A 144,179-nucleotide genomic window follows, 5' to 3' on the forward strand; every position below is an offset into this window, starting at 1 on the left:
AGGCTTTGTTGTTTGTAGATAATTTAATTATGGAAATTTTCATCAGTATGAGGTGGTACTTCATTGTAGTTATGATCTCTGTTTCTCTAATAATTACCTCCATTAAACATGTTTTCATGTACTCTTTGACCATCTCTATGTCTTTTTAGTAATGTCTGTTTAGATGTTCGACCCATTTTTTGATTTAGTGTTTTTGATATTGAAGTGAATGAGAAGTTCATATATTTTGGAGTTCAGTCACTCGTTCGTGTACGACTCTTTGCAACCCCATGGACTGCAGCATGCCAGGCTTCCCTGTCCATCACCAACTCCCGGAGCCTACTCAAACTCATGTCCATTGAGTCAGTGATGCCATCCAACCACCTCACCCTCTGTTGTCCCCTTCTCCTCCTTTCTTTAATCTTTCCCAGAATCAGGGTCTTTTCCAGTGAGTCAGTTCTTTGTATCAGATGGCTAAAGTATTGGAGCTTCAGCTTCAGCATGTCCTTCCAGTGAGTGTTCAGGACTGATTTCCTATAGGATTGGCTGGTTTAATCTCCTAGCTGCTCAAGGGACTCTCAAGAGTCTTCTCCAACACCACAGTTCAAAAGCAATTCTTTGGTGCTCAGCTTTCTTTATGGTCCATCTCTCACATCCATACATGACTACTGGAAAAACCATAGCTTTGACTAGACGGACCTTTGTCGGCAAAGAAATGTCTCTGTTTTTTAATGTGCTGTCTAGGTTGGTCATAGCTTTTCTTCCAAGGAGCAACTGTCTTAATTTTATGGCTGCAGAATTTCATATTTTGCAGGTTAATTGCTTTTTGGTCACATCATTTTCAAATATTAATATCTTCTCTCAATCTTTAACTTTTCATTTTTTTATGCTTTGCTGTGCAAAATTTCGTAAGTTTGGTTAGGTCTGATTTATTTTTGCTTTTCTTCCTATTGCCTGAGAGACTGAACTAAGAAAACAACGGTGTTAGCACAATTTATGTTAGAGAGTGTCCTGCCGATGTTTCCTCCAGAAGTTTTTACTGTACTTGCTCATACGTAGCTTTTCAACCCATTTTGTGTTTACTTATTTTTAGGGTGAAGAATGGTCTCATTTCATTTTTTTTTGCATGTTTTTGTCCCAGAACAACTTACTGAAGAGACTTCATTTTCTCCATTGTTCATTTTTGCCTCCTTTGAGTAGATTTACTAACCATCGTTTCATGCATTAATTTCCTGACTTTCTATTCCACTCCACTGATCTCTAATTCTGTTTTGTGTCAGTACCGTGCTGTTTTGATTAACTTTATAGCATAGTCTGAAGTCAGAGAGCTTGATTCCTTCAGCTCCATGGTTTTTTCTTCAAGATTGTTTTAACTATTTAGGTTCTTTTTGGTATCCATGCAAATTTTAAAGTTTTTTGTCCTTGATCTGCAAAAAAAAAAAAAAAGCCTTGGTGATTTGATAAAGATTGCAGTGAGTCCTTTGACTGCCTTGGCTAATGTAGTCATTTTGACAGCTTTTATTCTTCCTATCCAATAACATGATTTACCTTTCCATGAGGAGGGCATGGCAACCCACTCCAATATTCTTGCCTGGAGAATGTTCATGGACAGAGGAGCCTGGTGGGCTACAGTCCATGGGGTCTCAAAGAGTAGGACATGACTGAGCAACTAAACACAACTTTTTGTATCATCTTCCATTTCTTTTATTGCACATTTTAGTTTTTGTAGTACATGTCTTTTGCCTTGTTAGGTATGCTATTCCTAAGCATTTTAATTCTTGATGTGATGCTAGATGGGATTATTTCCTTAGTTTCTATTTCTGATCTTTCAGTGTTAGTGTGTAGAAATGTAATACATTTTCTCTGTTTTGTCTTCTGCAACCATAAAAAATTCATTAATGAGCTCTAGTAGTTTTCTGGTAGCATCATTAAGATTTTCTATGTGTAGTATCATGTCATATGAAAACTGATATTTTTGCTGCTTCTTTTCCAGTTTGGATTCCTTTTATTTCATTTTCTTCTGCTTGCCATAGCTAGGGCTTCCAAAAGTTTGTTGAATGAAAGTGGAGACAATGGGCATCCTTGTCTTGTTCCTGATCTAGGAAGAAATGCTTTCGGCTTTTCATCATTGAGAATGACGTTGGCTGTGGGTTTGTCATATATGGCCTTTATTAAGTTGAGGTAGGTTTCCTCTATGCCCACTCTCTGGAGAGTTTTTATCAAAAATAGAAGTTGAGTTTTGTAAAAAACTTCTTCTACATCTATGAGATAATTGTATATTTTTTAATTCTGCAGTTTGTTCATGTGGTGTAGCACTGGTTGATTTGCAGATACTAAAAAATCCTCGCATTCCTGTGATAAATGCCACTAAATCATGGTGGGTGATCCTTTCAGTGTACTGTTGGATTCATTTTGCTTGTATGTTGTTGACGATGTTCCCCTCTACATTCGTTAGTGATATTGCCTATAATTTTGTGGTATCGGCCTGTAATTTTCTTTTCTTTTGGTATCAGGGTGGTGGTGACCTCATAGAATGTGTTTGAATGTGTTCTTCCTCTGCAATATTTTGGAAAAGTTTCAGAAGGATAGGGGACTTCCCAGGTAGTGCTAGTGGTAAAGAATCCACCTGCCAGTGCAGGAGCTGAGATAGACATGGGTTTGATCCCTGGGTCAGGAAGATCCCCTGGAGGAGGAAATGGCAACCCACTCCAGTATTCTTACCTGGAGAATTCCAAGAACAGAGGAGCTTGGCAGGCTACAGTGCACGGGATTGCAGAAGAGTCAGACACAGCTGAGCACACACACATTTGGTAGAACTCACCTTCCTCCTGTGTTCTCTTGTAATTGCATGATTTTCTTTTATGTAACGTTGGATTGCTTTTTATCTAGATTTGGGGGTTTTGGTTAACTTGTGGTTTTTATATAGCAGTCTATATATATATATATATATATATATATATATATATATATTTTTAAGTTGCTGGTCTCTTAATTTTAAATGCGTTTCCACTATCCTACATTCATGATTTTTTCTTCTCAAGGATTGCTAGCTTTGAGATCATATGTGGTGTGGATGATTTTCTACCTTTACTGTCTATTTGTCTTTACCTGTGAGTGTTCCCCTTTCCTAACTGTCTTATTTCTAGTTGTGCCTTTTCTATTCCTCCTACAGAAATTCCTTTAGCATTTGTCGTAAAGCTGGTCTGGTGGAGCTGAATCCTTTTAGCTTTTGCTTCTCTGTGAAGCTTTTGATTTCTCCTTCAAGTCAGGAGAGCCTGACTGGGTTGAGTATTCTTGGTTATAGGTTTTTCCCTTTTATTACTTTAAATATGGGCTTCCCAGGTAGCTCAGTGGTATAGAATCTGCTTGCTGAAGCAGGAGACAAGGGTTTGATCCCTGGGTTGGGACAATCCCTTGGAGAAAGAAATGGCAACCCACTCCAGTAGTCTTGCTGGGAAAATCCCATGGACAGATGAACCTGGTGGGCTACAGTCCATGGGGTCACAAAGAGCTGGACACGACTGAGTGTGCATGCACTTCACTGCACACTTTAAATACATCATGTCACTGTCTTCTTGGCATGAAAGGTCAAAACAACCTTGTGCTGTGTACGAGTTTCAAACTGTGACAGTGCAGAAACTTATACTCAGGTCTCTTTCCAACTAGGTAGAACCACTAGAGAGAAATAATTCCAGAGACCAAAAAAAAAAAAAAAAAAAAAAAAGGCTATTCTGAGGAAAGTTTATCTGGTAAAGAGAAGAATATAAATTTTCATGACCAAAAAAAAAAAAATTGCTCTTAGCACTGTTTTATTCTGTTTGCTAAAAATATATTAACTGTTTAAAAAAAAATCACCAAAATATGGTGAAATCTCTCTGAATCCTTCCACTGAGATAGTCTGTTTAGGCAAGTTTTCTGGATCGCTGACTCCTCAGTTTTCCTAAGTTCTTGTATTTTTAATTTTTGTTGAAAAATCCCTCAGGAATGTGTTAAAGTAATCCCCTTCTTTCTTTAGCGCACTAAGCATCCTATAAAGTTTGGGGCCAGCAGAGGGTCATGGGGACACAGTCATTGGCCCTGAGAAACCCAGAAGCACCTGGGATGGGGGGTGAGCCAGGCTTTGGTCTCCAGATGTCGTGGCTCCACCTGACTGCTCTCTACTGTGGCCTGCCTTTTACGTTGCTTTGCTTCCTCCCTAAGTGTCAATCACCAATTGTATGCTTCCCTATCCATTCTATTTGCAGACTTCAATATGACTGGAGAAACCAAGTTTATTCCCAGAATTACTAGAGACAACGCTACCATTCCCTGAGGACAGGCCTTGTCCTCTGCTTGACCCTGTGGACTTTAAAGTGACCTGCCCCCTCTGCCCTTCTCCTCGGGTACTCACAGCACCATCTGCTTGTTAGAACAGCTACAGGGTAAGAAGAAAGATGCACTGACCCGCTGTGAAAGGCAATCTGATCCTTAGAGTTTGTGAACATTAGAGCTCGCATTTGGATATGAAATCTGTTGATTTTGTTAGCCTCCTGGGTCAAAGGAGAAAAATAAAAACTTTTTGTGAGATGTAAAAGTCTAAGGGGAATGGATACAAAATGTGGTACATATATACAACGGAATAGTACTCAGCCATTAAAAAGAACAAAATAATGCCATTCGTAGTAACATGGATGGACCTAGAGATGGTCATACCGCGTGAAGTCAGTCAGAGAAAGACAGATATGTTATGACATACCTTCTATGTGGAACCTAAAAAGAAATGATACAAATGAACCTAATTACAGAACAGAAACAGACTCAGACTTACAGAAGAAACTTATGGTGGGGGAGTTAAGGAGTTTGGGATGGACAGGTACACACTTCTGTATGTACAACTGATAACCAACAGGGACCTACTGTAAAGCACAGGGGACTCTGCTCAATGTCATGTGGCAGCCTGGAGGGGAGGGGAGTTTGGGGGAAATGGATACATGTGTATGTATGCTGAGTCCCTTTACTGTCCACCTGAAACTGTCACAACATTGTTAATTGGTTATACTCCAATACAGTTTTTTGTAAAAAAAAAAAAAAAAAAAAAAAAAAGATTTAAAAGTCTATACAAATGTTGCCCCTATGAGTTTTTGGACCGGTAATAAGTTAATAAGACTCATATTTAATCTATTTTAGAAGCAAGCAAACAGGCGGATTGTAGCTGAGCCTACAAAGGGGAGTCAGCCCTCAGCTAATGACCTCTGACCTCCCCAGGAAGAAGGTGCCCTCACTTTCCACACGAACTGGGAGCAAGCAGGTAAACTCGGGAGAGAGCCGGCAAAGAAACAGATTTGAAGGAGAATAATCAATACCAGGTTTTGACAATTTTATTGGAAAATAAGTACAGTCCATTGATCAATGATACGTGCTGTACATGAATCTGGTGTCTTTCTATATAAAAATATTTGGTATCTGCTGCAGAATTATATAAACAAGGTTTTTTTAAAATCATTAACCAGTACAAATATAATTTATCAAAAAACTCATTAAAAAATGGCTCAATACCCTCTTTTACTGCAAATAGAGGCAGAAGGGGGAAAATAAAAATTCTGCTAAGCCAGTTTTAACAACTGGAAATGGAATACTTCACTATACTTGCAAACTTTTCTTAAACACACTGACCAAGAAGAAAAATTCCCATCAGATTATGCAGTAAAATCTAATTAATGGGGAAGGCCTGAAAGGAAAAGGTTAAAGGGAAACTGAACAAAGGTTTTCAAAAAATAAAATAACCTGTGGAAATTTTTAAACAGTAAAGCACAGTCTACGTTATGTGTGCAAATTTCTTCTGAAGGCATTGCCAACAAAGAGATACCCCTGCCTTTTCTGCAGAGAACAGGGCTTGGAGCTGGAGACAGAAGCAACTTCCTGCAGAGACAGCCTAAATACAATCAGACTGACAGAAACAGAACAAGTGTCTGAGGGCAGTTTCTTGGGGAAAGGGACTTGGAGTAAATTTTGAGTTTTAGTAAAATTTGGGTCAGCTAGAGAAAACGTGAAGAGGATTTCTGGTCAGAGGAGACGGGAAGGAGAGGCAGAGATGGAGGGAGGCTGGGGACAGGTGTGAAGGTGAACAATCTGGGCGTGCGCAGAGCAGGACTGAGAGGTGTCAGATGCTCGTGGGCGGAAGTGGGCTTTCGCCCAGGAGGAGCCCATGGAGGCGGTCTAGCAAGGGCATTTTAAGATCCGAGCATCGTAGAAAGATGTTTCATCTGTAGGCCGTGTGTGTGACAGAGTGAGAGGAGGAGGTGACTTGGAAGTGGACCTTCCAGAGAAGTGACGAGTCCAGGAATAGGCAGAAGAATAAGGTGGAATCAAGTGGTCACTGCAGGGGAAAGGCATTAAGAGGTGGGTTCATACTCTGCTATTCTTGCTCTCAAAATTCTCTCTCTCCTGCAGAAAGGTAAGGTTATTTCAAACCCTTAAGAGTCAGGGGAATTCCTTTGCTCATTGAAATGACAGTTTTAAAGGTTCCATGAAATGAAATTCCATCTTTGGAAAGTGACTGCCAGTTGTCTGTCGAGAGGTATGGGAAATGCAAGGCAGACGGAAAGTTCTCCAAGAATGCTTCTACATCCTCTGGGAAGTACAGGTCTCAGTCTGCCAGTAGCAATGCCCAGGAGAACCACTCGAGGGCCTGCTGTGCCCAGACTGGGCCACAGCCCTGCCCTCAGACCCTGGGAGACTTCCTAAATCTGTCTATAGATGGTGAATATTACCTGCATGTTCATTCCTCTGGTTTGCTGCCCAGTGCCTTTTCTCAGCAGTTCAAACATTCAGACAGGGCATCCAGCGCCTTCTTAAAGGACTTCCCAAGCCCTCTGCCTGGAGTTGCCCTGGTCACAGAGCGACTGTCGCCACATCCTGCTCCCTTAATCCGGTCCCAGGTGACCTCAGGGATAAGGGACTAAACAGGTGTGTAGGATGGCTGTGCAAGTCAGTGAGGCCCAGCCTGCAGTGCCCGAAGACAGGAGTCACCAAGGAACTCTTGGCCAAGCTTCTCCACTACCCGAGAGGCACGTGGACCTCCATGGGTCGTTTCTCCTTAGAGTCCAGCAGAGTGGCTGGGGACAGCAGCTGGTGCTTGGATAAATGCCGCTGCCGCTGGACTGGCATGTGGTACCTGACCTTCTTCCAGAATCTCGAGTTCATAGACTGCGACCCCTCTCTAAAGTCCCCTGACCAGCGTATGACCCCCTGTTTCTGCTTAATGAATTTAATGGATTCTGGCATTTTCTCATAGTCTGGAATCTTCTCCAGCTCCAATAGGACAACTTTAATTCCTTCCTGAATGAGAGCATTGTACATGGCCACCTGCTCTTCAGATGAATTCCCCGGCCAGCTGAATCCTGACGTTTCTGGGACCAAAATGATAATCAGTCTCCTGCTCTTCTTTACATTTTCATTAACAACCTCAACAATGCCTGAAAAACATGAGACACAGCATAGTAAGTAAACTTTCCATCTATAATCCTTCCCTCCAGAACCAAGACCCCTCAAGGTTCTTCCCACCCCATCACCTATGTCTCCCGATACTCTTTCTTCTTGCCTTAAATCGAAGGAGTTTATCATTTTACAGAAGAGCTCAAACACTGACCCACAAAAGGTGAGTATTTCATGGCGGAGTAGGAGTACTTGAAGAATGAATTTTATAAACTTTCTTGCTAAACCACTGGATCTACATCACTCCTGTTTTTACCATCAGTTGTAAAGTAACTGCTAGATCTAACTAGTTAAGTTCTGCAAAACGAAATAAAATTTAGTTAATTGTTGCCCCAATAGAGTGTGAGAAAAGTAAACACTTGCATTTAATATGAAAATCATCACGTGCCACTATGCTGTTCTTGTTTGGTCTCAGTCGTGTCTGACTCTTTTCGACCCTTTGGACTGAAGCCCACCAGGCTCCTTTGCCCATGGGATTCCCCAGGTAAGAATACTAGAAAGGGTTGCCATTTTCTCCTCCAGGGGATCTTCCTGACCCAGGGATTGGCAGGCAGATTCTTTACCACTGAGCCACCAAGGAAGTCCCACTTAAGAGGCTCGTCAAGTTGTCAAGTATGTATACCCAGGCTGCAGTGTTCCACCTTTAGTAACCTGGAGAATCCCAGGGACGGGAGAGCCTGGTGGGCTGCCATCTATGGGGTCGCACAGAGTCGGACACGACTAACGCGACTTAGCAGCAACAGTAATTCAATTAGTTATCCAACTTTAGTAATTGAATTAGTTATACAAGATGTTACTTCTTTCCACTGCACACGTACTTTCCCCAACGTAGTCATCTCGGCCACAGATGAACAGCTTATAGCCACACTGTTTTTCCAAGACCTCAGGCATGACTTTAAACACAAAAATATCCGAGTTACAGGTGGACCCTTCCCCAGGGGTCTTTGGACATAGTATGTATGCATCATATGTCTTTCCATCTGAAACTAAAAGGGAAAATGCAATAGTTATAGAACCAAAAGAAAAAATGAGATTTGCTAAAGTCAGTATCACAAATATGCATTTCATAGTGAATTACTAATTTTGTGTACAATGGTACGCAGCAACAATACCAAAAAGTATGTCTTTTTATTTTTTTTAATATTATTTTATTTTTTAACTTTACAATATTGTATTGGTTTTGCCATATATCAACATGAATCCGCCACAGGTATACACGCGTTCCCCATCCTGAACCCTCCTCCCCCCTCCCTCCCTGTACCATCCCTCTGGGTCGTCCCAGTGCACCAGCCCCGAGCATCTAGTATCGTGCATCAAACCTGGACTGGCAACTCGTTTCATATATGATATTATACATGTTTCAATGCCATTCTCCCAAATCATCCCATCCTCTCCCTCTCCCACAGAGTCCAAAAGACTGTTCTGTAATGTCTTTTTAAAGTATTCACCTCTGACAAGTTTTTTTTATTGTGTTTCACTACAAAGTTCTCATATTATTCAAAGGTCTCCCATAAGGAAAGATTCTTCACCTGCCTAGTATGAAACTCTCTTCATTTCCTTGTTCTCATCTTACTCAAATGTCTCAGTCCTGAATTCTATCCACTCTTCCTTTTAAGTATTAGTGTTGTTGTTTAGTCACTAAGTTGTGTCTGACTCTTTTTGTGACCCCATGGACTGTAGCCCACCAGACTCCCTCGTCCGTGGGATTCTGCAGGCAAGAACACAGGAGTGGGTTGCCGTTTTCTTCTCCAGGGGATCTTCCCAACCCAGGTATCAAACCCGTTTCTCCTGCATTGGCAGGCAGATTCTATACCACTCAGACACCAGGGAAGCCCATATATTAGTGGAGTAGTAGTTTTTTTTCTGAGATTTAAACAAAATAGAGAATGCTTCCCTGGTGCAGGAAAACTGAGTCATTTCTTTCATTTTATGGCAGGTAATGGGGTGATCTCTGTGCTACCTAACACAGAGCAAGTCTTCAACCGAGGCTTCTGAATAACTGGATTTATAAGCAGATGCCCTAAATGCCAGGCTATCCCACCATTATGAACACCAGAGCAGTAACTTAGAAAATATCAATACTATTCAGTCATGAAACTATAATTATGTATAATTACATTATTTTGTGTGGACCACATTTCATTTTAAAATTAGAATAAAAACCCTCTTAACTACCCCCACTCTCTCAGGAAAATACTGCATAGAATACAAAATTGTACCTTTTTTCGGGAGGAAATCATAGAAGGAATCTCTGTACCAAAGCACAATGTCAACCTTGAAGACTTTGTAGATGCAAACAGAGCATGTAATTACCAATGTTAACATGACAAATATACCAACTGTGGGCTTCTGGAAATCGGGGACTATAGCAGAGAAGAGGGAAAAACACATTAGAACCCAAAGACTTAAAAACTGAGCACAGCAAATTAAACATTACCACCCCAGGGAAACCATATTTGGGATCAGTCTGTAAGCCCAAATTCCAGACAGTATAAACTCATTCATTACCGTATCTCATTAATGGATTATTGTTGTTGTTGTTATTTAGTTGCTAAGTCATGACTGACTCCTTTGTGACCCTATGGACTATAGCCTGCCAGGCTCCTCTGTCCATGGTATTTCCCAGGTAAGAATACTGGAGTGGGTTACCATTTCCTTCTCCAGGGGATCTTCCCAACCCAGGGATCGAATCTGCACCTCTTGCATTTACAGGCAGATTCTTTACCACTGAGCCACCATTAATGGAAGCCCCTATTAATGGATACTAATCTACAAAGGCATTGAGGATGGATACTGTATAAAACTAAGGTGCACTGTATTTAATTCCCACTTAAGTAGTATGCAATAACATAGAAAAAACACCAAAGACCATAAGATAGAGCACTCCATAGGAATATGAGTAAAGTCAAAGTCACTCAGAAGCCTACAAACGTTCTACAAAAGTAGAAGAGTCGGGTGAAAAAAGTGGTAGACTAGAGGAAAGGAAAGAAGAGTTTAGGATGGCCAGACAGTGTTTCACACTCCACATTCTCCCAGCTGCACAGGCTCGTTATTCAGCTGATGACCGCGGAGGAGTCTGGTGGAGGAGGGTGGAGAAAGAAGAAAGAGCCTTCTAAACATAAGGAGACAACCAGGAAAGAGAATATAAAAACTCAGTTATTTTGTTTTTCCAATTTAGGTCACTGACCCACCTGCAGTTGGGTATGTTTAACCTGCAGTTAAACTGGGTATGAAGTGGAAATCAAGGTAGACTAATGTCCGATTGGCCTAATTGATAGTTTACATTTATATTCAATTATTACTCGCAAAGAGTTGGACACGACTGAGCAACTGAACTGAACTGATTGCAGCTTTTAAAAATATTCATTTATTTACTGGGCTGTGTCGGGTCTTAGGTGCGGCACACAGGCTCTCTAGTTGCGGTGCTCGGGGTTGGTTGCTCCACAGTATGTGGGATCTTGGTTCCCCAACCATGATCCAACGCATGTCCCCTGCATAGCAAGGCAGATTCTTAACAACTGGACCATTAGGGAAGTCCCCAACTGTAGCTTTGTATAAGATCATCTTATCTGAAGTGTAAATCTTCCAGACTGTTTTTATTCAAGACCACCTTAACTATTCTGGGCCCTTGACATTTCCAATATGATTTTTAGAATAAAGACACCCACAACAACTGCTGAGATTTTGATTGGAACTGTTTTCAATGTACAGATTAATTTGAGGGGAACTACTTTGGAGAAGGAAATGGCAACCCACTCCAGTGTTCTTGCCTGGAGAATCCCAGGGATGGGGGAGCCTGGTGGGCTGCCGTCTATGGGTTCGCACAGACTGAAGCGACTTAGCAGCAGCAGCAGAGTATTTATAATACTGAGTCTTTCAATCTGTGGTTATTTATCCCTCCATCTATTAGGTCTTTATCTCAGTAATTATTTTTAGTTTGTATCAGATTTTGAACAATTGTTGCTGCATTTATTCCTAAGTATTTAATAGTTTTGATGCTATTATAAATGCTATTTTTTAAAACTTAAGTTCTGTTTCTTCATTGTTGGTATTTAAAGATATACACAGAAATACTATATATGCACATATATAGCAACCCACTCCAGTATTCTTGCCTGGAGAATTTCAGGGGTAGTAGAGGAGCCTGGCTGGCTGCAGTCCACGGGGTCACAAAGAGTCAGACATGACTGAGTGACTAACTTTCACTAGTGATATTTCTAAATTCATTTACTAATTCTAATAGTTTGTCCATAGGTTCTTTTTGTTTTTTTTTCATGTATACATTCATAAATATTTTACTTCAACTATAAATTATCTTAAAATGTTTCACATACTATAAAACTTTTATTTATTGAAGTATAGTTTATTTATAATGTTGTTTCAGGCGTACAGCAAAGCGATTAAGTTTTATATGTGTGTGTGTGTGTATACACACTTTTCCTGGCTTCCCTGGTGGCTCAGAGGTAAAGAATTTGCCTGCCACTGTAGGAGACACAGGTCTGATCCCTGAGTTTGGAAGACCCCACAGCCAGAGGACCCTGGCTGGCTACAGTCCATGAGGTCACAAAAGATCTGGACATGATTTAGAAACTAAACAACAACATATACACTTTTTTCAGATTTTCTTTCCCTTATAGGTTATTACAAAATACTGAGTATATCGTATTTGCTATGTACAATATGTTCTTGTTGGTTATCTATTTTATATACATTAGTGTGTACAGGTTAATCTCAGCCTCCTAATTTATCCCTCTCCTTTGGTAGGGCTTCCCTGATAGCTCAGCTGGTAAAGAATCTGCCTGCAATGCGGGAGACCTGGGTTTGGATCCCTGGGTTGGGAAGATCCCCTGGAGAAGAGATCCCCTGGAGAAGGGAATGGCTACCCACTCCAGTATTCTGGCCTGGAGAATTCCACAGAATGTATTGTCCATGGGGTCATAAAGAGTTGGACATGACTGAGTGACTTTCACTTTCATTCTGACCAGAGGGAAGTGATAGAGAAATGCACATCAGAACTACAATAAACTATTAATTATTGCTGTTGAACATTTTTCCATATGCCTGTTGGCCACCTCTATGTCTTCTTTGAAAAAAGTCTATTTAGGTCTTCTGCCCATTTTTTGACTGGGTTTTTGTTGTTATTGAGTTGCATAACTGGAGATTAATCCCTTTCCAGTCACATTGTTTACAAATGTTTTCTCTAATTCTATAATATGTCTTTTCATTTTGTTTATAGTTTCATTTGTTGTACAAAAGCTTTTAAGTTTAATTAGGTCCCATTTGGCTTTGTTTTTATTTACTTTATCTAGAAAATGGGTCAGAAATAATATTTCTGTGGTGGTGGAAATAATATTTCTCAGTCATGTCCGACTCTTGTGACCCCATGGACTGTATGTAGTCTGCCAAGTTCCTCCATCCATGGGATTCTCCAGGCAAGAATACTGCAGTGGGTTACCATTTCCTTCTCCAGGGGATCTTCCCCACCCAGGGATCAAATTCACTTCTCCTGCACTGCAGGCATATTCTTTACTACTGAGCCACCAAGGAAGTCCAATATTGGCGTGATGTATGTCAAAGAGTATTCTGCCTCTGCTTCCCTGCCAGAGGCCAAGACATAGCTCCACCCACCAGGAGGCCTGAACAAGCCTCTAAACCAGCCTCACCCACCAGAGGGCAGACACAAGAAAACTGTCATCTCGCAGCCTGTGGAACTGAGTTCGCAAACAGGTCAGAACCTACCCTGGGACCATGGCCCCAGCCCTTGGGTGATGAGAGGGAGGTGTACTGATGGGACAATAGAATGTTCCCTATAGAGGCCACTTCTCCAAGGTCAAGAAACATGACTAACCTTCCATATACACACAAATTCAAATAGAAATCTACACAAAATGGGACAGCAAAGGAATACATTCCAGACAAAGGAGCAAGATAAAACCCTTCACCTAGAAAAACAACTAACTGAAGTGGAGATAGGCAGTCTACCCAAGAAAGAGTTCAGTATACTGATCATAAAGATCATAAAGTTCTACTCAGGAAAAGGGTGGATGTGAGGAGTGAGAAGTTACAAGAAGTTTTAACAACCCAACAGAGTGGAAGGATACCATAACTGCAATGAAAAATACACTAGAAGGAGTCAATGGTAGAATAAATGAGACAGAAAAATGAATCCATGAGCTGGAACACAAATACCGTCAATATTGTGTTTGATTATACAATGTATGAAAACCAGGAACTTCTGACATCCTCTCTGGAAAGTAGATATTTCGGTTTCCCCTGTGCATCCATCATGGAATTGTTTACCTAAAAATATATTCATTAGGCGCCTAGGATGATCAAGATGCAGGTCAAGAAGCAACAGTTAGAACTGGACATGGACCAACAGACTGGTTCCAACTAGGAAAAGGAGTATGTCAAGGCTGTATATTGTCACCCTGCTTATTTAACTTATATGCAGAATACATCATGAGAAACGCTGGACTGGATGAAGCACAAGCTGGAATCAAGATTGCCAGGAGAAACATCAATAACCTCAGATATGCAGATGACACCACCCTTATGGCAGAAAGTGAAGAACTAAAGAGCCACTTGATGAAAGTGAAAGAGGAGAGTGAAAAGGTTGGCTTAAAACTCAACATTCAGAAAACTAAGATCATGGCATCTGTCCCATCACTTCCTGGCAAATAGATGGGGAAACAGTAAGAGACTTTATCTTGAGGGGCTCCAAAATCACTGCAGATGGTGACTGCAGCCATGAAATTAAAAGACACTCCTTGGAAGAAAAGTTCAAAGTAGACAGCATATTAAAAAGCAGAGACATTTCTTTGCCAACAAAGGTGCATCTAGTCAAAGCTATGGTTTTTCCAGTATTCATGTATGGATGTGAGAGTTGGACCATAAGGAAGGATGAGAGCCAAAGAATTGATGCTTTTGAACTGTGGTGTTAGAGAAGACTCTTGAGAGTCCCTTGGACTGCAAGGAGATCCAACCAATCCATCCTAAAGGAAATCAGTCCTGAACACTCATTGGAAGGACTGATGCTGAAGCTGAAACTCTAATACTTTGGCCACCTAATGTGAAGAGCTGACTCATTGGAAAAGCCCCTGATGCTGGGAAAGATTGAGGGCAGGAGGATAAGGGGACAACAGAGGATGAGATGGTTGGATGGCATCACCGACTCTATGGACATGAGTTTGAGTAAGCTCCAGGAGTTGGTGATGGACAGGGAAGCCTGGTGTGCTGCAGTCCATGGGGTCGCAAAGAGTCGGACACAACTGAATGACTGAACTGAATTGATGATCAGACTTAAGTTGCTAACTAGCTCTGGAAATAGAATGATTAGCAATTGTCTGCATTATCATAGAACTTACAATCACGTAAAGAAAACTAAGATAGATGTGGAAATACATAGCTGAGGCCCTAACACCTTATCTTTTGGGGCAGAGAGATGCATTAATAGAAGGAAAGTAGGGCAAAAAAACTTCACAGAAGATACAGTTCACCTGAGAAGTAAAGTGAATGGAAGTCCCCAGGTTAAAAGGAATCTAAGAGCATTGTGGGCAGAGGAAATAGCATGCCAAACCTCAAGGTCATGATATCTTACCATGGGAATACAAAACTGCATTTCAAATAAACGACTCTCTTGTTTACCTGGATGTATTAGTTGTATATATGCTGTGCTTATTCCTTCTGTATTCTTGGCTAAACAGGTAAATGGATGCAGGAAAAATTTACTTTCCACTGCCGAAATATTAAGCCGTGCGAGGACTGTACTCCTTCTTCTGTTTAAAGGATTCTCCACTCTGTTCAAAAGAATAAGTAAAATTGTATAGATGGCATCAATTATAGAAACAATACATATACCTGGTTTCTCTCTTTGTCATTTAAACTGCAGCAGTAAGAATCACCAGCCTAAAGCACAGGTGTAAGAATAAGGCTATAAGCAGCACACTGATCTGATATTTGATAGCTCTGGGACCACTTACTAGCAGAGAGAAATCAAATCAAAATGACCAGCTTCCAAAAAGAAAAATGGGGATACAGGCATTCTGGGCTCCATGGGACACGGAGAATATATGAAATAAGAGTAGATCGGGACAGATGGGCAAGGTTCCCAGGTGATGCTAAGGGTTGGGAGTTTCTCCCTGGAGAAGTGACAGGGAGCCATCAGAGACTTGAGCAGGGGTGTGCTTTAATTCTTGGTTACATTTCATGAGTCTTCTCTAAACTACTTTAAAAATGAAATGACATGAAGGGAAATTCAGGACGATTGCATCACTGGAATGTTGCAATTTTTAACTGAATTTAAGAGAAAGCCTTCCAAGTGGTCTGGAATTGGTACCATAATAACATGTAGTTCACCTGTATTGTACAAGATCTTATTAATCCTACTTAGCTTAGCAAAAGTAAAGGGTCAATCAAAGACCCACTTGGAGAAGGAAATGGCAACCCACTCCAGTGTTCTTGCCTGGAAAATCCCATGAACAGAGGAGCCTGATGGGGTACAGTCCACAGGGTCACAACAACTAAGCACATTGACCACTCATCCTTGGTACTAACCCTTGCTTTGGTATTTAGCCACTCAGTCATGTCCAACTCTTTACGACCCCATGGACTGTAGCCCCCCAGGCTCCCCATCCATGGGATTTCCCAGACAAGAACACTGGAGTGAGTTGCTACTTCCTCCTCCAGGGAATCTTCTCAACCCAAGGATTGAACCTGCATCTTCTGCCTTGTAGGCGGATTCTTTACAAGTGAGCCACCAGAGAAGCCAATCTTTGCTACCCTTGGAATTTAATACCACAGTTTGTCTAGGGCACAACTGACTCTTGGCATACTTACGTGATAAAGTCTTCCTCTAGCACAGGAGTATATGTACTAACCATTGACCCATTCCACTTCCAATAGACATAGTTACTTAGCCGGCCAGTAACATTGCAGATCAATTGAAGCCAGGATCCTGCAAAGCAATGTATTTTTAAATCATAAGATCAATGGACTCTGGTCCATCTAGATTAACAAATGACTGTCGAATAAAAATTTTAAAGTATAAGAAAGGAAAAAGAAATTGTTCTTACATCTACCACTGAGAGATGACCACTATTAGTAACTTCATGTATCTTATTCCTTACCTTTCTGTGCACTATGCAGCTTTGAAAATTGGGCATTAACATCTACTCTGACTATTGAGAATTTTGGCTCACATGATCAGCCTTCCAAAACAGGCTATTTCATAGTGGTTTAGTATTCCATCATACAGACATATTATGACAAGCTCCTTTCCTATTGCAAAACATAATTTCCTAATTTTTAATTATGATTGATATACCAATGAACATGCCTTTACATCAACACTGCACATATTCTGAAATGTTATCCTCAATTTTTTGAGGTTTATAAGTCAGAGATTGGGGGGATTTTTTTTTTGTTTGGATGGCTTTTTTCTCCCTTATAAATCCAATATATTTTCTAAAGATTTTGCTAAGATACTTTATAGACAGCTCTGTTGCAATAAGATCTCTTTTCTTGTTATGTTTACTTGCTGGTTTTTGCTAAACAAGTCTAATACTATAGTATATTAATTTTATATCTGGCCAGTTAATACAATAATTATTCTAACTTTCCCCAGTAATTCTCCTGAAATTTATAGGTATGTAATTATACAATCGGAAAACAAAGTTATTTTCTCCCGTAGAGTCAGCAAGCCTTGGTTCTTTAATCTTTGCATTAGTGGGCACTTCTGGAACAAGTAACTGTTAATTGTTACAGTAACTGTAACAAGTTCATGTGGGCAGCTTAGTCTCACTCTTGACTTCAATAAAAAAGTCCAGACCTGTATAAGGCTTAACACTATAGAGTTTCATAATTAAAAATGCTGGTGATGACTGGTTTGAATTAATGTTATTTACCAAGTGCAGAGGGCTTCCTAGGTGGCTCAGTGGTGAAGAAGCTGCCTGCCAAGTAGGACACACGGGTTTGATCCCTGGGTCAGGAATATCCTCTGGAGAAGGAAATGGCAACCCACTCAAGTATTCTTGACTGGGAAATCCCATCAACAGAGGAGACTGGCAGGCTACAGTCCATGGGGTCGCAAATCAAGTGCAGAAAGTGTCCCTCAGTTCCTATTTTTCTAAGTCATTTTATTGGTAATTAATGTGAAATCTTATCAAATAAAAGCCTGACTATAGCATAACCTTATGCTACGGTGATGGGCCTCTGATCAATGTGATATTTTAAAATAATTATTTCTAATGTAATGTAGGGGGGAGGAGAAGGGGACGACAGAGGATGAGATGGTTGGATGGCATCACTGACTCAATGGACATGAGTTTGAGTAACCTCCAGGAGTTGGTGATGAACAGGGAAGTCTGGTGTGCTGCAGTCCATGTGGTCGTAAAGAGTTGGACACAAAGGAGAGACTGAACTGAATGTAGTTATTATTTTTAGATCTGTAGATCAAATCTAGGTTTTTAGAGAGAGCTCTTAAGTACACACTCCCAGAGCATGCCTTCTCAACAGGGAAAAAATGTACTTCTTAGCGAGGAGAGCAACAAAAGCTTATCTATTGCAATGGTCTGCAGTCCTCTAAAGTGCCAGAGTACATATCTGGGCATTAAATATCTGAGAAAGTAAAGAGGATTGGGGAAAAAATGTCCTGTTAGGTGGTACTACTACTACTACTAAGTCTCTTCAGTCGTGTCCGACTCTGTGCAACCCCATAGACGGCAGCCCACCAGGCTCCCCCATCCCTGGGATTCTCCAGGCAAGAACACTGGAGTGGGTTGCCATTTCCTTTTCCAATGCACGAAAGTGAAAAGTGGAAGTGAAGTCGCCCAGTCGTGTCCAACTCTTAGCGACCCCATGGACTGCAGCCCACCAGGCTCCTCCGTCCATGGGATTTTCCAGGCAAGAGTACTGGAGTGGGGTGCCATTGCCTTCTACAGGGGAAGAAAAAAGGGGGAAATAAAAGGTTGAAAACACTGCTCTGAATTCTACTGGCCAATATTTAAAGTCTTCATCTCTTTCTTTGTTTACATCTATAAATGTCTGTATATTACCTTCCCACATGAAGAACAACTTGGCCAAGTGCAGAATTCAGAGGTCACACATTTTAGCTTTTAATCTCTGTACAATTGTTCTTTGTCTTCATGCAGTTACTATTACAGAAGAGAATTCTATATGCCAGCCTGAATTTTGATCCTCTGATACAAAAGAAAAGTCTGTTTTTATGTTGGGACCAGTGGTTTCCAACAACTTTCAGTGTTGGCAAAAACATTCTATAGTTGTGCTGTCTAATACATAGTCACTAGTCACATCTAAGCCAGTCAGCTCTTGAATGAGGGAATAATATTTAATTAAACTGAATTTACTAAATTTAAATTTAGTGTGGCTATGTACATAACCACACATGCCTAGCTGCTACTGTACTGCACAGCTTAGATGTGAATGCCTATAGTATTATGTCTTATTCTTGAAATAAAACATTATCACTAGCTTGGAAAAATAATTCTCTAGAGTAATTTACCTTCTGGGTCTATAGTCTTAGTCTTCTACCTAAAAGTTTAACTCTCTCAGGGAAAGAAATCCATCCTATACCAAATATATTCCATTTCTTATTTCTAGGCCTATTGAACTTGGTCTTTGTTTTTTAAGATTTTTTTTTTTTTAATGTGGAGCATTTTTAAAGTCTTTATTGAATTTGTCATAATACTGCTTCTGTATTATGTTCTGGTTCTTTGGCCACAAGGCAGGTGAGATCTTAGCTCCCCTCCCTGGGATCGAACCCACACCCCTTATATCGTAAGGCGAAATCTTAACCACTGCACCACCAAGGAAGTCCCTGAACTTGTTTGTCGGCTGATGTCTTTATGAATAGTAACTGTCCATAGAAAAGTAACACTGAGTCAATAAGACGTGGCTAGATATTTGCCATAAGAGGCAAAAAATCCAAAGAAACAAGACACAACGTGTGCCACTTTCTAACTTTAGATACATGCAGTGAACAGCTTGGGTTGTGTGCAGCAAAGGTACAGTTTATCTTACTCTCTAGTTCAAAGAAACACTGATTTCAGCATATCCTAATTGTAGCCCACTTACCCAAGACCACTTCCATTGTCTCATTAGCTGGACTCACAATCTCAGGTTTTGTGTTTCTGGATTTCTCTGAAAGAAAAACACCCACAAGGTCTCTTATAGATTCGAATCTCCAAAGATGACAACACTTGGCAAAATATACCAAACATTAACATATTACAACACAGCATCTGCCTCTAGGGGCCACAGTATACATGGCAGGAGACAGAGGGCCAGGATTTTTGTGAAGGCAGGAGGCTGACTCAGAGGCCACAGCAAAACCATAACACCTCAGCCCTTCTGAACCCACAGAGTTTGGTGCTACAAAAAAAAAAAAAAAAAGACCACAAACATCACCAGGCTCTGGGTCTGCGGACAAATGCATCTCTTCATGCAAATCAGGGAGAACAAAGTGGCTTCCCTGGATGGAGCTTTATTAACCAGAAAGTCACTAGTGCTAGATGTGTGTCTATTTGGTAACTTTCACAGTAACCCAAGAGTGAAAGCCACAGTTATCAAAGAATGCCACACACTTTGGCATACTTTATTACAGTAGGCAGAAAAATACTAAGAATCTCCAGAAATTAATCTGTCTTTTATTCTCAAGAAGATAGGCTTCAAGAGTTGATCTGGGACCAAACATGACCAAATTTGAATGCCTAGTATTCATTCTGCTACTTAAAAAAAATTCGTTAGCTCCATCAGCGCAGGATATTCTGTCTCTCATTCCCTACTGTATACCTAGAAAGTGCCTGGAAGATGGGAAATGCCCAACAAATATTTATAAATCCACCTTTAGAAGAGAAACAAAACAGAACCCCACCCCTGATTATATTATTTCTATATAAGGGATCAGAAAAGATGTCCGAAAGTAGTTAAAACCCATTTGAATTCTTAAAATTCTGTAGTACCCTGTTTTCCGTCAAATCTGGTCTGCTGGTCTGGCTGCAGTACCCCAAGAAACACAAACTGGAGATACGCAACGCCCAGGGAAGTGCTGCTAAGGATGGTTGTGACTCAGGACTCCTGAAATTTAGGAGTCACCGATACTTGTAGGATGTAGGCAAGGAATCGATTTTGAGACAACACAATTAACCTTTGGCAAAAATAAATAATTGTAGAACTGAGAAAACACGGCTATCTGAAAAGTGATCATCTAGGTTTACCTGGGATAGTCCCTATTAGGCCTGTTGTCCCAGAATAATTACTAATAGAGACTGCTTTAACTTTTCAAAGTCCTGGTTAGAGTAACTTTACTTTTTTTTTTTTTTTTTTGTAAACAGCTTGATAAATTTAACTTTCTATTTCATATCAGAGTAAAGCTGATTAACAATGTTGTAATTGTTTCACATGGGGGTCTCCTCCCATCCAGGCTGCCACGTAACATTGAGCAGAGTTCCCTGTGCTATGCAGTTGGTTCTTGCTGGTTATCCATTTAAAATATAGCAGTGTGTACATGTCCTTCCCAAACTCCCTAACTATCCCTACCCCCCATTCTTTCCCTCTGGTAACCATAAGTTCATGGGAATAACTCTCTTCGTACATTACTGAAAGCTTAGGAAATCCTAGTATTGAGAGAAAGGTTGAGTGTTCTGCCCATCTCCAGGTAACTTATAAAGGTGCATTTGTTCTATTTTGTTTTAAAATAGTTTTTAATATGAAATTTGGTGAATAGCAGCCTCAGGATGACTAACAGGAAAAACTGGCATGCACCTATTTGTTTCTCAGCACCAGGCACATGACTGCAAGCTGAGCACGCTTGATCCACAACACAGTTCACGACAACCGCGGAAGCTTGAATCTGCTTACAGAGAAGGAAACGGGCTCAGAGAAGTTATGCGACTGGGTTAACACAGATCTGACAAGGGTGGAGCTTATTCCATGGATAAAGAAGCTGTGGTACATATACTCAATGGAATATTACACACCATTAAAAAGAATGAAGTAATGCCATTTTCAGCAACATGGATGGACCTAGAGATGGTCACGCTGGGCGAGGTCAGTCAGACGGAAAAGGAGAAATGCTGTATGACGTCCCCCCATCAAGCTAAAAGAAATGACACAAAGGAACTTACAAAACAGAAAGACTTACAGACTTAGAGAACGAACTTATGGTCAGCAAGGGGGATGGGGGAACAGATAGTTGCTGCTGCTGCTGCTAAGTCACTTCAGTCATGTCCGACTCTGTGCGACCCCGTAGACAGCAGCCCACCAGGCTCCCCCGTCCCTGGGATTCTCCAGGCAAGAACACTGGATTGGGTTGCCATTGCCTTCTCCAATGCATGAAAGTGAAAACTGAAAGTGAAGTCGCTCAGTCGTGTCCGACTCCTAGTGACCCCATGGACTGCAGCCTACCAGGCTCCTCTGTCCAAGGGATTCTCCAGGCAAGAGTACTGGAGTGGGGTGCCATTCAAGGGGGATGGGGGAACGGATAGTTAGGGATGGATATATCCATCCCTGAATATGCACACACTGCTATATTTAAAATGGACAACCAACAATATATATATAATAAATATTTGCTGTCACCACTGTGGTCTTCCCTCACTGACCCTAGCAGAGTACTCACCATACTGTGGATTGATTAATTTGTAACTATGAAGAGTCATTTACTGATTTTAAGAGTGGCTTATGCAGATTGAGGAAATCACAGAAGCCCTGTGGGGACTTAGAGATTCAACTTATGGTTACCAGGGGGGAAAGGTGCAGGGAAGGGATAGTTAAGGAGTTTGGGATGGACGTGTACACACTGCTATATTTAAAGTGGATAACTGACAGGGCCTACCGTATAGCACAGGGACCTCTGCTCAATGTCATGTGGCACCTGGAGGGGAGTTTGGGGGAGAGTGGATCCATGTATGTGTGCGGCTTAGCCCCTTTGCTGTGTACCTGAGACTATCGCAACGTTGTTAATTAGCTGTACTCCAATGCAAAATAAAAAGATGTTTTTGAAAAAGTGTAACTTATTTCAAGGTCTGTTAGGGTCCATCAACAACTGCTAGACACCCAGACTCCGCAGGTGAGAGGTCTCAGAACTGTCCTTTCCCCAGTACTAGCCAGAGGAGTCCCTGAAGCCTCTAGAGAACCATCTTTAGCCACGCCCCAAAACAAGCCTCCTAGTTCCGCTGGAAAACTCAGCTCATCCTGTCTGTTTAATCAGCACTGCATCTGAAACAGGAATGAAAACACTTACATAGCATAGAGCAACAAAAACTAAAGCCAGGTGACCTCTAGCAAGTCATCATGCTTCTCCTGGACTTAGTCCCTCTGTAGACAGTGAAGGTGATATTACTCATGGTCTCTGGACCTTCCCGGATTTAAACTCCTAGGACTGCAGCTATGACTCACCCAGAGTAATCAGCTTTATCGCCCGGGTGACACGATACTGCTTTCCCAAGTGTGTGTATGACGCATGACACATATAGTGCCCACTGTGTGCTGTGTTCACGTTTGTGATGATCAGCTTATTTGTTACTCCAGCAAAGTTTACGTTGTCAAGAAGTAGAGGTTTGCAGTCCTAGACAGGGGGAAAGGAAGTATTGAAAACCAATTATTCATAGTTATATTCAAGTAAGGGCAACCCACTCCAACATTCTTGCCTGGGAAACACTATGGACAGAGGAGCCTGGTGGACTACAGTTCATGGGGTCGCAAAGAGTCAGATGTGACTAACGGACTAGAACACACATTCATGTATATGTGAATAGAAAGGTACTTGCACAGAAGTTTTAATTTTGCTTTTTTTTGGCAAAGTCATAATTATATTCCCAGGATATTACATTTTTATGCCTATGAGTCTTGCACTTTGAAGACAACTGGAAACAAATATACTTTGTAAGAAAAAAATGTTTGAGGAAAGAATGCTAACTGCAATTTCTTAGTAATGATATACTTCCATTCTTCACTGATATTATTTTGTATTTTTAAACCTCTAAAAAGTGATTATCCATGTAAGCTCCAAGAAGCCAGGTAGATCAAAGACACCAGAATATGATGTATTCCATGCAGTGCTAGCTGATGACTTTTCAGTTACAGAAACCACTAAAGTTATCTAAGGACCACTTAGTATTTATAATAAAACATGAAATAATATACTTTGTAACAAATAGTCACTTTAAAAAACCCTAAATTTATAATCCTCCTTATTTTTAAACATCTTATATGCCCACCGTACTTTTCTCAGCTGTACCCTATTAAACAAAAATGACAGAAAGTAAATTTTTACTTAAGCTGCAAATTAAACACATACAATCATAAAACTTTAAAAATGTTCTATTAAGTTTCACCACTCAAAAGCAAATAATCTGCCAAGTGAAAAAGTCCTTTGTGGATTCATCCTAATGTCTATCACAGCAAACTCTTTTATTTGCTAGAGAAGTAAAAGGCCATATGTAATACAAAATTACCTTATACCACTGTACTTGGGGTAACTCATTGTTTTCATCTTTTAAAAAATCCAAGTAAGGACATACAAGTTGTCCGTCTCCCGCGGTCAGCAGTCTCTGGGTAAACACAGTCCTTTCATTGTAACACAAGTTAGGCTCGTGCTGCACAAACTCTACCACTATTTTAATTTTGAGGCAGTAAGTTGAATTTCTAAAATAAATCAAAATAAGTTCATTAAAAAAAAATTGGTTTTTTTTTTCCGTCCTGAAGAATGGTACAGACACGACATGTTTGTAACCTATTTATCGCTTGCTTACCTCACTGAGCAATAGTAAGCTCCTGAATCCTCCACTTCAGCAGGAACAAACCAGAGCTTGTCTTTGTGCTGGTGAATCCGAGATCCTCTTTCTGTAGATACAGGCGTCCTGCTGTCATTTTTATACCAAGTTATAGGCTCTTTGTGGGCACTTGTGATGAGAGGACACGAGCGAGCATCGATTTCACGTGCGGGTGAAACCAGCGTAATTTTCTCTTCATGTTCCTCACATTTATCTTAAAAAAGGAGAAAGGGAAAGTCATTTCTCCTTGCCAAAGAAATTTGGCAACGTTTCTTAATGGAATATCTAAATAAAAACACGAGTTATTAAATATATTAATTTGTGTTATTCAGGAGGGTGTTAGCTCAGTTCAGTCGCTCAGTTGTGTCCGACTCTTTGCGACCCCATGAACCGCAGCACACCAGGCCTCCCTGTCCATCACCAATGCCCGGAGTCCACCCAAACCCATGTTCATCTAGTTGGTGATGCCATCCAGCCATCTCATCCTCTGTCATCCCCTTCTTCTCCTGCCCCCAATCCCTCCCAGCATCAGGGTCTTTTCCAATGAGTCAACTCTTCCCATGAGGTGGCCAAAGTATTGGAGTTTCAGCTTCAACATCACTCCTTCCAATGAACACCCAGGGCTGATCTCCTTCAGAATGGACTGGTTGAATCTCCTTGCAGTCCAAGGGACTCTCAAGAGTCTTCTCCAACACCACAGTTCAAAAGCATCAATTCTTCAGTGCTCAGCTTTCTTTATAGTCCAATTCTCATATCCATACATGACCACTGGAAAAACCATTGCCTTGACTAGACAGATCTTTGTTGGCAAAGTGATGTCTCTGCTTTTCAATATGCTATCTAGGTTGGTCATAACTTTCCTTCCAAGGAGTAAGCGTCTTTTAATTTCATGGCTACAATCACCATCTGCAGTGATTTTCGAGCCCAAAAAAATAAAGTCTGACACTGTGTCCACTGTTTCCCCATCTATTTGCCATGAAGTGATGGGACCAGATGCCACGATCTTCGTTTTCTGAATGTGGAGCTTTAAGCCAACTTTTTCACTCTCCTCCACTTTCATCAAGAGGCTTTTTAGTTCCTCTTCACTTTCTGCCATAAGGGTGGTGTCATCTGCATATCTGAGGTTATTGATATTTCTCCCGGCAATCTTGATTCCAGCTTGTGCTTCTTCCAGTCCAGCGTTTCTCATGATGTACTCTGCATATAAGTTAAATAAGCAGGGTGACCATATACAGCCTTGAAGTACTCCTTTTCCTATTTGGAACCAGTCTGCTATTCCATGTCCAGTTCTAACTGTTGCTTCCTGACCTGCATACAGGTTTCTCAAGAGACAGGTCAGATGGTCTGGTATCCCCATCTCTTACAGAATTTTCCACAGTTTGTTGTGATCCACACAGTCAAAGGCATTGGCATAATCAATAAAGCAGAAATAGATGTTTTTCTGGATCTCTCTTGCTTTTTCTATTATCCAGCGGATGCTGGCAATTTGATCTCTGGTTCCTCTGCCTTTTCTAAAACCAGGTTGAACATCTGGAAGTTCACGGTTCACATATTGCTGAAGCATGGCTTGGAGAATTTTGAGCATTACTTTACTAGCATGTGAGATGAGTGCTTTTTCCATGATCCAGGGGATGTTGGCAATTTGATCTCTGGTTCCTCTGCCTTTTCTAAAACCAGCTTGAACATCTGGAAGTTCACGGTTCACATATTGCTGAACCATGGCTTGGAGAATTTTGAACATTACTTTACTAGCGTGTGAGATGAGTGCAATTGTGCAATAGTTCGAACATTCTTTGGCATTGCCTTTCTTTGTGTTATACAGGAGAGTGTTAAGAACCTGACAATTAAGAGAATTATCTTGGAAGTCTGAAAGATTTCTAGTCACTTACTACCTGTGTCCTTGAGCAAGTTATTTAACCTCTCTCATCCCCTCTGTATAGCTGTTTTAATAAAAAGATGGAATAACCTTAATTTGCCCCCCCACCTGAACAGCTTAAAAAAATGGACAAAGTATGTGAAACAACAATGTTCAAGACATTGAATGTCAGGGAACAAAGGACAGAAGTACCACAAAGTCAGGACACAGAAGGAGGGGAACCCTAGAGTTTTCCCAAAGTACTGTGTAGAGGGAGATTCTAAACCATGGCACTGCAGGGAGGAAAGTAGGCAAAACCCAGTGTTCTTTCTTGAGCTGAGGAGATGGACCTGGGAGTCCAGGTAAATGAAGAGACCGGAGGGCAGGATACCAAAGAGATTACAGCTGCACCCAGAGGAGGAGCGAGTTCTGGAGGACTACAGGACTGAGCATTCCTCAATTCATGTAACATGAATCCCTTAAGGGCAGGAGAGGGCCTGTCTTCCTGGAACAGGAAAAATCTTTGAAGAAATACAAGTTGAAATTTTTCAGGATTTTATGAAAATGACGTACCCACCACAGACCCCAAAGTCACAATGATCCCCAATGATCCCCAAAGAAACATGAAGAAAACCACACCACATAAGACAAAAATGATGCAGCCTTCTTACCAGAAACAATACAAGCCAGAAGAGAGAAGAATTAAGTACTAAAAGGAAAAAAAAATCATCTACCTAGAACTCTACATCCAGGAAAAGTATCTTTCAGAAATAGAGGCAACACTGTAAAATTCAAGCCAGACAACTGGTAATACCTGGTTAATAATATTCATCCCTGTTCCATCATCACAGAAAACATATAATATCAGTATGCTCCATTTTCAGTGATGCAAAATTGGATCATCCAGCTAAATTTTATCCTCCAGGTCTTTCAACTATACAGTGTCTCTTTTCAATTAATAAGCAATTTGATAGGTGGTATTTTGAGATTACGTGCATAGTCTATAAATACTTTTCATGCAATTATTTTTGTATTCACTGATTATCTTGCTTGAATAAATTATAGAGGCAGAAATAGAGGCAAAATAAAGAAATAGAGGCAAAATACTTTTTCATACTTTTAAAATATTACTTTTAAAATTTATTTTCATATATGTATAAACTATCACCAGCACACTTGTACTGACAAAAAATGTAAGGAGGTCCTTTAGAAAGAAAGAAAAACAGTATCAGATGAAAAAAATGAATCTACATAAAGGAATAAATAGCCCCAGAAATGTTTACTACATGGGTAATCATAATGTTTTTCATTTTATTTAAATCTCTTTAAAGATAACTAAAGATCACTTCATGGCAAATAGACGGGGAGACAATGGAAACAGTGACAGACTTTATTTTCTTGGGCTCCAAAATCACTGCAGATGGTGACTGCAGCCATGAAATTAAAAGATGCTTGCTCCTTGGAAGAAAAGCTATGACAAACCTAGACAGCATATTAAAAAGCAGAGACATTATACCAACAAAGGTCCATATAGTCAAAGCTATGGTTTTTCCAGTAGTCGTGTATGGGTGTGAGAGACGGACCATAAAGAAAGTTGAGCACTGAAAAACTGATGCTTTTGAACTGTGCCATTGGAGAAGATCCTTGAGAGCCCCTGGGACTGCAAGGATATCAAACTTTTCAATCCAAAAGGAAATCAGTCCTGAATATTCATTGGAAGGACTGATGCTGAAGCTGAAGTTCCAGTACTTTGGTTACCTGATACAAAGAACTGACTCATTGGAAAAGACTCTGATGCTGGGAAAGATTGAAGGCAGGAGGAGAAGGGGGACGACAGAGGATGAGATGGTTGGATGGCATCACCGACTCGATGGACAGGAGTTCAAGCAGGCTCTGGGAGTTAGTAATGGACAGGGAAGCCTGGCGTGCTGCCATCAGTCCATGAGGTCGCAAAGAGTCAGACATGACTGAGCAACTGAACTGTACTGAAAGATAATTAAATGTTTAAAGTAAAAACAACGATTGTGAGACGTATAACATCTGAAGATGTAACGTGTGGAAACAAAGGGGCAAAGTTCAAGAAGGGAGAAGTGGATGTATTCTAGGTTTTTTATACTATTTGTGAACTGGTACTACAGTCTACGGGGTCGCAAAGAGTCGGACATGACTGAGCAACTTCACAATCGCTTGAAGGCATATAAAAGTAGCTTAAGTGAAGTCGCTCAGTCATGTCCGACTCTTTGCGACCCCATGGACAGTAGCCAACCAGGCTCCTCTGTTCATGGGATTTTCCAGGCAAGAATACTGGAGTGGGTTGCCATTTCTGATAAGTTAAAGATGGATACCATAAGTATTAAGGCAGCTATTTTTGTAAAGTTATTATAAGCCAACACAAAAGATAAAATAAATCATGAAAATTCTCAATTTATCCAAAAGTCAGCAAAAACAAAAAGAGAGAAAAAGATAACAAAGAAATAATAGTACAAGGAGAAAATAAAATCACAAGCTCCTAAAATAAAACCCAAATATACTAATAATCATCTTACATTTTTTTCATGGTCTAAGTAACCCAATTGAAAGGCAGAGATAGTCAGATTTGATTTAAAAAATAGGATCCTACTATATGCTAACATACACACAAACCCACACATATACACACTTTAAGTGTAAAAGCACCTTAAAAGTGGAGAGGGGAGAGAAATATTATGTTAATTAAAATAAGATTTTAATGGTTACTACATTATTATCAAAGTAGATTTTACACTAAAGCATATTTCCAGGGGTAAAAAGTCATTTAATTACGACAAAGGAGTCATTTGTCAAGAGGTACATGGTAATCTTAGACATTTATTCACCTATTGACAGTATTTCAAAATACATAAAGCAAAAACTGATAGAACTGCAAAAAAAAAATAAAGAACGTACAATTAGAGTCAAGAGATTTCAACACTACTCACAGTAACTGACAGGACAAGTAGAACAATTAGAAAAGCAGCAATGATGTAGAAGATTTGAACCATACTATCAACCAATCTGGCATAATTAGTATTTACAGAAAATCTTAACCAACAACCAAATACACATTCTTTTTAATTGCACACAAGAAAACTTATCAAAATAAACCATATTCTTGTTCATAATCCAACAGTTAACAAACTTAAAAGGGTTCAAAGGATGTTCTCTGGTGACAGCTGAATTAAATTAGAAATCAATAACAGAAAAATATCTAGGAATTCACTGATGTGTTTAAAACCTTAAAAAAAATATTCTAAATAACCCATGCATCAAAGAGGAAATTAGAAAGTATTTTGATCTGAATGATAAAATATAACATATCAACACTTGTGTCATGCAAAGGAAAAAAATACCTAGAGGAAAGTCAATAGCATTAAGTACCTCTGTAAGAAAAAAGATCTCAAATAACTTCAGTTTCCACTTAATAAATCAGAAAAGATTAAAACCTAAAAATTAAGTAAGCATAAGATAGTAAATGATATGGCTCCAAGAGAAAAATCAATGAAATAAAAAAAACAAAAACAACAGAGAAAAACCAAAGATATCAAAAGCTAGTTCTTTCTTTCAATAAAAAAAAATTTTTTTAAGGAAAAAACCCAACAACAAGAACAACAAAATTGCAAGCCTAGATGGTTTCACTGGTATATTCATAGAAGGAAAACACCAATTTTACACAAACTCTTTCAGAAAATTGAAGTCAGAAACACTTCCCAATTCACTCGGTCAAATAAGTATTATTCTAATTCCCAAACCAAAGACATTACAGGAAAACCACAAACCAGTCTTCATCATAGAATACAGATGCAAAAAATTTTTAAACATCTTAGCAAATCGAATCCTACAGTATATTAAAAACCAACAGTGCATTGTGAGGTAAGTAACATGCTAGGAATGCAAAGTTGGGTTCTTATCCAAGAAAAACAGCAACAAACAAAACTAGAAATAGGTGGGAACTTCCTAAACCTAATAAAGGACAGCTATAAAAAACGTATAGCTATCATATATAAAATGAGCAAGAAGGTAAGAATGTTCACTCTAACCACTTTTATTCAACATTGTATTGGAAGACCTAATTAGTATATTAGGGCAAGAAAAAGAAATGGCATTAAGATTGAAGGAGAAAATAAAATGTCTATTTGCACATGATGTGATTATCTATGTAGAATATGCTATGAAATCTTTAATATGTAAAGAAATCTACAAAAGATCTAGAGGGGTTCCTCAGTTGTAGGATATGATATGAATATGCAAATAGGAATGAGTTTATATTATCAAAAACAATTAGAAACTGGATTTTTGAAAATACCTTTATAATAGCCTCAATAGATATGAATAATTAAGGATAAATCTGACAAAAGATGCATCAGACCAATCCAATGAAAATTACAAAATGTTAAAGATTAAATTTATTTAAATAAATGTTAAGAGATCAAAGACAATGAAGATGTCTATAGTTCGTTCTTTGATCAAAAGACTCAATATTGTTAAGTAGTCCAATCTCTCTAAACCAATTTATACTCATTTCAATATTATCTGGGATTGTGATGGTTTCATGGGTGGGTATGTATACATCAAATTGTATACCTTAAACGTGTGGTTTATTGTGAGTCTATTATAACCTCCTTTAAAGCTGCTTAAAAACAGTATTGAAACAGAAGTCCCTAGGCGCTCAGCATGGCACCTGCACTGAGCCAGGACTGGTAAGTATTTCACTCCTAGGAATAGCAGTAGCAACAACAATTAACAGTGATAAAAAAAGTAAGCCTTAAGAACTCAGCTCAACACACTCTCCTGTTTATCTGGGGTTTGCCCCATCGCTCCACCAAAACTGTTCTGACCAAGTCACCTATGACTTTTAAGTTGCTAAATCAATGACTTTCAAACATCATCTTACTTAACAAGTCTGCATGGCTGCTGTTGTTCAGTCACTCAGTGCTGTCTGACTCTTTGCAACCCCATGGTCTGCAGCACACCAGGCCTCTCTGTCCTTCACTATCTCCTGGAGTTTGCTCAAATTCATGTCTCTTGAGTCAGTGACACCATCCATCGCACTGGACACGTGTTATCCTCATCCTCGAAATAGGTTCTTCACTTGGCTTCCAGGACACTGTCTGGCTCTCCTCCTACATTTCTGGCCAGTCTGTCACTGGCTCTTGGATGAGTGGGAGCCTGACCACCCACTCTTGGAGAGCTGCGGAGTTCGCTCCTTGATGCTCTATTCTTTTCTAACCACCCTCACTCCCCATTGAGTCTCAGAGTTCGAATACCAGCTGCTTGCCAAGGTCTTCAACTTTATTCTTCCAATCTCTAGCTCCAGACAGCTCAAATCACTATGTAGACATCGAACAACTATTGTGGTGAGAAGACTCTTGAGAGTCCCTTGGACAGCAAGGAGATAAAACACAGTCAGTCCTAAAGGAAACCAACCCTGAATATTTGTTGGAAGGACTGATGCTGATGCTGAAGATCAATACTTTGGTCACATGATGTGAAGAGCCGACTCACTGGAAAAGACCCCAATGCTGGGAAAGACTGAGGGCAAGAGGAGAAGAGGGTGGCAGAGAATGAAATGGTTAGATGGCATCACCAACTCGCTGCACATAAGTTTGAGCAAATTCTGGGAGATGGTGAAGGAATAGGGAAGCCTGGCGTGCTGCAGTCCATGGGGTCACAAAGAGTCGGACACATCTTAGCAACTGAACAACAGCCGTAACATGTCCAGTCTGAACACATGACCTTCCCCCTCTCATCAATGGCAACTCCACTCTGCATGTGCTCAGACTAAAACCCTCTGTCCCTCACACCCACATCCACTCTATCTGAAAATCCTCTTGGCTCTGTTGTCAAAGTATATCCAGACTCTGACAACTCAATTCTCCTTGTCACCCTTGAATAGCTTACCTTCATAGCTTTTCTGAACCACTGTAACCACCTCCTAACTGGCCTATTTCTCCCTTTGCCTCCCAATGGTCTGTTCGCAGTTTAAGAACCAAAATGTGCCTGTAAAACATATAAATCTCCTGGCAGTCCAGTGGTTAGGACTCCACACTTTCACTGTAGAGGGCCTGGGTTCAATCCTTGGTTGGGGAACTAAGTTCCCACAAGCCACAGAGTGCAACCAAAAAAAAATAAATAATCACCTCTCAAGGTTTAAACAGGAAACCTACACAGTCTTCCCATTTCAGAGTACAAGCCAAGATCCTTAGAAAGGTCACTAAGTTCTCTACATGGTCAACCCTCCCCTAGTCTCTATCACTCAAATCATACCCCTCACCTTTCACTCTGTTCTAGCCACAGCAGATTTTAGTTCCTGGAGCATGCCAGTACTCCTGGCCTCAGGACCTTGGCACAAGCTGCCTAGAATATTTCTCCACCCCCAACCTGGTCTATATAGCTCCCTCGACCCCCTCCCTTCAGGGTCAAGTCAAAGGTCAACTTCTTGATGAGATCTTTCCTGGCCACACTATCCAAAAAAAAAAAAGTAACCTTCTGCCCACCCCAATCCCAAAACTTTATACCTTCCTTTTCCTGCTTTTTTTTTCCTCTCTACACTTACCAACATATGACATAATATATATTTATTTATCTAAGGTATTGTCTCTGTCCATTACTGGAATGTAAACCCCATGCAGATAGATATTTCTGTTTGGATTATTCATGGTTGTAGCCCCAGTAGCAGAGCCTGGCACATAGTAGGGCTAAATGCATTTGCAGTAAGAGAGAGAGAGGGGAAGAGTAAAGATGAATAAATGGAGACAATAAAGAACTGTCAGCTGTGGGTTCATAAAGACTGCATTTTACACCTCTTCCAAATGAAAGCCAGGAACCCCCAGAACATACTCTAAGCAGCAACAAAGTGGGGAGAGACTTGGACTAGATATTGGTGGTATGGATTACAGCTCTTGCTCTGAAATAGCCTCATGACCGTGGGCTCCTAACCTCCCTGGGCTTCAGTTTCCCAATGGACAAATGAGAGAATGAAAAGTAAAGATGTTGAAAGGGCATCCAGCAATACAGTTCTGTGACCTGGAAATCCAAAGACACAGGTAAGAAAAATGATGCTGTTAAGGAAGGTACCACAGGTATTCTACGTAACAGATTTTCTTAGACACGAACACAAGGAAATGCTTTACTCACCAGCCTCCAGAGAAGGAATCAGTAAAGTCATGAAACAAAGAAGCCTGAGTAATACTTTCATATTCTCCTGGAGAAACAAACAAACAAAAATTTAAAAAGTAACTATTCACCGCAAATCTCTAAAGCTATATACATTGACTCCCCACCTGGCTTCACCCTCACCCCCAAGTCACACTGATAGGCTAGTCTCCCTACATCGTTTATGTGATCATGCTTTGTGATGCGAAATGGGTAAAAGGAGGATGAACATTTTTAACAGAACTGGGGACAAGCTCAGATAATTTAAGATGAACAAAACTTCCATCATCTGTGCCATCATTCATTTCCATTTAAATTTCCCCGAAATCCAACCTATGCTACATCCCAAGTAGACTACTCACTAGACCATCAAAGCATCTTGTCTCTACTTAGATGGATGGGTTGCCCGCCTAGAACACATCCACTGTCAGGACCCATGTGCAAAGCCCCAGACTTCCAGATCCTGCCAAAGGTCACACCTTCCCTTTATAATGTATGACACTAAACCCTTTGGATGAAATGGCACAGCTGCATAGAAATGAACCAGAAAGACTGCAAGACATAATATATTACAATTGGGTTGGTTCTTATGATTGTTCTAGTAAGCCCCAGAAAAGGCTTACTAGAGCTTTCAATTTAAAATTTCTACAATAAACATGTATTAACCTTACCAAAAAAAACCCCAAAAAAACCTCCACAGCCCTCTGCATAGTTGAGAAGCCACACCAACAGAGCAGCAGCTACAACAGGCATTGACCAGCCACCAGGCTATATATTAAACTGAGGTCCTGGTGGTGCTTTAGCCACTGAGTTGCGTCCAGCTCTTGCGACCTTGTGGACTGTAGCCCACTAGGCTCCTCTGTCCATGGAATTTCTCAGCCAACAATACTGGAGTGGGTTGTCATTTCTTCCTCCAGGGGAACTTCCTGACCCAGGGACAGAACCCAGGTTTCCTGCATTGCAGGCAGATTGTTTACAGACTGAGCCACCAGGGAAGCCCCTGGTAACCTGTGATTTTGATTTCATAACATTCTGTCCATATCCATGGCAGGGGGCATAATCAGGTCAAGCATTTGACTGATGCCAGAAGGAAAGCATGCCCAGGGTCTTATCCATTAAACATCACTAAAATAATATCAATTGGAATTGAAAAAGGAAAAAAAAAATACTCCTTTTGCCTACCTTTCTAAACTACTCAAGCCCACATGAAGGCCCCTTTTCCTTTTGGAATGTTCCTATTCGGTACTCCTGAGGTGGAAGCAGGGGGTGGAGGTGGAGTTGCAATTATGTGCACCAAACTCCAATCTCCTGCTTCCAATGAATTTATGAAAGTGAGAAAAGTGTTAATTCACTCAGTCATATCTGACTCTTTGCGACCCCATGGACTATAGCCCACCAGACTCCTCTGTCCATGGGATTTCCCAGGCAAGAATCCTGGAGTGGGTTGCCATATCCATCTCCAGGGGATCTTCTTGACCCAGGGATTGAACCTAGATCTCCTGCATTGCAGGCAGATTCTTTACCATCTGAGCCACTAGGGAAGCCCCTAATGTACAAGTTTATCCAACAACCTATGAATTCCTCATATTCCACAGGCCTCAAAGCAAATTTATTCTCCCCACCAAACTTGCTCTCCACCTCAGTGATAGGGACAACTCTGCCATGTGCACGCATGCACACACACACACACACACACTGCATGCACGCGTGTGCACACACGCACCCCCAATGAGAGATGCCGGCTCAGTGACCCTGACGCCTGCCACCCCAGAGCTGCTCTCGCCAGCACTAACTGGTCCATCTCCAGGGATTACCAAACTGGTTGAACCAGAGATTACCAAATGATCAGGTCAAAACACCTGCACTGGCTCCCCAGTGCACCCCAAACAGTCCACAGCCCTGAGCACAGCTCCTTGGTGCTGAGGCTCTGACTGCTCCCTTCAGACTCAAGCCTCCGCCTCCCTGTTCCCCGCCCCTCCACTGTCAGCCTTCACCTTGCCCTGTGCTCCAACCCCAGAGCCCTTGGCTTGGCTCTGCCCTTCACCTCCCAAGGTCCCTCCCAATCCATCCGGTCTCAACCAGGGTCACCCTCCTCCCACCACCCCAGGGAGCCCCCAGTACACTTGCCTGGCTATTCCTTCCTCCTCTGGGCCCCCACAGCAACCAGCATGAATGTAATAACGTATGTCACTGCTGTTACCCCAGGACAGGAAGCCCCACGGGGACAGGAACCACAGCTTCCCTATCACTGCATCCAGCACTGTGCTGAGCTGGGAATTCAGAAGCCCATGGTAAGTGCTCACAGGATGGCTGAGAAAATGAACTAAAAAATAGCTGTCCTCTATACCCAACCTTGGGGGCAGTGTCCAGGGCAGACCATATAATCTCATGCTTTGGAAAAATATCTGTCGTTTTAGTTTTACAGAAGATGAGACTTGCCTAATTTTCTCTAGCCATAAGTTACTTGCAAACACAAAATATTTTAACTAAGACATCACAAACCCAGATTCTAATAACATGAAATCATTAGAATGTTACCTGAAAAATATTCTATTTAAGGGGGAAGGGAGGGTGAGATAAATTGAGAGGGTAGCAGGGAAACATATACATTCAGTTCAGTTCAGTTCAGTCGCTCAGTCTTGTCCAACTCTTTGCAACCCCATGAATTGCAGCACACCAGGCCTCCCTGTCCATCACCATCTCCTGGAGTTCACGCAGACTCAACGTCCATTGAGTCGGTGATGCCATCCAGCCATCTCATCCTCTGTCATCCCCTTCTCCTCCTGCCCCCAATCCCTCTCAGCATCAGAGTCTTTTCCAGTGAGTCAATTCTTTGCATGAGGTGGCCAAAGTACTGGAGTTTCAGCTTTAGCATCATTCCCTCCAAAGAAATCCCAGGGCTGATCTCCTTCAGAATGGACTGGTTGGATCTCCTTGCAGTCCAAGGGACTCTCAAGAATCTTCTCCAACACCACAGTTCAAAAGCATCAATTCTTCAGCGCTCAGCCTTCTTCACAGTCCAACTCTCACATCCATACATGACCACAGGAAAAACCATAGCCTTGACTAGATGGACCTTTGTTGGCAAAGTAATGTCTCTGCTTTTCAGTGTGCTATCTAGGTTGGTCATAACTTTCCTTCCAAGGAGTAAGTGTCTTAATTTCATGGCTGCAGTCCCCATCTGCAGTGATTTTGGAGCCCCCCAAAAATAAAGTCTGACACTGTTTCCACTGTTTCCCCATCTATTTCCCATGAAATGATGGGACCAGATGCCATGATCTTCGTTTTCTGAATGTTGAGCTTTAAGCCAACTTTTTCACTCTCCTCTTTCACTTTCATCAAGATGCTTTTTAGTTCCTCTTTCTGCCACAAGGGTGGTGTCATCTGCATATCTGAGGTTATTGATATTTCTCCCAGGAATCTTGATTCCAGCTTGTGCTTCTTCCAGTCCAGCGTTTCTCATGATGTACTCTGCATATAAGTTAAATAAGCAGGGTGACAATATACAGCCTTGACGTACTCCTTCTCCTATTTGGAACCAGTCTGTTGTTCCATGTCCAGTTCTAACTGTTGCTTCCTGACCTGCATATAGGTTTCTCAAGAGGCAGGTCAGGTGGTCTGGTATTCCCATCTCTTTCAGAATTTTCCACAGTTTATTGTGATCCACACAGTCAAAGGCTTTGCCATAGTCAATAAAGCAGAAATGGATGTTTTTCTGGAACTCTCTTGCTTTTTCCATGATCCAGCAGATGTTGGCAATTTGATCTCTGGTCCCTCTGCCTTTTCTAAAACCAGCTTAAACATCTGGAAGTTCACAGTTCATGTATTGCTGAAGCCTGGCTTGGAAAATTTTGAGCATTACTTTACTAGCATGTGAGATGAGTGCAATTGTGCGGTAGTTTGAGCATTCTTTGACATTGCCTTTCTTTGGGATTGGAATGAAAACTGACCTTTTCCAGTCCTGTGGCCACTGCTGAGTTTTCCAAATTTGCTGGCATATTGAGTGCAGCACTTTCACAGCATCATCTTTCAGGATTTGAAATAGCTCCACTAGAACTCCATCACCTCCACACAGCATGGGCGACTGCGACAGCGCACATAACGTGGCCAAGAGGAGCTACCCCACGTTCAAGGTCAGGGGCCAAAGCCGAGAGTGCCAGGCTGGGCACAGGAGGACCCCATGCCCGAGGGGCGGCGGCCAAGAGGAGTTACCCCACGTCCGAGGCCAGGGGTGGCAGCCGAGAGTGCCAGGCTGTGACAGGGCAGGAGCAGCCAAGAGGAGCTACCCCCAGCCTGAGGCCAGGGGCGGCGGCCAGGAGGAGCTACCCCACGCCCAAGGAGCGGTGGCTGCACGGGCGCAGGAGGGCCTAGAGGAACATATACGTTACTGTAAAACAGATAGCTAGTGGAAATTTGGTGTATGAACTCAAACTGGGGCTCTGTGACAACCTAGAGGGTTGGGATGGGGTGAGAGGTGAGAAGGAGGTTCCATAGGGAGGGGACATATGTGACTTATGACTGATGCATGTTGATGTATGGCAGAAACCAACACAACATTAAAAATTAATTATCCTCCAATTAAAAATGAATTTTAAAAAGTATTAAAAGGTATAAAAATGTTACAATGTGCTTTTAAAATACAGGCACATCTTATTTTATTGCACTTCGCTTTACTGTACTTCACAAATGTTGTGTTTTGTTTTTTTTTAAACAAATTCAAGGTTTGTGGCAACCCCTCGTTGACCCCATCTACTGGAAAAGTGACCCCACGTTTCCAACACCATCTGCTCCTTTCATGTCTGTGTCACACTTTGGTAATTCTCACAACATTTCAAACCTTTTCATTTCTATTATGTTTATGCTCGTCAGTGGTCTTTGATGTTACTACTGTAATTTGTTTTGGGGTTATCACGAACCATGTCCATAAAAGACAGCAAACTAAATTGACAAATATTTTGTGTGTTCTGGCATCTCCATCAACTGGCAGTCCCTCAGTGCTCTCCTTGGGCCTCCCTGTTCCCTGAGACACAAATATTGAAATTAGGCCAACTAATAACCCTACAATGGCCTCTAAGTGTTCAAGTGAGAGGAAGAATCAATGTGGCAAAGTTCACTGCTGTCTTATTTTTTTTTTTTTGCTGTCTTATTTTTTAAAAATTGCCATGGCCATCCCAATCTTCAGCAACCACTCCTGTGATCAGTCAGCAGCCATCAATATTGAGAGCAGATCAGACCCTCCACCAGCAAAAAGGCTGTAACTCACTGAAGCTTCAGATGGTGGTCAGCACTTTTTTAGCAATAAAGTATTTTTTAGTTAAGGTACATACATCGCTTTTTTATTGCTCATTTAATAGACTGCAGTATGGTATAAACTTTTATATGTGCTTTGAAACAACAAATGTGTGACTTGCGTTACTGTGGTGATCTAGAACCCAACTGCAGTATCTCTGAGGTGTGCCTGCAAACGCAGGGAATAAAAGACATTCTAAGCATGAGAGACCAGCCTCGTCTCAGATGGCGCAGTGGTGAAGAATCTGCCTGCCAATGCAGGATTTGGATTTAATCCCTAGGTTGGGAAGATCCCTTGGAGTAAGAAACGGCAACCCACTCCGGTATTCTTGCCTGGAAAATCCCACGTACAGAGGAGCCTGGCGGGCTACAGTGTTCGGGGTCGCTAAGAGTCAGATACAACTGAGTGACTGAACACACACATACACACACACAAGCCTGAGAAACACCTCCATTCCCATTCTCCTCCACTTACCCTCAGCATGAGGAAAATGATGTCTATACCTGGTTCAAGCCTTGAAACCTACCTCAGAGCAGTAAGGCCACATTCCTTAAATATCCTGTAATTCTGACATTTTATTCACATAAATTAGCCTTCTCCCAAAATAATCGAGATTAACAATATTATCATCATATTTACCTTTAAACGGTACTCAGATTATCAAATAAGATAGGAGGCTTTGACGTCCTGCCGTCTGGTTTATTAACTCTGTCACCCCGAGGAAGTGTGTTTTAAATCTCTACAATACAGAGGAAGAAAATAAAGGGTTAATGCATTTCCCAATTACCTGTTCCAGGTCAATCCATAACCCATATTTGTTTATTAAAAATGAGATAAAGACATCACAAAATCAACTGAATTCTGCCAGCTGTTAGTTACAAGCTCTGGCTTGCTCGATGAGTAGACAGAGAAGACAAGGAAGGTGCCAAGCTGAATTCATAGTGTGTGCGTCTGAAGATGTATCTCCAAATTAATTGTGGGCAAGCAATGCTTAATAACGACCAGTCCAAGACCAGCGTGATCTTGGACATAACTTCTCCTCGTGCAGTTTCCTCATCTACACAGGTGATGATGACTTCAGAGCCCTTTGTATCCTGTTAGATACATAAAGCACTTCCCAGGTGGCTCAGGGTAAGGAATCTGCCTGCCAGTTCAGGAGATGCAAGAGACATGGGTTCTATCCCTGGGTCAGGAAGACCCCTGGAGAAGGGAATGGCAACTCACTCCTGTATTCTTTCCTGGGAAATTCCATAGACAGAGGAACCTGGAGGGCATAGACAGTCCCTGGGATGGCAGAAGAGTCAGACAAGACTTAGCAACTGAGAATGCACATACGCAGAATCATAAAACACAGGAGACCAGCCCCAGGCGTCCAGGTTTTACTTCACCTGTCCTGGAACTGTTCTGGGAAAAAGGAGGTGGGAGACGCCCCCTTCCCCTCCACAGGGGACTTTCTATCCCCTGATGAATCCCTGTCATTCCCAGGACTCTAGGGCCAGGGGATCAGCTCCAAACCATGGGATGGGGGTTAAGAGTCACATAACCCAGGGAGCAAGGACAGTGGAGAAGAAGCAGGTAAAGAGGCACCACCCAAGGCCACGCTAAACATGCTCCCAACCAAAATTAACAAAATCCCCCTTATGCCCCAAAGTGACACAAAAATTCCAAGAGCAAAGCCAAACCGGACTAGCTTTTACCCTGAGAGTCCTTGAAAGGTTGGCCAAGTCAGAAAATCCCTCAGCGACATTCATGTTCTGTTGTATGCCAGGCAAAATGGGAGTGCCGGAGACAAAAATAATTTTAAAAATTCAAAATAGAGACTTCCCTGGTTGTCCAGTGGTGAAGACTGCACTTCCAACATAAGGAGCACAGGTTCAATCCCTGGTCGGGGAACCAGGGACCCCACATGCCACTCAGTGTGGCCAAAAATAAATAAAATATGATTTAAAAATTCAAAGTAAATCAAGTGAAATGTAAAATGAGAACCTGCTCTTCAAGACGCTCACAATTTAGGCATCAGCCATATGTACAGGAAGATCCCCTGGAGAAGGAAATGGCAGCCCACTCCAGTATTCTTGCCTGGAGAATTCCATGGACAGAGGAGCCTGGTGCGCTACAGTCCAGGGGGTTGCACAGAGTCAGACACGACTGAGTGACTAACACTTTCACTTCACTTTCACATGTGATCACAAGACACATCCCACATACCCACACTGGATAGTGTGTTTCAGTTCCCCCTTTGGATAAAATTGGAACCATGATAAGAGTATTTGTCCTTAAAGGACTATTGTGGGGATTAAATGAGCTACCACATGTGAAGGGCTTAGAACACTGTCTCGCAAATGATCACTCTGAGTTAAAACTGTTATCAGTCATCTCATGTGGCACCCCACTCCAGTACTCTTGCCTGGAAAATCCCATGGATGGAGGAGCCTGGTGGGCTGCCGTCTATGGGGTCGTGCAGAGTCGGACACAACTGAAGCGACTTAGCAGCAGCAGCATGTTCTGATGATAGATATAAGTTCTGGTAAAATTATTTTGAGGTATCCATTCATTTCTTTACTCATTCACTGCTGAGTGAATGAGTAAAGTCAATATACAGTCAATATATAGTCATTGGTATATCTACCACATGACTGTATATTGAAGATCTACCACATGCCTTGAAAGGAAAGCTATGACCAATCTAGACAGCGTATTAAAAAGCAGAGATATCACTTTGCTGACAAACGTTTGTATAGTCAAAACTATGATTTTTCCAGTGGTCATGTATGGATGTGAGAGTTGGACCATAAAGAAGTCTGAGCGCCAAAGAATTTTGAACTGTGAATTTTGAACTTTTGAACTGTGGTGCTGGAAAAGACTCTTGAGAGTCCTCTGGACTGCAAGGAGATCAAACTAGTCAACCATGAAGGAAATCAACCCTGAATATTCACTGGAAGGAGAGTTGGACTATAAATAAAGCTGAGCGCAGAAGAATTGATGCTTTTGAACTGTGGTGTTGGGGAAGACTCTTGAGAGTCCTTTGGACTGCAAGGAGATCCAACCAGTCCATTCTAAAGGAGATCAGCCCTGGGCGTTCTTTGGAAGGACTGGTTTTGAAGCCGAAACTCCAATACTTTGGCCACCTCATGTGAAGAGCTGACTCATTTGAAAAGACCCTGATGCTGGGAAAGACTGAGGGCAGGAGGAGAAGGGGATGACAGAGGATGAGATGGTTGGATGGCATCACTGACTCAATGGACATGAGTTTGAGCAAACTCCAGAGGACAGTCGGGGACAGGGGAGCCTGGCATGCTGCAGTTCATCACATCACAAAAAGTCAGACACAATCGAACAACAACTGTGTGCCTATGTCTATACTTGGTCCTGGGAACAAGACTAGAAATACTGACCCAGGGGCTCAAGGAGCTCACCAGCCAGCAGGGAGAGTGGGCATGTCCACTGAGTCACACCATGATCCGGACAGCTGCCCCAGGCGTGAGGTGAGCCTCATGGGGGGAGAGCACAGGGGAGATTCATCACATTCCTGACCGTAAGTCAGAGTTGAGGTGCAAAGCGGCAAAGCTTAGAGAGGCGGAAAGAGCCCAGAACATGCAGATCCTTGCTGAGGAGTGGGGACTGGAATCTGTAGGTGGCAAAACAACCACTGAAAGGCTTTAAGCCACAGAGTAGTGTACGATCAGATTTTTTTTTTAATGGAAATTTTGGCACCTACGTGGAATATAAATGGGAAATGAGTGAGGAGGCAGGGAGAGCAGGCAGCCAAGGAGGGGCCATCCAGGTTGAGCAGGGATGCAGGCATGAGCAGCCAACAGAGACAGACGAACAAAGTGAGACTCACTGGGAGGTAAGCCAGAGAAGCAGTGACTGAGTGGGTCTGGGACCCACTGGCCCTGAGTCACTCGTGTGGTGCCAGCAAGGGGCAGGGCAGGGTGAGGAGGGTGGGTTCCAGTACCCACAGAGCCGAGGAGATGCCCACAGGGGTGTCACTCGCTGCACCACCAGCCTGGGTCTCCTGGAACCACATGACAGACCCTGCGACCATGAGAGTTAGGTGAAAGTTAAGTGAAATCCACAGGGGATCTGGGACGACCTGGAGTTGAGACAGCTCAGACCTGTACTGGGAACATCATCACAAGATCACAGCTGGAGCGAAAGCGGGGTCACCTGGGAAAGTGGGTGGGCAGTGATTCTTTCTAGGGTCACAGACCCCTTCAGAAGTCAGATAAAACCACGGAGCTGTCCCAAAGAAAAACACACCGACAAAAACAAAATATTCTGTATACAGTGAGAGATAGTCCAGAACTACCTTAAACACGGTGGGAAGCTTCCGCTGTTGATGAGAGAAGGCGGGTGAGGCCCTGGGGTGAACCAGCCTGGTCACTGTGGAGAAGGTCGTTTCCTGTAGGAGGCGGGCCCACTTCTTAGGAGGGAGCTGGCATCTTCAGTGGCTGCAGCTGCCTGGGGAAGGAAGAGCACACACGTGAGCGTGAACTTGAATGGAGACGGTAAGTCATCCACCACTGCACAGGTCTCAAGGTGTCCAAAATAACAAAACAAGCTTGCAAAGGTGAGTCACGCATTTAAAGAGCACGTCCTTTGAGAAAACATTCAGGAAATCAAGTCGGGGTGAGGAGTACAGAGGTTGACAACCCCTCGTTTGTTTTAACTGAACACACACCTGGCACTTTGCTGTACACTGGGGCGCAGGAATGAGTCAAACCACCTCAAGGAGCCCATACCTTAAGGCACCTTGAGAATCACGCTCCAAGAAACTTCCCAGCTGCCAGGAGAAACTTCCAGGCCCTGTTTAAAAACAGGCTTCCTCTACGAATCGTCACTTGTCCTTTCCACTCTTCTTTAACACCTGCATTCCAAATTACATAATTTTCTACTGAGGTTGTGTTGTTCAGTTGCTCAGTCATGTCCAACGCTTTTTGACCCCATGGTCTGCAGCATGCCAGGCTCTTCTGTCCTCCACTATCTCTTGGAGTTTGCTCAAATTCATGTCCACTGAGTCAGTGATGCTATCTAACCATCTCATCCTCTGTTGCCCCCCTTCTCCTCCTGCCCTCAGTCTTTCCCAGCGAATTGGCTCTTTGCATCAGGTAGTCAAAATATGGGAACTTCAGCTTCAGCATCATCAGTCCTTCCAATGAATATTCAGGGTTGATTTCCTATAGGACTGACTAGTTTGATCCCCTTCTGTCTGGGTGGCCCTGCACTGCATGGCTTATAGTGTCATTGAGTTATGTAAGCCCCTTCATCACGACAAGGCTGTGATCCGTGATGGGTTACATAATTTGAGAAAACTTCAGAAAGCTGAGATGGGACTGCCCTTCTGAGACATCCTGCAGCCAGTTCATCATCCACTCCCGAGTCTGCAGTTTACTTTTAGTATTCTGGAGTCTGATATTTTATTTTTTCTCAGGTCTGTATCATTTCCCTGGGCCTCTGAGAAGCTGGGAAAGCCTCAGCATAAGGGCTTTCAATGCCCAGTGGGTAAAACAGCCTAACTCAATGCCAAACCTTCCACGTAGACTAAATGTGCTAAATGCCACCCTTGTTGTTCACCTTGGATTTACTGTGAGAAAGCACAGGGCATCGCATCAAGGCGTCAGAGCTCATCACTGTGAAGCATAAGGCACCAGATCAAAGACACACATCCAGGATCTACCCATCCCCAAGCCCCTCCCGTTGAGGGGCTCAGAATGACCATAGCTGATGGGAGCCCTGTGGACAATCTCAGGGAGAAACTAACAGACTGGGGAAAGGGGAGGACGGATGAGCAGAATGGATTTATTTGGGAAGCCCAGGAAATCTTCTGCAAAGAAGTGGACACCACACCCCGCTAACCACTTCACTTTCTCTCTTCCTCTTTGCCCCAGAAACTTCTTAAAAGGATTTTCATATCCACTCTGAATGGCCTGCCCTCTGCTCCCTAGTCTCACGGACCTTGTGAAATGTGTCACATAGGCTACCACAGGCTCTTGGTCACTCCACGTGAAGGGACCACCCCTCCAAGTCCCCATCTTACTAGACAGCTCTACAGCACATGGCCCCCACCCACCCCTGCTCTGGGCCATCTCCCTGGAATGAGGGCCTAGCCCTTCTCCTCCGTCAGCTCCGGGCTGTCTCCGCTCCTGGCTCATCTGTGAGCCCTGAATCCTTCTGCCTCCATGCTGCCTCTACAGTGCTTCCCATGACTTCATTCAATCCGTTCCTTCCTAGTCGGCCAGCTTCTCCTATGACTTCTGATCAGCTCCGAGTGGATTCTCTGATCAACAGCCTCTCCCATGGGCTCCTGCGCATCCCCTTCCTCCACAGTTATGAGTGCCAAGTTACACAGGCTCTCCTTGACACCCCGCACTGGCTGCCTCAGGGATGCAGAGCTCTGGCCACGCTGGGCGGCTCCCCCAGTCACTGGAACTCCCTGCCCGGCCAAGGAAGAAGGGTCCAGGGCAGATCCCCTGAGTCTCCTGCAGTCCTCGGAGGAGGGCCCCCCCTTACACATCCTGCATGTGCTAAGAGTTCAGTAACACTTGTAGAAGTCAGGGTGGAAGGAAGGAGAGAGAGAGGGAGGGAGGCCAGAAGGAACCCACCCACCACCTTTGCACTAGACCGAAAAGGGACCAACACCCACCTGGAATGAAGCAGGGGAAGCACGCACTGCCCACGAGTCAGAGGACAGGCAGAGGGGAGCCATCCCCGGGGGCTGGAGATGCCTGAGACTTGCCCGGGAGAAGGTGCACCAGTGCTTAAGGCGGTGGACAAAGGCTCACAGCTGGAGGGGGCAGGAGGTCCGAGGGACTGGGGAGCAGGAGCTGGACTGCAGCACTTCAATGCCACGAGGAATTCTGGGTCAGCATCACCCCCCTTATCCAGAGGAAACTCAGCAAAGATTTCAAAAATGGTGTTTTGAAATCGATTTGTAATAAAATTCAATATATCCTTTTATTTGTTATTTGTTGCTTTTTCCTTGCTGCTTTTAATATATCGACACATATATGTGGAACCTAGAAAAATATACAGATGAGCTTATTTGCAAACCAGAAATACAGACGTAGACACAGAGAACAAATGTATGGATCCCAAGGGAAGAAATGGGGTGGGAGGAACTGGGAGAGTGGGACTGACATGTGCACACTATGGATACCATGCGTAAAACAGATGACTAATGAGAACCTGCTGTACAGCACAGGGAACTCTACTCAATGCTCTGTGGGGACCTAAATGGGAAGGAAATCCAGAAAGACTCCATATAGCTGACTCACTTTGCTGTACAGCAGAAACTAACAACATTGTAAAGCAACAAAACACCGATAAAGAAAAATAAATAAAAATTATCCTTTTAGAAAATATCTACAGTCACTGATTTATTCCACCACGTTATTTCTCTGGTGAATTTTCCACATAAAATAAGATGATTAACTCCCCCAGTAAATGAACAAGCGCCCCCTGCCCCCTGCCTTTATTACGTATGAAATTTCCCAGACTTGCTGACATTGTCTCCATCGCAGCTTCCAGCTGATGTGCAGAGGCGCAGCAGTGCATTGAGGTACCCAGGGTACTGTCTGACCCAGGGCACTGTCTGACCTGGGCAGTCATGGAGGGGTGGGGTGACCAGAAGCCTCGGCCAGTCACCCCACCTCTACCAGTCTGGTCTGCTGACTAGGTGCACCAGGAGTGAAAACATGGCATAGCTTTCTATGACACTCCATGAAACAGCGAGCCATTGTCAACTCCCCAAGCAGAGCTGCCATTGCTTCTTGGGGATAACATCTGGAAACCAGCACATCACAGCATAACTAGGTGGTCCATGGAACATACATACACAGCTACAGGTTTATTAAAGATAAGGTGAAAATGAAAATCTGAGGCATAAAGCAATTTCCTACTAGATCCAGAAAGACAAACTTCAACGTGAGCTAAATTAAGAACAGAGACTAAGTATCAGAATTTACAATGAACATACTGGCCCAATGGAAAGCCCTACTTCTGGGAATGGCGGACTTCATCCATAGCGCCTTCCTATCACGGTAAGAAACTGCACACCCGGTGCAGACAAAGGAAAAGAGACATGGTGTCATAGGAACCGAAGGGGTTTCCTCAAGGCCCAGGGTCCCAGCGCAGCGGGGGGACAGTTGCTCCCACCTTGTGGCCATAAAGAATCTATTACTATTAAGGCCTTCTAATTCTTGAGGCATTTCCTTCTTGTATCTGAGGAATTCCCCCTCATTGTGAATCTTGTCTTCCAGGACAGAAGCCAGGCATGCAGGGGCTGAGGTGGCATACCACGGACACACACACGGCAGACACACACACGGCAGACACACACACGGCAGGCACACACACATGGCAGGCGCACACACGGCAGGCGCACACATGGCAGGCACACGCACACGGCAGGCACACGCACACGGCAGACGCACGCAGACGGCAGACGCACACACACGGCAGGTGCACACACATGGCAGACACACACACAGCAGACACACACACAGCAGGCGCACACACACGGCAGGCGCACACACGGCAGGCACACACACGGCAGACACACACAGAAGATGCAGGAAGACACACATGTGTCTGGGCTGCACCGTCCACACAGGGCCTACAGGGCGCCTTGCTACGTGGGGTTCAGGGGGTCTCTATCCACAGTAAGCTCCAAGCCTGACTCCCCGGCCTGCCCCCAGCTCCATCCCATACTGTGGCGGCCCTTAGCGTGCCCACAGGCAGGCATCCCCACCCTCCCCTCTCCCACCCTGCATATAGCCCTGGCCACCCTGCAGACCAGGGAGGCCCTCAGGCAGTGGAGTCCACAGAGGACTATCGGGAAAGAGGCCTGCGTCCACCCTGGAATCTGAGGGCAGGCTATCTGGGCAGGGAATTCCAGGGCTCCTGGGTTCTGTACCATCCTCTAAGCTCTAAGACTCCTGGCCATGCAGAGGCCTGTGGCCGGCTGAAAAGCAGGGCAGAAGCCCCCAAAGTACGGGGTCTGGGGGACTTCCCTGGTGGTTCAGTGGTTAAGGGGCTTCCCAAGTGGTTCAGCGGTAAAGAATATGCCAGCTAATGCAGAAGATGCTGGAGACACAGGTTTAATCCCTAGATGGGAAGATCTCCTGGAGAAGGAAATGGCAACCCACTCCAGTATTCTTGCCTGGAGAATCCCGTGGACAGAGCGGCCTGGACTACAGTCTGGACTACTGGGCTACAGTCCTTGGAATCACAAAGAGTCAGACATGCCCAAGCACACACACCAATGGTTAAGACTCTGTGCTCCCACTGTGTGTGTGTGTGTGGCGGGGCGGGGGCGTGGTAGGGTGGGCACAGGTTCAATTCCTGGTCGGGGAAACTAAGATTCCACATGCCACACAACCAAAACCAAAAGCAAACAAACAAAAAATACAGGGCCTGGGTGGGATCTATCCTATCCGAGTTTAAGGGAAGTTTCTGCAGAAACCCAAGGAGGCATATTGTAGCCCTAAGGAGCCCCTCCCTCTTCCAGAGACCTGAAGTAGCAGAGCCCTGCCTCTCAATACAGAAGGGAAGTGAAGTGAAAGTCACTCAGTTGTGTCCGACTCTTTGTGACCCCATGGACTATTGAGTCCATGACATTCCCCAGGCCAGAATACTGGAGTGGGTTGTCATTCCTTTCTCTAGGGGATCTTCCCAACCTAGGGATCGAACCCAGATCTCCCACATTGCACACGGATTCTTTACCAGCTGAGCCATAAAAAGGAAATCCTAATGGTAGTTTCCATATTTCCACTTCACGCCAACTCACTCTCCACACTGAGCATCTCCCTGTAAACTCTGTGTCTCCCTGTACAGACACAGACGGAATCATTTAATATGACTTCTCATCCCAAACATTAACAGACACAGCCTACATGTATGCCTGACATAATGGAGAAATATTCAGAGAATGACGCTCTAACTAATTCACCTATAACAAAAAGAGGCGGTGTATGAGTCCCCAGGGAAAGCAAAGACTATAAGACTTATGAAATGTCACCACCCACATGCTCTATGGAAAATTAGTGGAAACATGCATGGGGAATGGATTATGATATTAAAATGAAGCCCATAATGAGGACCTTCACCTCTGACAAGCATTCAGCCAGCTATTAAACAGTCATTATTAAAACTAAAAATGTTAGTTTTGAAGACAAGGCAGTAAAAGAACTTATAAAGCCAGAGAACTACATGATGGTGGAAAATACTTTAGAATTCTGTGTTTACACCGGTCTTTGTTTCTTAAAAGCAAAGTCCCAGAAATAAGCTGCAAATGGCCAGGGAGCTCAGTGTCTATCTTCCTGCAGCAATGATTCTCCATGAGGATTTTCTGGGGGGAGTTTTTATATTAATATAAAATGAATTCCATTTATTATTTTATATTAATATAAAATGTTATGTTATATATACATTAACAAAATATATTAATATAAAATAATAAATTAAATGTAATTTAAATATATATTTAAACATACTATAAACTTTTATATTAATATGTATCAATAACTTATATTAACATAAACATTTATATTAATATAAAATTAATTACAAATTATTTTATATTAGTAATTTTTCTATTAGAGGATACAGGACTATGTCATGAAGCAGAAAGAAAAGTCCCCAAGAGATAAAACACAAGACAAAAAATCGTCCCTTAAGGTGACATCATGGTGTGCTCAGCCGAGCATCCACTCTTGATTTTCCAAGAGGAATGTTTTGGAGGTAAAATCTGAGAGGCACTGTCCTGGGTGAGCACCACAGTCCCTTCTCCTCAGCCCCCCTGACACACCCACAAGGCTGGACACCAACCCCAAGGACAGAGAAGACCCCAGACGGGCTCTGCACCAGGAAGGAGAACATGGACGTGTCCTCCTGGGGTCCCCACAGCGTGCTCCCGGGTGACATGACTGCCCCATTCTGCAGAGATGAATGACACGTCCTAAACCTCGACCATATGACCTGCATGGCCGTCACCGATCCTCCCCCGAGGAAGAGCTTTCCATGACTCTGACCAAAAAAAACTATCCCACCAGAGGTGGTAGGAATATACATCCTCCCCCAAAACCCCAAAGTCCAAAAACCCCTGAGATATTGGCAATCTTCCTATCAGCAGACAGATCTGAAAGTGTAGCTCACAGAACTGACTTAGTTACCCAAACAAACGGGGAAAGGAAAGTCTGGGGGTTTTATCACAAGGATATCGCAAACAGGACATGAAGATAAAGTAAAAATAGCCACAGAGGTTTCTGGTGTTGCTAGGAATCCTACGCTATTCAGCTCTTACACAGCACCATATTGGTGGTGTCACATGGGTTTTCAGGGAAGAGGTGAAAATGAGGCACGGAGGGAAGTGATTACTGTCACAAGCAGGCTACAGACAGGAACGCCCTTGACCGCCAGGCTGGAGTTTGGCAAGGTCTCCACTCTGCCTTCCTCGGGTTCCTGGACAAGAGAAACCAGATTGAGTGATGGAAGTGACCCTGGTCTCCATCCCTGGTGCCTTTTTAATCTGTTGACCGGGGAATTCTGCAGAAACTAATGCCTGTGGCCGGCAGATTGTTATGTAAGTGAATACTGAAAGGTCTCCAGTCAATAACATCTGGGTAACAAAAGGCATTTTGCTATGCCTCTGGTCAATAATGTGTTAAGCACACTGCCTCGCCTCTTCCAGCATCTTACCCTCTGGCACAGCCCCAACCCAGACACTTGCCAAAGGCTCTGAGATGGACAGCGGCCACACAAGACTTGCAGAGTCAACAGGGAGAGAGAAGATGCCTGGAGCACTGGCTCCTGCTCAGGTGAGAACAGTTCCGCTTCCCAGAATGGGGTCCACAGATGAGTCTCAGAGCACCAGACAGTCTCTGCAAGAATCCTTCCGTGTTTTCACTCATGGGGTTTTCTTCTTACTGAAGTAAAACATGCACACAGCGAAATACACAACAAATCTTAAGTCTACAATCCCATAAACCAGGACAACTGCAGACACCAGAAACACCCCCATCAGGATACAGACATTTCCATTTCCATCTCCTATGAAGTTCCTGTGAGCCTCTGAGCAGGCACCTCCTGGTAATGCACGTGGCCCCACCAGGCTGATTTCTATCATCTCCTCTCCAACCTTCTGACAGTTAGTGCGTGTGCACCCCCGATGGCCAGCTCACACCTGCTGCTATTCTCGTTGTTTAGTCACTAGGTCGTGTCCAACTCTTCTGCAACCCCATGTAGAGCACCCCGACAGGCTCCTCTGTCCAAGGGATTCTCCAGGCAAGAACACCAGAGTGGGGTGCCCAGTCCTTCTCCAGCGGATCTTCCTGACCCAGGGATCAAACCCTGGTCTCCTGCGCTGGCGTGCAGGTTCTTTACCACTGAGTCACCTGGGAAGCTCCGGCTACCGTCGGTGCCTTGCTGTTTCAGGGCACATACCTGCTTTCATTACTTACTACCAACCGAGGCAGCAAAAGCAGTGGTTCTCAATGGGGCCAGCATGCCCCTCAAGGGAGCATTTTGGAAACTGTGGGGAAGGGGACTCTCTGGGTGGTCATTTAGTGGCAGAGACCATGGATACCACTCGTCTGGAATAGCACCCTCCCACCCAACAGTGAAGACCTGGCCCTCATCCTGCTTGAATTCCAGGCTCCCACAGACCTTCACGCTGACAGAAGCATCATTTACCACTTTGGGAGCCTGGCACCCCTACTCCATCCTCCACTGGGATAAAATATATTTTGCTGGCACAGTTTCATAGATCCTGAATTTTCCTGGGATGCAATCACTGTGGAAATGGAGGGAAGACTGGCCTCCCATCACCACTCAGACCCTGATCACCAGTCAGTCCTCACCTAGGGGTGTGTGGACCATGTGTCTGCTCCAGGCTACATGGGCAGGCATCCTGTATCCCTGCACTCAGTCTGCATAAAACACCACTGACTTCCTCAGACCAGTCGGCCCCTACCCAAGCATCTACACACCAAAATACATCATTTTAACCCAAATTACTTTACTTATTCCTTACACAGGCTACTATATTATTTGGAAATTATGTTGTAGCTAAGTTTTATTTTATCAACTCAGAATTGTAAAGGGGGGGTTAAAATATTTTCATGAAAAGGGAGTATTCATTTAGACCATGAAATTTTTGCACCTTGTTTTATGTCCCTGGACATATTCCAGTGTCTCTTGATTTATAGTCTATGGGAACTTGAATAGAATTTGTATGCTGCTGTTGTGCAAAAACTGTATAAATCTTAATTATGTTGAATTGGTTCATAGTGCCTTGCAAGCCTACTTTTCCTTCTAATTTTCTATTCATTCTATTAATTTTTGAGAATTTGATATTGAAACTCCAACTAAAAATATTAATTTATCTACTTAAAAAATAATTGTAATTTATAGTGCAACTAAATGTAGTTTTGTTGTATATTTTCCAAGTGTCCTGTAACTGTGTTATCATACTTCCATAATTTAAAAAATAAAAAAAGAAATAAAAAGGGGGAGGATATTTGGTTTTGAGTGAGGTGAGAAGCACCGGTCTAAAGTGATAGCATCTGACTCAATTTGACTCTTGGTCAGGAGCCACTGGCTGTATTTTCAGGGGTCCATGAGTTCCCTAGGGGCCCAGATGGTAAAGAATGTGCCTGCAATGCAGGAGACCTGGGTCTGATCCCTGGGTTGGGAAGATCCCTTGGACTAGGGCATGGCAACGCATTCTAGTATTCTCGCCTGGAGAATCCCATGGACAGAAGAGCCTGGTGGGCTACAGTCCATGGGGTTTCAAAGAGCCAGACATCACTGACTGACACTTCCACTTCCTGAGTTCTCTGGTTTGGGAAGCCAGCTGTGCAGAGCCTGGAATGCCAAGCTGCTCCTCCATCAACAGCACCCTGAGTCCCCCTGAAACCCAGCTACCAAACTGCACTTTAGTGGGGGTCATTTGAGAGATGGCCCAAAATCAGGAATCAGGTACAGGTACTTGTACTCTGTACCTCTTAAATGGGGACTCTCAGGAGCGAGTGCCTGCTTCTCTCTACCAGGAATGCTTTTGCATCTCCTGAGTGCTTCTTTCTGATCTTGAAGACACGGGAGGCTGTGCTATGCCAGGTGCCTGCAGGAAAACGTGTTGGTGTTGTCGGCCTCAGCTACTCGTTAGAACCAGCCTGGGGACTCTAGGAATGCCAGTGCCCCGGGCACACCCCGAGATGCTTGTTAGTTTGCACTGAGGTCCCATCCAGCAGTGCTGAGAGTGCCCTGGGCAGGCCTGAGAAGCCGGCAGGACAGAGCACTGTGCTTTCTTTTGTTCCTGCAGCCCCACTGGGGTCACCGAATAAGGTACACACTGAAGGAGAGTGAAAGTGTTAGTCACTCAGTCATGCCCAACTCTTTGCGACCCCATGGACTGTAGGCCACCATGTTCCTCTGTCCATGGGATTTCCCAGGTGAGAATACTGGAGTGGGTTCCCATTCCTTTCTCCAGGGGATCTTCCCAACTCAGGGACTGAACCCAGATCTCCTGCATTGCAGGCCAATTCTTTACCATCTGGGCTACCAGGGAAGCCCCTAAGGTACACACTAGTACCTATAAAACAAACAACAATGACCTACTGTATACCACAGCAAACTTTACTCAATATCCTGCGATAAACCATAATGGGTGCAGGGCAGGGGGGAAGATTCAAGAGGGACAGGACATATAAATATTTACGGCTGATTCACACTTGTATCGCAGAAGACAACACAACACTGTAAAGCAATTATCCTCCAATAAATTAAAAAAAATAATGGGAAAGAATCTGCAAACTGAATTTTGCAGATTTTTGAATAACTGAATCACTTTGCTGTATACCTGAATTACTGTGAATCAACTATACTTCAATTTTTAAAAGTACATAGTTCATCAAGCTTTACCTTATACATTTCTAGATTTCACTTTGTCTCCACTTAAAATTTTTTTTTGATGTGTATCATCTTTATTACAACATTTATTACAACATTGCTTCTGTTTTATGTTTGGTTTTTTGGCCCTGTGGCATGTGGGATGTTAGCTCACCTGACCAGGGAATGAACCCACACCTCCTGCCTTGGAAGGTGACGTCTTAACCATGGGACCACCAGCGACGTCCTTGTCTCCACTGTTGTTTTGCTTTCTCCCTATTTTTAATTCATGGTGCTGAACTCCAAAGTATGCTGGTGACCCACAGCCCTGGGGAAGCCAGCCCCGTCCCACACTCGGTGAGATCACTCTGCAAGTTCCCGCGTGCCACAGCCAGGAGGCTGCACCAGCACTGCCTGGGGCCCCAGCACCTAATGGGGTTCAAGGGGGGGCAAAGCTGCTCACAGTGCAGATCCTGTCAGCCCACCCGACACCCTGGAAGACAGGAAAACACAGGCAACTGCCGGCCGACAGCAGCAGACGGGGAGCAACAGGAGGCAGAGTCCCTGACGACTCCTGTCCTTCACAGCGGTGTGTTCACATTGAGTTTGTCCATGTTGATGGCATACGAATCCCCCTGTGCTTCCCTAACCCCGTGCTATGGGAGCTCCACTGCGGTTGTCCAGCTTTGCCACGTGGATCAGTGAGACGCTCTCCACGGCCTCTCTGCCTGCTTCCAGATGGACACACCTGCCACGGATGCAGCCCAGTCACAGGCCCTCCATCTGGCCCTGTCCAGGAGCACGGCTGAGCCAGAGTGTATCGAGTGATGCCCAGGACAACCACACTTTGTCCACTGGGACAAATCTCCAAGAATCCCATTAGGCAGAGAGACCTCCAATGTCCTCTGCTTCACCAAGCAGACTCCTGTCCAATCAAGGACAGCGATGAGCACCCATCTTGTTCACTACTCTATCCTCAGTACTTAGCATAGAAGAGTACCCAGCACACAGTAGACACTCGATAAACATTTGTTAAGTAAGCTGTTGTTTAGTCGTTCAGTCACGTCTGACTCTTTGTGAACCCGTGGACTGTAGCCTGCCAGGCTCCCTGTCCATGGAACTCTCGAGGCAGAATACTGGAGTGGGTTGCCATTCCCTTCTCCAGAGGATCTTCCCAACCCAGAGATCGAATTCAGGTCTCCTGCATCGTGGGGAGATTCTGTACCATCTGAGCACCAGGGGGTATGACTACAAAATACTAAATGGAGTACTGAATAGGATATAAAATAGGTAAGAAAGAACCCACCTGCCAATGCAGGAGACACAAGAGACGGGGGTTTGATCCCTGGGTCGGGAAGGGAATGACAACCCACTCCAGTATTCTTGCTTGGAGAATCCCATGGACAGAGGAGCCCGGCCGGCTACAGCCCATGGGGTCGCAGAAAGTCAGACATGACTGAGCGCCTTAGCACATACCATGTGGAGTCCAGAGGTCTCTGTCTCCTTCTGGGTGCCAGCCCTCCACCAAGGTAATCACCCCATCTAAGCTTCTGTTTCCTCCGCTGTAACAGGAGGGTGATAATCGCGTGTCTCTCGGGAGACTGCTGGGAGGATAAAAGAGCATTAAGTATAAACAGTCTTATAAACTGTAAAGTGCGGTGCATGCCTGTTATGAATGAGTGTCACCCTAGTGTCTGTAGCTACACCACTCAGCGTCAACCTTCATCTGGAGGAGCCACAACTTACCCTTCCCCACGGTGGTTAGGGCATTCATAACTATCTCCTCCAGGAGACAACCCTTTCCAGCCCAAAGCCCTAGGAGGGCCGCTCCCAAACCAGTTCAACTTGGCAGGACTAAAACGCCTGCAAGCAACTTACAGACACACCCTAGAATAAACCTCCAGAAAGACTGCCAAGTTCCCCAAAGACAGATTTGAACAGCTTTTACTCCTGGTTCACACAGGAATAAAAACAACCACCCTCCCCGCAAAAAGAACAACAACAAAACACAGATTAAACCGCCATCACCTTCTTAGAAGACAAACTGACAACCAAGAGTAGGAGGAAAGGACGCTCGCTTTCTGCGCGCTGTGCAGGGAAAGGGGACGCCCCGCGCGAAGGTGCCAAAGAGACAGTCGTCCCCCTCCCGCCCCCCGCCCCCGCCCCCGCCCCCGACCTCGCCCCCGCCCTCCTACCTGGCGCCCGGCGGTCGCGTGCGGGGAGGCCGGGCGGGCGGAGGCGCCCTGGGAGCCGGCACATCACATCCCCTCGGTCGGGACCCGGACCCGCGCTCCCTGCCGGCTCCGCCTCGCGCCCGGGAAAGTACGGGCGCGGCTCCGCTGGGGCGGGGACGGCTCCCACTCCGCCCCACCGCGGAACTGGGAGACCGCCGGCCCCTTCCGGCGCCACTCTCCCCCTGGCATCCCCGCGCAGGACCCTGGACGGCGGCCGCGCGCCCCTCGGGACAGAGAGGGGATGACTCACTGTGACCTAGGCCCCGTGGATGTCCCCCACCCCCACGGCGGGGCCCCTGGGCACGATTTCCGGTGGAGCTCTCGATCCCAGGTACGCTCACACTCCTGTCCCCAAGCCGGACCTTCAGCAAGCCTCAGGCGCTTTGTTGATCTTCTCTGAACCACCGTTTCCTCTTCTGCGAAAAGGGATCTTAACAGCACCGACCTCGTGGAGCAGTTGTGGGGTTTCAAGGCGCTAATGCCGTAAACCTGGGGCCAGGCGCAGAGTTGATGCTCCACAAATCACCTGCTGCTTTTACTGTTACTCTTATGGGCCCGGACAAGAGAACAGCAGTGCATGTGGTCCAATCTTGGTATCAGACTTCCTGGCCAGACCTCGTGGGCTTTTAAGCTTAAAACTCACTTAAGTTCGTTTTGAACTCAGAGGAATGCAATGAATGGGTCACACCTACACCTCCCTGGGGAGGGTGGGCGGAGGGAGGAGGCTGAGGTCCCAGTGCACCCCCTTGGTTCCAAGGAACCCTTCCCTTTCCAATCTGTGCCTCCAGCGAGTGACTGGCCCCCAGCTTGTTTTGAGGACTTCATAGGCCAACCTCCCAGGAGACACAGAGTCAACGATGATTGTTTCCTTCCTAACAGAACAACACCACCCCTTCCTGTATCCCTTCCCGCCTGGGCAGACGCTGGTGTCCCTCACCCATCTCTTGATATCTACATCAGAAACTCAGGAACTGAGACAACTTCAGCTGCCCCAGATAATTCTGAGATGGAAGAAAGCATAAATCGTCCAGCAGCCACAGCTCTTCTGCTCTAATGCCTGTCTTGAGACCACAAATGATGATATTTTTCTTTTTTTTTTCTTTTTCTTTTATCTGGTTCCAGAGTTCATATGGGAAATAAATGGGGAAACAGTGGAAACAGTGTCAGACTTTATTTTCGGGGGCTCCAAAATCACTGCAGATGGTGATTGCAGCCATGAAATTAAAAGATGCTTACTCCTTGGAAGGAAAGTTATGACCAACCTAGATAGCATATTAAAAAGCAGGGACATTACTTTGCCAACAAAGGTCCATCTAGTCAAGGCTATGGTTTTTCCTGTGGTCATGTATGGATGTGAGAGTTGGACTGTGAAGAAGGCTCAGCACCGATGAATTGATGCTTTTGAACTGTGGTGTTGGAGAAGACTCTTGAGAGTCCCTTGGACTGCAAGGAGATCCAACCAGTCCATTCTGAAGGAGATCAGCCCTGGGATTTCTTTGGAAGGAATGATGCTAAAGCTGAAACTCCAGTACTTTGGCCACCTCATGTGAAGAGTTGACTCATTGGAAAAGACTCTGATGCTGGGAGGGACTGGGGGCAGGAGGAGAAGGGGACGACAGAGGATGAGATGGCTGGATGGCATCACTGACTCGATGGACGTGAGTCTGAGTGAACTCTGGGAGTTGGTGATGGACAGGGAGGGCTGGCGTGCTGCGATTCATGGGGTCGCAAAGAGTCGGACATGACTGAGTGACTGAACTGAACTGAACTGAGAGTTCATATGGATCCTCTTTCTCGGAGGAACAGGCTTCAATTTGGGGCTGGTGATAAAGCATTATGAGAACTCGTCACATGTCCCATCTCGTAGTGAATTTCTATTTAGGTGATGGTTCTCAAAACCCAACTTGCATGTTAGAATCACCGAGAGGATCTGGACTGCTGATGCTCAGATAAGCGTCATCAGAATCTCTGCAGCTGACACCCAAATATCAGAATTTTGAAAGCTCCCGTGCATGTGCGCTAAATTGCTTCAGTCATGTCCAACCCTTTGCAACCCCATGGACTGTAGCCCACCAGGCTCCTCTGTCCATGGAATTTTCCAGGCAATAATACTGGAGTGGGTTGCCATGTCCTCCTCCAAGGGATCTTCCTGACCCAGGGATCAAACCCTTGTCTCTTAGGTCTCCTGCACTGGCTGGCAATTTCTTTACCAGTAGTGCCACTGCAGTCCCTTGGACTGCAAGGAGATCCAACCAGTCAATCCTAAAGGAAATCAACCCTGAATATTCACTGGAAGGACTGATGCTGAAGCTCCCAACAATTTGGCCACATGATGTAAAGAGCTGACTCAGTGGAAAAGACCCTAATGCTGGGAAAGATTGAAGGCAGGAAGAGATGGGGACGACAGAGGGTGAGATGGTTGGATGGCATCACCAACTCAATGGACATGAGTTTGAGCAAACTCAAAGCCTGGGGTGCTGCAGTCCATGGGGTTGCAAAGAGTCAGAACTACTTAGAGACTGAACAACACGTGTCACTGTAGACCCAGGTGATTGCAACACGTGTGCAGCATTGCAAACAAGTGTGTGTCCAGACCTACAGTGCTGCCGATTCTCTGCATCTTCCACTTGAAACTGCTTCATCGCATGTGTCCAAGTGGCAGTTAATGAAACTGACATGGGGGGACCAGCTCAACACTGAAGAACTAGCCCAGAAGTGATACAACTGTCTTACTGTTTATGCAATGGAAGTTTTTAAAGTCATTTACAAGTAGAAAGTAAAATTGATTTGTGCGATCATGTAGAAATAATAATTACATTTTCATTTTTCTTTATGTTCTGATGCCTCGGACAAACCCATACCCCAGCTGTTCTGCTAGATGCCTGGGCCCCTAGACCCAAGGAGGACCCTCAAACAGCCCCCCATTGTGGGGATGAGACCTGAAGGCCTGCCCTTCTCACCTGTGACCACTGTTCTGCTGGGATCCTGAAATCATCATCTCCCTCACTCAGCTGTGCTGAATGCCTTCCCTGGCTCATCCTCCCTCTGTTTCCTAGGTAACAGGTGTATCCACCTGCCCTGGTCCACCCTGGGTTGGAGGCTTCAGAAGGTGGAGGCTGTCACATAAGTCACTGTCCGCTCTGGTCTCAGCATCACACAGATACTGTAGATGCAGGGTATACTTTAAGTCAGAGACCTTTCATGAAAATGACGACACATGTAGCTTGACAAAAGTGTGTGAGCAACAGAAACAACAGAATACTTCTGGAGTGTGTGTCCCTCACTCCCCTCCCATCTCTGAGACTCTCACTTGGGAGACTCGACTGCCTGCTACCCCCCAGACCACCTTCCTTAAGAGAGACTGTGTGTGTTAGTCACTCAGTCATGTCCGACTCTTTGCGACCCCATGGACTATAGCCTGGCAGGCTTCTCTGTCCATGGAATTCTCCAGGCAAGAATACTGGAATGGATTGCCATTCCCTTCTCCAGAGGTACTTTCTAACCCAGGGATCGAACCCTAGTCTCCTGCATCGCAGGCAGATTCTTTACCATTTGAGCTACAGGGAAGTCTAAGAAAGACTGTATTCCCTGAGAATTTTCAGTCTCTCTCCTACCTGGCAAGCTCCTCAGATCATGTGACCCTCTTCAGGAGGACCATCTTACAATGCATGAAAGAAACAGCACCTGGTTGACTGGTACAGCATGCTCTCATGGTCTGAAACACAAGACGCTGCCCATGACCAATGAGGCATGACACTTTGAAGATTGCCCATTGTGAACATTCAGGCCAGACATGACAGCTCTAAAGAGGGAGCGTTTATGTGCTTGTTTCCTTGACTCCCCAAAGCTAAAATGCTGGTGAACTCTGAGCCTCTCATTTATATCATAAACCATCGAGTTCAGAAGGATGTACATTCATGTAAAGAGCACAAGGTATTTTTCCCACCCAGAGGAGCAGCGTTCAGCAGGAGGCAAGAAGAAAAGCAGAGAAGAGATGCCTGGTGTTTGCTGACCCTGGACAGTCACTGAGAGGAGACTCAGCACCCCATTCTCCCCTGCCACCAAACAAAAGAGAGACCCTGGCCTCCTCCCGAGAGAGGAGGCTTGAGGGGACTCTGGAAGAGACCAGAATCCCTGGGCTCCCCAAGGTGTAGCCCTGGACACCACCCATGTCGTAGCAAAGACTTGGGTCCAGCATGGCCCAGGCCAAGGGGCAGCTGGACAACAGAAATGCTGGGCCTGGGCCAGGCTGCCTCGCTAGGTCCAGTGTTCAGAGTCCCAGACCCTCCAAGGGGACATCAGCGGGGCTGAGATGAGCTGGCACAGGTTGGGACCAGCAGGGCAAGCTCAATCTCCACTGGGGGATGTAAGTCCAGAGAATGACCTTCAGGCAGAACCCTTATCCGGACCCCAGGACAAGCCGAAAGCTTTCCCTACCTCCACCTCCATCACGTCCGAAGAATCCCAGTTACCGTCCAGAGGAAAACAAGCTGCTTGAAGAGGGAAGAGTTCTGAACAGATTCTCTTAGGTTATGCAAAGAGACTGAGCCGTAACCCAGTGCAGACTAAACAACTCTGTATTGCCAAGATGTTTTTTTTTTTTTTGCTGGCATCAGATGGAAATGAGGCTTCACACGCTAAGCTGACTTCAGTCGTGGAAAAGTTTTTCAAAAATTACATGTTCACACAAGGGGCCTCTGTGACTGGCTACGCCTGGTTCTTTTTGTTGTTGTTATTTATGGAACTGCCGGTAAGTGTTCACAGAACCACAGTGTTCCCTGAGAAGGGTTTAAAAACCACTGTCCTAGATGGACTTCCTTCTACGGTCTAGTTTTTCTGCTCCGTTCACACATTTTCCATCCACTGGCCTCCAAATAATGACTTTTTAAATCTATGTCTCTTTCTACGTCCTGTCACCGCAGCTTCGTAGCTTTAACGAGCTGGAGGCTTCCTTTCTCCACATAAGTAGTTTACGCGTAAAGTTTACACGTAAGTGTAAAAGTTTCTTCTTCAGAAGGACACAGCTCTTCTGATGAAGGCCGTGGGACGGGCAAGCATTCGGGCCCACAATACTAGCAAGGACCCTAAGGAGAAGCACAAGGAACTTCCTTCCAACTGCTACCACCCCAGCAGGGACAGGCATTCCCACTCACATAGCGGCAGCAGCCGTGGTGTCAGTAAGCACAGCACCGATGAGCTGCCACCCACTGTTCTGAGGAGTCCTGTGGGCCTGAGCAGTGCTGGCATCTCCTCCAGTTCTGACTCTTCAGGGAAAAGCTGCGTATCAATGATGTATCTCAGCACCATCACTCCACAATGAGCGCAAATTCCACAAGTTCAGGTGGACAATGGACATCTCAGCGCCCTCGTGAAACTGGACAAGAAGCCAGTGGAGACCAATGGCTCTGATGTCAATCACGAGCACAGGTCAAACAGCCAGCATATGGACCTTCATCATGTTGGACTCACTGTTAAGTGCCCAAGGAATGAACGTGTATTCATTTCTTTAGGTCAATTTTTCCTTTACTTTTTTAACTTAAAAATTGTTAGCATGAAAAACTTCCTCCTGACATGGAAATTTCTGTGATCATCTTTCTACTCAAGTTCCTCTGATTGTTAAGAATTTTACCAATCAGACAGCTACACGTGAACTAGAAGAGGAGAGCCGGGGAGAAAGTATAAAATATCAGAAAACTTCCATGGAAAATAAACTACTTCTTAACCTCCTTTGTGTGCTTCCCAGGTGGCACAGTGGTAAAAGAATCGACTGCCAATACAGGAGATGCAAGAGACACAGGTTCAATCCCTGGGCTGGGAAGATCCCCTGCAGGAGGAAATGGACATGCGCTCCAGTATTCTTGCCTGGAAAATCCCATGGATAGAGGAGCCTGCTGGGCTTTAGTCCACGGGGTTGCAAAGAGTCAGACACGACAGCACGCACACACATGCACATAACCTCCTTTATGAAGAAGAAAAGACACACACGGCAGGCAGCGCTGCCAACTCTTGGTTCTAATTGCAGCTTTCATCTTGTTCAATGAAGGTAAATGGCCACGGAGACTTCTAGTGTCTGGTTTTTGCCACGTTAGCGCAGAAAGAACACAGCAAGTTCCAATGGCCGACTGCCTTAGTAACTTCCAAGAATTGTTAGCAACCTAGCAGAACTGGACTGGCGGGCCTTCTCTTTTATACCAGGCTGTCTTTGACTTGGTGACTGCTTCAACACATAACACAAAACCACGTATGACCACGTCATCTATCACCATCCAAAAGGCAGCCGTTACCAACTTCCCTGCGTCATCAAAAAGAAAAGGGCTGAGCGAACCTTTTGTGCTTAGTCATACACAAAACACGTAACAAGAGTACCGCTTTCCTTAAACACAGTTCTCAGTCTAATGTTCTTTCCTTGTAACCCTACACGGTCCCGGCATCACTGGTTTTCTACAAGATTCTGGAACTGGTCACCTTCCCTTTTTTCCCCGAGCACCCAAGCACCTTCCAAAATCCAGATGTTGCAATCTCTCAACCCTTTGATCCTTTTGGAATATAACTGCCAAATTAATTTCTTTAAGTGGTTTCCTTCAACATGATCACTGTAATACATTAAAGGGATTTTCCAGGGGCTCAGTGGTAAAGAATCCACCTATCAACACAGGAGATGCAAATTCAATCCTTGGCTTGGGAAGAGCCCCTGAAGGAGGGCATGGCAACCTACTCCAGTATTCTTGCCTGGAGAATCCCATGGACAGAGGAGCCTGGCAGGCTACAGTCCATGGGGTCCCAAAGAGTCGGACATGACTGAGTGACTAAACAAATATATTAAAGGTGGATGAAAATTCTCTACTCCTCCTTTAACTTAGAGGCAAAGTCAGATTTCCCTTCCCTTGAATCTGGCATCCCCTTAAATCAGTGACTTACCCAACCAATTCTAACCAATAAAATGAGGTAGAATAGAATTTCTGGAACTTCTGAGACAAGATCATCAGAAACCTTTCAGCTTCTTCCTGAGTCTCTTAGGACTCTGTTGGTGCCCAAAGCTACCTAGTAAGAAGTATTACTCTCCAGAGACTGCCGCACTATTGGAAACCTTAAATTCCATAAAGACCACATAGATATACCCAGTCCACAGCCCCAGCTGACAGCCAGGACCTACCCCAGCCATGGGAGAGCCATCTTAGATGTTAAGCCAGTCAACTCTAGTCAGCTACTATCTGACTACATACCCAGGAGGGGCACCAAAGGAAAACCTCCCAGCTGAGTCCCCTCAACCCACAGAAGCATGAGTGATAATAATACACTGTTTTTTTAAGTCACTGAGTTTGTAGCACAATAACAGACCAGAAGCAATGGCCACACTCAGGAATGTGCCACGATTCTCCGTGGCCCGTCCTGAACCATGGCAAGTCAGCCCAGCCTGCGACATCTCCCAGGATTAAAACGACACTGATCTCTTTTCTCCATCGTCACCTCTGAACACTGCCTAGTCACAGAGTTCCTCAATATCTATCTCACCAGCAAATAAAGGAAAAATGAGAGGTATGAGATGGTCAAATAGGTTTAGCTTTAAATACACTATTCAGAGTAAGAGAAGTGGCTTATAATCTTGTACTTTTCAGCAAACGCTAACTGCGAGAATGATTTAGTTTCTAGTGTTGTTATTCCGTGATTTTCCAAGAAATAGTACAACCCGTGAGAAGTAAGCCTCTGTCAGCGAAGATACTTAGAAGAGTAATGCGAGGCCATGACTTCTGACATCAGAAGCAGAAGAAAATCTGGGCAGACTCAAGAATGCCTAGTTGTTTAATCGTTTCCCTAATTTCCAAAGGCATGGACTGCAGCCTACCAGGCTCCTCCGTCCATGGGATTTTTCAGGCAAGAGTACTGGAGTGGGGTGCCATTGCCTTCTCCGAAAGGTTATACTAACACTCACCTATTCCTTTCTCTTGTCTTTTCTCAAAACAATGTGGCAAAAACTTGGCAGCTGGTGAACTGCTGTCCAACAGTCACCCCTGTTCACTTTGCCCCCAGGGAGAATGGAGCTGGGTCCAAGTGTTGGGAGATGAGGCCATAGGACCACAGAGGCCTTCTTTGCCTCTTGCATTCTTATTAGTAAGTCTCTAACTTAAGAGCTTTGATGGACGATGCTGAGCCATCCCAACTCTGGGATGGCTAGACCTACTGATGGGCTCAGCCTGTGGTCAAGAATACAGCTGGTACTGACCTCGGAGAAAGCCAATGCCACGGGGCCCTGAGTCATCCCAAGAGTGACCATAGTAGAAGCTTATGATCTTAATTCCTCAATAACTGCATAAAATATTCAGACTTGGGACCAGTTTTGGGCAGGAGACACAGAAGATTCCCTGAGTGTGACTTCTGTATGGGCACCAAAGATGCCTTCTTGTATTCCTCTAGATCTGTGCTACCCAATACATGTAGCCTCTAGAAGCATGAAGCTATTTTAAACATTAGTAACTGACATGAGTTTGAGCAAACTCCAGCAGCAGCCTGGCATGCTGCAGCCCATGGGGTCACAAAGAGTAGGACATGACTGAATAACTGAACAACAACATAATTACTTTACATTCATAAATATAATGCTTTGTCCATAACTATTTCATATCTATATTTTTCGTTTCTCTGGTAAATATAATATCTTCAGGGATTAGAACCATGTATTTTGGAGGGAGGATGGGGAATCTCTCTGCTCTCTGTCCCAAAACACTCATATCAACCATATCACTACCCTGGATGTCAGAATTAGTCAACGTGTAGGCTAAGGAAAGTCTACCCTGGTGGCTTAGATGGTAAAGAATCTGCCTACAATCCAGGCCCATTGACTCGTTCTTGGCTGGCAGCAGAATTCTGCTACAGTTTCTGCAAGTTCACAGATATGACAGTCAGCCATGAGCATGCCTCAAATTCCTTAAACATCTCAAAAAATGTTCTCTCAATTTTGGTTGGAAATGCTTTGAGAATATTTATATAAACATAGACCAGAAATAATGAATATTAGCCAGGATCAAGACTTTTGGGGAAACAAGTAGATTGTGAATGATCTCAAGTGAAAAACAGCCTGGTGATTGCCAGGTTCTAACAAGAAAAGCTCCCCAGGTTGTGAAGGTAGGAAGGAAAGTGAAGGGGGAGAGAGAAGGGGCGGCCTATGAATCCACTGTCTCCAGTCTTGCTGAGCCCAAGAATACTGAAGAAAGACTTATTAGCCATCCCGGTCATTTGAACACAAGCATCAGGAGGAAGATGTTTAGAGGAAATTGTATGAATGTTGATAAAAGATTGTTAAAGAGTAAAAGATATTCTACATTAGTAGTTTTCAAGGGGCTTCCCTGGTGGCTCAGATGGTAAAGAATCCACCTGCAATGCAAGAGACCAGGGTTCGATCCCTGGGTTGAGAAGATCCCCTGCAGGAGGAAATGGGAACCCTCACCTACTCCAGTATTTTTGCCTGCAGAATCCCCATGGACAGATGAGCCTGGTGGGCTACAGTGAAGCACACAGTGGTTCTCAAAGGTCCCTGAGACCCACCCAGGAGGTCTACAAAGTCAAAGCTACTATGATACTAATTCAAAGATAGCCTGTTCTTTTTCTGCACATGTCTTCTCACAAGAAGCTTTTGTTATTGTTGTTCAGTCACCCAGTCATGTCCGACTCTTTGGGACCACATGGACTGCAGCACTATAGGCTTCCCTGTCCTTCACTATCTCCTGGAGTTTGCTCAAATTCATGTCCATTGAGTCGGGGATGCTATCTAACCATCTCATCCTCTGCCGCGCCCCCTCCCCTTCTCTTCCTGCCCTCAGTCTTTCCCAGCATCAGGGTTTATTCCCAGTGAGTTAGCTCTTCACATCCAATGGCCAAAGTTTCAGAGCTTCAGCTTCAGAACAGTCCTTCCAATGAATACTCAGGGTTGAATATCACAAGAAACCACATGACCTATAATATCTCACAGACTAGGTGCAGATACAAGAATTTGTCTTCTGCTGAGCCAAATATTAGTGAGATTTCCACAACAATGGAAACAGTATAAAACAATGCCAGAAAAAAATTCTATTTTTAAACTTTGTTTTAAAAATCTAATAATTTTTATAAAGGAGATGTGACTTATGGTAACAGGTAATGAAGTTACTATTTTCAATGATTAATAAAAATTCATTTGAATATTTAGTTTCATTTCTAGATCAATATCAATAGTGAATCCATATAAACAGATCTTTTTAAGTTTAAAGTTTGCAATAATTTTTAAAAGTGAAAGGAGGTCTTTAAATCACAAGTTTGAGAACTTCTGTTCTGCAAAAAGCTTGGGGAGGGCTTCTCTGAAGGCTCAGTGGTAAAGAATCCACCCACCAGTGCAGGAGACATGGGTTCAATCACTAGTCCAGGAAGATCCCACATACTGTGCAGCAACTAAGCCTGTGTGCCACAACTGCTAAGCTTGTGTTCTAGAACCCAGGAGCCTCAACCAGAGAAGCCACCACCACGAGAAGCCTGCACAGCACAATTACAGAAAAGCCTGTATAGCAATGAAGACCCAACACAGCCAAAAATTCATTTTAAAAAAGCTTGGGTGGCTCTATGGAGACTACCATGAAGTTCAAGGAAGCATCTTCCCAGAAGCAAGGATCAAGGGAAGATCAAGGGGTGAGAAGGGAGAACCACCCCAACAATGGCTGCTTCACCTGTTACCCAGACTTTGAAATGGAACTAAACAGCAGCCCCTCTGAGCCTCCCTAAGAAACCGTGCCCTCATTCACCAGTGTGATCTGAACTGCTCTCTTGGGTTACACAAATCCCAGCCTGAGTTTCTCAAAGGGTGTGCAAGACAGTCAGTGGCATTTATAGCTTACCTCACCACTGGGTCCCTAACTGTTCATTTGACCCAAATCTCAGTTCAGTTCACGTCGCTCAGTCATGTCCGACTCTTTGCAACCCCATGAATTCCAGCACTCCAGGCCTCCCTGTCCATCACCAACTCCCGGAGTTCACTCATACTCACGTCCATCGAGCCCGTGATGCCATCCAGCCATCTCATCCTCTGTTGTCCCCTTTTCCTCCTGCCCCCAATCCCTCCCAGCATCAGAGTCTTTTCCAATGAGTCAACTCTTCACATGAGGATCTGACCCAAACTTAGTAACTGATTATACAGGAAGGACACACAAACATCAGGACATACACATATCTGACAATGAGTTAGATGCTTTCGTAGAACATCCATTCAGAGTCTGTCATACAGAGGGAAGGAAGGAAGTCAGAAAAAGAAAAACAAATATCACATATTAACACATGTATGGAGAATCTAGAAAAATGGTACAGATGAACCTATTTGCAGGGCAGGAATAAAGATGCTTCCCTGGTGGCTCAGCTGGTAAAGCCATTGCAGGTGGCTCATTCCTGCAATGCCAGAGACCCAGATTCAATCCCTGTTTTGGGAAGATCCCCTGGGAAGGGAATGGCTACCTACTCCAGTATTCTTGCCTGAGAATCCCTTGGACAGAGGAGCCTGGCAGACTACAGTCCATGGGGTCAGAAAGAGTCAGACATGACTTAGTGACAAAACAACAATCCACTCAGGCTCTGTGAATCTATGGAAGGGTATAACATTCCTGCCCTGTTAACAGAGAAACTTCACAGGGTAACTGAGAAGCTTACAGATAATGAATGTACCTGAGAATATTTTTAACTGAATAGTACTGGAGTGGGTTGTCATTGCCTTCTCCGAATAATACTATACAAAGAAGCAAATATTACTGAAGCTTTATGAGCCATAAACTCCTAATGTGATCCCATTTTGAAATAGGGATATTTCTGGCAATGAGTGGGTCCATATTTCTGACTAAAAGGGTAGATACACTAGTATATACACCAGCCAATAAGTTTCTCATTCCAAAACACTAACCAAAGCCACAGCTAAAAAGCGGGGATTATCTGCACAAATACTCCAGTCTAAAGTAATCAGGGATGAAAGGTACAAATAGCTTGGTCTCAGGTGATAGGACACTAAATACAGTCAACATCACAAAGGACTCTCAGGAGCCGAAATCTAAACAGTACTCAAAGACCGCGAAGGGCTTCAAGGAAACAAAACGGTGGTTGGCAACCAGAAGTTTCTCAACCTTCCTCACGCAAACTCTGAAACGTTAAGTGTTGCCGCGCTGAAGTGGTTCTGTTTCTCTACATTTTTTATTGTTAAAAAGCTTTGCCCAAATTTGAATCATTTCCTGTCTGAACAATTGCAATCTCTCTTTCCTGTCCTTCCTACACAATTAAACTCCCTATCGCCTCTGCCAGAGAAATTCCCTCCTCGTTGCCAAGTAAGCATCTCAAATTGTGAGATGGCCCCCGAGCACGCGCATGCGCACACACGTTCCTGCTCTGCTGAAGCCTCGCCTGGCGCGTCAGAGCACGTGTCTGCATCTCACTTACTGCACACGGTCCTTCATGATCTTGTCTACTCACGGTCTGTTTCTACTAGCATGTGTGCCCCCAGGAGGATGGGAATTTGGTTTGTTTTATTCACCATCGCATTATCATTATCTGGAAGAAAGCCTGACATGTGGTAGATGCACATCATGGAAAATGAATATCATTGAACTCTGTACATTGAAAGCTCTTTTACTTGATTTCAGGGTTGTTTTTTTTTTTTTTTGTCCCTTCCATTTAATAATACTTTATCTTCTTTCAGGGGCTTTCCTGGTAGCTCAGATGTCAAAGAATATGCCTGCAAATGCAGGCGATTCGGGTTTGATGCTGGGGTCGGGAAGATCCCCTGGAGACGGGAATGGCAGCCCATTCCAGTACTCTTGCCTGAAGAACCCCATGGACAGAGGAACCTGGCTGGCTACAGTCCATGGAGTCGTGAAGAGTCGGACATGACTGAGCAACTAGCATCTTTTCATCTAACTTTTTATTTCGTATTGGAGTATAGCCGATTAACAATATTGTGATGGTTTCAGGTGGACAGCAGCAAAGGGACTCAGCCATACATACACATGTATCCATTCTCCCCCAAACTCCCCTCCCAGCAAGGCTGCCACATAACACTGAGCAGTTTCCTGTGCTGTACAGTAGGTCCTTGTTGAATAATACTTCTTCTTCTTACCCAACTCTTTGTCACAGCCCTTGAGAGGAATCTTCAGCTGTCTTTGTTACATCTCACCATGCACTGTTCATGAACATGCAGGCCTTGAGTTTGAGAACAACTTTCCTATACTGGGAGGGCTTCTCTGGTGTCTCAGATGGTAAAGAATCTGCCTGCAATGTGGGAGAACTGGGTTCAATCCCTGGCTTGGGAAGATCCCCTAGAGAAGGAAATGGCAACCCACTTCAGTATTCTTGCCTGGAGAATTCCATGGATACTAGAGTTCTTGGGGTTGCAAAGAGTCAGACATGACTGAGCTACTAACACTGTCCTATACTGGATCCTTCTGAAGGAAGATGGAGACCTGACTCAGCCAATGGGACTCACAGGATGGAGCACAGTGTTTCTCAACCTTGACCCCATGGGGAAGTGAGAAGAGGAGAGAAACCTGATGTTTGAATCAGCAGTCAGCCATTTCCAGGGCTGCTGCAGGCAAAGGCCCAGAGGAAGGATGTGTGCAGGAGCTCAGACCAGCTCTCCCAACCCTGGCTTTGCCTCCTGGGCTCACAAGTGGGCTGAGAAGAGGACTAACACTGTTGTCGCTATTTACTGAAGCACAGTGCCTTCAAACCCAGGGTAGACCCAGAGGGCCCCGTGCCTGGCTGTGCGCCAGAGTCTCCTGGACCTTCTATAGTCCTGTCTCCTGAGCAGACTCTACAGGGAGTGCCTGCGAATCTGGATGTTTTTTTATAAGGGCTTTTTGGGGGTTTGTTTTTGTTGTTGTTTATGTGGCTGTGTTGGGTCTTAGTTGCAGCACAGTGGAACTTCATTGCATCCTGCAGGATCTTTTTCTTTTTTCTTCTAATGTGGCATCACCTATTCAGTGGACATGAACTTGGGCAGACACCTGGAGATGGTGAGGGCCAGGGAAGCCTGGTGTGCTGCAGTCCATGGGGTTGCAAAGAGTCAGACAGGACTTAGTGACTGAACAACAACATGTACAAATGAATCACTGTGCTGTAGAGCAGAAACTCACACATGGTAAATTAACTATACTTCAGTCTTAAAAAATGGTTATAAACCTCTTAACTCGTCCCTTAGAACAAACCTACGAGTTGGAAAAGAAAGCACTGTTTTCTCTGGTTTGTGCTTGTTGTCTGCTTGCTCAACCCTCGACTTGATTCCATTTCTCATTCAAAATTTGTGACTTATCCAGTAATAAATCTTCCAGGAGAACTACTTCAAATGCCAAGTCTTGCAGCATCTCAAGCATCACAGGTTTGTTTTCTTTTTTTTGCACAGACGGGCCCCCAGGAGATCCTCTCGGCTTTGCTCAGCTTTCCTTTAAAAGCACAGAGAATGTGAGCATTCTTTTTAGAACTTGTCTTTATGCATGTGAACTCTGCCTAGATATTTTACAGTCAAGACCACAAGAAGGGCTTGACACAGCGGCACTGGCTGACCTGGCTGAGCAATAAGTACCAGAGTGGGGCTGGAAGCACTTCATATTTAGTGCTTCTCCTTTGTAAACATCTTCCTGACTCCCGCCCCTCACCTGTATACCAGTGTACACTCTGGCTGCGAAACGTGACGTAATTCTGAGCCCGTCTTTATGACTGCTCTCAACACACATCAGAAATCCTCCCCTTTACTTCCTGGGGAAGTTCTCACTCCCAGAAACAAAAATAAGGTTACCAAGACCTATGACCAAGGAGGATGGAGATACTGTTTGTGGCAGACAAAACCCCACCTAAGAATGATTCTTCATTGGGGACCTCCCTGGTGGTCGAGGCATTGAAACTTTGCCTTCCAATGCAGGCAAAGAGCCCTGGTTGGGACGCTAAGATCCCACATGCCTTGAGGCCAAAAAGCCAAAACATAAAACAGAGGGAAAATCATTACAAAGTCAAAGAAGACTTTTTAAAAATGGTCCACATCATGGTACATATATACCATGGAATATTACTCAGCCATTTAAAACAATGAAATAAGGCCATTTGCAGCCACATGGATGGACCTAAAGAGTCATTCTGAGTGCAGTAAGCCAGAGAAGGAGAAATATATGACACCCCTTATATGTGGAATCTAAAAAGAAATTATATAAATGAACTTACTTACAAAATAAAGAGACTCACAGATAGAAAATGAACTTGTGGTTGCTGAGGGGAAGGGATAATTAAGGACTTTTGGAAGGTCATGTACACTCTCCTATATTTAAAATGGACAACCAAGAAAAACCTATTGTACAGCGCATGGAACTCTGCTCAATGTTATGCTCCAGCCTGGGTGGGAGGAGGGTTTGGGGGAGAATGGATACATGTATGTGTATGGCTGGGTCCCTTCACTGTTCACCTGAAACTACTATTGTTAGTCAGCTATATCCAATATAAAATGCTTTTAGTGTTAAAAAAGATAAAAATAAAAAAAATTTTTTAAGATTTTAAAAATGGTCCAAATAAAAAAAAAAATTATCCTTCATGCAGAGATGATACAGGAAGTTGTAAGAGAAAATGCTCTAGTATGGTTTTCCTAGCAAGTTGTTCAGAGAAGGCAATGGCACCCCACTCCAGTGTTCTTGCCTGGAGAATCCCAGGGACAGGGGAGCCTGGTGGGCTGCCGTCTCTGGGGTCACACAGAGTCGGGCACGACTGAAACGACTTAGCAGCAGCAGCAAGTTGTCTGGCAGACAGAAGATAGCACCTGCTAAAAAACATGCACTGATCCTTCCAGATAGCTGGGGAGTAGCTAAGAAAGAGCCTCCAGGGGATGGGTCCAGTTGTCATCCTCCAAAGCTGTTCCGCCATGTTCCTCTGCATCCTCAGCTAACCTTCCCCTGCCTCAGTAGTGGGGGCCATATCTGAGGTAGGGTTGTATTAAATAACTATATTCTTTCTAGGTCACTCTTTCATTGTTTCTGGTTGCCTGGCAGCTTCTACCTTTGAATGAGAGGCACCCATTACCTTAAGGAAAGGAAGACAAAGGCTGGAATAAAGAAGGTATTGCTCGTCTTTGAACTCCACAGTAGAGTTTAAGGCCATGGCCAGGCTATAGCCTAGGCTAAAATGTCCTTAATTGTGATATGTGCAATGGGAAAGGGAAAAAAAAAAAAGTGCTGACAAGTAACTATGACATCATCTATTGCAAGATGTATCTTCAAATGTGGTGGGAAAGACTCCAGACTTTGTCAAGAGGCAAAAAGGAATTATTTGCAACTCTTCAAACTGGTCTTTACTTCTCAAGAATCAGGGAAGAAGAGTGGACCCACACACAAGAGAGTGAGCAGGACTGGACTAGGGTGAGGTGGACACGGCCAGTGGTTGTGGGAAGAGCCTGCAGAAAGCGGAAGAGGAGGACGCAAGAGCTTAGCTCTGACGGTTAAGTCTGGAAGTGGGGCTAGAAACCTGTGGTCACTGGGCTGTGGTCTTCCCCTGGGGTGGCCTGGGAGGTGGAAGTTCCCCAGAGAGGTGGGCTCAGAGAGAGACCTGACTTCTAGCCGGGCACTTGGGTGCGGCAGGCGGGGGGGCAGTCACAGAGCCAGGGAGCCACCACCAGCAGAGTGGGAGGAGCCACCAAGGATTTCTGGAACCAGGAGACTGGAGTCCAGGGGCCTCACATCTGGGGGGCAATAGGAAAGCCCATGGCTGTTGGCACCAAACGGCTTCTTGCCCCGCACCTGATGAGACCTGCCACACCCAACAGACACATTGGGCACCGGAGACCACAAGGACCCAAGGACAGGCTGCGACCTGACCCAGAAGAATGAGACATCCCTGCGGGGTGTGTGAGCGGGGGTCCCCCCTCCACCACCCCTGCAGACACGCACCCACCTGAGAGGACCAGAGGAAGCCTGAGGGGGATGCTCTGAAAGGTCATTTCCCAGGAGTTACTGAGAATAAAAATAGGCTCAGTGGCAGATATAGTAATGCCTCCCACACCGGACTGAAAACCTTCACCTTGGACTCACACGCTGGAACTTACTGATCCTGACCTGTGCCCATTCAGTAAATATTTATGCAGCTCATGCTTCCTGCTGGGCAGTGTGCTAGGGATTTAGGATGGCTCCGAGAACAAATCAGAAACCCCCCCACTGTGGAGCCCACATCCTGCAGGGTGTGGGCAGACGGTGCACTGTGAAGGTGATAAGGAAGGGACTTACGCAGACTGGGAGATGTGAAGCTGGAAAACTAGTGTCTGCCTCGAGGAGCCTGGGCCTGAGAGCAAAGCCATGCCCCGTTACACAGCACTCACCCCCACTGCGCCCCTGTGCTGGGCTCCCCCAGTGCCGCCTCCCTGTGAAGAGCACCGAGGACAGAAGAGTCAGCACAACACAGGTCCCGTCCTCAGCCTCAGCGGCCTGCTGGCTCAGCCGGGGCGCCGGCACCCCCGGCTTCACCAGGCAGGAACTGGGCTTTTCCGCCATCTCACAGTTGTTTACCTGGCATTCAGGGAAGTGGCGCCAGGCACTGGGCAGGCACACAGCACGCTCACACGCACATGTGAAACACTCACAAAGTGCACACAAGCCCCAGAAAATATACGCACGTGCACAACATACAGAACAGTCACAGAGCACACAGTCTCACAACATGCAATCACACACACAACACACACACATTCATAACACATACACCAAACATCATGCAACAGATACCTACATACACACACAATATACACAGGCATAACACACACAAAAGATACAACACAACACACACTCAAACAATACACCCTCACACAAAACACACAGAAAACAGCCACACAACACACCATATACGCATAAAACACACACTTACACAACATATACAAAATAGTCACAGCGTACAATACACACACAACACAGTCACACACTCATACAACATACACAAAACATACACACAGCAAACACAACCCCTCCCCACCCAACACACACAACATACACACTCACACAACACACACATCCAAGTCTCCATGCTAAAATGTTTTCACGTTAAATCCTCCGGACAGAGATGCAGGTGGACAAGGCCAACCAAGCAGGTGAAGGTGAATGAAACGAAAACCCGGAAACCTGGGGGCAGGGGTGTCCCAACTGAGCCACCTCAGGACTAGGCTTCGGGTCCCAAGTTCCCACAGGAGCCCCCACAGGGGGCCTATGAATGGTTTATGACCATGAGAGTGGTTTACAGCCAAGATTTCTGGGTCTGCTCTCGTTATGTAATTTCTGCTAAGATGTTCCAGATTCTGTCCACGCCAAGGCCAAGAGGGTGTCTTTCGACACCTGGCACTTCGGGGAAGTTACAATCACATTGTGCAACTGTGTCATTGGGTCTCCTTTCCAGAAGTTAGTCTGACGCAGTGATTTAAAACATTAACCCGCCAACTGCACGCAATTTATTTTCCGATTTTCAGCAGATCAAAGTAAGAGCAATATTTGTTTTTCTCTTATGTTGCCTATCCTTTAATCTGCTGAAACTTAGAAAATATTTTTTTTCTGCTATTGCCAGGTTATTGTTTTAAATTTCTCTACATCAGACTAGCTTCTAGAAAGAAACCTCAATGACATATATCAATGCATATACGTGGAATCTAGAAAAATGATACAGATGAACCTATCTGCAGGGTGGAAATGGAGACGTAGAGAACAGACATATGGCCACAGCTGGGGGATGAACTGGGAGAGGAGCATTGACAAGTACGCACCACCATGTGTGAAATAGATGGCTAGTGCGAAGTGCTGTGTTGCACAGGGAGCTTAGCCTGGTGCTCTGTGATGACCTAGAGGGGTGGGATGGTTGGGGGTGGGGGACTGGGAGGGAGGTCCAAGAGGGAAGGCATATATGTGTACAGCTGATTCACTTCATTGCATGGCAGAAACCAGTGCAACACTGTAAAACAACTATACCCCAATTTAAAAAAAAAAAAAAAGAACTATCACACAAAAAAAGAAAGTGCAATTTGGTTTCCATAGTAAATATCCCAGCTTGGCATGACAGCACAAAGTGATTGAGAGGCTTCTGTGGTTAAAGGCATATCTTTGAAGTGCCATAAGGAGCTTATGTTTTAACTAGATATACTTGAATTATTGAAAGAAAGTTCTAGCTGCAGCACCAAATTATAGCTTTTACCATTACCTTCTTATAAACATTTCCTTGGTACTGAGCTGTATACTTACTAGGAGCAATTTTAAAAGAATTGTGTCTGTATTTCTTTTCATGATATTAATACTTCCCAAACACATCCTTTGCCATGACTGTGATGAAAAACTCCCAGGAGGTAACAGTTTTAGCCCCTTTTCAAGGTCTCAATAAACGAGAGTAATTCTTGAAACTCAAGTGCTCAGGATGTTTTCTGCTCAGCTGTGCCACCTGCCCCAACACACAGCAGTGTCTCTGAGAAACCCACATCACACATCCCCAAGGGGCCATGCAGACCTGGAAAGACATATCCACAAGCAACAAGCTGCTTCACGTCCTTTGTGGAACACAGCAAGATTCACCTAAAGAAATAAAGAAGCAAGGAACACATGAGAAGAATATTAGGATGGAGACTGGAAGACGGCTCTATCAGTGCGGAAGTGACTGAAGTAAGACAGTGGCAACTGTTTAAAGATCTGAGATATCGGAGGTAACCAACAGTAGCATATGCAAGCATCCTGTTGCAATGTCAACAGGAGAACGAAGCCACAAATATGCGTGGTGGGGATGCCATAAACACTTCACACTGGAGGCTCAAGGTGCCTCCAGCTCTACTCTTTCCAACAGGGCTATGTCAGCCTCAGTTTCCCATCAGTCACGTGGGAATAACAGGGCCCACCTGGCCAGGATGGTGGACATACAAGTAAACTGCTTACTGCTGCAGCTGGCACATAGTAGGTGCTTTGTGCAGTTATTTTTGGTCCCAAAAGACAAGTGGGGAAGGTGTTATGATTTCAAGCATAGAGTAAAGATGCCTTTCCAGTCCAAAACTGGACATGTGGTTTGATGAGAAAACAGGAAGATATGGGAAACATTGCCCAAATATTTAAATATTTCAATATTTTATCTCCTGACTTTGTTACATAGCTATGATTCATATGCAAATAAGCCTTCCCTTTATAAAGTAATTTTTTCCCTTCCTCCTTTGTGATCAGATTCTTTCAAACTAGGTCAAACACCTATTGCCATGGGATTATGAATTATACTATATACATATATGTATATGGATTATACATGAGAACAGTAAGAAGCAAAACTGATCAACTCTAGATATGCAAATTTATCTAGAAATATGTCAGCCTTGTAATATAGAAAACACTAGGAACAAGCATAGAAAGTCAGCTAATGTGATTTCACCCCTTTCTTCTGCTAAGAGAAAAAGTGGACCCAAGAGTTTTCAGGATGATTGTGTGTGGGGCTGGCGGGGGGGGAGGGAGGAATTCTCCAATGTCTGGAACATGATGCAAATAAATGTTCTTAAATTGAAATATGATTGACATCCTATGTTAGTTTCATATGTACAACAAAATGACTGAATATTTGTATATATTACAAAATGATCACAAGCCTAGTGAATAACCATTGCTACCCACAGCTACAAATTTCTTTTCCTGTGATAAGATCTAATCTCTTAGCAATTTTCAAACATGCAGTATTCTTAACTATGGTCATTATGCTGTATGTGACATCCCAGAATTTGTTTATTTTATAACTGGAACTCTACATTTTGACCCCTTCACCCATTTTTATCCTCCCCACCCCCTGCCCCTGGTAACGACCAATCCGTTCTACCTCCGAGATGATTTAAAATCGGACTTAGACAAAGTTATCTCAATTATAGAGAAATCACTCCCTCTCTTTCTTCCCCTTTTAGACAGAATCACTAGCAACATTTTCTTATGAATAAAATTCTCAAAATACATTGATGAACTTCTAGAGGCAATAAAATTAATCGAGAACCATCATTGGCAGAAGGATGTTGGCCATTTGTGCCAAAACCTGACTGACCTTTCAATGTGATTATTGTATTGTGAAAAGAATTTTAAACAAGCAGTTACCATATTTACGTAAGAGTCAACATGGCCAAAACTGAAATAAATACTGTGCAAACCATCAAACCTCTTAATGACCAGAGAATCTTTTTATTTTCAGTTTCACTGTTACTATTTGAGACAAGAGTACATGTGTGGGAAGCTCTTCAATTTCTCCCTCAGGAGGAGGACTGGGGAAGAAAAAAGTAGAGAAAAGGAAAGATGGATAAGGCAGGGATAAGGAGAAGTCTGACCCACCCTGATGCAAAACCCACCCACCTTGTGGCTGCAAAACGGACATGCACAACCTAAATGGGCTTTTTTCTCATTTTGGCAAATGAGATGTTTATACCGAGACTTCTCTTCTAGAGCATCCAGATTAGCTGGATAAACAGTGCTAGGCAAGCCCCGACTTGCCTGTTGCTCGGTCTTGGCAGTCAAACCCCACCCCCACAGGGTGCCCCACTCCTCTGGATAAAGCCGAGAACCCTTGCTCTTGTTCCAGACCTGCCCTGCCTCCCTCAACTCCATCTTTCTGACAAAGTTCCCTGTTGCCTGGATGCTTCCAGGCTGAGGTCAAATCGCATACCAGTCTCCTTGCCAGTTTTACCATTTCTCCCTCATTCCTTCTACCCAGAATGTCATCCTTTGTCTTCCTCCAGCTCAAGACTCCCTCCTCCTCCTCCTCCTTTTTCTCCTCCTCTTCCTCCTCCTCCCAGGCCCATCGTCTATATTGTATGCCCCTTTCAGAGGGCATTCTAGGGTAGTTCCCACCCCTCCAGCCAGGGGAAGCCAGGGTGACCATCTCCACCTCCTCTGAGCCCTTGGCTTCCCTTCTGCCTCCCTGTAGCACCAGCACCCCAGATTCTGTATGGCTGAGTTCTTCTCTCCCTGATACTCATCAGGTGCTTAAAGGTAAGCTCTCCCCTGACTGGCCATAGCTGGAGCAGAGCAGATGTTTACATCTTTGCCCGATGAATGAAAGCACTCCATTCACACTGCTTATACCCACAGTCCCTTAGAAAATTCAAACCACATGGACAGGACAGAGAGCCCATGATCATGTCCAGGGATAAGCTTTCTGGGAAATGGACCTAAATTCCCCCAGCAGAGGGATTTAGCAATCACTCAGGACAACTCTTGTGCTAGCCAGCTTCTTGTTGACTTGGGCAATTTACAGAAATTATGGCTGTCTATTTCCCGGGTCAGTGGTTCTCAGCCTGCATTAGACCAGCTACCCCCAGAGAGTATTTTTTTAAAAAATAACTCTTCCCAGGCTGTGTCTCAGTCTTATTCCATCAGAACCTCTCGGGGTGGGGCTGCTGCTGCTGCTAAGTCGCTTCAGTCATGTCCAACTCTGTGTGATCCCATAGATGGCAGCCCACCAGGCTCCCCCGTCCCTAGGATTTTCCAGGCAAGAACGCTGGAGTGGGTTGTCATTGCCTTCTCCAATGCATGAAAGTGAAAAGTGAAAGTGAAATCGCTCAGTCATGCCTGACTCTTAGCGACCCCATGGACTGCAGCCCACCAGGCTCCTCCGTCCATGGGATTTTCCAGGCAAGAGTACTGGAGTGGGGTGCCATTGCCTTCTCTGGGGGTGGGGCTGAGGCACCGATATTTCTTAAGGCTCCCAGGTGATTCCAACAGGAAATCAAGACGGACAAACACTGACCTACATCATAGAGGGTGATGTTTCTTCTATCTATATGTAGCTGAGTGGGTCCCCTAATGCAGTCACACCATTTTCTACACTGACTGGGCAGACAGGGTCCAGGCAGAGGAAGAGAGTCCAGCTCCGGGGACTTATTCACACCCAGAAGTTTTCCCTAGAACAACAGTTTATGATCCAGATATCAGTTCCAGACTAAAGGAAGTGTCTGTCTCCACCACCCCTCCTCCACCCCACCCCAGCATTTTTCACTTTCCTATGAACCTAGTTTCTATCCACCATGTCCCCATTACCTAAATTTCTTCAGTATTATAACAGGGGGTGGGGGGGGGGAGCGGAATCTTAGAACTCTGATCTTGCAGTTAAGTAAATCTCAGAATTTGAGGTTGATGAGAAATATTTAAGCCTGGTGAGTGATGTGGGGTGCGATTTCCCACATCATTACAATAGCAAAAATGTAACCTCTCCTCCCTATGAGTCAGCTCAGTAACCCACTGTGTTCATCTAGAGAAGTGCTTAAACCTTGAGAGAAGTGTATTCAAAAGAGGTTGTCACGGCAAGTATCACATAAGATTTTTTTAAATCAACAAGTCAAATAGATACCCATTCCATCACCTCTGACAAGAATCATACATTTTCTCTCCAGGAAAGAAATGCTGTCATTTTTTGTACATAATTTTACAGTTTATTACGTTGCTTGTTTTCCAGCTTAATCAAAATACGATTTACGTATTACATTTGTGTAAGTTTAGGACTGTACAATGTGTTGATACATTTTAATACTGACAAATATCACCACCATACTGTCAGCTAATACCTCCCCTCATCATATAATTACCACTTCTTTTTTTTTTGTAGGTGGGAACCTTCAAAGTTTACTCTCTTAGCAATTTTTAAGTATACAATACATTAGCCACAATCTGCATGCTGTCCATTTGTTGGTGGTCAGTGGCTAAGTCGTTTCTAACTCTCTGAGACCCCATGGACTGCAGCATGCCGTGCTTCCCTGTCCTCCACTGTTTTCCAGAGTTTGCTCATCTTATCCTTTGTCACCCCCTTCTCCTCCTGCCTGCAATCTTTCCCAACATCACGGTCTTTTCCAATGCTGCATATTGGATCCCCAAATGTGTTTCTTTTTTAAAGATTTTTTTTTTTTTGATGTGGAGCCCTTTTTAAGAGTTTTTACTGAATTTGTTACAATATTACTTCTGTTTCATGTTTTGGTATTTTGGCCCCAAGGCATGTGGGATCTTAGCTTCCCAACTGGAGATCAAACCCACACCCCCTGCATTGGAAGGCAAAATCTTAACCACTGGGCCACCAGGGACATTCCCCAGACTTATTCATCTTATAACTAGAAGTTTGTACCTTTTGACCAACATCTCCACCGTTTCCTTACTCCCCAGCCCCTGGCAGTACCACTCTACTGTTTCTCTGAGTTTAGCCTTTTTGGATTCCACATGCAAGTGATATCATACAGTATTTGTCTTTCTGTCTGGTTTATCTCATTTAGCTTAACGTCCTCAAGCTATGTTCTTGCCAAAGACAGGATTTCCTTTCTCATGGCTGAATAATATTGTATGTCCAGTATATACCACACCTTCTTTATCCATTCATCTACTGACAAACAAATAGTTTCCATGTCATGGCTATTACGAATAATGCTGCAATGGACATGGGAACATAGGTATCCCTTTGAGATATCAGTTTCATTTCCTTTGGATATATACCCAGAAGTGGAATTGCTGGATCATATGCTAGTTCAATTTTTAACTTTTTGAGGAATCTCCATACTGTTTTCCAAAGTGGATGCACCCATTTACCTTCCAACCAACAGTGTACAAATGTTCCCTTTTCTCTACATACTCATTAACATTTGTCCTCTATCATCTTATCGGTATACAGATTATTCATTAACAGAGAGATGGTATGATCTGTGAAACCAGGTTTCTCTCACCTATTTCAGGCAGGGGATGTTTAAACCTTCCAGAGAAATATCTATTGAGTTCCTACTATGGTTGAACTTTTACTTTATTGCATGTATGGTATTGATTTCAGCTTAAAAATTATCAGCAGGTCATTTCAGAGGCTAGAAAATAACCCTGCACATGATGCCTTTTTAAAACTCTCATCAGAAATGGTAGACGGGAGCCTTAATTATATTTCTCATGTGAACAAACTCTGACAGCTTCAGCACTTCTACAAATAGGAGTTCAAATACATTGCAAAAAGAGCCGCTCACTGACTAGAACTTCGCCTCTTGGAGTCTCATCATCATGTCAGCACAATGAAGCGTGAAGCTCAACTGGGAGCCCGGCTGAGGATGTTGCCGTTCATCTGCCATCGTCAGGAGGTGGCAGCGCCTGTCCCTGCCGGTCCTGAGCCCCATCTCCCTTTGGACACATTGAAAATAGTAAAGCCTGTGTACAGAGCACAGGAGATGTCTGTAAAGCACCCAGATGTTGCCAGGAGCGGCAGGATGATGGCTGATCCTGGCTCATTCAGGAGCTGGAGGCTCTGTTGGCCCCTCCAGGACAGGATGACAAAAAATCAGCCCAGAGCAAAGAGATCAAAGGGCCAGTGAGTGAGAGCCAGGTAATAAAAGGTCTGAGAAAAGTTGTCCCAGATTTCCGGTCAAGTCTGCCCTCTCACTAAGTCCAGGAATGAAATGAGGGAAACCACAACAAACTTTGGAGTCATATTCATGGTTGTGGAATGTGTTGGCTCTGTGACCACAGTGGAATATGTTGTTGGCATAACTGATGGAGTGAAAAGACAGCCTTCGGAATGGGAGAAAATAATAGCAAGAAGCAACTGACAAACAACTAATCTCAAAAATATACAAGCAACTCCTACAGCTCAACTCCAGAAAAATAAACGACCCATCACAAAATGTGCCAAAGGACTAAATAGACATTTCTCCGAAGAAGACATACAGATGGCTAACAAACACATGAAAAGATGCTCAACATCACTCATTATCAGAGAAATGCAAATCAAAACCACAATGAGGGACCATTTCACGCCAGTCAGAATGGCTGCGATCCAAAAGTCTACAAGCAGTAAATGCTAGAGAGGGTGTGGAGAAAAGGGAACCCTCTTACACTGTTGGTGGGAATGCAAACTAGTACAGCCACTATGGAGAACAGTGTGGAGATTCCTTAAAAAACTGGAAATAAAACTGCCTTATGACCCAGCAATCCCACTGCTGGGCATACACACCAAGGAAACCAGAAGGGAAAGAGACACATGTACCCCGATGGCCATCGCAGCACTGTTTATAATACCAGGACATGGAAGCAACCTAGATGTCCATCAGCAGATGAATGGATAAGAAAGCTGTGGTACATATACACAATGGAGTATTACTCAGCCATTAAAAAGAATACATTTGAATCAGGTCTAATGAGGTGGATGAAACTGGAGCCTATTATACAGAGTGAAGTAAGCCAGAAAGAAAAACACCAATACAGTATACTAACGCATATATATGGAATTTAGAAAGATGGTAACTATAACCCTGTATGCGAGACAGCAAAAGAGACACAGATGTATAGAACAGTTTTTTGGACTCTGTGGGAGAGGGAGAGGGTGGGACGATTTGGGGGAATGGCACTGAAACATGTATAATATCATATAAGAAATGAATCGCCAGTCCAGGTTCAACACAGGATGCTTGGGGCTGGTCCACTGGGATGACCCAGAGGGATGATACGGGGACGGAGGTGGGAGGGGGTGTTCAGGATGGGGAATATGTGTACGCCCGTGGCGGATTCATGTTGATGTGTGGCAGAACCAACACAATATTGTAAAGTAAAAAAAAATAAAGTAGTGAAGTGATAAAAATAATAATAATAAATAAAAATTTTAAAAAATAATAAAGGCAATCTGAAAGGAAAAAAAAAAAGCTGGTCATATCATTGACATAGACAGATTGAACACAGCTATCAGAAAAAGCCTAAAAGTCTATGAACCCTAAAATAGTGATTTCAATTATAATTAGTACAGATGCAGTTCCAATTTTATAAATGTTTCTGGACTTGTCCTTTGTACTTGCCCTTTTGACTGCCACCATCTTTTACCTGGTGGCTCAGATGGTAAAGAATCTGCCTACAATGTGGGAGACCTGAGTTCTATCCCTGGGTCAGAAAGATCCCCTGAAGAAGGAAATGGCAACCCACTCCAGTATTCTTGCCTGGAGAATTCCATGGACAGAGGAGCCTGACAGACTACAGTCCATGGGTTGCAAAGAGTCAGATACAATTGAGTGACTATTTAATGCTTTATTACTAGACAGTCCCAGCCTCTGCCCCATGTTGTGTTCGTTTGGGCCACTCTGTTTGGGTCAAGCACCTGGAATTCACCTGCAGAGTCCCTTCTCCTCGGTATCAAACCCTGCCCTCCCCTCCCTGGACCAGGAGGCAAAGCTCCCTGAGATGTTAACTGATCTCCCAGCTGTCTGACTTCCTGCCCAGGTAGTCCTATCTCCATGGAAACCTGCATCCCTGAACACATCTTCTTCAATCAGCAGTTCCTAAATCCTTCATTCCAGACTCATCACCTATACACACACACACAAATTGCCACTCTGCTCTGGTCACAAATGACCAGTGTGCCCTAGGGAGGACCCCGAGAGCCCACCCAAAAACACCTGACCTCAGTTCCTTGTGTTTCTTCACAAGATGGAAGCATCTCTGAGCTTCAAGCCCTACCATCAGGCATTTGAGGGTGTGGTCCCGCCCTTCTGCAGGGTCCTGCCAACACTCCAGACTCAGAAACGGAGCAACCCCATAATAATGCAACCAAAGAGGCCAGAATGAAAGAGCACGCAGGCTACAGAGAGAGAGCCCTCCTCCAGTGATGAGGCTGAGGGATTTTGATCTGTTTGGGCACCCAGGGAGCTCAGTGTTAGGGGCCAGTCCCAGCTCCATCCTTGGTCTACCCCATGACCTTGAGGAAAGAGGCCTTCCTTCACCTCTAAAGATAGAAGGAACACATTACCTGCCTCTCCCCAGAAGGACGGAAGGGAAGCTCAAGCCCCTGCAAGCAGCTCCCACAGTGCTCTGCAAGGCCTCCCGTCTCATCTGGAGCCAGAGCGGCTGGGCCCCTTCCCCGCCCCCTCCTGCCTTCCTTCTGGCGTTGACATTTGATTCTGTCTTGAGGCTGCACTGGAAGTGACTGCTCACCATCCTCCTCTCTGGGTTTCCCCGTCTTCCTCCTCCTAACCCTAGAAGCGCTGAGCACAAGGCTCAGCCTGGACTGAACGTTCAAGAACCATTTCTTAAAACCCTTGGCTAATTTAGTAAAAGCTGAGATGCCAAGCAAGTCCCTGGTGCACGAGTTTCGTTCCAGGGAGGGTAGAGGGTGCTTCTGTGGAATGTCTGTGCCTCCAGGTTCAGGCAGAGCACCTGTTGCTTGTCACACGCCCAGGAATTCAGGGCTGGGCGAGAGAGTGCCGTGTCCTGGGTGCCAGCCTGCCACTGTCTTTCATAAATACAACAACATCCCCCAGCACTTGCACAGAGGGACTGGATCTGCCTAATGTCACACAGGTGAACACTTGTGGTCTGGGAGGTAAGCCTGTGCACACGCAGGCATCATCTCCCCAGGCTGTGACTGGCAAGTTCAGAATGAAATCCAGGCTCTGCATCATGGCCCCACCACTGTCTATACCACTGTGATCTGGCCCCTGCCTCCATCTCTAAGCTCCCTCCCACTCACTCAGCCCCCACATACTGAGCTTCCTCTCCCCTCCAAGGGGCTCAAATCCTGCTGCCCCTCTGCCTCAGACCTCACCCCTCCTCACAAGGACTCCCCATTACTAGGTGACTCACACCCAGCCCTTCGCCACTGTCTCAGCAGCCATCTGTGTCTTTCACGATGTTTATCACACCCTCAACTCAGGCTACTGCCCAGCCCCTCCATGTGATCCTCGAAGGCTGCAATCAGATTGCTCTGCCCTACCGTGGTGCCCCATGGGTGGACACCCACAAGGCTTAAAAAACAACTGCTGTGATCACAGCTGGTTTTAAAATGATCTCAATGCCACTACACACATATTAGAATGACCAGTGGCAACTTGCTCCAGCATTCTTGCCTGGGAAATCCCATGGACAGAGGAGCCTGGTGGGCTACAGTCCATGGAGTCACAAAAGGGTCAGACGCAACCTATCAGCTAAACAACAGAGCGACCAAAATCCACAACACTGACAGCAGATCCCGTCAGGGATGTGAAGCAACAGAAATTCTCAACACAGCTGGTGAGAAGGCAAAAAGGTGCCACCACTTTGGAAAACAGTCTGACAGTTTCTTATAAAACTAAACACACTCTTACTGTAGGATCCTACAGTCACTCTCCTTGATGTTTACCCAAAGGGGCTGAAAACTTACATCCACACAAATACCTGCACATGGATGTTTAATAGATGATTTATTAATAATTGTCAAACTTGATAGCAGCCAAGATACCATTCAGGGGGTGAATGGATAAATTAAGTGTGGTCCATTTAGACGATGGAATGCTATTCAGTGCTGAAGAGAAATGAGCTCTCAAGCTATGAAGAGACATGAAGAAATTGTCAATGCAAAATCCTAAGCGAGAGAAGTCAACCTGAAAAGGCTACATAACATTTACAATCTGAAGAGGCAAAAGCATGAAAACAGTGTTGGTCACTCAGTCGTGTCTGACTCTTTGTGACTCAGGAGCTTTGACTCATCAGTCTCCTCTCCTCTTGAAATTCACCAGACAAGAAAACTGAAGTGGGTTGCCATGGCCTTTTCCAGGAGATCTGCCCGACCCAGGAATCAAACCCGGGTCTCCTGCATTGCAGGCAGGTTCTTTACCTTCTGAGCAACCGTGGAAGCCCAAAACTAAGGAGGCAGTAACAAGTTAAGGGGTTGCCAGGGGTTGGAAGGAGAGATGAACAGGTAAAGCACAGTGAAATGCCCTGCGTGTTACTATAATGATGGGCACATGTCATCCTACATTTGTCTAAACACAGAATATACAACACCAAGAGTGAATCTTAAGGCAGACTATCTGGACTTTGGGTGATAATGACGTGTTAGTGTAGGTTCATCAGTTGTAAGGAATGAACCACTCTGGGAAGGGGGCTTATGGACAACGGAGCAGGTTATACACATGTGGGGCAAGGGCTATATGGGAAATCTCTTTACCTTCCCCTCAATTTTGCTGTGAACTTAAAAGTGCTCTCAAAAAATTAAGTCTAGGGACTTCCCTGGCAGTCTAGTGGTTAAGACTTCACCTTCCAAGACAGGGTGTATGAGTTTGATCCCTGGCCAGGGAGTTAAGATCCCTTATGCCTTGTGGCCAAAAACCCAAAAGGTAAAACAGAAGCAACATTGTAACAAATTCAATAAAGACTTTAAAAATGGTCCACATTAAAAAAAAAAATTTAAAAAAATAAAGTCTAAAAATCCTGTTATGTAAGATATGAAAAATTTAAAAACACTGAGTTAACTGCTTCCCCCATAAGATCAACAAAGCTAAATAATACAAAGAACAACAAAAACAGCCCCCAGTTTGCTAGTATACCTATTTTGGTAGGCACATGAGGAAATACTCTCTCAAACATTCCTGGCAGGGGTGTTAATTGTTACAACCTGTTGTAACAGGTGAGAAATCTTGAAATATACATCAAATCACAAACCCACTCAGCCTTTGACCTGGCAGTTCCACTTCTAGGAATTCAGCCAACAAATACTCTTGCTAGCACTTCTGCAAAATGACACAGGCAGGGCTATTTCTTATTCATTGCAACATCGGTTGTAATAGCAAAAGACTGCAAACAACTTGAGTCAGCAAAAGGTTAAAAGGAAGCCTTTTTTGATGCAGATTTAGAACCAAGTACAGAAGAGCGTGGGCTTCCCTGGTGGCTCAGTGGAAAAGAATCCGCCTGCCAATGCAAGAGACCTGGGGTCAGGATGATCCCCTGGAGGAGGGCATGGCAACCCACTCCAGTATTCTTTCCCGGAGAATCTCATAGACAAATGAGCCTGGTGGGCTATATAGTCGTTAGGATTGAAAAGAGTCAGACATGATTGAAGCAACTTAGCATGCACCCACACACAGAAGAGTGTATGTGCTTAGTATGTGATGGTTAGTTTTCTGTGTCAACTGAAACGGGCCATGGGATGCCCAGATAGCTGGTGTGTCTGTGAGGGTGTTTCTGAAAGAGATTAGCACCTGAATTGGTGAACGGAGTAAAGCAAATAGCCCCCTTTCCAGTGTGGGTGGGCTTCCTCCAATCCCTTGGGGACCTAAATAGAGCAAAAAGGCAGAGGAAGATTGAATTAACTCTGCCTGAAAACTTGATCAAGGACGTCCATCTTCTCCTGCACTTGGCAATTCTGATTCTTAAGCCTTCGGACTGGACAGGAGTCTACACCATTGCTCTCTGGCCTTCTAACTATACCATCTGCTTTCCTGGGTCTACAACTTATAGAGGGCAGCTCCCAGGACTTCTCAAGCCTCCATAATGGCATGAGCTAATCCATACCTTGTTATAAGAATCTTCCTGGCTGGGGGAAAGGGATAGTTAGAGAGCTTGAGATGGATGTGTACACACTGCTATATTTAAAATTGATAACCAACAAGGACCTACTGTACAGCACAGGGAACTCTGCTCAGTGTTACGTGGCAGACTGGATGGGAGGGGAGTTTGGGGGAGAATGGATACATGTATATGTATGGCTAAATCCCTTGGCTGTTCACTTGAAACTATCACAAAATAGTTAGTCAGCTATTAGTTGGTCAGTCAAGTCGTGTCCAACTCTTTTGTGACTCCATGGACTGTACGCCACCAAACTCCATGGGTTTTCCTAGGCAAAGATGCTGGAGTGGGTTGCCATTTCCTTCTCCAGGGGATCTTCCCAACCCAGAGAAGGAACCCACATCTCCTGCATTGTCAGGAGGATTCCTTACCACTGAGCCACCAGGGAAGCCCATTAATCACCTATATTCAAATATAAAATAAAAAGTTAAAAAAAAAAGACTCTTCCTAGATAGATATAGACAGACAGGTATATAACCAACAGGAGACTGAAACAGCTATATCAATACCTATATATTAATACATCTACATACATATCAATCCCCCATTGGTTCTCCAAAGAGAGAACAGATCCAGTGAGAAAGAGGTGGAAGAGACTAGTAACAGTCACCTATTGATGAGAAAGACTTGGCTGAATAACCTTTTTAAAGCCTTTTAAATTGTGTGCTATTTATTCAAAAGCACATGAACTGTGTGTTTTTATTCGTCATCCCTCAAGTCCAGCAGCCCGTGAACTCTAGAGTGAGGCTGTGTCGTGAACCCCAGGCGTGCATTAACTGATGTGACTTCAGGCAAATCACATCTCTGTGCTTCCATTTCTTAATCTGCAAAGTAAGATGATAATAAGGACTCCCTCATACACAGGGCACTCAGAACCGGGGGTCCCACATTAAGGAAGTACTCTAATGGTTATTTGCCATGATTATTACTTACCCACTATAAGCGTCAAACCGTTGCTGAACGTGTACTTGACCCTGATTTTAACAGCTGACCACTGAGGTCAGAGTGAAATCCTGTACCCCCTATAAAGCCTTCCATACTTGTGGCAAGCCCATGGGACTTGCACTTACTAAAGCCGCCATCTCCATTCTCCTGGTTCTACCCCTGGTTGGAATGCATCCGCTTCACATCCATTAAGAGCTTTAAAGTTGTACTCAGTAGAAACAGAAACCAACCCACACTAAACTAAACAAAGAAAACAGTCAATGCGCCCCAGGAAAAAAGCTCCGCTTTTGAATCTTCCTTAATTCCTCTTGGGGGATATTCATTTCCCTGGAGAGTTGGGTTAAAATGTTCCTAGCTTGCTTCCGCTGATTCATTCAAAAAATGTTTATGCCCCACCTCAAAGGGTGTCAGACCCCAAACCAGGACCTGGAAAGAAAGGAACACATAAAACCAGGCTCTGCCTTTGAAAAGTTCTGACTGGGGATCAGAGCAGAGCAAGTGGATGGTGACCATGCAATGTGAGAAGACTAGCATGCAACCCCATACACAAATAAGCAAGCAATAAAATAAATCCATCTTCAATGTCCCTGTGCTACTGAATCTAAGAACAAAGAAATATGTTGAAGTTTAGAACTATTTTGACAACATCATCAAAATTTCAGCACGCAGCTCTCTGAAAACTAGACACTTTATAAGGTGAGGCTATATATAAACTTCATATTAATAACAACAGTAATAATACCATTCGGTATTTTTACTTTTTTTTCTATTTAAAGAACATTCCTAAAAAAAAAAAAAAAAAAAAGAACATTCCTCTAGCCTTTCCCTTTATGTCCCCAGTTCAATCATGTGGTGGGGTGGACAGCCAGTCCTTATCTCTAAATTTAATAGATAAAAAGGAGATAAAAGATTGAGTTTGCTCTGGGTTGTTCAAATGGTAAAAAGTCAGCAAAAGCATTCAACTCCCCCACACAGTCAGTGAGCTTACTAAGAGATATCAAATGAGGTCAAAGACCACAGAAATTAGGTTGGCAAAAGCTACTCTGAGTGAGGATTGCTTTGATGATGACTAACCAAAAAAAGATACGAAGCTGTAACCAAAAAAAGATACGAAGCTGAACCCAAAGGGGCAGCATAGGAAGCCAGAGGTTTCACAAAAAGTTGTCCTTAAAGCAAATTAAGACAACAGAAGACTCCTTTCCAGTTATCAGATTAGAATACTTCAAAAAAAAAAAAAAAAGGTGAAAACCCCAATGCTGGTGAAAGTGTGAGAAAAAAGTGTTCATACAGTGCTGGAGGGAGTGTACATGACTAGCACTTTCCTAGATTAATTGAGTAACAGAATGGAGAGCTTTAAATATGCTGATACCCTGGACCTCTGGGAATTATTCCAAGGAAAGAATAAGGAAGAGATGCATAGGATCCCCTACGAGCATGTTAGTCTGGAGGATGTTCATAATAGAAAAGAAAAAAACTCAAATACACCAACATGATTTAATAACTCATCTATGTCATGTGACTAAAAAGCTTTTGTAGGAAGAAGTTCATTAGCAGGACAAGACCCTCACAACATACCGCTGAAAGGCAAGAGCAGGTGATAAAACAGCATGGACAGTCCAAGCATGGTTTTTCCAAAATGTAAATGTGTTTTGAGAAAACCACACCCACCCAAACACTAACAGTATTTATCTCACAATGTTAGGTTTTTATGTTCTACCTTTTTAATTCATCTCTATATATTCTTTTTCAATTGTCCTTTTGACCATGAGCATGTGTTGTCTGTATATGTTTTTAAAGATGAGACTTAAGAAGTGGATCTTAGCCACTCCATGATCTTGCCTGAGAGTTTCATTCCTCAGCAACTTCACAGTGCCCCAAAAGGTTTGTGTGTTAAAGAATAAAAACTGAATAATAAAGAATAATAAAAAATAAAAACTGTTGAGTAGAGACAGTCCATAGGCTTCTTTCAAAATTCCTCGCAGCTTGTCAACAGATGAATAGATAAAGAAGATGTGGCATACATATGGGTACACACAGAATAGAATTCTACTTAGCCATTAAAAGAATGAAATAATGCCATTTGTGGCCAAGTGGATGGATCTAGAGATCATACTAAGTGAAGTCAGAGAAAGACAAATACCATTTGATATCGCTGATGTGGAATATAAAAATTATACAAGTGAACTTCTTCATGGAACAAGAGAGACTCACTTACATAGAAAACAAACTTATGGTTACCAAAGGGAAAAGAGGGGAAGGATGAATTGGGAATCTGGGATTAACATATACATACTACTATATATAAAATAACCACCAAGGACCTACTGTATAGCACTGAGAACTCTACTCAATACTCTGTAATGACCTATATGAGAAAAAAAATCTGAAAGAGCAGCTTTATATACAATTGATTCACTTTACTGTAAACCTGAAATTAACACAGCATTGTCAATCAGCTATACACTAATAAAAATTTTTTTAAATAAAAAAATGTACTAATATCTAAGTTAACATTTAGGTTTAAAAAATGTAAAAAGTATTAAAAGTATAATAATATAAAGTAAATTAGAAAAAATATTGAAGAAACTCTAAAAAAGTACATTTTCAAATAAAGAAAATTCATCACTGCGATCAGGAAGATCAAATGATCAAAATCAAATCAGAAATGTCAAGAAATGTCCCCAGTCCTTCCAAACAGCACATCTCCTCTTTCCCCAGCAACCCGCCCACCTCCAGTGGAACACAGACTTCCCCCGCCCCCAGCACACACAGGGTGGCCCCCAGGCACCTGTAGGTGGACACAGTGATTCACCAGACCACCAGTCACTCACTGCACCTTGTCAGCTGTCCTTTCCACCGTCTAGCCCTTCATATGCTCACAGCCACCGTGTAAAGTCACATTTGGCAAAAGAGCAAGAGGGAGATTTAAATTGAATTGAAAGGTTAACCTCATTTTGTTTTCTTCTTTCCTTAAACTTCTCGAATTCTGACTGACCCAACAACACTATTAGAGAGTATATGGAGGTCAAGGGTGTCCAATAAGGCTTCCCTGATAGCTCAGTTGGTAAAGAATCGACCTGCAATGCAGAAGACCCCAGTTCAATTCCTGGGTTGGGAAGATCCCCTGGAGAAGGGATACGCTACCCACTCCAGTATTCTTGGGCTTCCCTTGCGGCTCACCTGGTAAAGAATCCACCTATAATGCAGGAGACCTGGGTTCAATCCCTGGGTTGGGAAGATCTGGAGAAGGGAAAGGCTACCCACTCCAGTATTCTGGCCTAGAGAATTCCATGGATCCACAGTCCACGGGATCGCAAACAATCGGACATGACTGAGCAACTCTCACTCAATAAGACAATATGGACCATCCCCTGAGAGCCTACAGTCTCCTTACAACTTCAGGTGTAATATTTGCAACGCCTCTGAAAAAGCTTGCTCAATACAGTGCTGTCTGACCAGGACTCCCTGACCTACACAGGCCTCTGCTCTGGAGGTGATGGCCAGTCCTAGTATCTGAGTGATTCCCTGGGCCCAGCAAACGGACTCAGTTTCCAGAGCCCAATAAAAATAAAAACCAATAAATAGCAACAACGACAAAAACCACACGCAAGTTTTCAAGATTCCATTGTAAGTCTTTGTGGAAGGAAGCATGCACAAGTCTTGATGATACAATATATTATAATCTTAAATGCAATCAGTCATGTCATTTTATAGTAATGCAATGCCCTCAGCCAAACAAGGGCTGAGATGATGCCACTCTAGAGTCGTAGAAGCATAAAGGAAAGTCATAAAGTAAGTCTTGATTCTGCCGTCAGCTACAGCATTCTAAAAGGACTTTACAGGGACTTCTCTTGTGGTTGAGTGTTAAGATTTCACCTTCCCATGCAGGAGGCGTGTGTTCCATCCCTGGTCAGGGAGCTAGGATCCTGCATGCTTTCCAGGGGAAAAGCCAAAGCATTAAACAGAATCAATATTGTAACAAATTTAAAGAACAATTTTTTTTTAAAAAAAGGACATTACAATATCCTTCACTTAAACCTCATGATGTATATGACTGTGTGTGTTAGTCACTTAGTTATGTTCGACTCTTTGCAACCCCATGGACTGTAGCCCACCAGGCTCCTCTGTCCATGGAATTCCCCAGGCAAAAATACTGGAGTGGGTTGCCGTTTCCTTCTCCAGGAGATCTTCCCAACCCAGGGATGGAACCCAGGTCTCCTGCATTACAAGCAGACTCTTTACCATCTAAGCCACCAGAGAAGCCTTTGCTGGCTAAGAGGAAGTATATAGTCATATATCTCCCACATATTTCTTAATCTTCCATAGAATAAAACATATGTAATCATAGATGGGGCTTCCCAGGCGGCTCAGTGGTAAAGAACCTGCCTGCTAATGCAGGAGATGCAGCCTTGATCCCCAGGTCAGCAAGATTCCCTGGAGAAGGAAATAGGAACCCATTCCTGTATTCTTGCCTGGGAAACCCATGGACAGAGGAGCCTGGCGGGCTACAATCTGCGGGGTTGCAAAGAGTCGGACGCATCTGAGTGACTATAACAACAGCAGCAATCACAGGTGATCTATTAGTAGGGCTCACAGGCACACTCAGGGTTTTAAATATGCCTACAGAGCCACATAACACTAAGAAATCCTTCAAATCTTGTTTTAAAAAACAGCACAATGCTGTCAGTTTTATCAGACTCCATTCCTCCTTCCTAAATACTTCAGCGTATAAGTAAACAAAGGAAAAGGAGGGGGGTAGAAATGCAGAAACAAAAGCTAAAGTGCAAATCCATCATCTTACCCACTCCTTTCCTCGCGACTGGAGGCTGCGGAACCGCTGGCTCCACCAGAGGCGGTAACTCAGGCTCAGCCCGCGGCGTTTCTTTTCCCACCTGTGAAGCCCGCTGAACTGACGGTGGTTATTAAAAACAAGAGTGCATCTCGAAAATCAGCCCTGAATGGGGTTGCTGATGGCGGTTTTCTTTTTCTAGAGAGCTCCAGGGCTGCTCAGCACACAGGAAGGCGAGGCCTCACAGCTTGTCAGAAGACCCAGCTGTGCAGAGGCCGGGCGAAAGGAGAAAGTGGGCTCCAGTGACGCCTGTTAGGGCTTTAATCCTCAGCTGTGACACATGGAGGGAGCTATGAACAGGAAACTCAGAGCTGGGCCCCCAGCCAGAAACATTCAGAAAACGTGCCAAGCCCTTTCGAAATACCACACTCTCCACTGAACACTCACTGCTAACAGTTCACAGGCTGTCTCTCTTCTCAAGTGACGGAGCCATAGACCCGGGCCATCCAGTCTGTCAGAGTTCCCGTCATCAGAGTCTGAACCAGTCAAAGCCAGGCCTGGATCTCCCACCTCCTCCCTCTTCTCCTCCAGATCCTCCTCCTAACGACATCCACAGATGTGAGCTCCCAGCGATACCGAAGGACCCTTCCTTCAAGCTTGTGTATGTTTCAGATGGAGGATCTCTTCCTAATGCACCCACTGCCTCTGCCACATGCCCTGGGGACCCTGCAGGGATCTCTTGAAGCATCCAGGAGGGGAGGAGACCCACTGGTCATCCCTGGACTCAGGGGGATTAGGGGAGATGGGGTCCCAGCCCGAGCCTCTGGCTCCCACTTGGAGCCGCTTGATCCCATCCATGAGAGAGAGGGCTGCCGAACCCCTCCTCTGACTATCTCTCAGGGGCTCCCCTGCACCCCACACCTGGATTCATGTTCTCAACACAACCCAGGTCCCACCTATCAGAGCCCTACTCATAGTCTGAAACACAAGGGCCAAACTGGCCAAAGCTTATATTCTGGTACCCAAGGCCCACCCCCAGCAGGCTCTGCACACCTCTCCACCTTGTCCCCACTGCCCTTCAAAAGAATTCTCTGTGCCCACTCAGATGGGCCACCACTGACTCCAGAAGACAATGTTCAGGGACTTCCCTGGTGGTCCAATGGTCAAATACTTTGCCTCCCAATGCAGGAGTGTGGGTTTGATCCCTGGTTAGGGAACTAAGACCCCACATGCCTTGCGGCCAAAAAACCAACACATAAACAACAGAAGCAATATTGTAACAAATTTAATAAAGACTGTAAAAATGGTCCACATTAAAAAAAAAAATCTCTTAAAAAAAGGCAACATTCAAATGGCATGGGTTCTGCAGCTACCCTCCTGACCCGACTCCCCTTCTCCTCTTGAATGTGATGCCCTTTCAGACACAACACTCCCCCCTCCTCCTTGACCCCCTCTCCCCACATTTCCGGTCTTCACCAAGGTTCATGTAGGAGTACCCCCTTCCACATCTTGGGTGATGCCCGATGCTCTAAACCCATGGTTCCACTCCCTAAAAATAACAGAGACACCAAGAGTGGGCACTTACCATGCATCAGGTGCATTTCTAGGAACTTTTGATTCTTTCAGCCCATTTTACAGATCAGGCAACTGAGGCACAGAAAAGGCAAACGCTTTCCCTGAGATCCCTCAGCCAGGTAGGGTGGAGCCTGGGTGGAGTCCAATCTGGCCTCACTCTTTCTTTCCAGGCACCTGTGCTGTTTATTTGGGAACAGGGAGTATGTACTCAGAGAGGGTGCAATTTCCTCACCCTTCTCGATAGCCGTTCCAGAAGGGCTTCCCAGAATACTTTCCCAGGCTAGGTAATTACAAGTAGCTGTGATTAATTGGTAGTTTAATGAGCTTTAATTGAGAGACCAAATGGTCCACCTGAACTTCAGTGGACTGGGCTTTCAACATTAGGAAATAAACAGAATAGTCTTGAGGTTAAGGCAACATGCTTGTAGTCCAGGGGTCCCTAACCTCTGGGATCTACTGCCTGATGATCTGAGGTGGAGCTGATGTAAGAATAACAGAAATAGAGTGCACAAAAAGTGTAACATGCTTGAACCTTCCTAAACCATCCCCTACAACCCACAGTTGGTGGAAAAATTGTCTTCCACAAAAGCAGTTCCTACCCTGGTGCCAGAAAGGTTGGGGACCACTCCTGCAGAAGTTTCACTGACATTTTTAACCTATCTTAATGGGTGCATCCAGGCCCTGGACATCTGGTGCATGAACGGACTGCTAAAGACATAACCTCACTCAAAGAGCTGAGATGCCCTGATGAGAAGAGCCGACTCATTGGAAACGACCCTAAGGCTGGGAAAGATTGAGGGCAGGAGGAGAAGCGGACAACAGGGGACGAGATGGTTGGATAGCACCATTGACTCAATGAACATGAATCTGAGCAAACTCTGAGAGACAGTGGAGGAAAGGCAACTGTGGGGTGGCATAGAGTCAGGCACAACTAAACGACTGAACAGCAACAACCCTCAAAGGTCTAGGGTGAGGAGGGGCAGGGAGAAGTCCCCACCCTTCCTCCAACGTGGAGTAGCTGAGGTTTCGGGGACCTGATCCACCCCCAGCTCCAGAGGCAGCCCTACTGATCTGAGTCATTAGATCTTCAGAAATACTCTAGTACCTTCTAGGCTGCTGGCCAGGTCCTATAAATGCTGGAGGTGAATGACATTTCACTGAAGAGATGTTTCTGGCTCCCACTAGGGGCAAGACCCTCCCTATGCTCTTTGGTAGAACAACAGCAACAAAATCAGGAAGACCCAGCTTTTGTCCCTAAGAAACTTACTACCCGGCTGATGGGGAGGCCGTGGATGAGACACTAACAGGCTTAACCCACTGTAGGTATTGATATTTGCCTCCCAAAACAGGAGTTTGTTTTCCCAATTTTTCCCTAATCAGTTCATCTTTATTCAACACTTAGTGGAGAGGAAAGATTTTTGTTTCCAGGACGTTTCTGATCCTCTTTTCCACTCCAGACAACATCTCCCTTCCTCCTGCTCACTTCTCAGCAAGGAGACACACACACACACACATGCACACACACATACACACTCCCGACTGGGTTTTGTAAGTTGCTTAGTCCCCACCGCCCCACAGAGTTCAGGGGGAAAAATGAGTCATACCGGGCAATAACAATCCAATACCAGAAGTTTACGGAAAATCCCCAAACTCCAGGATCCTTTATAAAGGCTGGAGCTCAGAACTCACTGAGCAAAACCTGGAGCATTTACCATGAAAACTCTCGAAGACATCACTAGGATACAATTTTATCAGCAACATGGCCTTTGCAGAACTCTGGAGCGCCGTATTTCTACTTCATAGGTCAGAAATAACTCATATCTTCCCCCCGAATACTTCTATGGAAAAGTTTACACGTTCAGAATGAATCTGCATTTAAGAATACCTGGAATGTAGCTATAATCCATGTGCTTCACGTGTTTCCTTAATCCATGTGTCGTCCACATGTTCCCTACACATCAAAATTGATGAGAATGGAGAATGCAGAAAAGCATGGGAATGTGCATGTGCACGCATACACACGTGTGTGTGCCTGTGCAAGCATGTCCAGACCTGGAATCTGATCTCACCTCTCCTGCCATGTACTACGGGTCCTTAAGAAAGGATGGGAACCCTGTTTTACTAGGTTCAGCAATTTTGTAGTTAATTTGGTAATTAAACAGACACCTCCCTGGGCCCCAGGAGACCTGGTAAAAGGGCCTGCTTTAACTTCATGGGGGACTTAAGATGGCTCAGATGGTAAAGAATCTCCCCACAGTGCAGGAGACCTACGTTCAGTCCCTGGATAGGGAAGATCCCCTGGAGGAGAAAATGGCAACCCACTCCAGGATTCTTGCCTGGCGAATTCCACAGACAGAGGAGTCTGGCGGGCTACAGTCCATGGGGTCATAACAACTGAGCAACTGACACTTTTAATTTCACAAAGGTGGCTTTGAGGAGTCAATTTCACTTCCCTGGACTTCAGTTTCTACCTCTGGGAAAAAATACAGCGTAATCTAAATCCATGCTACACAAAGTGTGGCCACCAGCCAGGGCGGGCATAGTCAGGAAATATGCTAGAAATGCAGATTCGCAGGCCCTGCCTCAGAACAACTGACTCAGAATTAGCATTTTAATAAGATTCCCACGTGATTTGTGGGTACACGGTAAAGTTTGAGCAGCACCGGTCCAAACGTTCTCTGAAGTGCCTTCCAGAGCCACATTTTGTTAGTCTAACCTCTGTCCCTTTCAGCTAGAGCATCAACATGCCATGGCCAACGGCTGCCCATGACCTTTGTGGTCAGGCCCTGGGAGGATCTGGTCAGAAGCCTGCAGGCTGACTTCACTCCCATTCCAGGCAATGACACACAAAAAGTCAGATCATCTCCATGACTGTCCCAGACCGCTAAGTCACACTCTGTCTTCCAGCTGCCTACCAAGCCTCTTAGGAAAAGGCCACCCCTTAGTACTTCCTACCTCCAGACAGCTCCCACAGCCATCATTGGGTCTCAGGGGTTGTGCAAGCAAAGATTAGTGAACAGGAAAAATGCCAGATGGATTATTACCATGACTGCCTTCAGCACTTAATGGAGCCATGATCACTAAGACGAAGAATGAGCCAAGCCTCAGGAAGCTCACCAAATCTCCTGTTTGATGGGGCTATGATGAGGCGATTAGGCAAAGTGTGAATGTGTATATTAGTCACTCAATCTTGTCCAACTTTTTGAGAGCCCATGAACTGTAGCCCACCAGGCTCCTCTGTTCATGGGTTTCTCCAGGCAAGAATACTGAAATGGGTTGCCATTTCCTGGTCCAGGGGATCTTCCCCATCCAGGGATCCAACCTGGGTCTCCTGCATTGCAAGCAGATTCTTTATGTCTGAGCTACCAGGGAAGCTCCATTAAGCAGAATACTGCAAATTTAATGAAGCAGGACTTCATGAAAGCATTTCAAATCTCTTTCTTTTGAGCAAGATGAAGAATGCAGTTAGCAGAGTTGAATTCGTTCCTCAACACCCACACTTCATGACACATGGGTTAATTTGAAGAGGGGTCACCAATGGAAAACCTCGGGCACTGCATTTGGTTCTTCCCATGAAAGCGGCTGCCAGGCTGGGTGTGGTCACCCTCCAGCTGTAATAAGTCAAGAGAGGAGACAGGGTGGATGGAAGGAATACATTTCCTCCACACACCCACAAAAAGAAAATTCAAGATTAAAAAGCAAAGCTGAAATCTGAAATCAAAAAAGAAGAAAAAAAAATTACCAAGTGAGCATTAGCCAAAAGAACCAGAGAGTATGGAAGTGGATGTTGATAACATTCCTGGGGGTCATGAATGCAGCCAAGAGAGGGCTACAGGGACCTCCCCAGTGATTCAGTGGTTAAGAACCTGCCTTGCAATGCAGGGGACATGGGTTTGATTCCTGGTCAGGGAACTAAGAACCCACAGACTACCAGCAACTAAACCTGCAAGTTGTAACTTTGGAAGCCCATGTGCTTTAGAGCCCACGTGCCACACCTGCTGAGCCCATGTACCACAACTAGAGAGTCTGTGCTCTACAACGAACATCTCACACGCCACAACTAAGACCCAATGCATCCAAATAAATAAATATTAGAACAAAATTAGAGAGAGAGGGAGCCACAAACCTGAGCCAGAGGTTGGGAAGGGAACTGGGAGCTGCAGAGCAAGTTCTTACAACATAAAGGCACTCTCACCACATGATGGGAGATGCAGACTTAAAATCTGAATTCACAGAGTGAGTGAATCAGGACCCCGAAGACCCCATGAAGATGGAACCAGAGGCCAAATCTAACAATATAAAATGTTATAGAGACAAATCTAAAGTCCTGTTCTTACTTCCCAAACCTAATTTCGTAAGTACAGGACAAGACACACAAAAAGCAAAATCATGGGTGGCAGACAAAACCAGACAGATGTCGGGTTCCTGGTCGACTGAGCCCTTAGTTCAGTGGACCCTTTATTTTTTTAAGTTCAGTTAACCCTTGGTTGACTGAACCCTTAGAACATCTTTGAACCCTTCATGTGATGGGAGAAACAAGCTCAGCTGCCCTGGTGGAAGCTAAACTTCTAATACAAGGGAGGGTGGTCACTCTTTGTGCCCCAGACCCTAACACAGAGACGGAACTAAGACAATGGAACAGAACTTTCTGGAGGCCCGTCTAAGACCCAATGCAACGTACCATCTACTTTGTAACAACAGAACTCTCCACAATGAAATGAGTCAATCCACAGAGGGTGTGCTGCCCCATCCCGGAAGTGCTCAAGCAGAGGCACCTGCGTGGTCAGGAGCATCTCACAGGAGCCACTCTGCCACCGCTACTTGGCCGTCTGATTTTACATTCAGCTTGTGGGTTGTTCCCTGTGGTTTTGTTTTGCTCTCGTGGCAAATCAGCGTGCTGAGCCGGGCATTTTCTCATCATTCACATGTTGAAATAGGAAACCAGGGCCAGCAGGGACAAATCCCAAACTAGAATTCAGATCTGGAGACCTTAAAACCTTTCCTGGTTACTCTCTCCCAATGCCTGGTTATAATTTCTGTGCTTTTTTGGACGCAGTTTTCAGTTCTTCCAGTGAATGAGGAAGTCACTGCTTTTAACAAGGTAAGGTGAAATATTTACCATGTGTCAAGTTCTAAATATGAGTCACAGCCCAGCAAATGTGCCCAACTAATCGTACCATTAAATTTTACGAGAAAACACTGTCTTCGGTTGTTCTTTGACACAAGTTAACTAGTGTCATAAGTGTGTAGGAAGGTTCAGTCATTCCAATTAGTACAGATTTTTAAAACATTTTGTTATTAAAAAAATATAACCATGATACAGAAAATAATAAGGAAAAAAGCGAAGACTCAACATTCCTCCTGATCTTGCTTCCAAATTCTCATCACTGTTAGTTAGCATTTTGGAATATTCCCATCTACTCCTTTTTTCTTCTAGGCACATATATCTTTGTAATCTCTTTTAATATTATATCACAAGTGGTTTTATGTTATCACCTGACTTTCATAACTATCGTTTTTAGTGCCACATACTGCATGTCACCTCTTATTCTGACACTTTGCCCCTTTTCCACAATCTTGATGGTGTCTATGGTTTTCACTTTACATTCAAGAAGAAAGAAGATTTTATCCACACATTTTGTTTTAAAAGTCTGGATGAGGGGGTGAGGGGGGAGGGATAAATTAAGAATTTGGGATTAACATATACACAGTCATATATAAAATAGATCATCAAAAGGACCTGCTGCTGCTTCTGCTGCCAAGTCGCTTCAGTCATGTCCGACTCTGTGCGACCCCATAGACGGAAGCCCACCAGGCTCCCCCATCCCTGGGATTCTCCAGGCAAGAACACTGGAGTGGGTTGCCATTTCCTTCTCCAATGCATGAAAGTGTAAAGTTAAAGTGAAGTTGCTCAGTCATGTCCGACTCTTGGCGACCGCATGGACTGCAGCCCACCAGGCTCCTCTGTCCATGGGATTTTCCAGGCAAGAGTACTGGAGTAGGGTGCCATTGCCTTCTCCGTCAAAAGGACCTACTATATAGCAAAGGGAGCTCTACTCAATATTTTGTGATAACGTATAAGGGAAAAGACTGTGAAAAGGAATATATATGTATATATGTATAAATGCATCATTTTGTGGTACACTTGAAATTAACACATTATAAATAAATTATACTTCAGTAAAAAAATCATTTAAAAAATAGATAAACAAGGACCTACTGTATAATAACATGGAACTTGACTCAATATCTTGTAATAATCTATAAGGGAAAATATTCTGAAAAAGAGTATATATATACACATGTATATATGTATACACACACACATACATACATACACGTATTAACTGAATCACTTTGCTATACATTTGAAACTAACACAACATTGTAAATTAACTATACTTCAATAAAAAGAGAGGAAATTAAAAAATAAAAGTCCAAGTAGCATCTCCATGGCACTCACAGTGGTTATTTGGAAAGGAAAGAATTGTAATAATACAGGCTCGATTTCATATTTATGTTTTTCTGGTGTGCTATAGATATTTTACTAAAAGTCTGCATATTTCCTTGTAGAAACTTTAAAAATCTGTCGACTATGACGTTACAGACTCAGTGACTACCAATGGAACACTTACGCACCCCTAACCCTTCTGTAGCTGCCACTGAAAATGTCCACAAGCACCACGGCACACAGTGCAAGGAAAACAACAGAACACGCGGACTGCTTTAAATATAACAGCCATCGTCATCAAATGCACTAGGAGGTGTGCGCGCGTGTGTGAGGCCAGAAAGCATCATTTCCCGAGCTTGCTTGCCTGTGCCTGTCAGTCGTGTCCGACTCTTGGCAACCCCATGGACTGTAGCCTGCCAGGCTCCTCTGTCCATGGAATTCACCAGGCAAGAATCCTAGAGTGGGTTGCTATTTCCTACCCCAAGGGATCTTCCCAACTCAGGGATAGAACCCAGGTCTCCTGCATTGCAGGCAGATCCTTCACCACTGCACCACTAGGGAAGCCCTTTCCATGCTTATTAGACCTATATCCTCCTAGATAAAGATTTCAGGAGCAAAAAAACATTAATTTTCCAGCTTACTGCAAATATGGTTTCAATTATAGAAATCATAAAACGGTCTAAACATAGCTATAAGCTAACAAAAAGCTTGCGAGTCTACTCAGTTTTTAACTCAGTACCGAATCCTGTTCTTCTAGAAGCAGTGCTCCTTAGAAGTCAGTTCATAATTATCTTTTTTTTCTTTTTTCTTGTCTAATTTTTTATTTTATGAAAGTATGATAACATTTACAGGAGACTTAGAAAATACAGAACAAGGTTATATATTGTTTCACTACATCAATTCATAATTACTATTGTACAGCAGAAATTAACACATTGTAAAGCAATTATCCTCCAATTTAAAGAAAGAAAAGCAAAAAAAAAATACTTTAAACAATGTAAATGACATGTGAACAGCTGTAAACACAATATAAATATAAATAGCTATGTAAATAGTTTCCAGGATATAGCAAATTCAAATTTTCTTTTTTGGGAAAAACAAAGTCGGTCAATCTCCTAACTATCCCCAGCCCCCTCACTGTTGAGGAATCCTTGCTATTAATAATCATGTTCTCGAAAGCGATGCTTCCTTTTCAGTTTTTCTTTCGGACACCCTTGCATCAGCTTCTCTAAAAAATCCGAGTGCTTATTGTCTAAGGGGTGGTTCTGCACAGCTATTCTTACCATATTCTCCACTTTGTATCACCAAGAGAGGAGAGGAAAGGCCGTTACTGGAGAGAAGAATCTGGGGTCTGAGTCTGACACCAATGGCCATGTGCTGTCCACAGGGCTCCTTTCCCCACAACCACTGCCCTGTGTTAAGGCAAGTACGGGGTGAAATGACCCGTAAGAGGTTCTGAGAAATTCAGAGACTATGATTCATTTACTTCTCAGTCTATGCTTAGGATGTGAGCTCACTGCTGAGGCTCAGCTCTCCCTTTGACCAGCTGTGGCCCTGAGCAAGTTTTCTAACCTGTCTGTTTCTTGGTTTTACATCTATAAAACAGCAACGATATTTGTATGTTCTTCATTGCACTATGGAGCATTTAGAGTGAAGTCATGTACACACTGCTATATTTAGGACAGATAGCCAACAAGGACCTACTGTATAACACGTACATGGAACTCTGCTCAATATTATGCACCAGTCTGGATGGGAGGGGGATTTAGGGGAGGATCAGTTCATTCGCTCAGTCATGTCTGACTCTTTGCGACCCCATGGACTGCAGCACACCAGGCTTCCCTGTCTGTCACCAATCCCCAGGCCTGCTCAAACTCACGTCCATCGAGTCAGTGATGCCATCCAACCATCTCATCCTCTGTCGTCCCCTTCTCCTCCCACCCTCAATCTTTCCCAGCATCAGGGCCTTTCCCAAGGAGTCAGCTCTTCGCATCAGGCGGCCATAGTATTGGAGTTTCAGTTTAAGCATCAGTCCTTCCAATGAATACTCAGGACTGATTTCCTTTAGGGTGGACTGGTTTGATATCCTTGCTGTCCAAGGAAATCTCAAGAGTCTTCTCCAATACCACAGTTCAAAAGGATCAATCCTTCTTTATTATCAGGCTTCCTTATGGCCCAACTCTCACAACCATACATGACTACTGGAAAAACCATAGCTTTGACTAGACAGACTTTTGTCAGCAAAGTGACATCTCTGCTTTTTAATATGCTATCTAGGTTGGTCATAGCTTTTCTTCCAAGGAGCAAGCATCTTTTAATTTCATGAATGTATAAGTGTGGCTGAGTCCCTTTGCTGTTCACCTGAAACCACCACAACATTGTTAATCGGCTATACCCCAGTACAAAATGTTTTTGGTGTTAAAAATAAAATATCCCAAAGGAGTGAGATAATACATGTAAAGCACTTAGAATAGTAGCTGGTGTATGCAATTATTTAGTTATCTGTAATTTTCTTTGTTCTTTATTTAAAAAACAATGTGCCACAGAAATAAAATGAAAACAAAATTTTCCTTCAGGAGCATCTGACTCAGTGAACCATCTCCATCTACTCTGTAGCCCTTTCTTTCTGTCTCTCTGAGCCCTTCTGTATTCTGCATCCTCATTCTCTTCCTAACTTCTAGCTACCAAGACTCCCAGGAATCACAGCTGCCAAGCCAAGTCAGGCTCTTCGTCCACCTCTTTGCCTCAACCCTCCCCCTCTGGGAGGATCAGTGTGACTGTATGATCAGCTGAGCTCTGCCCTAGCTTGATCAAGTTTACCCACCCACAGAGTACTTCCCCTGCGGTTGTTCAGCACTTCCCTATCGCAAACTTTTATCAAATACTGAATTGGCCTAAGAATACAGATTTAAAAACTCCACTTTCAGGAACCCTACAGTCAAAGACAGTAGGATGTGGGCCAGAGGGCTGTCCTGAGGATGTTCAGTTCAGTCGCTCAATCGTGTCTGACTCTTTGCAACCCCATGAACTGCAGCATGCCAGGCCTCCCTGTCCATCACCAACTCCTGGAGTTTACTCAAACTCACGTCCATTGAGTCAGTGACGCCATCCAACCATCTCATCCTTTGTCGTCCCCTTCTCCTCCTGCCCTCAATCTTTCCCAGCATCAGGGTCTTTTCAAATGAGTCAGTTCTTCGCATCAGGTGGCCAAAGTATTGGAGTTTCAGCTTCAGTATCAGTCCTTCCAATGAATATTCAGGACTTACTTCCTTTCGGATGGACTGGTTGGACCTTCTTGCAGTCCAAGGGACTCTCAAGAGTCTTCTCCAACACCACAGTTCCAAAACATTAATTCTTCAACATTCAGCTTTCTTTATGGTCCAACTCTCACATTTATACATGACTACTGGAAAAACCATAGCCTTGACTAGATGGACCTTTGTTGACAAAATAATGTCTCTGCTTTTTAATATGCTGTCTAGGTTGGTTATAACTTTCCTTCCAAGGAGTAAACGTCTTTTAATTTCATGGCTGCAGTCACCATCTGCAGTGATCTTGGAGCCCAGAAAAATAAAGTCAACCACTGTTTCCACTGTTACCCCATCTATCTGCCATGAAGTGATGGGACCAGATGCTGTGATCTTAGTTTTCTGAATGTTGAACTTTAAGCCAACTTTTTCACTCTCCTCTTTCACTTTCATCAAGAGGCTCTTTTGTTCTTCTTCACCTTCTGCCATAAGGATGGTGTCATCTGCATATCCAATGTGAGTGGGGGTGGGGGGCAATCAGCACAAAATCAACTTGGCTATCTGAGCACCCCTTCCAGCTCCCCCACAGGCTCACTCCACACCCACATGTCCCCCTAACTCTCACCACAAGGCACAATTATTAACACTCCCTCAGCCCATCCATACAGGCATCATAATTCTTTTACTGTCATTGTTTCTTCACATTTGATTCTTTAAATAACCAGTGAATATTGACTTGCTGTAAGTCTCTTCAGTCATATCTGGCTCTTTTGCGACCCCATGGACTGTAGCCCACCAGGCTCCTCTGTCCATGGGATTTTGCAGACAAGAACACTGGAGTGGGTTGCCATTTCCTTCTCCAGGGGATCTTCCCAACCCAGGGATCGAACCTGGGTCTCATTATGTCTCCTGCATTGGCAAGCGGGTTCTTTACCACTAGTACCACCTGGGAAGCCCAAATATTGGCTTAATTTTACCTTAAAAATCTTTCTTCTAGAGAGGTGGGAAGAAAAGAGACTATCTGTTCAGTCATCATTAACATTTTATACGACAGAAGGTTGACGCTATATATATATATATATATATATATAAAAAATCATATATAAATTATATGCACATATAAAGTCAGACACAACTGAAGTGACTTAGCACACATACAAATATTGATGTATTGAATGGCTTATATGAAAAGCCGATGACCAGAGATTCCCACCAAATTGACTTAGGACCCCTTCTGCCAATAGACTGAGGACAAAGATTTCAACCACACAGGATGAAGAATAAGATGAAAAGCATAGCATCTCACACAAAAAGGTAGAACTCACAAAGGATTAAAACTTTCTAAAAGTACGAACTCATGAAAGATAACCCTAGAGGCAAAGAGCAGAGAAAACTGGTTGTCTCAGTCTTGTCTCTAGGTGATGGCTGACAAAGAATTGGCATCTCCCATGAAAACATGTGCCCTCTGACACAGCTTTGTAGTGAGTTAGAGCCTGATTTTACACACTTTTATATGCTTTGAAAAGGCATAAGGCAATTTTAGCAGTTCTAAGTCCCCTGGCTGAGGAAATTAAATAGTCTCTGGAGGAAGACACTAGAAACAAGCCTCAAAAAACTTTCACTGATAGATGTCAAACAAACATGACTTCACAACCAAAAATCTAAACATAAAAGTACATAAGCTTTTAAGCATTGACAGAAGAAAAAGAAGAACCAGGCTGACAAAAGGAGAGAAAAACCTTAAACTATTGAATGATCAGACATGGAATATAAAACAAATATATTTATATATGGCCTTTCCTGGTGGTTCAGATGGTAAGGAATCTGCCTGCAATGAAGGAGATGCAGGTTCAATCCCTGGGTTGAAAAGATCCTCTGGAGGAAGAAACGGCAACCCCCTCCAATATTCTTGCCTGGAGAATCCCATGGACAGAGGAGCCTGGTGGGCTACAGTCCATGGGGTCACAAAGAGTCAGACATGACTGAGCAACTGACACTTTCACTTTCATATATATGTGTGTGTGTGTGTTTTAAAAACTGAAAGAGAAACAAAACATAGTAAGGGGCAAAAGAATATAAAAATTAGGCAGACTAAAAGAAGACACATGTACTATTTAATAAAACTGATTCTGAAATGAGACTGTAAGTTTAGAACAAATTTCAAATTACTGGTATCAGACACAGACCCTATTTTCTTACTACAATGCAATTAAAGTGAGAATAACAAAGACACACATATTTGGAAATGTAAACACACACTTCTACCTAACTTATGGTAATGGAAGAAATTATAATATACTTAAAATTAAATCACACTTTTTAAAAACTACATATCAAAACTAACAGTATAAAGGGGCAATTTTTAACTTTAAGATTATATATTTGAAAAAAGGTTCAAAGTAGTAAACTCAAGCTGCCAGGTTTCTTTGTCCATGGAATTCTCCAGGCAAAAATACTGGAGTGTGTAGCCATTCCCTTCTTCAGGGGATCTTCTTGACCCAGAGATCGAACCTGGGTCTCCTGCATTGCAGGTAGATTCTTTACTATCTGAAACACCAGGGAAGCCCCAAAATAACTTTTAAAGAATATTGAAAAAGAAAATCAGATCAGGGCACTTGAATAAAGCAGACACCTAAACTTATTCTAAAGCCCCTGTAATTAAAGAAGGTATGAGGGTACACAAACCAGGAACAGAACAAAGGGCTCAAAAGGAGGCCCACACTGGGATGACAAGGCAGGGACAATTCATACTCATTAAACACGTACATTCTCCCCAGTTTCACAACCTCCCTTGTGGTATGGTGGGGGCCAACTAACTAGCTCTGGACAAGTAGCTGTGAGCACAACTGACCTGTTGAAGAGTACAGGTTTTTTAGCTTAAGTCCTTTATTCTTCCCTGGTGGCTCAGAGGCTAAAACGTTTGCCTGCAATGTGGGAGACCCGGGTTCGATCCCTGGGTCAGGAAGATCCCCTGGAGAAGGAAATGGCAACCCTCTCCAGGACTCTTGCCTGGAGAATCCCATGGACAGAGGAGCCTGGTGGGCTACAGTCCACGGTGTCGAAGAGTCGGACACAACTGAGCGATTTCACTCACTCACTTTATACAGTACCTTTATTCCATTATAAACCTAAAGTATTTTGCAATTTAAAAATGAAAACTCATCAGTGTCCCTCTCTTGTCTTCTTGCTTTTGTGCTCAGTCACTAAGTCGTGTCTGACTCTTGGCAACCGCATGGACTGTAGCCTTCCAGGCTCCTCTGTCTGTGGAATTTTCTTGCTTTCAAAGGAAAGGAAAACTCTGTTGTAGTGAAACATCATCAGATAAAACAGAATTTATAAAAAAGTGGAGTTTTTCTCCCTAATGGAGAAGTTGGTTTCCTTTCCTTTAACCTTTTTTTTTTTTTAATATTGATTCATTTGGCTGTGTCGGGTCTTAGTTATAGCATGTAGGATCTTCGTTTCCGCCCAAGGGATCTCCAGTTGTGGCTCCTGAGTTCAGTTGCTCCAAGGCATGGAGGATCTTATTTTCCCAACCAGGGATCAAGCCTACATCCCATGCATCGCAAGGTGGATTCCTACTGGACCCCAAGGAAATCCCCTCTTCCGTTATCATCACTGTAACCTCTTTTTACAACCGAGGTCAGGTTGGGTGCTTTTCCCCCATGATCACTATAAAAAATGGCATCATCACTACCACTGTCCAAGAATTGTACCTAGGTGACTATCAGAAAAAGTCTTGGTTCATGAGGCAACATTACGAAGGGGTACTGCAGGGGAAAGAGAGTATAGAGTTCAAAGGTTAAACTCTTGAGAAAATTCGAAGTGGAAAATTCTTTAAGTTTTGACATATATATATAAGCCTGTAAGATCATCACCACAATCAAGAGAATGAATATATACATCACCTCTAAGATTTTCACACACCCGTTTGTAATTCACCCCCCATTGTTCATACATATGGACTTTTATTTTTAATATTCTGTTCTATTCCACTAACCTGTTTGTGTATGTGTTCAGTTCAGTTGCTCAGTCATGCCTGACTCTCTGAGACCCCATGGACTGCAGCACGCCAGGCCTCCCTGTCCATCACCAACTCCCAGAGTTTACTCAAACTCATGCCCATTGATGCCATCCAACCATCTCATTCTCTATTGTCTCCTTCTCCTCCTGCCTTCAATCTTTCCCAGCATCAGGGTCTTTTCAAATGAGTCAGTTCTTCCCATCAGGTGGCCAAAATATTGGAGTTTCGGCTTCAGCATCAGTCCTTCCAATGAATATTCAGGACTGATTTCCTTTAGGATAGACTGGTTGGATCTCTTTGCTGTCCAAGGGACTCTCAAGAGTCTTTTTCAACACCACAGTTCAAAAGCATCAATTTTTTGGTGCTCAGCTTTCTTTATGGTCCAACTCTCACATTCATGACGACTGGAAAAACCATAGCTTTGACTAGATGGACCTTTGTTGGCAAAGTAATGTCTCTGCTTTTTAATATGCTGTCTAGGTTGGTTATAACTTTTCTTCCAAGGAACAAGAGTCTTTTAATTTCATGGCTGCAGTCACCATCTGCAGTGATTTTGGAGCCCAAAAAAATAAAGTCCCTCACTGTTTCCATTGTTTCCCCATCTATTTTCCATGAAGTGATGGGACCAGACGCCATGATCTTAGTCTTCTGAACTAAGGCTGTATATTGTCACCCTGCTTATTTAACTTATATGCAGAGTACATCATGAGAAACACTGGCCTGGAAGAAGCACAAGCTGGAATCAAGATTGCTGGGAGAAATGTCAATAACCTCAGATATGCAGATGACACCACCCTTATGGCAGAAAGCGAAGAGGAACTAAACAGCCTCTTGATGAAAGTATATGTATTGGTGCGTATGTTACTGTGTGTGCATCAGAGAACTGTCTGTTGTCACTTCACAAGATAAAATATTTATCCTAGGAAATAGATTTCTACATAGTTCCACTGCTGGGCTTGTAGATTAATTTTTAGGAAATCAATCAAGTATAAAAGTGTCATCTTTATCATTCTAAGCATAAATGTAGCATCCCCTCACACACAGACACAACATCCCATGTTCATGGGCCAAGTCATATATTCTCAGCTCTGACATAGGAAATAGCAACTCACTCCAGTATTCTGGCCTGGAAAATCCCATGGACAGAGGAACCTGGTGGGCTACAGTCCATGGAGTTGCAAAGAATCAAACACGATTGAGTGCCTGCACACACGTGTGCGCACACACACATACGCACACACTGAAATAGTAATGCACATTGTCATTTCCTGAATTCATTATCTGACAACACAGAACTTTCTCTTTTTCACTTTTTGAAAAATTATTTAATTTTTTGTATTAAAGGAAAGTTGATGTACAGTGTTGTATTGGTTTCAGGTGTATAGCAGAGAGTCCAATTATTAACATATACATATATATTTTCGTTGTTGTTCAGCCACTAAGTTGTGTCTGACTCTTTGTGACCCCTTGGACCACAGCACATCAGGCTCCCCTGTCTTTTCATTGTGTTCTGGAGTTTGTTCAGATTCACGTCCATTGAGTCAGTGATGCTACTGACCATCTCATCCTCTACGTGCTGTGCTCAGTTGCTCAGCTGTGTCTGACTCTTTGTGACCCCATGGACTGTAGCCTGCCAGGCTCCTCTGGGGATTCTCCAGGCAAGAGAACTTGGACTTCAGTTTGCTCTTCTGCCCTCTCATCCACTCTGAGGCACAGATAAGCCCCACCTCTGACGAACAAGAGCTCTGCTTCTAGAGGAACTAGTGTTACAAAAATGTTTCCCTGTGCTCTGTCCTCTGAGTTCATATGTTGTGTCCAAAGTAGAATTTTCAGTGTTATTTTTGGCATGGGCCACAGTGTTATTTATCTCATGAATGAGGAAATGAATGAGGAAGATTAAAAAAAAAACTGGTTTAAGGAACCCTGAGAAACACAGGCTTATATAACCAGCTGGGGAAATGAAGATCAAGACAAGACTAGCAAGAATGGCTTCTTCTGGGGAAGATGTACTATACAAAACACAAGCTAGGTGTTGCTGTGACTGCTGGATAAATACAAATAAATTTAAGAAGCTTACTTTTAAAAAACATCAGAGACCTGTGAAAGCAATAAGGAGCAGGAAGACATTTTTTAGAAAAGAGAGAACAATTGCATTACGAACTTATAATCATCAGCTATTTTTTTCTCTGATATTAACCAATCCTGACTGCAAGCCGAGAACAGAGCTTGGCTCAAATGTAGGATGTGCCTGGAAAAAGAGAAACCAGTGAAGTTTTTCATAGTCATGTGGGGCAACTCTGACAGCTTAGGAACTCGAGGGCTCCCAAATGCATGAAAGTGAAAGTCGTGCAGTCGTGTCTGACTCTTCGCAACCCCATAACTGTACAGTCCATGGAATTCTCTAGGCCAGAATACTGGAGTGGGTAGCCATTCCCTTCTCCAGGGGGATCTTCCCAACTCAGGGATCGAACCCAGGTCTCCCACATTGCAGGTGGATTCTTTACCAGCTGAGCCACCAGGGAAGCCCATACACATGACAGGTTGCAAAATAAGACATTTGCTGAGGCCTGGGTAGGATAGGTAGCTGGTGAAGAAGGCTGAAAAGCTTTTCAAATGCCGAAAGAGATCTCCTGAAGTCTTGAAGCAATCACAAGTCAAAACCTCCCCAGCAGACAGGGCCTGTCTCATGCCCATAGACTTTTCTTCCCCTCAAGATCAGATTTTTCATCTCTGGGGACCGGACACTGGAGAGCAGGGTTGTGAGTCTCTGAGGGGCATGCCTGGATCTCTCACAATTTTTCAGAACTAGAGAAACAAGAGAGTAACAAGGCTGTCTACAAAAAGCCCAGAAAAGTCTCAGTAATGACACAGGGGTACACCAGCGTCCAGCTAGTCTTCAAAACTGCCAGTCTGATGGGACTGAGTTTAAACATCTCATGTGCTTGAAGAATAACAGGGACACGCTTGACACATAATAACATCATCTGAGCCTCTTTTGCACATTATCTGGCAAAAGTAAAAACTTTCTGGGATTTCCCTGGTTGTCCAGTGGTTAAGAACCTGCCTGTCAATTCAGGGGACATGGCTTCTATCCGTGGTCCAGGAAGCCCTCATGTGCCAAAAGCCAACTAACTCATGTGCCACACTAGAGACATCCTTGCACTGCAACTGGAGGAACCGCCCTGAGCACCATACCCAGAGAAAGCCTACACACTGCAGTGAAGACCCAGTGCAGCCAAAAAAACTAAAAACTTACTGAGGAGGCGAGAGAACAATAGTCAAGGGGGGCGGGAAGCAGTGTTCTTTCCTACAAAAGAATCATTTCAACAATCAAATGGAAAAATTAAAGCCAGACCTCGAAACACCATCTAACACCATATGTAAAAATCAATAGTAGGTAAACTGCTGATCTAAATGTGAAAGGTAAAACAGCAAAGGGTTTTAAGGAAAACATAGAAGGAAGTCCTCATGACTTGGGAGTAGACAAAGATTTATTCAACAGAACAGAAAATAATTCCAGCCAAAAGTGAAGCAATATTGAAAGATCAAGACTGTTCATCCAAAGACACTATTAGGAGAGTAAAAATCCAACCCACAGAGTTGAAGGAGAAATTTGCAATTGACATATCTGACGAAGTATTCTTATCTAGAACATACTAAAAACTCCTGCAGGTCAATAAGAAAAATACAAATGACGCAATAGAAATATGAGGGCTTCCTTGATGGCTCAATGGTAAAAAATCCACCTGCCAGTGCAGTAGACACAGGTTCCACCCCGGGTCTGGGAAGATCCCACGTGCCGAGGGGCCTGTGCCCCACAACTACTGAAGCCCCACGCCCTAGAGTCTGTGCTCCACAGCCAGAGAAGCCACCGCGATGGGAAGCCCACACGCCGCAAGTAGAGAGTGGCACTCCCGCTTGACGCAACAGAGAAAAGCCCACAGAGCAACAAATAGGGCACAGCCAAAAATAAATAATTAAAAAAAATAGAAATATGAACAAAAGACTGAAGAGAGATTTACCAAAAGAGAATATTCAAATAGATTTTTTTTTTTTTCTCAGTCTCCACAATAGTGGGACTCAACTCGTTTTTATTAAATCTCTTCATATATATCCCTACTGGTTCTATTTAACCAGAGAACCTTGACTAATACAAACACTGAATGCTGTGAATTTCCCTCTAAGCACTGCTTTGGCTATGTCTTAAAAATTTTGATTCTTTGTGTTTTCCTTTTTATTCAATTTTATTCACTTAGAAGTATTTCCTAATATACCATGTACTGTTTAATTTACAGTGATATCCCAGATATTTTTCTGTAACTGGCTCCTAAATTCATTCCTTTTGGACAAAGACTATATATTATATGATTGCCTTTTTTTCCCCTATCCTGGTAAAAGTTCAATGTGCATGTGAGAAAAATGTGTACTATGCTCCTCTTCAGTGAGTTGTTATAAAAATGTCAATCAGTTGAAGTTGGTTAATAGGATCATTCAGACTGATTTTCTGCCTGCTTGTTTTATTAATTACTGAAAGATGTCTGTTGAATTATCCAACTTTAATTATAGATTTGTCTTTTTCTTTTTTTTTTTTTTTACTGGGTATTTTATGTTTATTTTTATTATTTTTTTTTGACAGCTTTAATTTTTCAGCACTTTATTTTTTTTATTTGATAAATTTAATGCCTTTTATTGCTATACCTCATTTTACTGTGCTTTGCTTTAGTGAGCTTTATAGATACATTTTTTTTTCCTTGTTAATTTTCTGTTTAGTTGATCTATCCATAAGTGTGAGTGGGGTATTAAAGTCTCCCACTATTATTGTGTTATTGTTAATGTCTCCTTTCATACTTGTTAGGATTTGTCTTACATACTGCGGTGCTCCCATGTTGGGTGCATATATATTTATAATTGTTATATCTTCTTCTTGGATTGATCCTTTGATCATTATGTAGTGACCTTCTTTGTCTCTTTTCACAGCCTTTGTTTTAAAGTCTACTTTATCTGATACGAGTATTGTGACTCCTGCTTTCTTTTGGTCCCAATTTGCATGGAAAATCTTTTTCCAACCCTTCACTTTCAGTCTGTATGTGTCCCCTGTTTTGAGGTGGGTCTCATGTAGACAACATATTGTAGGGGTCTTGTTTTTGTATCCATTCAGCCAGTCTTTGTCTTTTGGTTGGGGCATTCAACCCATTTACGTTTAAGGTAATTACTAATAAGTATGATCCCGTTGCCATTTACTTTATTGTTTTGGGTTCGAGTTTATACACCATTTTTGTGTTTCCTGTCTAGAGAATATCCTTTAGTATTTGTTGGAGAGCTGGTATGGTGGTGCAGAATTCTCTCAGCTTTTGCTTGTCTGAAAAGCTTTTGATTTCTCCTTCATACTTGAATGAGATCCTTGCTGGGTACAATAATCTGGGCTGTAGGTTATTTTCTTTCATCATTTTAAGTATGTCTTGCCATTCCCTCCTGGCTTGAAGAGTTTCTATTGAAAGATCAGCTGTTATCCTTATGGGAATTCCCTTGTGTGTTATTTGTTGTTTTTCCCTTGCTGCTTTTAATATTTGATATTTTTTTTAATGTTCAACTTTATTAGCCATCTGGGAAACTCAGTTTAAGCCAGAATGAGATACCAGGACACACCTACCAAAATGATGAAAAAGAAAGAAAATACCAGAATACAGGAAAACAGAGAAAATTATTGTAAAAATCTCAATAAATGGAGTTCTCCCACATTCCTGCTGGGAGTACATATGAGTAAAATAGATTTAAGAAACTGTGAGGCAATATTTACTATTATCTAGCATCTTGCCTCGCAAATCCCATGGAGAGAGCAGCCTGGTAGGCGGCAGTCCATGGGGTTACTAGGAGTCAGACACAACTGAGAGACTTCATTTTCACTTTTTGTTTCATGCACTGGAGAAGGAAATGGCAACCCACTCCAGTGTTCTTGCCTGGAGAATCCCAGGGACGGGGAAGCCTGGTGGGCTGCCGTCTATGGGGTCGCACAGAGTCGGACACAACTGAAGCAACTTAGCAGCAGCAGCAGCATCACTGATTCAATGGACATGAACCTGGGAACATTCCAGGAGATAGTGAGGGACAGGGAGGCCTAGCTTGCTGCAGTTCTTGGGGTCACAAAGAGTTGGAAACTACTTAGCAACTAAACAATAGCAACAATCACCCAGAAACATGTGCATATCCTCCAATCCAGGAATTTCATTCCCGGGCTTACAACCAACAGAAAAGTGTAGAAATGTCCATCAAAAGACAAAATATTCATAGCAGTTCTATATATAACAGCCAAAAACTAGAAACTACCTGGGTCCATCTGCAGTATATAGGATAAATAAATTATAGCATATTTCCAAAACTTGATTTTGTGAAGACTCACTGAGTTGTCAGTGGTAAGTTCACTTTTCTACAACATCAAAGGGATGTATTTAATTCAATCGGGCTTCACTTAGCTGGGCTTTTCAGCTCAAGTTTTTACACGGCCTTTCCCATTTGAGCCTCATGTTACAACAGCTAAATCTTAGTTTTGCCAACAAAGAAACTGAGATTTAGAGTCTCAAGGAGAACTTGACCAAGGCCACAGAGCTAAGTAGCAAGGTCAAAACAAAATATTCATATATATGTGTATGCATACATAGTCAATTCAGTCATGTCCAACTCTTTGTGAACCTATGGACTGTAGCCTGCCAGGCTCCTCTGTCCATGGGATTCTTCAGGCAAGAATACTGGAGTGGGTTGGCATTTCCTTCTCCAGGGGATCTTCCCAACCCAGAGATTGAACCTGGGTCTCCTGCATTGCAGGCAGACTCTTTACCGACTGAGCTACAAGGGAAGATAATATACTTGTACATATCAGAAGGAAATGGCAACCCACTCCAGTATTCTTGCCTGGAGAATCCTATGGACAGAGGAGCCTGGTGGGCTACAGTCCATAGGGTTGCAAGAGTCGGACATGACTTAGTGATTAAACTACCACCACCACCACCATATATAAAAAGTTGTATGTAATTAAGATTAATTACATTAATTTAATATACTAATATTTAGCTAAAGTATAGGTTCATAGTCTCATTTTTACAAATCATTGGCCTATAATGTAGCTATTTTTAAATAACTGGTACCTATTGTTAGGGTTAGGAAGATACCCTGGAGAAGGGAATGTCTACTTACTCCACTATTCTTGGCTGGGAAACCCCACGGACAGAGGAGCCTAGGCAAGTTACAGCCCATGGGGTCACAGAGTTGGATATGACTGAGCGACTAACACGCATAGTCTTTGGTGCTTGAGGAAAAGCCTTAAATGCATCTTCAGCAGTGCTGAGATTTACTAAGCTGGTCTCACATTTGCTTCAAACACTAGACCAGAGCAGCCTGGGATGGACAAGCCAATGTCTACAGGTGTCAAGATTCTCTCAGGGGTTACTCTTGACCACTCAGACCTGCCAATTATTTTATTAAAAAAGAAAAAAGGGACCAGTAGGATGACACGTAAGGTGGTGATGTCACCCTGTCCAGGTGCGCCCCCAGGTGTGTTTGGGGAACACAGTGTCCATCTGAGGGGAAGGTGGCTCCCCAAAACATTAAAATAAAGATTCTAAGCTAGGTACAGTCAGTACCAGTCAACAGCACCTGATAGATGGGAAGCTTACATCTATCTGCATTTTCTTTCTGAACACCCACTCAAAGACAGTGTTCTCGAGAGTGTGGAAACAATTCAGCGTATGAAACTTACTCTCCTGGTGTGGCAGCCGAACTTCGTGGAGCCTAGAGCGGGGTGAGATGTCCCCAGCAGCCAGCTGGCAGGCATCATCCAGGGCTGTCATGTGCCGGCCCTGCAGAAGCCCACAGTCCCAGGAGAGGGCCCCCGCCAGCCTCCTGCTGCTCTGCCAGCTCTCCTGTGCTGTCACAAAACTGGCCCAGGTCCAAACCCCAACCTCAACCTCAGCTCCTGGGAGGAAGTCAGTCTTCACAGGCAAAGCCCCATTTTCATCATGGGGTGAGTTTTCAGAAAACATTGACAAACTCTCACCATCTCTGAAGGTACCCAGACAACCTCACAGCCTGGACTCAGCTCTCACTTGCACTGACCAGGCAGCTATTTTCAACATCCCCCAGCACTAAATGTCGCTACAAAGACAGCCCCATGGATGGCACACTCACTTGAAGGAATTAAAGAGAGAGAGAGAAGGCGTTGCACAGGTTCATTCTCTCCGTCTGCATCTCTATTCCTGCCCTGCAAATAGGTTAATCAGAACTATTATCTAGATTTCATATATATGCATTAATATACCATATTTGTTTTTACTTTCTAACTTACTACACTCTGTATTATAAGTTCTAGATTCATCCACACCACTACAAATGACTCAATTTTGTTTCTTTTCATGGCTGAATAACATTCCATTATATATGCGTACCTGAACATAACTTCGAGCAAACTCCAGGAGGTAGTGGAGGACAGAGGAGCCTGGCATGCTGCAGTCCATGAGGTCGCAAAGAGTCGGACATGAATGAGAAAATGAACAACGATGACAACCAAACAAATACATGTCCCACATCTTTATTCATTCATCTGTTGATGGACATTTAGGTTGCTTGCATGTTCCTGCTGTTGTAAATAGGGTGGGATGAATTGGAAGCGTAACACTGACATATACACTAATGTGTATACAGTAGCTAGCTCGTGGGAAGCTGTGCTGTAGCATGGGGAGCTCAGCTCAGTGCTCTGCGATGACCCAGAAGGGTGGGAGGGAGGCTCAGGAGGGAGGAGATACCTGTGTACCTACAGCTGATTCCTGTTGTAGTACAGCAGAAGTGAATACAACACTGTAAAGCAATTATAGTCCAATTTTTAAACAAAAAAAATTTTAAAGGAAACGCACTGTACAACTTTACAAGGAAAGCTAGGACTCAGTCCCCAGAGCCTCTTTTTGTCAGAGCAGTTCCAACAGGAAAAAGCAGGAAACCAACACCTCTGTTATCACCTAACTTTAGCTGAGTAGGCAGAATACTCAGGGCGTCATTTCCAAGAAATAACTTTGACTTTACTCTGGTTCCAAAGTTTTTATATCAAGTAAATACACGATATCTGTAGAAAGAACATCCTTTGATCCAAAATGTATGCGCTGCATGACACATCCTTAGCTTCGGGACAAACAAGACCATCATTTTTGAGAAGACACGATTAATATCTTCCTCTCTTGTGGGCAAAGTGTACCACATAAAAGAACATTTTCCAGAATGTTTAAATGAAAAGATTAGATTTAAAATGTCATGAAGACATTTAAATGAAAGGATTCCATTTACACATTTAAATAAAAGGATGAGATTTAAAATGTGATGAAGACAATGTACAGGATGGGGAAACAGAGACAAAGGCCATAGTAAAGCCAAAAAGAAATGGAAGAAAATTTAAAGAAGAAAAGGAAGGAGAAATGAAAGAAGAAAGTGTGTGGGCGGCTGGCAAGGCAGCGGGCATCTGGCTCACATCCACTGATTCACAAACTCCAGGGGTGGCACCCTAGCAATCTGTGCCCGTCAGTCACTCTGAGGCTGAGTCTGAGAAACACAGAATTGGAGCACCCTGTGACCCTTATCTCAGCTTTTGGAAAGATGGTACTGCATTTTCTCTGTTTGAAAGACACCCAAGTGTCACAGGAAAATGGGCCGTTAATAATGAATAGTCAGCTTTGTTGTTGCTCAGGTGCTAAGTCATGTCCAGCTCTTTGAGATCGCATGAACTGCAGTGCACCAGACTCCTTTGCCCTTCAATATCTCCAGAATTTACTCAAATTCATGTTCACTGAGTCAGTGGTGCTATCTAACCATCTCATCCTCTGCCACCCCCTTCTCCTCCTTCTTTCAATCTTTCCCAACATCACGGTCTTTACCAATGACTCACATCAGGTGGCCAAAGTATTAGAGCTTCAGCTTCAGTCCTTCCAATGAATATTCATGGCTGATTTCCTTTTGAATTGAGTGGTTTGATCTCCTTACAGTCCAAGGGATTCTCAAGAGTCTTCTCCAGCACCACAATTCAAAAGCATCAATTCTTCAGTGCTCAGCCTTCATTATGGCCCAATTTGCACATTGTACATCTACTGGAAAAACCATAGCTTTGACTATACAGACCTTTGTCAGCAAAGTGATGTCTCTGCTTTATAATGAATAGTCAATAATGAATAATTAATAATGGGCAGACATGTTATAGCCACTGGGATCACCAAGAGAGGAAGGAGCCTCTGGGCCTCCCTGACCAGTGAGCCCAATTCCATGAGCATTTGAGGCCACTGCAACCTCTGGGTTACCACCTACATCTAATTATCCCCTGGCTTCTAATCAGCAGCAACAGGATCTCTGGCTTTCTTCCTGGGCAGGAAACTGGGTTACTCACTGGCAGCTGAGGTGCTTCCCAAACCCCTGACCCAAGAATGGGCAGGAGCTGTTATTTCCTGTCTCTGGGTACAATTAGTCTAACTCAGTCCTCATCTTTATTCTATTATCACTTGATCATCTGCAGGGAAATGGCTGAAGCCATTGTGGAATCAGACAGATAGATGCTCTGGTGTGTTGCAGGTTCAAAGGAGTTATCTTCAGTTCTTGATAGAGTGCCAGATAGCCCACTGGGTGTGGTTCCAATTTTCCCAGCCTCAGTCAGTTTCAACTAATTCAGCATATTTCTATATGACTGTTTTAAACCTCTGCTCTTAGAAATAGGCACTCTCCTATATTCTTAAGAAAGTCAAATGGATGAACCTAGAGATTGTCTTACTGAGTGAAGTAAGTCAGAGAAGGAGAAATATTGTATGACAGTCCTTTGATGTTGAATCTAAAAACAAATGATACAAATGAACTTACTTACAAAACAGAAAGAGACTCACAGACTTAGAGAAGGAATTTACAGTTGCCTGTGTGCACTTTCACTTTTCACTTTCATGCATTGGAGAAGGAAATGGCAACCTACTCCAGTGTTCTTGCCTGGAGAATTCCAGGGACGGGAAGCCTGGTGGGCTGCCGTCTATGGGTCGCACACAGTCGGACACGACTGAAGTGACTTAGCAGCAGCAGTGTGCATTGCCATATTTAAAATGGGAAACCAACAAGGACCTACTGTATAACACATAGAACTCTGCTCAGGGTTACATGGCAACCTGGATGGGACGGGAATTTTGGGAAGAACTTGTCTAGTCCCTAAGTCGTGTCCAGCTCTTTTGTGACTCCATGGATTACAGTTCGCTAGGCTCCTCTGTCAATGGCACTCTCCAGGCAAGAATACTTGGATGAGTGGCTATTTCCTTCTCCAAGGAATCTTCCTGAACCAGGGATCAAACCCAGGTCTCCTGCATTGGCAGGCAGATTCTTTACCACTGAGCCACCAGGGAAGAATGTACACATGTATCTGTATGGCTGAGTCCCTTTGCTGTCCACCTGAAACTATCACAGCATTGTAAATCAGCTATATTCCAATAAAAAAGTTTTTTTCTTTAAAAGAAAGCTTTGAGATATAATTCAGTTCAATTCAGTCCCTTAGTCATGTCCAACTCTTTGTGACCCCGTGGACTGCAGCATGCAGGCCTCCCTGTCCATCACCAACTCCCAGAGTTTACCCAAACTCATGTCCAGTGAGTCGGATATGCCATCCAACCATCTCATCCTCTGTCATCCCCTTCTTGTCCCACCTTGAATCCTTCCCAGCATCAGGGTCTTTTCAAATGAGTAGTTCTTCCCATCAGGTGGCCAAAATGTTGGAGTTTCAGCTTCAGCATCAGTCCTTCCAATGACTATTCAGGATTGACTTCCTTTAGGATGGACTGATTGGATCTCCTTGCAGTCCAAGGGACTTTAAAGAGTCTTCTCCAACACCACAGTTCAAAAGCATCAATTCCTCAGTGCTCAGTTTTCTTTATGGTCTAACTCTCACATCCTACATGACTACTGGAAAAACCATAGCTTTGACTAGATGGATCTTTCTTGACAAAGTACTGTCTCTGCTTTTTAATATGCTGTCTAGGTTGGTCCTAACTTTTCTTTCAAGGAGCAAGCATCTTTTAATTTCATGGCTGCAGTCAACATCTGCAGTGATTTTGGAGCCCAGAAAAATATAGTCAGCCACTGTTTCCCCTTCTATTTGTGATGAAGTGATGGGACCAGATGCCATGATCTTAGTTTTCTAAATGTTGAGTTTTAAGTCAACGTTTTCACTCGCCTCTTTCACATTCATCAAGAGGCTCTTTTGCTCTTCACTTTCTGCCATAAGGGTGGTGTCATCTGCATATCTGACATTATTGATATTTCTTCCAGCAATCTTGATTCCAGCCTGTGCTTCTTCCAGCCCAGCGTTTCTCATGATGTACTCTGCATATAAGTTAAATAAGCAGGGTGACAATACACAGCCTTGATGTACTCCTTTCCCTATTTGGAACCAGTCTGTTGTTCCATGTCCAGTTCTCACTGTTACTTCCTGACCTGCATATAGGTTTCTCAAGAGGCAGGTCAGGTGGTCTGGTATTCCCATCTCTTTCAGAATTTTCCACAGTTTATTGTGATCCACACAGTCAAAGGCTTTGGGATAGTCAATAAAGTGGAAGTAGATGTTTTCCTGGAACTCTCTTGCTTTTTTGATGACCCAACAGATGTTGGCAATTTGATCTCTGGTTCCTCTGCCTTTTTTAAACCAGCTTGAACATCTGGAAGTTCAGGGTTCACGTATTGCTGAAACCTGACTTGGAGAATTTTGAGCATTACTTTACTAGCATGTGAGATGAGTGCAATTGTGTGGTAGTTTGAGCATTCTTTGGCATTGCCTTTCTTTGGGATTGGAATGAAAACTGACCTTTTCCAGTCCTGTGGCCACTGCTGAGCTTTCCAAATTTGCTGACATATTGGGTGCAGCATTTTCACAGCATCATCTTCCAGGATTTGGAATAGCTCAACTGGAATTCCATGACCTCCACTAGCTTTGTTCATAGTGATGCTTCCTAAGACCCACTTGACTTCACATTCCAGGATGTCTGGCTCTAGGTGAGTGATCACACCATCATGATTATCTGGGTCATGAAGATCTTTTTTGTACAGTTCTTCTGTGTATTCTTGCCACCTCTTCTTAATATCTTCTGCTTCTGTTAGGTCCATACCATTTCTGTCCTTTATTGAGCCCATCTTTGCATGAAATGTTCCCTTGGTATCTCTAATTTTCTTGAAGGGATCTCTAGTCTTTCCCATTCCATTGTTTCCGTCTTTTTCTTTGCATTGATCACTGAGGAAGGCTTTCTTTATCTCCTTGCTATTCTTTGGAACTCTGCATTCAGATGCTTATATCTTTCCTTTTCTCCTCTGCTTTTCACTTCTCTTTTCTCAGCTATTTGTAAGGCCTCCTCAGTCAGCCATTTTCCTTTTTTGCATTTCTTTTCCATGGGGATGGTCTTGACCCCTGTCTCCTGTACAATGTCACAAACCTCCGTCCATAGTTCATCAGGCACTCTATCTATCAGATCTAGTCCCTTAAATCTATTTCTCACTTCCACTGTATAATCATAAGGGATTTGATTTAGGTCATTCCTGAATGGTCTAGTGGTTTTCTCCACTTTCTTCAATTTAAGTCTGAATTTGGCAATAAGCAGTTCATGATCTGAGCCACAGTCAGCTCCTGGTCTTGTTTATGCTGACTGCATAGAGCTTCTCCATCTTTGGATATAATCAACCTGATTTCGGTGTTGACCATCTGGTGATGTCCATGTGTAGAGTCTTCTCTTGTGTTGTTGGGAGAGGGTGTTTGCTATGACTGGTGCATTCTCTTAGCAGAACTGTATTAGCCTTTGCTCTGCTTCATTCTGTACTCCAAGGCCAAATTTGCCTGTCACTCCAGGTGTTTCTTGACTTCCTACTTTTGCATTTCAATCTCTAGCTGTGACGAACCTCGCAGAAGTGTGGCCGAGAGGAGTTACCCCACATCCGAGGTCAGGGGCGGTGGCCGGGAGGGGCTACCCCACGTCCAAGGTCAGGGGCGGCGGCTGGGAGGAGCAACCCCATGTCCAAGGAGCTGTGGCTGCACAGGCGCAGGAGGGCCTAGAGGAACTACTCCACATTCAAGGTCAGGAGGGGCGGCAGTGAGGAGATACCCCTCGTCCAAGGTAAGGAGCAATGGCTGTGCTTTGCTGGAGCAGCCGTGAAGAGATCCCCACATAAAACATAACAGAAACCCAAGTAAGATGGTAGGTGTTGCAAGAGGGCATCAGAGTGCAGACACACTGAAACCATAATCACAGAAAACTAGTCTATCTAATCACACGGACCACAGCCTTGTTTAACTCAATGAAACTAAGTCATGCCCTGTGGGGCCACCCAAGATGGGTGGGTCATGGTGGAGAGGTCTGACAGAATGTGGTCCCCTGGAGAAGGGAATGGCAAACTACTTCAGTATTCTTGCCTTGAGAACACTATGAACAGTATGAAAAGGCAAAATGATAGGATACTGAAAGAGGAACTCCCCAGGTGCCCAATATGCTACAGGATATCAGTGGAGAAATAACTTCAGAAAGAACGAGGGGATGGAGCCAAAGCAAAAACAATACCCAGTTGTGGATATGACTGGTGATAGAAGCAAGGTCCGATGCTGTAAAGAGCAATATTGCATAGGAACCTGGAATGTTAGGTCCATGAATCAAGGCAAATTGGAAGTGGTCAAACAAGATATGGCAAGAGTGAATGTCGACATTTTAGGAATCAGCGAACTAAAATGGACTGGAATAGGTGAATTTAACTCAGATGACCATTATATCTACTACTGTGGGCAGGAATCTCTTAGACGAAATGAAGTAGCCATCATGGTCAACAAAAGAGTCTGAAATGCAGTACTTGGATGCAATCTCAAAAACGACAGAATGATCTCTGTTCGTTTCCAAGGCAAACCATTCAATATCACGGTAATCCAAGCCTATGCCCCAACCAGTAATGCTGAAGAAGCTGAAGTTGAATGGTTCTATGAAGACCTACAAGACCTTTTAGAATTAACACCCAAAAAAGATGTCCTTTTCATTATAGGGGACTGGAATGCAAAAGTAGGAAGTCAAGAAACACCTGGCTGCTGCTGCTGCTGCTAAGTCGCTTCTGTCATGTCCGACTCTGTGCAACCCCATAGATGGCAGCCCACCAGGTTCCTCTGTCCCTGGGATTCTCCAGGCAAGAACACTGGAGTGGGTTGCCATTTCCTTCTCCAATGCATGAAAGTGAAAAGTGAAAGTGAAGTCACTCAGTCGTGTCTGATTCTTAGCAACCCCATGGACTGCAGCCCACCAGGCTCCTCCATCCATGGGATTTTCCAGGCAAGAGTACTGGAGTGGGGTGCCATTGCCTTCTCCAGAAACACCTGGAGTAACAGGCAAATTTGGCCTTGGAATACGGAATGAAGCATGGCAAAGACTGACAGAATTTTGCCAAGAGAACTTACTGGTCATAGCAAACACCCTCTTCCAACAACACATGGACATCACCAGATGGTCAACACTGAAATCAGATTGATTATATTCTTTGCAGCCAAAGATGGACAAGCTCTATACAGTCAGCAAAAACAAGACCAGGAGCTGACTGTGGCTCAGATCATGAACTGCTTATTGCCAAATTCAGACTTAAATTGAAGAAAGTGGAGAAAACCACTAGACCATTCAGGAATGACCTAAATCAAATCCCTTATGATTATACAGTGGAAGTGAGAAATAGATTTAAGGGACTAGATCTGATAGATAGAGTGCCTGATGAACTATGGATGGAGGTTTCTGACATTGTATAGGAGACAGGGATCAAGACCATCCCCATGGAAAAGAAATGCAAAAAGCAAAATGGCTGTCTGGGGAGGCCTTACAAAATAGCTGTGAAAAGAAGAGAAGTGAAAAGCAAAGGAGAAAAGGAAAGATATAAGCATCTGAATGCCGAGTTCCAAAGAATAGCAAGAAGAGATAAGAAAGGCTTCCTCAGCTATCAGTGCAAAGAAATAGAGGAAAACAACAGAATGGGAAAGACTAGAGATCTCTTCAAGAAAATTAGAGATACCAAGGGAACATTTCATGCAAAGATGGGCTCAATAAAGGACAGAAATGGTGGGGACCTAACAGAAGCAGAAGATATTAAGAAGAGGTGGCAAGAATACACAGAAGAACTGTACAAAAAAGATCTTCATGACCCAGATAATCATGATGGTGTGATCACTCACCTAGAGCCAGACATCCTGGAATGTGAAGTCAAGTGGGCCTTAGAAAGCATCACTACGAACAAAGCTAGTGGAGGTGATGGAATTCCAGTTGAGCTATTTCAAATCCTGGAAGATGATGCTGTGAAAGTGCTGCACGCAATATGCCAGCAAATTTGGAAAACTCAGCAGTGGCCACAGGACTGGAAAAAGTCAGTTTTCATTCCAATCCCAAAGAAAGGCAATGCCAAAGAATGCTCAAACTACCACACAATTGCACTCATCTCACATGCTAGTAAAGTAATGCTCAAAATTCTCCAAGCCAGGTTTCAGCAATACATGAACCCTGAACTTCCAGATGTTCAAGCTGGTTCTAGAAAAGGCAGAGGAACCACAGATCAAATTGCCAACATCTGCTGTATCATTGAAAAAGCAAGAGAGTTCCAGAAACACATCTATTTCTGCTTTATTGACTATCCCAAAGCCTTTGACTGTGTGGATCACAATAAACTGTGGAAAATTCTGAAAGAGATGGGAATACCAGACCACCTGACCTGCCTCTTGAGAAACCTATATGCAGGTCAGGAAGTAACAGTGAGAACTGGACATGGAACAACAGACTGGTTCCAAATAGGGAAAGGAGTACATCAAGGCTGTATATTGTCACCCTGCTTATTTAACTTATATGCAGAGTACATCATGAGAAACACTGGGCTGGAAGAAACACGAGCTGGACTCAAGATTACCGGGAGAAATATCAATAATGTCAGATATGCAGATGACACCACCCTTATGGCAGAAAGTGAAGAGGAACTAAAAAGCCTCTTGACGAAAGTGAAAGAGGAGAGTGAAAAAGATGGCTTAAAGCTCAACATTCAGAAAACTAAGATCATGACATCTTATCCCATCACTTCATGGAAATAGATGGGGAAACAGTGGAAACAGTGGCTGACTATATTTTTCTGGGCTCCAAAATCACTGCAGATGTTGACTGCAGCCATGAAATTAAAAGACGCTTACTCCTTGGAAGGGAAGTTATGACCAACCTAGATAGTATATTCAAAAGCAGAGACATTACTTTGCCAACAAAGGTCCGTCTAGTCAAGGCTATGGTTTTTCCTGTGGTCATGTATGGATGTGAGAGTTGGACTGTGAAGAAGGCTGAGCACCGAAGAATTGATGCTTTTGAACTGTGGTGTTGGAGAAGACTCTTGAGAGTCCCTTGGACTGCAAGGAGATCCAACCAGTCCATTCTGAAAGAGATCAGCCCTGGGATATCTTTGGAGGGAATGACGCTAAAGCTGAAACTCCAGTACTTTGGCCACCACAGGCGAAGAGTTGACTCATTGGAAAAGACTCTGATGCTGAGAGGGATTGGGGGCAGGAGGAGAAGGGGACGACAGAGGATGAGATGGCTGGATGGCATCACCGACTCAATGGACGTGAGTTTGAGTGAACTCCCGGAGACAGTGATGGACAGGGAGGCCTGGCATGCTGTGATTCATGGGGTCGCAAAGAGTCGGACATGACTGAACGACTGAATTGAACTATGTTCCCTCCCTGCTATTTTACTGGGGCCAAACTATGGTGGAGGTAATGAAGATAATGGTGACCTCCTCCAAAAGGTCCCATGCATGCACTGCTACACTCAGTACCCCCAACCCTGTAGCAGGCCACCACTGACCCATGCGTCCACCGGAGACTCCTGGGCAGTCCCAGGCAAGTCTGGGTCTGTCTCTTGTGGGGTCACTGCTTCTTTCTGTTGGGTCCTGGTGTGCTCAGGGTTCTGTTTGTGCCCGCTAAGAGTCTGTTTTCCAGTCCTGTGTAAGTTCTGGCGGCTCTATGGTGGGGTTAATGGTGACCTCCTCCAACAGGGCGTATGCCATACCCCAGTCTGCTGCACCCAGAGTCCCCCCCACTGTGGCAGTCCACTGATGACCCGTACCTCCACAGGAGACACTCAAACACAGTTCTATCTCAGTCTCTGTGGGGTCTCTGGGTCCTGGTGCATACAAGCTTTGTTTAAGCCTTCTGACCATCTCTGGCAGGTATGGGTTTTGATTCTAAACATAATTTCGCCCCTCCTACCATCTTGCTGGGGCTTCTCCTTTGCTCTTGGACATAGGGTATCTCCTCACAGTCACTCCAGTGCCGCTCAGTGGCCATGAGATACAACTCACACAACATCAAATTTTTCCTTTTAAATATGTACAATGTGGTGAGTTTTAGTGTATGCATATAGTTGGCTATCCATCATTGCTAATTTCAGATCATTTTCATCACCCCAAAAAGAAACCTCATGCACATTAATCATCACACTGCTTCCCTCCTTCCCCTAGCCCTGGCAAACACTAAACTACTTTCTGTTTCTATGGATTTGCTTATGCAGAAATTCCACATAAATTCCATGCAACATACAGCCTCTTGTAGCCAACTTCTACTTAGCCTAAGGATTTCAAAGTTCATCCATGCTATAGTATGTGTTGATGGCACTCCATTCCTGTTAGTGGTCAAACAGTACTCCATTGTGTGGATATACTATACCTTGTCTGTCCATTCATCAGTCCATGGATATTGGGTTGTTTCCACTTCTTAGCTATCATGAATAATGTTGCTTGAACACTGGTGTACAGGTTTTTGTGTTGTTCATGTTATTGGGTATATATCTGAGAGTGGAATTGCTGAGTAATATGGTAATTGTAGGCCGAACATTTTGAAGAACTGCGAAACTATTTTACAAAGTGGCTGCACCGTTTTAGATTTCTGCTAACAATGAATGAGTTTTCCAGTTTCTCCACATCCTCATCAGCATTTATTATTACCTGTGTTTTTTATTTTAGTGATCCTAGAGGATGTGAGGTGATATCTTACCATATTTTGATTTATATTCCCTAATGACTAATAATGTTGTCATTTTTATGTGCTTATTATTGACCATTTCTATAGCTTTCTGGTATTTTCTGGTATTTCTTATAAGGGATATTGGCTTTTATTTTATTTTTCTTATCAAGCCTTTTTCTAGTTTTAGTATCAGGGTAATATTGGCTTCATAGAATGAATTATCAAGTGTTCCTTTTATGAAAAGTTCATTAAATGATTGGTATATTAACTATTTTTCTTTCCAGGTGGCACTAGCAGTAAAGAATACACCTGTCAATGCAAGAGATGTGGGTTTGACCCCTTGGTCGGGAAGATCCCCTGGAGAATGAAATGGCAACCCACTGTAGTACTCTTGCCTGGGAAATCCCATGGACACAGGAGCCTGGTGGGCTACAGTCCATGGGGTCACAAAGAGTCAGACCCAGGTGAGCGACCAAGCAAAACATGTGGTCTATTCTTGAAAAAGTTTCATGTGCTGTTGAGAAGAATGTATATTTTGCTGTTGTTTGGTACAGTATTCTATATGTGTCTATCAGGCCTAATTGCCAACGTAAAATCCACAATGTCTACCATCCAATCAAAAATGACCAGACATGCAAAGAAGCAGAGAATATAACTTATGATAAGAAAAAAAAATCAATCAAAACCAACCACAAATAACACAGATTACAGAATTAAAAACCAAGAACATTAAAAGTTAATATGACTGTAGTTCTGTGTATGTTCAAGATGATAGAGAGCAAACATCTTGAGCAGAGACATAAAATACATTTTTTAAGAGATTCAAATCACACTTAATGAGATTTAAAACTACTGTTTGTTGAGATTTTTTTCTAATGGATGTAATTAAGGGCAGATTCAACATTACAAAAGAAAAGACTAGCAAACTGTAAGACACAGCAATAGAAACTATTCAAAATGAAATAGGGACAAAAAGATGGATTAAAATGAGAGCATGTGCTATTTTAATCCATCATTTTAATCCATCTTTTTGTCCCTGTTTTATTTTGGGTAGTTTTTATTGCTGTGTCTTAAAGTTTACTAACCTTTTCTTTTGGGAAGGAAAGGGTAGGATGATTTGAGAGAGTAAAACTATTATATAGAGTGAAGTAAGTCAGAAAGAAAAACACCAATACAGTAATACTAACGCATATATATGGAATTTAGAAAGATGGTAATGACGATCCTATATGCGAGACAACAAAAGAGACACAGATGTATAGAACAGTCTTTTGGACTCTGTGGGAGAGGGAGAGGATGGGATGATTTGAGAGAATAGCATTGACACACATATATTATCATATGTGAAACAGATCACCAGTCCAGGTTCTATGCGTGAGACAGGGCGCTCAGGGCCAGTGCACTGGGATGACCCTGAGGGATGGGATGGGGAGGGAGGTGGGAGGGGGTTCAGGATGGGGAACACACGTATACCTGTGGCTGATTCATGTCAGTATATGGCAAAACCACTACAATATTGTAAAGTAATTAGCCTCCAATTAAAATAAATAAATTTTTTTTAAATAAGAGAGTAGCACTGAAACACATACATTACCATATGTAAAACAGATAGCTAACAGAAGTTGTTGTGTAACAGGGAGCTCAACCCGGGGCTCCGTGCCAACCTAGAGGGGTGGGATGGGGTGGGGGGAGGTGGGAGGTTCAAGAGGGAGGTGACATGTGTCTACTTATAGCTGGTTCTCATTGGCGTAGGGCAGAAGCCAACACAATACTGTAAAGTGATTATCCTCCAATTAAAAATAAATTTTACAAAATGAACAGAGCATTGATGAATTGTGGAAAAACTTAAAGCACCAAATACACCTGTAATTGTAGTCCCCATAGTAGGAGGGCAGGGGGAAGAGATGGTAGGGTGGTGATAGAAAACATATTTGAAGAAATAATGGCCCCAAATTTCCCAAATATAATAAAAACTGTAAATTCACAGATCAGAACTGCAACAAACCCCTAGCACAAGAAACATGAAAAAGATGAAACCAAGGCATATCATAATTAAATTGCTTAAAATCTGTGATAAAGTGGAAAATTCAAAAGCCAGTAGAGAACAGAGAAACAAATATAAGGGTGTCAAATTTCAGAGACAATGCAAGGTAAAAGACATTAGATCAATATCTTTAAAGCACTAAAAGAAATAACTGTCAACCTAAAATTCTTTATCCAGGAAAGATATCTTTCAAAAATGAAGAAGAAATGGTTGTTTTCAGACATAAAGGAACTGAAAGAATTCATTACCAGCTGACCTACAGAACACGAAATGTTAAAAGAAGTGCCCCAGGCAAAAGGAAAATTATGCCGCATAAAATCCTGAAACTAGGCAAAGGACTGCAAAGCAGAAGAAATGGCCACTCCATGAGTATTTACCCAAGATTGTTTTTTATTATTTAAATCTCTTTAAAAGATAATTGCTTGAAGCCAAAATAATAATATATTGTGAAGCTTATAACAAGTAAGGGAAAAAATCATGTGACGTTAATATTAATTGAACAAAGGTCGGCAGGTATAGAAATGAAAGTGTTATAAGGTTCGTATACTATCTGTGAAGTAATTGAACATAACTTGAAGTAATTTAACATCAGTGACATTTGATCCTTAAAGAGCAAGAGTTTGAACTGGTTGGGTCCACTGTACATGGATCTTTATTTTGGGGCTGCATCAGGTTCTAGCTGTGGCATGTGGGCTCTTTGCTGGAGCACATGGACTCTAGTTGTGGGGCGTGGGCTTAGTTACTCCATGGTATGTGGGATCTTAGTTCCCCAACCAGGCACTGAATGCATCCTCTGCATTGCAAGGAGAGTCTTAACCACTGGACCACCAGGGAAGTCCCCTACATGGATCTTTTTTTTTTTAATAAGCATAGTCATCCCTCAGTGTAGGTGGAGTCTGGCTCTAGGACCCAGTCATAGACCATGCATATTCATCCATAGTCAGCTCTCCATATCCAGGGTTCAGTATCCATGGATTCAACCAACTGCAGACCATGTAGTATTTACTGAAAAACTTCCATGTGTTTAGTGGACTGGCACAGTGCAAACTCATTTTGTTCAAGAGTTGATTGTACATACAATACTACACAGTCAGCAGCGGATTGGGTCCACAGATGAGTGACCACAGATATGTAGGGCTGACTCTGGGTCTTGGCCAGCCTTGAATTTTGGCATCCACGGCAGGTCCTAGAACCAATCCCCCATGGACATGAGAGACAACTGTGGATCATACTGAATTTCAAACACACCGGATAAATCCCTTCATGGCACAGATCATGGCTGATGTGGTTGGGAACCGCTGTCCTGCATGGTCCGTGGTGCCCATAGATCGATCTTCTGAAAGTCAATGGTGCCACCCTTTGCTGCTTGAAATGTAAATAAATGACTCCAGGTAGGCGCCTCCAGAAAATCTTTAAGTTAAAAGTCTCAGGCTTCCCTGGTGCCTCAGTGGTAAAAAATCCGCCTATCAATGCAGGAGACACAGGTTTGATCCCTGATTCAGGAAGATGACACATACCTTGGATGAACTAAGCCCATGCACCACAATTACTGAACCTGTGCTCTAGAGCCTGGGAGCTGAAACTACCGAGCCCTCCAGCTGCAAATACTGAAGCCCATTGCCCTAGAGCCCGTGCATGGCACCCCATGCCAGTATTCCTGCATTCCTCAGAGAAACCCACACTGAGGAGCCTGAAGGGCTAGAGTCCATGGTGTTGCAAAGAGTTGGACAGGACTGAAGTGACACACACATGTTCACTCCTGTTTTATAGAAGTTTCTCATTTAATTTCCATCTCATCCTTTATAAAAGGAACTTTACAGTCTCTGAGTCTGTTGGCATCTTCCTATAGTTATGAAAACTGCATGTACTGAGTCCTAACAGGGTTCAAGTCAAAAACTCCAGACCCTATTGACTAAATTCACTTGGGAAGACACAGGAAAACTGCAGGTAAAGGGGGGTTTATGCCCACATGTCCGGTTGACACCCAAGCCCCTCCTTGGCATAGAAACAGGAAAAGCAACAGGAAAAGCAACAGGAAAAGAAAGGACTGCTTCATTAGAAAACGCCCATTTATTCTTATTCCTTTGGTTCCAAAGCAGTTTGGCATGCTGGATGGAAAAGAAGCTGCAAACACAAACAAGTAAATGACAGTTCCTTGGCTGTCTCTACAGGCTGTAGCCAAACAGAAAAGAGCCCTAAGGCTTCCCACAACCTGAACAGAACCCAGCTGAACAGGAAGCTGAGGATGAGATTGGAGTCAGCACTTAGAAGGAACACACTGGGGAGGCAGTGGTGATACTGGTCCCCAGCCCAAGGCTCCCTTGCAGCCCCCACCACACTGGGTGCCAGCAGCTTCCAGGCAGGCTCAGGGGGACTGTAAGGTTCAGGGTGTTTGTGGGGCTGACAGCAAGGGATCAACTCACACTGAGCTACTGACCTCGCAGAAGCCAGAAGCACCAGACCGTCGGGACAAGAGGGAAAAAAAGGATGAGATATGAAAAGAGAGGGGAGGACAAGAACCAAGTTTATAAACAAGGACAACAAACCCTGGCTTCTCCTTCCTTAGCGACCTTCTCAGGGAACACGCTGTCAGTGTTCCCTGAAAACATTGCTGAGAGGGAAAGGCAGGCAAATTAAACTGTTCAGCAGTGAGTTATCCTTGTTTAATGTGTGTATTACATTCTCCTTTTTACAGGCAGCTATGACCCTAGAGTGCTGTGATTTCTGCAAACCAGTTACATGTGCTGTATGTACGTTTATGTTTTTTAATGGTGTCCTGAAGTCAAGGAGTTAGAAACTATCTATCTATATCTATACACACACACACACACACACACAAATATCAGATGATGAGCTCCCTACAAGTAGAAATCTTGTCTCCTTGACAGACTTGTTGCCGAGGGGGATGGGAGCCAGAGAGAGATGGATTGGGATTAGCAGACTAGTTAGGGATTAGCAGATGCAAACATATATAGGATGGATAAACAACAAGGTCCTTCTGTATACAACAGGGAATTATATTCCATATCCTGTAATAAATGATAATATAAAAGAATATGAACAAGAATGTGTTTATATGTATAACTGTATCATTTTGCTGTAGAGCCAAAATTACGACAACATGGTAAATCAGCTATACATCAATAGAATAATTTTTTTATTCTTACTTGTGGGGTTGTCTTGTGAATCAAATCCCTTATGATTATACAGTGGAAGTGAGAAATAGATTTAAGGGCCTAGATCTGATAGATAAAGTGCCTGATGAACTATGGAATGAGGTTCATGACATTGTACAGGAGATAGGAATCAAGACCATCCCCATGGAAAAGAAATGCAAAAAAGCAAAATGGCTGTCTGGGGAGGCCTTACAAAATAGCTGTGAAAAGAAGAGAGGCGAAAAGCAAAGGAGAAAAGGAAAGATATAAGCATCTGAATGCCAAGTTCCAAAGAATAGCAAGAAGAGATAAGAAAGCCTTCTTCAGCGATCAATGCAAAGAAATAGAGGAAAACAACAAAATGGGAAAGACTAGAGATCTCTTCAAGAAAATTAGAGATACCAAGGGGACAATTCATGCAAAGATGGGGTCGATAAAGGACAGAAATGGTATGGACCTAACAGAAGCAGAAGATATTAAGAAGAGGTGGCAAGAATACACAGAAGAACTGTACAAAAAAGATCTTCATGACCCAAATAATCACTATGGTGTGATTGCTCACCTAGAGCCAGACATCCTGGAAGGTGAAGTCAAGTGGGCCTTAGGAAGCAACACTATGAACAAAGCTAGTGGAGGTCATGGAATTCCAGTTGAGCTATTTCAAATCCTGAAAGATGATTCTGTGAAAGTGCTGCACCCAATATGTCAGCGAATTTGGAAAACTCAGCAGTGGCCACAGGACTGGAAAAGGTCAGTTTTTATTCCAATCCCAAAGAAAGGTAATGCCAAAGAATGCTCAAACTACCACACAATTGCACTCATCTCACATGCTAGTAAAGTAATGCTCAAAATTCTCCAAGCCAGGCTTCAGCAATATGTGAACCATGAACCGTGCATGGAAAAAGCAAGAGAGTTCCAGAAAAACATCTATTTCTGCTTTATTGACTATGCCAAAGCCTTTGACTGTGTGGATCACAATAAACTGTGGAAAATTCTGAAAGAGATAGGAATACCAGACCACCTGACCTGCCTCTTGAGAAATCTGTATGCAGGTCAGGAAGCAACAGTTAGAACTGGACATGGAACAACAGACTGGTTCTAAATAGGAAAAGGAGTACGTCGAGGCTGTATATTATCACCCTGCTTATTTAACTTATATGCAGAGTACATCATGAGAAACACTGGACTGGAAGAAACACGAGCTGGACTCAAGATTGCTGGGAGAAATATCAATAACCTCAGATATGCAGATGATACCACCCTTATGGCAGAAAGTGAAGAGGAACTAAAAAGTCTCTTGATGAAAGTGAAAGAGGAGAGTGAAAAAGTTGGCTTAAAGCTCAACATTCAGAAAACGAAGATCATGGCATCCGGTCCCATCACTTCACGGGAAATAGATGGGGAAACAGTGGAAACAGTGTCAGACTTTATTTTGGGGGGCTCCAAAATCACTGCAGATGGTGATTTCAGCCATGAAGTTAAAAGACGCTTACTCCTTGGAAGGAAAGTTATGACCAACCTAGATAGCATATTCAAAAGCAGAGCCATTACTTTGCCAACAAAGGTTCGTCTAGTCAAGGCTATGGTTTTTCCTGTGGTCATGTATGGATGTGAGAGTTGGACTGTGAAGAAGGCTGAGCGCCAAAGAATTGATGCTTTTGAACTGTGGTGTTGGAGAAGACTCTTGAGAGTCCCTTGGACTGCAAGGAGATCCAACCAGTCCATTCTGAAGATCAGCCCTGGGATTTCTTTGGAGGGAATGATGCTGAGGCTGAAACTCCGGTACTTTGGCCACCTCTGGCGAAGAGTTGACTCATTGGAAAAGACTCTGATGCTGGGAGGGATTGGGGGCAGGAGGAGAAGGGGACGACAGAGGATGAGATGGCTGGATGGCATCACTGACTCGATGGACGTGAGTCTCGGTGAACCCCAGGAGTTGGTGATGGACAGGGAGGCCTGGCGTGCTGCGATTCATGGGGTTGCAAAGAGTCGGACACGACTGAGCGACTGAACTGAACTGAACTGAACTGTCTTGTGACCCACTAGAATCCAATAGCATCTCATCTGCAAATTACAATACATTTTTAAAATTTTTACTGAAGTAGATTTGATTTACAATGTCATGTTTCAATAAAAGAAATTATAAAAATAAGAGAAATCTAGTCTCCTTGGAATGAAGAATTTATGCTTTCTTTTCAAGCTTATGGGGCTCACCTTTACATTTTTGCAGCATTAAAATTTTCATCTCCCTTTATCAGTATGTTTTCAACATTTGTTATAATTCTGTGCACCACTGTATCCACCCCCCATGAGCTCATAGGCTCCTGAGGTTAGGACTCCTGTACCAAGAACCGCTCAGGGCCAACCCGCCTAGGGCAGAGCCATTGTCATGACTTGCCCACCATACTTGTTTGTTGAACGAATACATATTTGCTTGTGTAACTGATCAACAGGGAAGATTTAGTAAAGAAGCTTCTGCTTGGATTGGATGGGATCAAGATTTGAAGCTGTCAGCTGACAGGGTCATTACAGGTCACCCAGTCAAACTCCCACCATCACCAGCGTGTTTTACTTGCAAGTCCTGGGGAGGTTGCGACATCATGCAAGGTCACATGACTGGATAAGGAGAGTGCAAGGTAATCCAGATTGATCACTGACTTTGCCAAGGTCCAAATAAAAAAGAAGTAAAAAATGTATGAAGCATTTGAGTCAGTTCTAATGAAGTAGATGAACCTAGAGCCTATTATGCAGAGTGAAGTAAGTCAAAAAGAAAAAAACAGGTATCGTAATGCATATATATGGAGTCTAGAAAGACGGTGCTGATGAATCTATTCACAGGACAGCAATCGAGACAGACATAGAGGACAGACCGTGGACCTGGGGGGAGGGGGAAGGAAAGAGTGGCGTGCATGGGGAGGGCAGCGCAGAACATACAACCATACACAAAACAGAGCCAATGGGAATTGGCCGTGTGATGCACGGAACTCAAACCAGGGCTCTACAACAACCCAAAGGGGTAGGATGGGGAGGGAGGTCAGAGGAGGTTCAAAAGGGAGGGGACGCATGTATACCTATGACTGATTCATGTTGGTGTGTGGCAGAAACCAACGCAATATTGTAAATCGAGTATCTTTCAATTAAAAACAAATAACTTTAATTTTTAAAATGTATGAAGGATATGCATATTGTGAACACAAAAATTCACACATATAGATATGCATATGGCTACCCGCTCCAGTATTCTTGCCTGGGAAATCCCATGGAGAGAGGAGCCTGGCGGACTACTGTCCATGGGGCCACAAGGAGTCAGACACGACTGAGTGAGTAAACAACAACATATATATAGTGGCAAATTGCACTGTTTTCTGATAATAGAAAGGCTTCCCCAGCGGCTCAGTACTGGGTACATAATCCACCTATGATGCAGAAGACATGGGTTCGATCCCTGGGTTGAGAAGATCCTCTAGCAAAGAGAATGGCAACCCACTCTAGCATTCTTGCCTGGAGAATTCCATGGACTGAGGAGACTGGCAGGCTAGAGTTGATGGGGTCACGAAGAGTCAGACATGAATGACATGACTAAGCACTCACACACGCACACACTGATTACAGAAATGATATGTGGAAACGCACTGAAAAAATTCACGAGATGCAGAAATGTTTAGAAAGAAGACAACAAAAACCATCAAAAATTCCACCATCTGGAGCTGGCCATGTTTCACATGACAAATCTCTTCCTATGTTGCTTTACTTGTCTGAGTGCCATGGTGAAAACTAGTCCCACCTTTTTACTTGGCAGAATGTCCTGGAAAAAATGGGCCCTTCTTGTCAGACACTGCCTGGATTAAACAAGGCTGCAGATTCTCTGTCACTCTCCCCTTTGAGAGGGTGGTCTGTTTCCCTTCCTTTTGAGCCTGGCATGAGCACGTTACCCCTCAGGGGCAGAGAAGGCGGTGCTGTGTCAGCTCTGGACCAGCACCTCACAAACGTCCAGCAGCTTCCACTCCAACAATCTGGAGAGTTCTGAATTCTTGTGCAAGAAACAGGCCACCCTGATGGAGAGGACACGAGCAAAGACCATGTGAAAGGCATCCCTGGCGTTCAGTGGTGAAGAATCCGCCTGCCAATACAGGAGACACAGGTTTGATTCCCGGTTGGAGAAGATCCCACATACTCGAGGCCACTAAGCCCAAGGGCTCCAACTACTGAGTCCACATGCCCCAAGTCCTGAGGCCCATGAGCCCCGGAGCCTGTGCTCTGCAACAAGCTAAGTTGCCGCAATGGGAAGCCTGCGCATTGCAGCTAGAGAGCAGCCCCTGCTCGCTGCAACGAGAGAAGAGCCCGGGCAGCAGCAAAGACCCAGCACGGCCAAAACTAAAAATAAATGACTTTCTTTAAAAGACCGTGTGGAGACTCTGAGATGATGGCACAAGGGATGGGCTTTGCCATCTCAGCCTGCCAAGTGAGTCCACCCTCCAACTGCCCTCACCAAGATGGCAGCCATGGGCAAAGACCATATGGACCCCTGCCAGCCCAGCTGACACCACACGGAGCAGGAGAACTTCCCACCTGATCCCAGCCAACTCTCAGAATCACAAGAGAAGATAACATGGTGGTTGTGTCTCTGGATTTCAGGGTAGAGGTGTGGAGAGGGGCGGGCGTGATGGCACAGCAATAGATAACTGAGACAGCTAGCAATAACCTTCCAACTCCTTTGAGAAGCATCAAAACTAAATCTAAGAACTAAATCTGAAATTAAATTGCAAAGCTGCAGACCATGTGCTGTTCATCACTGATAAAGTGAAAAGAACATGGATCTAAAGAGGGTACAGCCAGGTTTAAAGGGGCTTCCCTGGTGGTTCAGACAGTAAAGAATTTGCCTGCAATGCAGGAGACCTGGCTTTGATTCCTGGGTAGGGAAGAGCCCCTGGAGAATGGAATAGCTACCCACTCCGGTATCCTAGCCTGAAGAATCCCAAGGAGAGAGGAGCCTGGTGGGCCACAGTCCATGAGGTCACAAAGAGTCAGACATGACTGCGCAACGAACACAACTGCAACCAGGTTTAGAACAGATTGAGCTACTTAGGAGCTGTTTAACCTCGAGAATAAGTCACTCGACTTGCTTGCTCCTCCAACCTCTATCGTAAAATAGGGTCATTGCTGATGTCAATTTCCGGGGCTTCTGAGAAAGGGCAGATGAAACCATGTAAGGAAAGATGCTTTTTACCCATAAGTAGGGTTGTTTTTGCCTCTTTTCTTTGAGCTTAGAGATTTGCTGATCATGAACAGTGACTTTTAAAAGAGAGCACTGCTCAGTTCTAATGAGGTGGATGAACCTAGAGCTTATTATACAGAGTGAAGTAAGTCAGAGTGAAGTGAGTCAGAAAAACATTGCATATTAACGCATATATACGGAATTTATAAGAATGCCCTGATGAACCTGTTTGCAGGGCAGCAATGGAGGCGCAGACTAGAGAACAGACTTGTAGACATGGAGAGGGAAGGAGGCGGGGGACGAAAGGAGACAGTGGCGTGGAAACATCTACGTTACCATATGTGAAATAAACAGTCCGTGGGAATTTGCTGTACTACTCAGGGAGCTCAGACTTGGTGCTCTGTGATGATCTAGAGGGGTGGGATGAGGCGGGAGGGAGTTTCAAGAGGGAGGGGATATATGTATACCTATGGCTGATTCATGTTGATATATGGCAGAAGCCAAGACAATATTATAAAGCAATTATCTTCCAATTAAAAAAAAAATTTTTTTTTAAAGAGAACCCTGTTGTCTCCTCTCTTGGAAAGACAAGAGGAGGCCAGACCTTGGTTATTGCAAAGTAACATTTTATCCACATGACATCCAAGAAAGGACTCCAAGGAAGGCCATCATGTGTTCAGTATTTTAAGCCATTTCTCAAAATTCTGTAGAAGAGGCCAGAGAGCTCGGTGGGGACTCTTTCCTGTGAGCGCTGACCCTACTCACGAAGGCTGCATCTTAGGGTTCCCTGAGTCCCCACCTACTAAAACCAGCATCTTTGGGACCTAGGATTTCAACAAAAGAATTAGTGGAGGCAGGGTTTGGGAACCACAGCAATGAATAAACGTAGTCTCTGCACTCTGGACCCAGACCTGCCGCACCAGGAATGGGACCTCAGAAATCTGCCTTTTATTAAGTTCTCCAAGTGCTTGATATTCATGCATTCTTAAGACCCATCAGACCTTGCCTGGATCAAACAGGAACATTTAGAAAAAAGCAACGAGAGGGAAAAGGTATCATGATATCCCAGGACCCAAGGAGAGAAGAAGTATTATACTCACCACCCCAGGAGGTGTTTCCAACAGAGCAATCCACCTGTTTAGCTCAAGCTCAGGACTGGCCGGAAGGCAGCTCTGTGGTCCCCGTGCTGTGAAAACAGCCTTCCAGCAGCTCTTTGGCAGTGTTTCTCGGCTCACTGGGGGCTGGATGACAAATCCTGGTCTTGTCCTGACATGTAAAGCCCTGGAGCGAGGGAGGGAGGGAGAGAGGAAGGGAGTGTGTGTGTAGATGTGGCCCTGGGGTTACTTCTGTGCGAACACACGGCCAGCAGAGGAGAGAAACAGCACAGATCTCTGTCCGCGGACTAGAGCAGGGAGGCAAGGGTGGCTGGTGGGTCAGACAGACCAGGACTCAAACCCAACTTCTAATCTCACTCTTGACAACAAATACTGGGTTGGCCAAAAAGTTCTTTTGAGTTTTCCATAGGCTTTTAGCAGAAAACCTTGAACTTTCTGGCCAACTCAATACATCTTTGATAGTTCAGAGATAAAAATGAAAAAAACAAAAGAGGATTATTGTCATAATCCTCAACAGAAGGACTTCTCAGCATTGGGGACTTTCCTGGTGGCACAGTGGATAATAATCTGCCTGCCAAGGCAGGGGACGTGGGTTCAATCCCTGATCCGGGAAGACCCCATGCACTGTGGAACAACTCAGCCCTTGCACCACAACTACCGAGCCTACATTCTGCAACTACTGAGCCTACGTCCTGCAACTACTGAGCCCAGGTGCCTAGAGCCTGTGCTCGGCAACGGGAGAAGCCACCACAATGAGCGCCGCACCCCATGCACTCAACAAAGAGCAGCCCTCACTCGCTGCAACTAAAGAAAACCCACACACAGTAATGAAGACCCAGCAGAGTCAGAAATAAATAATAATTAAAAAAAAAAATCTCAGAGGCTGTGAAGGAAAATAACTTAAAATGTCCGCTACAGGAAAGTGAAAATCTGTGGACATGAGGGGAAAAAGTAAAGGTTAACAACCAGATGAGAACTTGGGGGAAAGTATTTGCAACACAAGACTACCAACAAAGGATTAACACTCAAACTAACTACTCCCATGCTGCTAAGTCACTTCAGTCGTGTCCGACTCTGTGCGACCCCATAGATGGCAGCCCACTAGGCTCCTCCGTCCCTGGGATTCTCCAGGCAAGAACACTGGAGTGGGTTGCCATTTCCTTCTCCAATGCATGAAAGTGAAAAGTGAAAGTGAAGTCTCTCAGTCGTCCCCGACTTTTAGCGCCACCAAGGACTGCAGCCTACCAGGCTCCTCCGTCCATGGGATTTTCCAGGCAAGAGTACTGGAGTGGGGTGCCATTGCCTTCTCCGAACCAGTCCCATAAATTCAAGCAAAAACTAGGCAAAGGATGTGAATAAACAGGCCACAGAAAAAGAAGAAAAACAGCCAACAAACAAGAAAACTATGTTCAGGATTACCAATAATCAAAGAAATATAACTTGGCATAATAGGGAGGTAACATGCTTTGATAGAGACTAAAAGCAATGGCACCCCACTCCAGTACTCTTGCCTGGAAAATCCCATGGATGGAGGAGCCTGGTAGGCTGCAGTCCATGGGGTCGCTAAGCATCAGACCTGACTGAGTGACTTCACTTTCACTTTTCACTTTCATGTACTGGAGAAGGAAATGGCAACCCACTCCAGGGTTCTTGCCTGGAGAATCCCAGGGATGGGGGAACCTGGTGGGCTGCTATTTATGGGGTCACACAGAGTTGGACACAACTGAAGCGACTTAGCAGCAGCAAAAGATTCCTAATAACCAAGGAAGTAAAATATACAGAAACAGGCACAGCTGTTAAAAGTGTAAATTGTTGAAATCTTTTTGAAAGGACAAAGTATCAGTATCAAGCAAAATATAAAACTTGCCCTCCACTTATCTCAGCAATTTTATATCTAGGAGTTTATCCCAAACTGGTCTTTGTGCAAATAAATAGCTCTGTGTGTACAGTACAAGGCTGGTGTTTTAAACAGCATCTATAATCCTGATGAATTTGGACTGAGATTAGGGGACCCCTGTGGAGGAGGTATGGCCCAGATGCTTCCATGAAAGATGACCCCTGACCAGTCGTTGGTCAAGGAGGGGGACTTCACTGGTGATCCAGTGGTTGAGATTCTGCCTTCTGATGCAAGGGACTTGAGTTCCATCCCTTTTCCAGGAACTGGTATGCTACATTCCATGGGGCAAGTAAGCCTGTTCATGGCAACTACTGAGCCCACAAGCTACAACTAAGACTCAACACAGCAAAAAATAAATAATTTTTTTTAGAAAAAGAGGGGTCCAACCAACCAAGCAGTTGGGGCTCCAAAATCACTGCTGATGGTGGCTGCAGTCGCAAAATTAAAAGATGCTTGCTCCTTGGAAGAAAAGCTATGACAAACCTAGACATCGTATTAAAAAGCAGAGACATCACTTTGCTGACAAAGGTGCATATAGTCAAAGCTATGGTTTTTCTAGTCATCATAAACAGATGTGAGAGTTGGACCATAAAGAAGGCTGAGTGCCAAATAATTGATGCTTTCGAACTGTGGTGCTGGAGAAGACTCTTGAGAGCCCCTTGGACTGCAAGGAAATCACACCAATCTCTACAGGAAATCAGTCCTGAATATTCATTGGAAAGACTGATGCTGAAGATCCAATACTTCGGCCACCTGATGTGAAGAGCTGAATCACTGGAAAAGACCCTGATGCTGGGAAAGACTGACACTGGGAAAGACTGAAGGCAAAAGGACAAGGGGGTGACACAGGATGAGCTGGTTGGATGGCCTCACCGACTCAATGGACGTGAGTTTGAGCAAACTCCAGGAGATAATGAAGGACGGGGAAGCCTGGTGTGCTGCAGTCCATAGGATCGTAAAAAGTCAGACACAACTTAGCAACTGAACAACAATAAATAACCAAGATGAACTGAACGATTCTTCCTTGCCATGTAAGGAGAAGTGTTTGGTTTTTTTCTCTTTCTGCTGTGAGGTTGTAAAGCCTGGTGTTGCTATAACAAGCATTTTGCCACCATGAGGGAGAAATTACCTTCTTAAGAAAACCAACATGTAGAGGAGGGCATATCACAGGGAAACAAATGGCAAAGATAACAGAGAAACAACCAATGGAGCTAGAATCACTGGATTAAGCCCATCCTGAAGCCACCATTTCTGTGAACTTCAGTTATAAAGGCCAATAGCTTTCTTTATGAAGCCCAACTGATACTTGCAGCCAATGTTTCCTGATATAGCCAGCAGAAAAGACTTGGTTAAATAGATTATGATACGGCCATATAATAGAATACTGTGCATGGGATAAGAAATACAGGTGGCTGCATAGCAGTATTCTGTACAGATTTCCATTAGCTATTGTTAATCAGGAAAATGCTGGGGACTCATAGGCATGATGTCACCCATTTAGATAAAAAAGTAAATTGAGCTCTAGAGATACAAATTAGAATCATAAAGGAAGAAGAAGCTTTTATTTCTACCGTACACACTTCTGAATTTTTTTAAGGTTTTAACAATAAGTGTGTGTAAAAAGCAGAGACATCACTTTGCCAACAAAGGTCCGTATAGTCAAAGCTGTGGTGTTTCCAGTAGTCATGTACAGATGTGAGAGTTGGACTATAAGGAAAGCTGAGTGCCTAAGAATTGATGCTTTTGAACTGTGGTACTGGAGAAGACTCTTGAGAGTCCCCTGGACTGCAGGGAGATACAACCAGTCAATCCTAAAGGAAATCAATCCTGAATATTCATTGGAAAGACTGATGCTGAAGCTCCAATACTTTGGCCACATGATGAGAAGAGCTGACTCATTGGAAAAGACCCTGATGCTGGGAAAGATTGAGGGCAAGAGGAGAAGGGGGTGACAGAAGATGAGATGGTTGGATGGTACCACCAACTCAAAGGACACAAGTTTGAGCAAACTCTGGGATATAGTGAAGGACAGGGAAGCCTGGTTGTGTTGCAGTCCATGGGGTCACAAAGAGTTGTACACAAGTTAGTGAAGAACAACAACTTTTAATATATATGAATATGCATAAGTATATATTTCAGTTTGGGAACTCTGAAGTGCTCTAGGTAACACTATTTTTTAAGTATGATTAAAATTAAAAATAGATATTTAAACCGACATTTAAACAGAAAATTTTATTAACATAGTCTCCAAATGTCTTTTTTTTTTTTTTTTTACATAAGATCAGTTTGTATAACCTGATGTTATTTAGCTTTTAATCACTTCCTCTGGTTTCTTATCTGTCTGGAAACAGAAGTGTGTCCTTTTATATATATATAATGTGGACCATTTTTAAAGTTTTCATTGAATTTGTTACAATATTGCTTCTGTTTAATGTTTTTCATTTTTTGTCCATGAGGCATGTGAGATCTTAGCTCTCTGACCAGGGATCAAACCCATATCCCCTGGATTGAAGGTGAAGTCTTAAGCACTGGACAACCAGGGAAGCCCCAGAATGTGTGTCTTGATCCCTAAAAGTAATAAAAATAAAAACTGTCTCACGGGGCTGAAAATGAGTGATCAGTGCTAGTTCTGGTATTTCGTACTCTTCTGACATTACATTTCCTCAAACGCCCTGGAAGCAGCACCCACCCATCCCCTGCGTCTGGCTCAGGGGCCGTGCCGGGCTTCTGGATACTGGAAACAGCACAGCTGTGAACACAGTCCCAGGGAAGCCAGGAAGGCCCTTTAAGGGAACCTCAGCCTCATCACCCAGCCCGTTGATAAGGAGCCTCAGGAAAGTCATCTGGCTGCCCTATTCATTTTTCAGATGATTAATGAAGACAAATCACTTGGAATTTTCCTTAACTGGACATCACCGCCCATTTTCAACATGAGAAAATGAAAGGGAGGAGCTGCCAATGAGTGAAGTCCTGGACCACTCTCTACAGGACGCCCTGGGATAGGTTTCCTTCTTGGGGGAGGTGGGCAGGCGTGGTGGAACAGAGCCAGCCAGGGCTGCCGTCTCCCCCATGTCTGCAACTCGGTGGGGTCTGAGCCCTGATGTGGGGCCTTCTGACATCCCAGGTCCCAGCTCTCCAATGATGAATATTATACACATACACACACCACTCATACACACATCACACACACACACACACACACACACACACATACATGCCCACCACACACTCACACTTTGATTTTTTTTAAGAGCCTTCAATAAAGTTTTAAATTGCTGTCCATTATTGTTGTCAATGACTGGGCTACGGATTCTTCTAAGGAAAATGTTGAACAGGGCTGGTCTTTGAAGTTACCCTGCCCAGTGGACACATATCTGTATACATACCTGCAATCTGAGAAAGATTCCTGTGCGATGGAGACATGGGAAAGGCATCTAACTCATTGCAGAATTTTACTGAAAGGAGGACATTGTGTTATTTGAAGACGTGATAAAGTACAAAATAAACAGGCTTCATAAGTGGTGCAGTGGTAAAGAACCTGCCTGCCAACGCAGGAGACCTGGGTTCGATCCCTGGGTTAGGAAGATCCCCGGAAGTAGGAACTGGCAACCCATTCCAGCATCCTTGCCTGGGAAATTCCACGGGCAGAGGAGCCTGGCAGGCTACAGTCCATGGGTTCGCAAAGAGTCGGA

At 43.9% G+C, this 144,179-nt stretch overlaps 1 protein-coding gene and 1 non-coding gene across 10 annotated transcripts; one reads left to right on the forward strand and one right to left on the reverse strand.

The window, feature by feature from the left end:
* Window positions 1–5,320: 5,320 nt before the first annotated feature.
* On the reverse strand, window positions 5,321–93,078 carry IL1R1 (interleukin 1 receptor type 1). 9 transcript variants are annotated; one of them, XM_070379881.1, is made up of 16 exons: window positions 55,645–56,028; window positions 54,926–55,053; window positions 45,207–45,579; window positions 43,306–43,430; window positions 42,873–43,024; window positions 39,200–39,299; window positions 33,253–33,319; window positions 24,225–24,459; window positions 23,928–24,117; window positions 22,870–23,038; window positions 19,546–19,611; window positions 16,291–16,408; window positions 15,100–15,251; window positions 9,672–9,815; window positions 8,271–8,438; window positions 5,321–7,433 (listed from the first exon to the last, which is right to left on the reverse strand). In XM_070379881.1, exons 7-16 carry the CDS (start codon window positions 33,311–33,313, stop codon window positions 7,015–7,017), a joined length of 1,722 nt encoding a protein of 573 aa, XP_070235982.1. In that variant the 5' UTR covers window positions 33,314–33,319; window positions 39,200–39,299; window positions 42,873–43,024; window positions 43,306–43,430; window positions 45,207–45,579; window positions 54,926–55,053; window positions 55,645–56,028; the 3' UTR covers window positions 5,321–7,014. The 9 variants fall into 9 exon arrangements, with proteins under 9 accessions (XP_070235982.1, XP_070235985.1, XP_070235981.1 ...); XM_070379884.1 differs by lacking the exons at window positions 43,306–43,430; window positions 55,645–56,028 and adding an exon at window positions 56,046–56,463 and having other exon boundaries at window positions 54,926–55,050; XM_070379880.1 differs by lacking the exon at window positions 43,306–43,430 and having other exon boundaries at window positions 54,926–55,050.
* On the forward strand, window positions 91,377–91,461 carry LOC138990058 (small nucleolar RNA SNORD86). The gene has a single exon (XR_011466232.1). It is a non-coding gene; the product is annotated as a small nucleolar RNA SNORD86 (small nucleolar RNA).
* Window positions 93,079–144,179: the final 51,101 nt, after the last annotated feature.

This window comes from Bos mutus, chromosome 11 (genome assembly GCF_027580195.1).
Source record: "Bos mutus isolate GX-2022 chromosome 11, NWIPB_WYAK_1.1, whole genome shotgun sequence".
NCBI classification, from domain to species: Eukaryota; Metazoa; Chordata; class Mammalia; order Artiodactyla; family Bovidae; genus Bos; species Bos mutus.

Bases quoted from the DNA above. Each gene is read 5' to 3' on its own strand.
- IL1R1 (XM_070379887.1), bottom strand. From the start codon at position 33,313: ATGAAAGTATTACTCAGGCTTCTTTGTTTCATGACTTTACTGATTCCT. The intron at 24,460-33,252 runs GTGAGTAAAGCA...TCCTTTTTTAAG, and splicing joins GATTCCTTCTCTGGAGGCTG to ATAAATGTGAGGAACATGAA. The intron at 23,039-23,927 runs GTAATTTTGTAT...CCCCCTGTCTAG, and splicing joins CCCAAGTACAGTGGTATAAG to GACTGCAAACCTCTACTTCT.